Source organism: Taudactylus pleione, unplaced genomic scaffold (assembly GCF_031769625.1).
Source record: "Taudactylus pleione unplaced genomic scaffold, aTauple2 ptg000494l, whole genome shotgun sequence".
Lineage (NCBI taxonomy): Eukaryota > Metazoa > Chordata > Amphibia > Anura > Myobatrachidae > Taudactylus > Taudactylus pleione.
In genome coordinates this window covers 690,586-834,764 of record NW_028284896.1, presented here as the reverse complement: position 1 = coordinate 834,764, position 144,179 = coordinate 690,586, and the positions used below count along the sequence as shown (strand labels likewise).

Sequence of the window (144,179 nt, the reverse complement as noted above, 5' to 3'; positions counted from 1 at the left end):
TATCACACCACAAAGCCTGAATACTCCAACCTGCCATAGTCCTGCCTTTATACAGAGGTATCACACCACAAAGCCTGAATACTCTAACCTGCCATAGTCCTGCCTTTATACAGAGGTATTACACCACAAAGCCTGAATACACCCACCTTCCAAAGTCCTGCCTTTATACAGAGGTATCACACCACAAAGCCTGAATACTCCAACCTTCCATAGTCCTGCCTTTATACAGAGGTATCACACCACAAAGCCTGAATACTCTAACCTGCCATAGTCCTGCCTTTATACAGAGGTATCACACCACAAAGCCTGAATACTCCAACCTGCCATAGTCCTGCCTTTATACAGAGGTATTACACCACAAAGCCTGAATACACCCACCTTCCAAAGTCCTGCCTTTATACAGAGGTATCACACCACAAAGCCTGAATACTCCAACCTGCCATAGTCCTGCCTTTATACAGAGGTATCACACCACACAGCCTGAATACTCCAACCTGCCATAGTCCTGCCTTTATACAGAGGTATCACACCACAGAGCCTGAATACTCCAACCTGCCATAGTCCTGCCTTTATACAGAGGTATCACACCACAGAGCCTGAATACTCCAACCTGCCATAGTCCTGCCTTTATACAGAGGTATCACACCACAGAGCCTGAATACTCCAACCTGCCATAGTCCTGCCTTTATACAGAGGTATCACACCACAAAGCCTGAATACTCCAACCTGCCATAGTCCTGCCTTTATACAGAGGTATCACACCACAAAGCCTGAATACTCTAACCTGCCATAGTCCTGCCTTTATACAGAGGTATCACACCACAAAGCCTGAATACTCCAACCTGCCATAGTCCTGCCTTTATACAGAGGTATTACACCACAAAGCCTGAATACACCCACCTTCCAAAGTCCTGCCTTTATACAGAGGTATCACACCACAAAGCCTGAATACTCCAACCTGCCATAGTCCTGCCTTTATACAGAGGTATCACACCACAGAGCCTGAATACTCCAACCTGCCATAGTCCTGCCTTTATACAGAGGTATCACACCACAGAGCCTGAATACTCCAACCTGCCATAGTCCTGCCTTTATACAGAGGTATCACACCACAGAGCCTGAATACTCCAACCTGCCATAGTCCTGCCTTTATACAGAGGTATCACACCACAGAGCCTGAATACTCCAACCTGCCATAGTCCTGCCTTTATACAGAGGTATCACACCACAAAGCCTGAATACTCCAACCTGCCATAGTCCTGCCTTTATACAGAGGTATTACACCACAAAGCCTGAATACACCCACCTTCCAAAGTCCTGCCTTTATACAGAGGTATCACACCACAAAGCCTGAATACTCCAATCTGCCATAGTCCTGCCTTTATACAGAGGTATCACACCACAAAGCCTGAATACTCTAACCTGCCATAGTCCGGCCTTTATACAGAGGTATCACACCACAAAGCCTGAATACTCTAACCTGCCATAGTCCTGCCTTTATACAGAGGTATCACACCACAAAGCCTGAATACACCCACCTTCCAAAGTCCTGCCTTTATACAGAGGTATCACACCACAAAGCCTGAATACTCCAACCTGCCATAGTCCTGCCTTTATACAGAGGTATCACACCACAGAGCCTGAATACTCCAACCTGCCATAGTCCTGCCTTTATACAGAGGTATCACACCACAGAGCCTGAATACTCCAACCTGTCATAGTCCTGCCTTTATACAGAGGTATCACACCACAAAGCCTGAATACTCCAACCTTCCAAAGTCCTGCCTTTATACAGAGGTATCACACCACAAAGCCTGAATATGCCAACCTGCCATAGTCCTGCCTTTATACAGAGGTATCACACCAGAAAGCCTGAATACTCCAACCTTCCAAAGTCCTGCCTTTATACAGAGGTATCACACCACAAAGCCTGAATACTCCAACCTTCCAAAGTCCTGCCTTTATACAGAGGTATCACACCACAAAGCCTGAATACACCAACATGCCATAGTCCTGCCTTTATACAGAGGTATCACACCACAAAGCCTGAATACTCTAATCTTCCAAAGTCCTGCCTTTATACAGAGGTATCACACCACAAAGCCTGAATACTCCAACCTGCCTCAGGGGCCTATTCATCATCACTTAATTTTCACAAAAGCAGGTGAAAATTAAGATTTTCACCTAATTTTGTGGAAATTATGTGTCAGCCCCATTCATCAAACATGTAACACAGGAGATATCACAGATATCTCCTGGTTACAATTGTGCATCGATAATTTCCACAGTCCCCATACTATAGTACTATACAGTCCCCATACTATAGTACTATACAGCCCCCATACTATAGTACTATACAGTCCCCATACTATAGTATGGGGATGTGGGAATTGCGGTATTCATCAAGTTCCGAAAAAGCATTTTTTTCGGAACTTGACAGTGATGCTATTCGCCACTCTGAGGTGGCGAATAGCATCCGATACAGCAGAGGAGATCCCTCCCTGCTGTGTCCACTTACCTGCTCCCAGAGCAGTCCTTCTGTGAGCTGGGGCCAGGAGAGGGCACAGCAGCGGCGGCGGTTATCCTACAGAGGCAGCTGGTATGACGGGGGGCCGGCTGTCTCCGGCAACAGCTTAGGCGAGTAGGTCTCCCGCACAGCAGTGGCGGCGGGGGCTCCGCTCGGTCAGCGGGGGTGCACAAGATCCGGCGGAGGACCTAGCGGCTGCAGCAGGGAACGAGGATGTAGCAGGTCTCAGCGGGGGGCGGGAAATGCACAGTCTCCAGCGGCCACGGCGGGAAGAGAGTTCTTCTGGCAGCTGGCAGCGGTGAGGAGGCTCCGGGCGACACTGGGGTAGCCGGCAGCCTTACAAGACGCCAGCAAGGTTAGTGGAAGGAAGGGGTTAATTCGGTCGCATGCGCAGCTTGAAGACAGGCAGTGAAAACTGAAGAGGGACAAGAGAAAAGTCTCTCGCTTCCGAAAAACTGCTTCGCAGAAACAGCAGTTTTTCGGAAGTGATAGTTTAGGGCAGGAGGCATGATGAATGCCTCCTAAACTGCGTTTGAACTCGCGAGTTCAAACCATAATTATCACATGTGATAATTATGTTTTGATGAATAGGCCGCATAGTCCTGCCTTTATACAGAGGTATCACACCACAAAGCCTGAATACTCCAACCTGCCATAGTCCTGCTTTTATACAGAGGTAATCATACCACAAAGCCTGAATACTCCAACCTTCCAAAGTCCTGCCTTTATACAGAGGGATCACACCACAAAGCCTGAATACTCCAACCTGCCAAAGTCCTGCCTTTATACAGAGGTATCACACCACAAAACCTGAATAGTCCAACCTGCCATAGTCCTGCCTTTAAACATAGGTATCACACCACAAAGCCTGAATACTCCAACCTGTCATAGTCCTGCCTTTATACAGAGGTATCACACAACAGAGCCTGAATACTACAACCTGCCATAGTCCTGCCTTTATACAGAGGTATCACACCACAAAGCCTGAATACTCCAACCTGCCATAGTCCTGCCTTTATACAGAGGTATCACACCACAAAGCCTGAATGCTCCAACCTTCCAAAGTCCTGCCTTTATACAGAGGTATCACACCACAAAGCCTGAATACTCCAACCTGCCATAGTCCTGCCTTTATACAGAGGTATCACACCACAAAGCCTGAATACTCCAACCTTCCAAAGTCCTGCCTTTATACAGAGGTATCACACCACAAAGCCTGAATATGCCAACCTGCCATAGTCCTGCCTTTATACAGAGGTATCACACCAGAAAGCCTGAATACTCCAACCTTCCAAAGTCCTGCCTTTATACAGAGGTATCACACCACAAAGCCTGAATACTCCAACCTTCCAAAGTCCTGCTTTTATACAGAGGTATCACACCACAAAGCCTGAATACACCAACATGCCATAGTCCTGCCTTTATACAGAGGTATCGCACCACAAAGCCTGAATACTCTAATCTTCCAAAGTCCTGCCTTTATACAGAGGTATCACACCACAAAGCCTGAATACTCCAACCTGCCTCAGGGGCCTATTCATCATCACTTAATTTTCACAAAAGCAGGTGAAAATTAAGATTTTCACCTAATTTTGTGGAAATTATGTGTCAGCCCCATTCATCAAACATGTAACACAGGAGATATCACAGATATCTCCTGGTTACAATTGTGCATCGATAATTTCCACAGTCCCCATACTATAGTACTATACAGTCCCCATACTATAGTACTATACAGCCCCCATACTATAGTACTATACAGTCCCCATACTATAGTATGGGGATGTGGGAATTGCGGTATTCATCAAGTTCCGAAAAAGCATTTTTTTCGGAACTTGACAGTGATGCTATTCGCCACTCTGAGGTGGCGAATAGCATCCGATACAGCAGAGGAGATCCCTCCCTGCTGTGTCCACTTACCTGCTCCCAGAGCAGTCCTTCTGTGAGCTGGGGCCAGGAGAGGGCACAGCAGCGGCGGCGGTTATCCTACAGAGGCAGCTGGTATGACGGGGGCCGGCTGTCTCCGGCAACAGCTTAGGCGAGTAGGTCTCCCGCACAGCAGTGGCGGCGGGGGCTCCGCTCGGTCAGCGGGGGTGCACAAGATCCGGCGGAGGACCTAGCGGCTGCAGCAGGGAACGAGGATGTAGCAGGTCTCAGCGGGGGGCGGGAAACGCACAGTCTCCAGCGGCCACGGCGGGAAGAGAGTTCTTCTGGCAGCTGGCAGCGGTGAGGAGGCTCCGGGCGACACTGGGGTAGCCGGCAGCCTTACAAGACGCCAGCAAGGTTAGTGGAAGGAAGGGGTTAATTCGGTCGCATGCGCAGCTTGAAGACAGGCAGTGAAAACTGAAGAGGGACAAGAGAAAAGTCTCTCGCTTCCGAAAAACTGCTTCGCAGAAACAGCAGCTTTTCGGAAGTGATAGTTTAGGGCAGGAGGCATGATGAATGCCTCCTAAACTGCGTTTGAACTCGCGAGTTCAAACCATAATTATCACATGTGATAATTATGTTTTGATGAATAGGCCCCATAGTCCTGCCTTTATACAGAGGTATCACACCACAAAGCCTGAATACTCCAACCTGCCATAGTCCTGCTTTTATACAGAGGTAATCATACCACAAAGCCTGAATACTCCAACCTTCCAAAGTCCTGCCTTTATACAGAGGGATCACACCACAAAGCCTGAATACTCCAACCTGCCAAAGTCCTGCCTTTATAGAGGTATCACACCACAAAGCCTGAATACACAAACCTGCCATAGTCCTGCTTTTATACAGAGGTAATCATACCACAAAGCCTGAATACTCCAAACTTCCAAAGTCCTGCCTTTATACAGAGGTATCACACCACAAAGCCTGAATACTCCAACCTGCCATAGTCCTGCCTTTATACAGAGGTATCACACCACAAAGCCTGAATAGTCCAACCTGCCATAGTCCTGCCTTTATACAGAGGTATCACACCACAAAGCCTGAATACTCCAACCAGTCATAGTCCTGCCTTTATACAGAGGTATCACACAACAGAGCCTGAATACTACAACCTGCCATAGTCCTGCCTTTATACAGAGGTATCACACCACAAAGCCAGAATACTCCAACCTGCCATAGTCCTGCCTTTATACAGAGGTATCACACCACAAAGCCTGAATGCTCCAACCTTCCAAAGTCCTGCCTTTATACAGAGGTATCACACCACAAAGCCTGAATGCTCCAACCTTCGAAAGTCCTGCCTTTATACAGAGGTATCACACCACAAAGCCTGAATACACCAACCTTCGAAAGTCCTGCCTTTATACAGAGGTATCACACCACAAAGCCTGAATACTCTAACCTGCCATAGTCCTGCCTTTATACAGAGGTATCACACCACAAAGCCTGAATACTCCAATTTACCATACTCCTGCCTTTATACAGAGGTATCACACCACAAAGCCTGAATACTCTAACCTTCCAAAGTCCTGCCTTTATACAGAGGTATCACACCACAAAGCCTGAATACTCCAACCTGCCATAGTCCTGCCTTTATACAGAGGTATCACACCACAAAGCCTGAATACTCTAACCTGCCATAGTCCTGCCTTTATACAGAGGTATTACACCACAAAGCCTGAATACACCCACCTTCCAAAGTCCTGCCTTTATACAGAGGTATCACACCACAAAGCCTGAATACTCCAACCTTCCATAGTCCTGCCTTTATACAGAGGTATCACACCACAAAGCCTGAATACTCTAACCTGCCATAGTCCTGCCTTTATACAGAGGTATCACACCACAAAGCCTGAATACTCCAACCTTCCATAGTCCTGCCTTTATACAGAGGTATCACACCACAAAGCCTGAATACTCCAACCTGCCATAGTCCTGCCTTTATACAGAGGTATTACACCACAAAGCCTGAATACACCCACCTTCCAAAGTCCTGCCTTTATACAGAGGTATCACACCACAAAGCCTGAATACTCCAACCTGCCATAGTCCTGCCTTTATACAGAGGTATCACACCACAGAGCCTGAATACTCCAACCTGCCATAGTCCTGCCTTTATACAGAGGTATCACACCACAGAGCCTGAATACTCCAACCTGCCATAGTCCTGCCTTTATACAGAGGTATCACACCACAGAGCCTGAATACTCCAACCTGCCATAGTCCTGCCTTTATACAGAGGTATCACACCACAGAGCCTGAATACTCCAACCTGCCATAGTCCTGCCTTTATACAGAGGTATCACACCACAAAGCCTGAATACTCTAACCTGCCATAGTCCTGCCTTTATACAGAGGTATCACACCACAAAGCCTGAATACTCCAACCTGCCATAGTCCTGCCTTTATACAGAGGTATTACACCACAAAGCCTGAATACACCCACCTTCCAAAGTCCTGCCTTTATACAGAGGTATCACACCACAAAGCCTGAATACTCCAACCTGCCATAGTCCTGCCTTTATACAGAGGTATCACACCACAGAGCCTGAATACTCCAACCTGCCATAGTCCTGCCTTTATACAGAGGTATCACACCACAGAGCCTGAATACTCCAACCTGCCATAGTCCTGCCTTTATACAGAGGTATCACACCACAGAGCCTGAATACTCCAACCTGCCATAGTCCTGCCTTTATACAGAGGTATCACACCACAGAGCCTGAATACTCCAACCTGCCATAGTCCTGCCTTTATACAGAGGTATCACACCACAAAGCCTGAATACTCCAACCTGCCATAGTCCTGCCTTTATACAGAGGTATTACACCACAAAGCCTGAATACACCCACCTTCCAAAGTCCTGCCTTTATACAGAGGTATCACACCACAAAGCCTGAATACTCCAATCTGCCATAGTCCTGCCTTTATACAGAGGTATCACACCACAAAGCCTGAATACTCTAACCTGCCATAGTCCGGCCTTTATACAGAGGTATCACACCACAAAGCCTGAATACTCCAACCTGCCATAGTCCTGCCTTTATACAGAGGTATCACACCACAGAGCCTGAATACTCCAACCTGCCATAGTCCTGCCTTTATACAGAGGTATCACACCACAGAGCCTGAATACTCCAACCTGCCATAGTCCTGCCTTTATACAGAGGTATCACACCACAGAGCCTGAATACTCCAACCTGCCATAGTCCTGCCTTTATACAGAGGTATCACACCACAAAGCCTGAATACTCCAACCTGCCATAGTCCTGCCTTTATACAGAGGTATCACACCACAAAGCCTGAATACTCTAACCTGCCATAGTCCTGCCTTTATACAGAGGTATCACACCACAAAGCCTGAATACTCCAACCTGCCATAGTCCTGCCTTTATACAGAGGTATTACACCACAAAGCCTGAATACACCCACCTTCCAAAGTCCTGCCTTTATACAGAGGTATCACACCACAAAGCCTGAATACTCCAACCTGCCATAGTCCTGCCTTTATACAGAGGTATCACACCACAGAGCCTGAATACTCCAACCTGCCATAGTCCTGCCTTTATACAGAGGTATCACACCACAGAGCCTGAATACTCCAACCTGCCATAGTCCTGCCTTTATACAGAGGTATCACACCACAGAGCCTGAATACTCCAACCTGCCATAGTCCTGCCTTTATACAGAGGTATCACACCACAGAGCCTGAATACTCCAACCTGCCATAGTCCTGCCTTTATACAGAGGTATCACACCACAAAGCCTGAATACTCCAACCTGCCATAGTCCTGCCTTTATACAGAGGTATTACACCACAAAGCCTGAATACACCCACCTTCCAAAGTCCTGCCTTTATACAGAGGTATCACACCACAAAGCCTGAATACTCCAATCTGCCATAGTCCTGCCTTTATACAGAGGTATCACACCACAAAGCCTGAATACTCTAACCTGCCATAGTCCGGCCTTTATACAGAGGTATCACACCACAAAGCCTGAATACTCTAACCTGCCATAGTCCTGCCTTTATACAGAGGTATCACACCACAAAGCCTGAATACACCCACCTTCCAAAGTCCTGCCTTTATACAGAGGTATCACACCACAAAGCCTGAATACTCCAACCTGCCATAGTCCTGCCTTTATACAGAGGTATCACACCACAGAGCCTGAATACTCCAACCTGCCATAGTCCTGCCTTTATACAGAGGTATCACACCACAGAGCCTGAATACTCCAACCTGTCATAGTCCTGCCTTTATACAGAGGTATCACACCACAAAGCCTGAATACTCCAACCTTCCAAAGTCCTGCCTTTATACAGAGGTATCACACCACAAAGCCTGAATATGCCAACCTGCCATAGTCCTGCCTTTATACAGAGGTATCACACCAGAAAGCCTGAATACTCCAACCTTCCAAAGTCCTGCCTTTATACAGAGGTATCACACCACAAAGCCTGAATACTCCAACCTTCCAAAGTCCTGCCTTTATACAGAGGTATCACACCACAAAGCCTGAATACTCCAACCTTCCAAAGTCCTGCCTTTATACAGAGGTATCACACCACAAAGCCTGAATACTTCAACCTTCCAAAGTCCTGCCTTTATACAGAGGTATCACACCACAAAGCCTGAATACACCAACATGCCATAGTCCTGCCTTTATACAGAGGTATCACACCACAAAGCCTGAATACTCTAATCTTCCAAAGTCCTGCCTTTATACAGAGGTATCACACCACAAAGCCTGAATACTCCAACCTGCCTCAGGGGCCTATTCATCATCACTTAATTTTCACAAAAGCAGGTGAAAATTAAGATTTTCACCTAATTTTGTGGAAATTATGTGTCAGCCCCATTCATCAAACATGTAACACAGGAGATATCACAGATATCTCCTGGTTACAATTGTGCATCGATAATTTCCACAGTCCCCATACTATAGTACTATACAGTCCCCATACTATAGTACTATACAGCCCCCATACTATAGTACTATACAGTCCCCATACTATAGTATGGGGATGTGGGAATTGCGGTATTCATCAAGTTCCAAAAAAGCATTTTTTTCGGAACTTGACAGTGATGCTATTCGCCACTCTGAGGTGGCGAATAGCATCTGATACAGCAGAGGAGATCCCTCCCTGCTGTGTCCACTTACCTGCTCCCAGAGCAGTCCTTCTGTGAGCTGGGGCCAGGAGAGGGCACAGCAGCGGCGGCGGTTATCCTACAGAGGCAGCTGGTATGACGGGGGGCCGGCTGTCTCCGGCAACAGCTTAGGCGAGTAGGTCTCCCGCACAGCAGTGGCGGCGGGGGCTCCGCTCGGTCAGCGGGGGTGCACAAGATCCGGCGGAGGACCTAGCGGCTGCAGCAGGGAACGAGGATGTAGCAGGTCTCAGCGGGGGGCGGGAAACGCACAGTCTCCAGCGGCCACGGCGGGAAGAGAGTTCTTCTGGCAGCTGGCAGCGGTGAGGAGGCTCCGGGCGACACTGGGGTAGCCGGCAGCCTTACAAGACGCCAGCAAGGTTAGTGGAAGGAAGGGGTTAATTCGGTCGCATGCGCAGCTTGAAGACAGGCAGTGAAAACTGAAGAGGGACAAGAGAAAAGTCTCTCGCTTCCGAAAAACTGCTTCGCAGAAACAGCAGTTTTTCGGAAGTGATAGTTTAGGGCAGGAGGCATGATGAATGCCTCCTAAACTGCGTTTGAACTCGCGAGTTCAAACCATAATTATCACATGTGATAATTATGTTTTGATGAATAGGCCCCATAGTCCTGCCTTTATACAGAGGTATCACACCACAAAGCCTGAATACTCCAACCTGCCATAGTCCTGCTTTTATACAGAGGTAATCATACCACAAAGCCTGAATACTCCAACCTTCCAAAGTCCTGCCTTTATACAGAGGGATAACACCACAAAGCCTGAATACTCCAACCTGCCAAAGTCCTGCCTTTATACAGAGGTATCACACCACAAAACCTGAATACTCCAAACTTCCAAAGTCCTGCCTTTATACAGAGGTATCACACCACAAAGCCTGAATACTCCAACCTGCCATAGTCCTGCCTTTAAACAGAGGTATCACACCACAAAGCCTGAATAGTCCAACCTGCCTTAGTCCTGCCTTTAAACAGAGGTATCACACCACAAAGCCTGAATACTCCAACCTGTCATAGTCCTGCCTTTATACAGAGGTATCACACAACAGAGCCTGAATACTACAACCTGCCATAGTCCTGCCTTTATACAGAGGTATCACACCACAAAGCCTGAATACTCCAACCTGCCATAGTCCTGCCTTTATACAGAGGTATCACACCACAAAGCCTGAATGCTCCAACCTTCCAAAGTCCTGCCTTTATACAGAGGTATCACACCACAAAGCCTGAATGCTCCAACCTTCGAAAGTCCTGCCTTTATACAGAGGTATCACACCACAAAGCCTGAATACTCCAACCTTCGAAAGTCCTGCCTTTATACAGTGGTATCACACCACAAAGCCTGATTACTCCAACCTTCCAAAGTCCTGCCTTTATACAGAGGTATCACACCACAAAGCCTGAATACTCCAACCTTCCAAAGTCCTGCCTTTATACAGAGGTATCACACCACAAAGCCTGAATACACCAACCTTCCAAAGTCCTGCCTTTATACAGAGGTATCACACCACAAAGCCTGAATACTCCAACCTGCCATAGTCCTGCTTTTATACAGAGGTATCACACCACAAAGCCTGAATACTCCAACCTGCCAAAGTCCTGCCTTTATACAGAGGTATCACACCACAAAGCCTGAATACACCAACCTGCCATAGTCCTGCTTTTATACAGAGGTATCACACCACAAAGCCTGAATACTCCAACCTTCCAAAGTCCTGCCTTTATACAGAGGTATCACACCACAAAGCCTGCATACACCAACATGCCATAGTCCTGCCTTTATACAGAGGTATCACACCACAAAGCCTGAATACTCTAATCTTCCAAAGTCCTGCCTTTATACAGAGGTATCACACCACAAAGCCTGAATATTTCAACCTGCCATAGTCCTGCCTTTATACAGAGGTATCACACCACAAAGCCTGAATACTCCAACCTTCCAAAGTCCTGCCTTTATACAGAGGTATCACAACACAAAGCCTGAATACACCAACCTGCCATAGTTCTGCCTTTATACAGAGGTATCACACCACAAAGCCTGAATACTCCAACCTTCCAAAGTCCTGCCTTTATACAGAGGTATCACAACACAAAGCCTGAATACACCAACCTGCATTGTCCTGCCTTTATACAGAGGTATCACACCACAGAGCCTGAATACTCCAACCTGCCATAGTCCTGCCTTTATACAGAGGTATTACACCACAAAGCCTGAATACACCCACCTTCCAAAGTCCTGCCTTTATACAGAGGTATCACACCACAAAGCCTGAATACTCCAACCTGCCTCAGGGGCCTATTCATCATCACTTAATTTTCACAAAAGCAGGTGAAAATTAAGATTTTCACCTAATTTTGTGGAAATTATGTGTCAGCCCCATTCATCAAACATGTAACACAGGAGATATCACAGATATCTCCTGGTTACAATTGTGCATCGATAATTTCCACAGTCCCCATACTATAGTACTATACAGTCCCCATACTATAGTACTATACAGCCCCCATACTATAGTACTATACAGTCCCCATACTATAGTATGGGGATGTGGGAATTGCGGTATTCATCAAGTTCCGAAAAAGCATTTTTTTCGGAACTTGACAGTGATGCTATTCGCCACTCTGAGGTGGCGAATAGCATCCGATACAGCAGAGGAGATCCCTCCCTGCTGTGTCCACTTACCTGCTCCCAGAGCAGTCCTTCTGTGAGCTGGGGCCAGGAGAGGGCACAGCAGCGGCGGCGGTTATCCTACAGAGGCAGCTGGTATGACGGGGGGCCGGCTGTCTCCGGCAACAGCTTAGGCGAGTAGGTCTCCCGCACAGCAGTGGCGGCGGGGGCTCCGCTCGGTCAGCGGGGGTGCACAAGATCCGGCGGAGGACCTAGCGGCTGCAGCAGGGAACGAGGATGTAGCAGGTCTCAGCGGGGGGCGGGAAACGCACAGTCTCCAGCGGCCACGGCGGGAAGAGAGTTCTTCTGGCAGCTGGCAGCGGTGAGGAGGCTCCGGGCGACACTGGGGTAGCCGGCAGCCTTACAAGACGCCAGCAAGGTTAGTGGAAGGAAGGGGTTAATTCGGTCGCATGCGCAGCTTGAAGACAGGCAGTGAAAACTGAAGAGGGACAAGAGAAAAGTCTCTCGCTTCCGAAAAACTGCTTCGCAGAAACAGCAGTTTTTCGGAAGTGATAGTTTAGGGCAGGAGGCATGATGAATGCCTCCTAAACTGCGTTTGAACTCGCGAGTTCACTTCAAACCATAATTATCACATGTGATAATTATGTTTTGATGAATAGGCCCCATAGTCCTGCCTTTATACAGAGGTATCACACCACAAAGCCTGAATACTCCAACCTGCCATAGTCCTGCTTTTATACAGAGGTAATCATACCACAAAGCCTGAATACTCCAACCTTCCAAAGTCCTGCCTTTATACAGAGGGATCACACCACAAAGCCTGAATACTCCAACCTGCCAAAGTCCTGCCTTTATACAGAGGTATCACACCACAAAACCTGAATAGTCCAACCTGCCATAGTCCTGCCTTTAAACAGAGGTATCACACAACAGAGCCTGAATACTACAACCTGCCATAGTCCTGCCTTTATACAGAGGTATCACACCACAAAGCCTGAATACTCCAACCTGCCATAGTCCTGCCTTTATACAGAGGTATCACACCACAAAGCCTGAATGCTCCAACCTTCCAAAGTCCTGCCTTTATACAGAGGTATCACACCACAAAGCCTGAATACTCCAACCTGCCATAGTCCTGCCTTTATACAGAGGTATCACACCACAAAGCCTGAATACTCCAACCTTCCAAAGTCCTGCCTTTATACAGAGGTATCACACCACAAAGCCTGAATATGCCAACCTGCCATAGTCCTGCCTTTATACAGAGGTATCACACCAGAAAGCCTGAATACTCCAACCTTCCAAAGTCCTGCCTTTATACAGAGGTATCACACCACAAAGCCTGAATACTCCAACCTTCCAAAGTCCTGCTTTTATACAGAGGTATCACACCACAAAGCCTGAATACACCAACATGCCATAGTCCTGCCTTTATACAGAGGTATCGCACCACAAAGCCTGAATACTCTAATCTTCCAAAGTCCTGCCTTTATACAGAGGTATCACACCACAAAGCCTGAATACACCAACCTGCCATAGTCATGCCTTTATACAGAGGTATCACACCACAAAGCCTGAATACTCCAACCTGCCTCAGGGGCCTATTCATCATCACTTAATTTTCACAAAAGCAGGTGAAAATTAAGATTTTCACCTAATTTTGTGGAAATTATGTGTCAGCCCCATTCATCAAACATGTAACACAGGAGATATCACAGATATCTCCTGGTTACAATTGTGCATCGATAATTTCCACAGTCCCCATACTATAGTACTATACAGTCCCCATACTATAGTACTATACAGCCCCCATACTATAGTACTATACAGTCCCCATACTATAGTATGGGGATGTGGGAATTGCGGTATTCATCAAGTTCCAAAAAAGCATTTTTTTCGGAACTTGACAGTGATGCTATTCGCCACTCTGAGGTGGCGAATAGCATCTGATACAGCAGAGGAGATCCCTCCCTGCTGTGTCCACTTACCTGCTCCCAGAGCAGTCCTTCTGTGAGCTGGGGCCAGGAGAGGGCACAGCAGCGGCGGCGGTTATCCTACAGAGGCAGCTGGTATGACAGGGGGCCGGCTGTCTCCGGCAACAGCTTAGGCGAGTAGGTCTCCCGCACAGCAGTGGCGGCGGGGGCTCCGCTCGGTCAGCGGGGGTGCACAAGATCCGGTGGAGGACCTAGCGGCTGCAGCAGGGAACGAGGATGTAGCAGGTCTCAGCGGGGGGCGGGAAACGCACAGTCTCCAGCGGCCACGGCGGGAAGAGAGTTCTTCTGGCAGCTGGCAGCGGTGAGGAGGCTCCGGGCGACACTGGGGTAGCCGGCAGCCTTACAAGACGCCAGCAAGGTTAGTGGAAGGAAGGGGTTAATTCGGTCGCATGCGCAGCTTGAAGACAGGCAGTGAAAACTGAAGAGGGACAAGAGAAAAGTCTCTCGCTTCCGAAAAACTGCTTCGCAGAAACAGCAGCTTTTCGGAAGTGATAGTTTAGGGCAGGAGGCATGATGAATGCCTCCTAAACTGCGTTTGAACTCGCGAGTTCAAACCATAATTATCACATGTGATAATTATGTTTTGATGAATAGGCCCCATAGTCCTGCCTTTATACAGAGGTATCACACCACAAAGCCTGAATACTCCAACCTGCCATAGTCCTGCTTTTATACAGAGGTAATCATACCACAAAGCCTGAATACTCCAACCTTCCAAAGTCCTGCCTTTATACAGAGGGATCACACCACAAAGCCTGAATACTCCAACCTGCCAAAGTCCTGCCTTTATACAGAGGTATCACACCACAAAGCCTGAATACACAAACCTGCCATAGTCCTGCTTTTATACAGAGGTAATCATACCACAAAGCCTGAATACTCCAAACTTCCAAAGTCCTGCCTTTATACAGAGGTATCACACCACAAAGCCTGAATACTCCAACCTGCCATAGTCCTGCCTTTATACAGAGGTATCACACCACAAAGCCTGAATAGTCCAACCTGCCATAGTCCTGCCTTTATACAGAGGTATCACACCACAAAGCCTGAATACTCCAACCAGTCATAGTCCTGCCTTTATACAGAGGTATCACACAACAGAGCCTGAATACTACAACCTGCCATAGTCCTGCCTTTATACAGAGGTATCACACCACAAAGCCAGAATACTCCAACCTGCCATAGTCCTGCCTTTATACAGAGGTATCACACCACAAAGCCTGAATGCTCCAACCTTCCAAAGTCCTGCCTTTATACAGAGGTATCACACCACAAAGCCTGAATGCTCCAACCTTCGAAAGTCCTGCCTTTATACAGAGGTATCACACCACAAAGCCTGAATACACCAACCTTCGAAAGTCCTGCCTTTATACAGAGGTATCACACCACAAAGCCTGAATACTCTAACCTGCCATAGTCCTGCCTTTATACAGAGGTATCACACCACAAAGCCTGAATACTCCAATTTACCATACTGCTGCCTTTATACAGAGGTATCACACCACAAAGCCTGAATACTCTAACCTTCCAAAGTCCTGCCTTTATACAGAGGTATCACACCACAAAGCCTGAATACTCCAACCTGCCATAGTCCTGCCTTTATACAGAGGTATCACACCACAAAGCCTGAATACTCTAACCTGCCATAGTCCTGCCTTTATACAGAGGTATTACACCACAAAGCCTGAATACACCCACCTTCCAAAGTCCTGCCTTTATACAGAGGTATCACACCACAAAGCCTGAATACTCCAACCTTCCATAGTCCTGCCTTTATACAGAGGTATCACACCACAAAGCCTGAATACTCTAACCTGCCATAGTCCTGCCTTTATACAGAGGTATTACACCACAAAGCCTGAATACACCCACCTTCCAAAGTCCTGCCTTTATACAGAGGTATCACACCACAAAGCCTGAATACTCCAACCTTCCATAGTCCTGCCTTTATACAGAGGTATCACACCACAAAGCCTGAATACTCCAACCTGCCATAGTCCTGCCTTTATACAGAGGTATTACACCACAAAGCCTGAATACACCCACCTTCCAAAGTCCTGCCTTTATACAGAGGTATCACACCACAAAGCCTGAATACTCCAACCTGCCATAGTCCTGCCTTTATACAGAGGTATCACACCACAGAGCCTGAATACTCCAACCTGCCATAGTCCTGCCTTTATACAGAGGTATCACACCACAGAGCCTGAATACTCCAACCTGCCATAGTCCTGCCTTTATACAGAGGTATCACACCACAGAGCCTGAATACTCCAACCTGCCATAGTCCTGCCTTTATACAGAGGTATCACACCACAGAGCCTGAATACTCCAACCTGCCATAGTCCTGCCTTTATACAGAGGTATCACACCACAAAGCCTGAATACTCTAACCTGCCATAGTCCTGCCTTTATACAGAGGTATCACACCACAAAGCCTGAATACTCCAACCTGCCATAGTCCTGCCTTTATACAGAGGTATTACACCACAAAGCCTGAATACACCCACCTTCCAAAGTCCTGCCTTTATACAGAGGTATCACACCACAAAGCCTGAATACTCCAACCTGCCATAGTCCTGCCTTTATACAGAGGTATCACACCACAGAGCCTGAATACTCCAACCTGCCATAGTCCTGCCTTTATACAGAGGTATCACACCACAGAGCCTGAATACTCCAACCTGCCATAGTCCTGCCTTTATACAGAGGTATCACACCACAGAGCCTGAATACTCCAACCTGCCATAGTCCTGCCTTTATACAGAGGTATCACACCACAGAGCCTGAATACTCCAACCTGCCATAGTCCTGCCTTTATACAGAGGTATCACACCACAAAGCCTGAATACTCCAACCTGCCATAGTCCTGCCTTTATACAGAGGTATTACACCACAAAGCCTGAATACACCCACCTTCCAAAGTCCTGCCTTTATACAGAGGTATCACACCACAAAGCCTGAATACTCCAATCTGCCATAGTCCTGCCTTTATACAGAGGTATCACACCACAAAGCCTGAATATTCTAACCTGCCATAGTCCGGCCTTTATACAGAGGTATCACACCACAAAGCCTGAATACTCCAACCTGCCATAGTCCTGCCTTTATACAGAGGTATCACACCACAGAGCCTGAATACTCCAACCTGCCATAGTCCTGCCTTTATACAGAGGTATCACACCACAGAGCCTGAATACTCCAACCTGCCATAGTCCTGCCTTTATACAGAGGTATCACACCACAGAGCCTGAATACTCCAACCTGCCATAGTCCTGCCTTTATACAGAGGTATCACACCACAAAGCCTGAATACTCCAACCTGCCATAGTCCTGCCTTTATACAGAGGTATCACACCACAAAGCCTGAATACTCTAACCTGCCATAGTCCTGCCTTTATACAGAGGTATCACACCACAAAGCCTGAATACTCCAACCTGCCATAGTCCTGCCTTTATACAGAGGTATTACACCACAAAGCCTGAATACACCCACCTTCCAAAGTCCTGCCTTTATACAGAGGTATCACACCACAAAGCCTGAATACTCCAACCTGCCATAGTCCTGCCTTTATACAGAGGTATCACACCACAGAGCCTGAATACTCCAACCTGCCATAGTCCTGCCTTTATACAGAGGTATCACACCACAGAGCCTGAATACTCCAACCTGCCATAGTCCTGCCTTTATACAGATGTATCACACCACAGAGCCTGAATACTCCAACCTGCCATAGTCCTGCCTTTATACAGAGGTATCACACCACAGAGCCTGAATACTCCAACCTGCCATAGTCCTGCCTTTATACAGAGGTATCACACCACAAAGCCTGAATACTCCAACCTGCCATAGTCCTGCCTTTATACAGAGGTATTACACCACAAAGCCTGAATACACCCACCTTCCAAAGTCCTGCCTTTATACAGAGGTATCACACCACAAAGCCTGAATACTCCAATCTGCCATAGTCCTGCCTTTATACAGAGGTATCACACCACAAAGCCTGAATACTCTAACCTGCCATAGTCCGGCCTTTATACAGAGGTATCACACCACAAAGCCTGAATACTCTAACCTGCCATAGTCCTGCCTTTATACAGAGGTATCACACCACAAAGCCTGAATACACCCACCTTCCAAAGTCCTGCCTTTATACAGAGGTATCACACCACAAAGCCTGAATACTCCAACCTGCCATAGTCCTGCCTTTATACAGAGGTATCACACCACAGAGCCTGAATACTCCAACCTGCCATAGTCCTGCCTTTATACAGAGGTATCACACCACAGAGCCTGAATACTCCAACCTGTCATAGTCCTGCCTTTATACAGAGGTATCACACCACAAAGCCTGAATACTCCAACCTTCCAAAGTCCTGCCTTTATACAGAGGTATCACACCACAAAGCCTGAATATGCCAACCTGCCATAGTCCTGCCTTTATACAGAGGTATCACACCAGAAAGCCTGAATACTCCAACCTTCCAAAGTCCTGCCTTTATACAGAGGTATCACACCACAAAGCCTGAATACTCCAACCTTCCAAAGTCCTGCCTTTATACAGAGGTATCACACCACAAAGCCTGAATACTCCAACCTTCCAAAGTCCTGCCTTTATACAGAGGTATCACACCACAAAGCCTGAATACTTCAACCTTCCAAAGTCCTGCCTTTATACAGAGGTATCACACCACAAAGCCTGAATACACCAACATGCCATAGTCCTGCCTTTATACAGAGGTATCACACCACAAAGCCTGAATACTCTAATCTTCCAAAGTCCTGCCTTTATACAGAGGTATCACACCACAAAGCCTGAATACTCCAACCTGCCTCAGGGGCCTATTCATCATCACTTAATTTTCACAAAAGCAGGTGAAAATTAAGATTTTCACCTAATTTTGTGGAAATTATGTGTCAGCCCCATTCATCAAACATGTAACACAGGAGATATCACAGATATCTCCTGGTTACAATTGTGCATCGATAATTTCCACAGTCCCCATACTATAGTACTATACAGTCCCCATACTATAGTACTATACAGCCCCCATACTATAGTACTATACAGTCCCCATACTATAGTATGGGGATGTGGGAATTGCGGTATTCATCAAGTTCCGAAAAAGCATTTTTTTCGGAACTTGACAGTGATGCTATTCACCACTCTGAGGTGGCGAATAGCATCCGATACAGCAGAGGAGATCCCTCCCTGCTGTGTCCACTTACCTGCTCCCAGAGCAGTCCTTCTGTGAGCTGGGGCCAGGAGAGGGCACAGCAGCGGCGGCGGTTATCCTACAGAGGCAGCTGGTATGACGGGGGGCCGGCTGTCTCCGGCAACAGCTTAGGCGAGTAGGTCTCCCGCACAGCAGTGGCGGCGGGGGCTCCGCTCGGTCAGCGGGGGTGCACAAGATCCGGCGGAGGACCTAGCGGCTGCAGCAGGGAACGAGGATGTAGCAGGTCTCAGCGGGGGGCGGGAAACGCACAGTCTCCAGCGGCCACGGCGGGAAGAGAGTTCTTCTGGCAGCTGGCAGCGGTGAGGAGGCTCCGGGCGACACTGGGGTAGCCGGCAGCCTTACAAGACGCCAGCAAGGTTAGTGGAAGGAAGGGGTTAATTCGGTCGCATGCGCAGCTTGAAGACAGGCAGTGAAAACTGAAGAGGGACAAGAGAAAAGTCTCTCGCTTCCGAAAAACTGCTTCGCAGAAACAGCAGTTTTTCGGAAGTGATAGTTTAGGGCAGGAGGCATGATGAATGCCTCCTAAACTGCGTTTGAACTCGCGAGTTCAAACCATAATTATCACATGTGATAATTATGTTTTGATGAATAGGCCCCATAGTCCTGCCTTTATACAGAGGTATCACACCACAAAGCCTGAATACTCCAACCTGCCATAGTCCTGCTTTTATACAGAGGTAATCATACCACAAAGCCTGAATACTCCAACCTTCCAAAGTCCTGCCTTTATACAGAGGGATCACACCACAAAGCCTGAATACTCCAACCTGCCAAAGTCCTGCCTTTATACAGAGGTATCACACCACAAAGCCTGAATACACCAACCTGCCATAGTCCTGCTTTTATACAGAGGTAATCATACCACAAAGCCTGAATACTCCAAACTTCCAAAGTCCTGCCTTTATACAGAGGTATCACACCACAAAGCCTGAATACTCCAACCTGCCATAGTCCTGCCTTTATACAGAGGTATCACACCACAAAGCCTGAATAGTCCAACCTGCCATAGTCCTGCCTTTATACAGAGGTATCACACCACAAAGCCTGAATACTCCAACCAGTCATAGTCCTGCCTTTATACAGAGGTATCACACAACAGAGCCTGAATACTCCAACCTGTCATAGTCCTGCCTTTATACAGAGGTATCACACAACAGAGCCTGAATACTACAACCTGCCATAGTCCTGCCTTTATACAGAGGTATCACACCACAAAGCCTGAATACTCCAACCTGCCATAGTCCTGCCTTTATACAGAGGTATCACACCACAAAGCCTGAATGCTCCAACCTTCCAAAGTCCTGCCTTTATACAGAGGTATCACACCACAAAGCCTGAATGCTCCAACCTTCGAAAGTCCTGCCTTTATAGAGAGGTATCACACCACAAAGCCTGAATACTCCAACCTTCGAAAGTCCTGCCTTTATACAGTGGTATCACACCACAAAGCCTGATTACTCCAACCTTCCAAAGTCCTGCGTTTATACAGAGGTATCACACCACAAAGCCTGAATACTCCAACCTTCCAAAGTCCTGCCTTTATACAGAGGTATCACACCACAAAGCCTGAATACACCAACCTTCCAAAGTCCTGCCTTTATACAGAGGTATCACACCACAAAGCCTGAATACTCCAACCTGCCATAGTCCTGCTTTTATACAGAGGTATCACACCACAAAGCCTGAATACTCCAACCTGCCAAAGTCCTGCCTTTATACAGAGGTATCACACCACAAAGCCTGAATACACCAACCTGCCATAGTCCTGCTTTTATACAGAGGTATCACACCACAAAGCCTGAATACTCCAACCTTCCAAAGTCCTGCCTTTATACAGAGGTATCACACCACAAAGCCTGCATACACCAACATGCCATAGTCCTGCCTTTATACAGAGGTATCACACCACAAAGCCTGAATACTCTAATCTTCCAAAGTCCTGCCTTTATACAGAGGTATCACACCACAAAGCCTGAATATTTCAACCTGCCATAGTCCTGCCTTTATACAGAGGTATCACACCACAAAGCCTGAATACTCCAACCTTCCAAAGTCCTGCCTTTATACAGAGGTATCACAACACAAAGCCTGAATACACCAACCTGCCATAGTTCTGCCTTTATACAGAGGTATCACACCACAAAGCCTGAATACTCCAACCTTCCAAAGTCCTGCCTTTATACAGAGGTATCACAACACAAAGCCTGAATACACCAACCTGCATTGTCCTGCCTTTATACAGAGGTATCACACCACAGAGCCTGAATACTCCAACCTGCCATAGTCCTGCCTTTATACAGAGGTATTACACCACAAAGCCTGAATACACCCACCTTCCAAAGTCCTGCCTTTATACAGAGGTATCACACCACAAAGCCTGAATACTCCAACCTGCCATAGTCATGCCTTTATACAGAGGTATCACACCACAAAGCCTGAATACTCCAACCTGCCTCAGGGGCCTATTCATCATCACTTAATTTTCACAAAAGCAGGTGAAAATTAAGATTTTCACCTAATTTTGTGGAAATTATGTGTCAGCCCCATTCATCAAACATGTAACACAGGAGATATCACAGATATCTCCTGGTTACAATTGTGCATCGATAATTTCCACAGTCCCCATACTATAGTACTATACAGTCCCCATACTATAGTACTATACAGCCCCCATACTATAGTACTATACAGTCCCCATACTATAGTATGGGGATGTGGGAATTGCGGTATTCATCAAGTTCCGAAAAAGCATTTTTTTCGGAACTTGACAGTGATGCTATTCGCCACTCTGAGGTGGCGAATAGCATCCGATACAGCAGAGGAGATCCCTCCCTGCTGTGTCCACTTACCTGCTCCCAGAGCAGTCCTTCTGTGAGCTGGGGCCAGGAGAGGGCACAGCAGCGGCGGCGGTTATCCTACAGAGGCAGCTGGTATGACGGGGGGCCGGCTGTCTCCGGCAACAGCTTAGGCGAGTAGGTCTCCCGCACAGCAGTGGCGGCGGGGGCTCCGCTCGGTCAGCGGGGGTGCACAAGATCCGGCGGAGGACCTAGCGGCTGCAGCAGGGAACGAGGATGTAGCAGGTCTCAGCGGGGGGCGGGAAACGCACAGTCTCCAGCGGCCACGGCGGGAAGAGAGTTCTTCTGGCAGCTGGCAGCGGTGAGGAGGCTCCGGGCGACACTGGGGTAGCCGGCAGCCTTACAAGACGCCAGCAAGGTTAGTGGAAGGAAGGGGTTAATTCGGTCGCATGCGCAGCTTGAAGACAGGCAGTGAAAACTGAAGAGGGACAAGAGAAAAGTCTCTCGCTTCCGAAAAACTGCTTCGCAGAAACAGCAGTTTTTCGGAAGTGATAGTTTAGGGCAGGAGGCATGATGAATGCCTCCTAAACTGCGTTTGAACTCGCGAGTTCAAACCATAATTATCACATGTGATAATTATGTTTTGATGAATAGGCCCCATAGTCCTGCCTTTATACAGAGGTATCACACCACAAAGCCTGAATACTCCAACCTGCCATAGTCCTGCTTTTATACAGAGGTAATCATACCACAAAGCCTGAATACTCCAACCTTCCAAAGTCCTGCCTTTATACAGAGGGATAACACCACAAAGCCTGAATACTCCAACCTGCCAAAGTCCTGCCTTTATACAGAGGTATCACACCACAAAACCTGAATACTCCAAACTTCCAAAGTCCTGCCTTTATACAGAGGTATCACACCACAAAGCCTGAATACTCCAACCTGCCATAGTCCTGCCTTTAAACAGAGGTATCACACCACAAAGCCTGAATAGTCCAACCTGCCTTAGTCCTGCCTTTAAACAGAGGTATCACACCACAAAGCCTGAATACTCCAACCTGTCATAGTCCTGCCTTTATACAGAGGTATCACACAACAGAGCCTGAATACTACAACCTGCCATAGTCCTGCCTTTATACAGAGGTATCACACCACAAAGCCTGAATACTCCAACCTGCCATAGTCCTGCCTTTATACAGAGGTATCACACCACAAAGCCTGAATGCTCCAACCTTCCAAAGTCCTGCCTTTATACAGAGGTATCACACCACAAAGCCTGAATGCTCCAACCTTCGAAAGTCCTGCCTTTATACAGAGGTATCACACCACAAAGCCTGAATACTCCAACCTTCGAAAGTCCTGCCTTTATACAGTGGTATCACACCACAAAGCCTGATTACTCCAACCTTCCAAAGTCCTGCCTTTATACAGAGGTATCACACCACAAAGCCTGAATACTCCAACCTTCCAAAGTCCTGCCTTTATACAGAGGTATCACACCACAAAGCCTGAATACACCAACCTTCCAAAGTCCTGCCTTTATACAGAGGTATCACACCACAAAGCCTGAATACTCCAACCTGCCATAGTCCTGCTTTTATACAGAGGTATCACACCACAAAGCCTGAATACTCCAACCTGCCAAAGTCCTGCCTTTATACAGAGGTATCACACCACAAAGCCTGAATACACCAACCTGCCATAGTCCTGCTTTTATACAGAGGTAATCATACCACAAAGCCTGAATACTCCAACCTTCCAAAGTCCTGCCTTTATACAGAGGTATCACACCACAAAGCCTGAATACTCCAACCTTCCAAAGTCCTGCTTTTATACAGAGGTATCACACCACAAAGCCTGAATACTCCAACCTGCCATAGTCCTGCCTTTATACAGAGGTATCACACCACAAAGCCTGAATAGTCCAACCTGCCATAGTCCTGCCTTTATACAGAGGTATCACACCACAAAGCCTGAATACTCCAACCTGTCATAGTCCTGCCTTTATACAGAGGTTTTATACAGAGGTATCACACAACAGAGCCTGAATACTACAACCTGCCATAGTCCTGCCTTTATACAGAGGTATCACACCACAAAGCCTGAATACTCCAACCTGCCATAGTCCTGCCTTTATACAGAGGTATCACACCACAAAGCCTGAATGCTCCAACCTTCCAAAGTCCTGCCTTTATACAGAGGTATCACACCACAAAGCCTGAATGCTCCAACCTTCGAAAGTCCTGCCTTTATACAGAGGTATCACACCACAAAGCCTGAATACACCAACCTTCCAAAGTCCTGCCTTTATACAGAGGTATCACACCACAAAGCCTGAATACTCCAACCTTCCAAAGTCCTGCCATTATACAGAGGTATCACACCACAAAGCCTGAATACTCCAACCTGCCATAGTCCTGCCTTTATACAGAGGTATCACACCACAAAGCCTGAATACTCCAACCTGCCATAGTCCTGCCTTTATACAGAGGTATCACACCAGAAAGCCTGAACACTCCAACCTTCCAAAGTCCTGCCTTTATACAGAGGTATCACACCACGAAGCCTGAATACACCCACCTTCCAAAGTCCTGCCTTTATACAGAGGTATCACACCACAAAGCCTGAATACACCAACCTTCCAAAGTCCTGCCTTTATACAGAGGTGTCACACCACAAAGCCTGAATACACCAACATGCCATAGTCCTGCCTTTATACAGAGGTATCACACTACAAAGCCTGAATACTCTAATCTTCCAAAGTCCTGCCTTTATACAGAGGTATCACACCACAAAGCCTGAATACTTCAACCTGCCATAGTCCTGCCTTTATACAGAGGTATCACACCACAAAGCCTGAATACTCCAACCTTCCAAAGTCCTCCTTTATACAGAGGTATCACACCACAGAGCCTGAATACACCAACCTGCCATAGTTCTGCCTTTATACAGAGGTATCACACCTCAAAGTCTGAGTACTCCAACCTTCCAAAGTTCTGCCTTTATACAGAGGTATCACACCACAAAGCCTGAGTACTCCAACCTTCCAAAGTCCTGCTTTATACAGAGGTATCACACCACAAAGCCTGAATACACCAACCTGCCATAGTCCTGCCTTTATACAGAGGTTTCACACCACAAAGCCCGAATACTCCAACCTGCCATAGTCCTGCCTTTATACAGAGGTATCACACCACAAAGCCTGAATACACCAACCTTCCAAAGTTGTGCCTTTATACAGAGGTATCACACTCTTCTTATAAGTAATGACACAGACTTGATTATCACAACCCGGCCTTCTTTATTCATATAAAGCGGTAAGGTTAGCCTTATTCATTCACACCGGGGAGGGGGGGGACAGGGTGGGATTAAGGTGTGTGGGAGCCCCTGGGCAACAAACTTGTGGGGGCCCCTATCAGTGATCAATGTATGTATATATATCTCTATCTATCTATCTATATTTATATATATATATATATATAATATATATAAATACATACACACATACAGGGCCGGCAACAGAAATCTCGGGGCCCGCTACCCTGATGTATCTGGAGGCCCCACCTTCTCACCACCAACCAAGATCACGTACATCCCTCCCCTGTATGTGTAATATGTGAAGCATGATAATGTTAACTAAGATATGCCAGCCCTTACATAAAGTAATAATACACTATGACTTACCACCCTGTCTCTCTGTCACTGATGATGCAGGCTGTAGTTTGTGTCTTCCGTCTCTTGCAACGTCTTCTTGATGACAGTGCTGTGGATGCGTCAGGGGTAGGAGGGATGATGTCTGCAGCCAGCCATCCTCAGTCGTCAGCCCCTCCTCCCCTTCCCAAAATTCAGCCTCTCATCACCATCCTTAGCCCAGAAGCACCCCATCACCTTTCTCTGTCCCCAGCCCCCATCCCCTATAACCTTCTGCCCCCAGCCCCCATCACCAGGGGCTTATCTACCCATTGGCCAGGATGGCACTCACTAGGGGCGGCAGCCAGAGGGGGGGCGCCATCAGACAGTGCCACCAGTAGCCAATGGGTGGACTACCCCAGGGGTTTGAACTAGCCCCGCCAGTCCCCCGGGCCCCACAAGTGTAGTGAAGTGAAAGCCCTACACACTGTAACAGACACACAGCCGCCAGCGGCGGCTGTCTGTTTGTTATAGCAGCCAGTCAATGAGAGTCAGACAGACTCTCATTGGCTGCTGCGTCCACAGAGGGAGTCAGCTGGAGGTCACTCATGAGCTCCGCCTTCCGGTTCCCCCCCGCAGCGGGTGATGGGAGAGACGTCATTGTAATACGTGGCAGATCCGGGCTTAAGCTCCGCCCCCATAATTAAGCCCCGCCTCCCCGTGCTGCCACGATTAAGCCCTGCCTCCCGGTGACATCATTCATCAATCAGCGGGAGGGCAGCAGGAACCAGGCTGCCAAAGGGGCATGGCCTCACGGGACTAAAAGGGGGCGTGGCCTCGTGGTAGGCGCAAAAAAAGCATCCTGAGGGAGAAGAAGGAGTGCGGCCATCTTAGGCTGGGACCACAGGACGGGAGGAGGGAGGTCCCGCGGTACCCTGGTGTCCTAAGGGATGGTTATTCCCCTGTACAATTTATATGTACAGGGGAATGCCCCTGTAATGCAGTAAGGGGCCCCCTGTGAGAAGCCCCTAGGCAATAAGGAGCCTTAGAGTAGCCCCTGGGTACAGACATGGGGGGGAGTCCTGCAAGGGACCTGCGGATAAAGCAGTCCCACTGATACTGTACCCTTTTGAGAAGAGGATTGGTGAGTGCTGCAAGGTAGCAGCTGGAAGCAGAGTGCCTGTGAGTGAGGAAGTCACTGCAGAGGATCTCAGGGGAAGTGCTGCCTGATGCCACAGTGGAAGATGAGAGATCTCCTGTGAAGAGACAGCCCATGTGATGAGAGGGTGAGTGTCTGTGATGCATAATGCTGGATCCCTGGTTGATATCCCCTGGAGAAGTGCCCCATAGTCAGGGAGGGCTCAATGCAAAATGGCAGTGTGGCTAGAGGGGAGTCCTATAGAAGAATCCTGTGCTGAAGTAGAGAAGCTTAGCAGTGAAAGGGTTAATGGTCTGCATGAAGTTGCCAGCACGTCAGATGAAAGTTCTCTGGATAGTGGGACTTGTACTAGAGGCAGAGTCCTGGGATGTACAGGACGTCAGTATGCCTGAAGGTGTATGCGGGGTGATGGAAGGAGAGAGGGTCCCTGTGTAATGGGATGTGCCGCTGTCTCTCGTGAGGATAGAGACGCATGCAATGAACTTCGAATCTGGAGTCCCCTGTATGCTGTATAAAGTATTTGTTGGACTGACATGCGTAGAACTACTGAGTCCAGCAACACCGGGTATGTGCTACCATTTTGCTGCTGTGTCATATGGGTAAGACTGCACTGGAGGTGCTAGTTTGTAGTGGAACGTAACTTATCTTCTGTAACCATTAAACTTAAAATACAGCATTTACCATCTGCTGCAAGAATTGTGCTGGAGGAAGTTGGCGAAGTAGAGCTTGTAACCATTACGCTTACTGTGCTGGAGGATATGGAGGAGTGTAAATAAAGTTTTCCTGTTATTGCTTCATGAGATTGTCTGGCGCCCAACATTTCTTTATTGCACTGCACCTGTTGTCCACATGTGTTCCCTCCATCAGGTACTTTGTGCTAAGCACCCGAGTATTCAGGGGCCCTGCTGGTCATGGATGCCATACCCACGCCATAGCCGGAACAAAGGAGAGTCACTGTGGAGAGGTGAGAGACAGTATTCAGGTACTCCATGTAAGTGTACCACAGTACCAGTAGGGTTTCACATCATGACGTCTCTCCCATCCCATAGTGCAGAGCGAGAACGGACCGGAGGAGTGGACAGCGGCGGCCGTCAGCAGGAGCGGTGAACAGGTAAGTTGCTTATTTTTATTTGTTTTCCTTTGTGTGTGTGTGTTTTTTTCTGGCACAGCACAGGGGGAGGGAGGGGAGTGTGGCTACTAGGGTGTACTGAATAGGGGGGTGGCTGCTACTGGGGGAACGTTATGGGGGGGAGATGGCCGCTACTGGGGGCACTGTATTGTGGGGGCTGCTACTGGGGGCACGTTATGTGGGGGATGGCCGCTACTGGGGGCACTGTATAGAGGGGACCACTACTGAAGGCAATGCATAGGGGGGACTACTACTGGGGGCACTGCATAGGGGGGACTACTACTGGGGGCACTGCATAGGGGGGACTACTAATGGGGACACTGCATAGGGGGGACTACTACTGGGGGCACTGTATAGGGGGGACTACTACTGGGGACACTGCATAGAGGGGACCACTACTGGGGGCACTGCATAGAGGGACTACTACTGGGGGCACTACATAGAGGGGACTACTACTGGGGGCACTGCATAAAGGGGACTACTACTGGGGGCACTGCATAGGGGGGACTACTACTGGGGGCACTGCATAGGGGGATTACTACTGGGGGCACTGCATAGGGGGACTACTACTGGGGGAACTGCATAGGTGGGACTACTACTGGGGGCACTGCATAGGGGGGACTACTACTGGGGGCACTGTATAGAGGGGACCACTACTGGGGGGCACTGCATAGAGGGGACCACTACTGGGGGCACTGCATAGAGGGAACTACTACTGGGGGCACTGTATAGGAGGGACTACTACTGGGGGCATTGCATAGAGGGGACTACTACTGGGGGCATTGCATAGAGGGGACTACTACTGGGGGCACTGCATAGGGGGGACTACTACTGGGGGCACTGCATAGGGGGGACTACTACTGGGGGCACTGCATAGAGGGGACTACTACTGGGGGCACTGCATAGGGGGGACTACTATTGGGGGCACTGCATAGAGGGAACTACTACTGGGGGCACTGCACAGAGGGAACTACTACTGGGGGCACTGCACAGAGGGAACTACTACTGGGGGCACTGCATAGAGGGGACTACTACTGGGGGCACTTCATGAAATTATGGGGAGGGGGCGCCAATCCATTACCGCCCCAGGGGCGCTCGGATCCCTAGATACACCTCTGCCCATCACCTTCCACTGTCACCAGCCCCTATCACCTTCTGCCCCCAGCCCCCCATCACCTTCATCCATCCCCAGCCCCCTTCACCTTCCTCCGTCCCCAGGCATTATCACCTTCCACTGCGTCCAGCCCCTATCACCTTCTGCCCCCAGCCCCCATCACCTTCCTCTGCCCCCCAGCCTCCTTCATCTTCCTCCGTCCCCAGGCACCATCATCTTCCTCTGCTTCCAGCTCCTGTCACCTTCACCTTCCTCTGTCACCTTCTGCCCCAGCCTCCTTCATCTTCCTCTGCCCCCTTCACCTTCCTCTGCGTCCAGCCCGTCACCTTCTGCCCCAGCCTCCATCACATTCCTCTGCCCCAGCCTCCTTTACCATCCTCCGTCACCAGGCACCATTACCTTCCTCTGTGTCTGCCGATTACTTCCGCCTCCCCCCCACGCATTTACAAGAGAATCCCCTCAGCTGGGGGGGCTATGACGTGATTCACGCTGAATCGTGTCATTTTGGCCCCTCCCCTTGCTTCACAGTACCAATAATTGTGTAGCAGGGGTAAGGCCAAAATGACGCGATCGCGTGGCCACGCCCCGGTCCACTCCTCAATGCCAGCCACGCCCACCTGCGATGCCGATCTGGCTGCCCCCTCCCAGGAAGGGGCAGCCAGAAATTCGGCAACCCTGGCGTATACACCGCGCAATCCTTCAAACGACTGCACAATATATCTTGCATCGTTTGGCTGTTAAGATATAACATTAACATATCGCCTGGTCATCCGGTTACACGATTTGCACAAAATCGCTAAAGATATCTTCTCATCCACCATGTATGTACAGCAGATCAGAAGCTGCCAGGAATGACGCACGGGAACGCGTAATAGTGCGTACACACTAGAAGATTTGTTGTTTCAAATCGTCTCAAAACGACAAATCGCTCAATTTTTCGTCTAGCGCAGTGGTCAGGGAACAAGGGTAAATTACCCCTCATGGGGTAAAAATGAAATTCCTGGGGGTATTGGACGGACAGCCGGACATGCATATGAATCATTGTATAATATAGAATGATTCATATGCATGCCCGGCTGTGCCGCAGGGAGGCTCTATGCCGGATGCCCTCTGAGATGTTATTACCAGCGGTCGCCCGGCTCCTTCCCTGCAGCGCCGCGTTAGCCGGAGGCTGGAGATCTCTTCTGAATTCCAGCTTCCGGCTCTCTCCATGCGCACTATGGGAGAGACGTCATGACGTCTCTCCCATAGTTACGAGGAGCAGCCGGGCGGACAGGACGGCGGCGGATGCAGGAGCGGGGATTAAGGTGTTTTTTTTTTTGTACAAGTGGCACTACTACAGGGGCATAACTATGGGGGCACTACTACAGGGGTATTATATGGGGCACTACTACAGGGGCATTATATGGGGGCACTATATGGGGGCACTACTACAGGGGCATTATATGGGAGCACTACTACAGGGGCATTATATGGGGACACTACTACAGGGGTATTATATGGGGCACTACTACAGGGGCATTATATGGGGGCACTACTACAGGGGCACTATATGGGGGCACTACTACAGGGGCATTATATGGGGGCACTATATGGGGGCACTACTACAGGGGCATTATATGGGGGCACTACTACAGGGGCATTATATGGGGGCACTACTACAGGGGCATTATATGGGGGCACTACTACAGAGGCATTATATGGGGGCACTACTACAGGGGCATTATATGGGGGAACTACTACAGGGGCACTATATGGGGGCACTACTACAGGGGCACTATATGGTGGCACTACTACAGGGGCACTACTACAGGGGCATTATATGGGGGCACTACTATATGATTTCCTTCCTTTCAAATCAAGGGGGTAACGTCGGCGTATCTAAATATATTTTGGGGTAAAAGGTAAAAAAGTTCCATGACCCCTGGTCTAGTGTGTACCCAGCCTAAGACTCCAGAACATTAACCACACATACTGTAAAAAGGTATAAATATAAAGAGTATCCTGTCCTATTGTACTATCCCCTAATAATGTACTGTACATGCATATATCTGAACATAATATATGTTACCTGTCCTAGCCAGAAACGGTGCAGAAAATAGTCTCTTATCTACAGGAACAAAAAAACAAACAAAACAAAAACAATGAGTGATATAGTATTATATCTATTCTACTTCCAGACAAAAGGTTTGTAAAACTGCTTTGTTCAGTGAGAGATAAGGGGATTGTGTGAGGCAGGACCCGGAGGGGGGTAGAGGGCTGAGAGTCAGGGGGTAAACAGGAGAGGAGGGAAGGATTAGGGGAATGAGAGAGAGAGGTGTGTCAGGGAGAAGGGGCTGACCCTGCACAGCCAGTATCTGTGAATGATTCACACTGTCACACTCATGTGAGGCTGCTGTATTACACTTACATCAGGCTATGCCAGGATCTCAGTGCATGCCTGCTGCTTGTATGGCTGTGTAACAGGGCTATTACTGTTGTGTAACTGGATCTGTCTGTGGACTTGTCCCTGGTGACTGGAGGGAAGACTTTGCCCTTGTCTTGGTCCTGCAGGGAACAGCAGAGAGGATCACAGGAGGAAGGCAGGGAGGTCACCAGCAAGGTAAGGCATGCTACATACAGTCCTGCAAGGGACGACGGGCAGATCTTGTAAGAAATTATCTGCAGGGACAGAGGTGGTCAAAAAGTGGTGTCAAAAGTTTTACTAGTGGGTGTTCACCATAATATTTCAATACAATACTCCTCAGTAGACCCCAATATGCATTCAAGAGCAACCTATGATTCTCCAGATTGTGTGGCACTAAAAGTCCCAGCATGTCCAGGTAGACTCAGACTGGGGAACCTTAGGTTCATTACATGTGTATAGGGAATATATAGCATGGCTGGGACAGCACACTGTACCTACAGGTCCCCAGAGAAGTTAATGAACTGATAGGGGTATATTTACTAAGGGTCGATCTTAACCGATTTTGATCGATTTAAAAGCGATCCAAATCGATGTTGTGTTTCTGGGACTAAATCACACATTTACTAGCAGACAGTTTTTTTTTTTGAATTAAGTATTAGTAAATGTGTGATTTAGCCACAGAAACACAACATCGATGTTAATAGATTCAAAATCATAAAAATCGATTATGATCGACCTTTAGAAAATATACTCAATAATCTGCAGTGGGAACTGTATAGTATAAGTCACTGCATTCAAAGGAAAGCTGCTTGCACCCTGTCTGCTTCCCCCCAGGCTTCTAATTAATGGTACATCTGTATTAAAAGCCCTGTGAGTGCACACTGGTTCCTTTATGAAGAATCCCTATTTACTATAGGGATCAATGATCCCCATTATATACATTTCCAAGTGGGGAGCAGTGTGCATTTCTGTCTGTATCCAGTGTATATGGTATACAGTGTGTGACTGTAGCTTTGTAAGCCAGTTACTGCTGCACTTGTCTATAAATGTAATATACAGCATAAAATAGTGTCTATATATACTTTTAATAGAAGGCAAGTATAATGACATATTACAGCGCCTGACAGATGTGATCTACCCCTTACATAGAAACAGCTGCTTTTTGCTTTTTGTTTTAGTATGAAATTAAATTTTAAATAAAAGTTAAAAGCAATTACATTTGCCCGTAGCGTTTCCTCCTGACATGGTGCGTTTTTAGATACAATTGATATATGAGGGTTCTTTTAATCAAGGCAACTGAGCTGTGAAGTGTGGGATTGTCTAGGAAATAGTTTATATAACTTGATGGATTTGTAAAATAGCATTGATCATGAAAGAAGGTATAATAATCAGTAATTGTGGCGTATACATGCGCTGTTGTAACACGCCAATGCAATACTTTGTATTTACCTTTGACTGAATGCTGTGGCAGACCTGGCATTGATTAGACTGCGTACTGGGTTTCACTAAATGACTTGGGAAAGGAAATGAATATCCATTACCATAACTATTTTCCTACCGCTGGGGCACCGCTAATACATTACATCTTGAGGTCTGTGTTCAAAGTACTTAAATCTAACTTTATTTATTCATGGTTTTTTTTTTTCTTTTAAATGCAACCTACTATTTTTGTCTTATCACTTAAAGCTTGGCTGCTGTATCATATATATGACATCTTGTATTGAAAAGCATCATATCTGCATTCTAAATATGTCCTATTTCAGTGGTTCTCAAACTTTGTTGTATCACGGCGTCCTAGAGTAACGGCATTGTTTTCACAGCACCCCTACGCCCAAATTTTGTTATTGAGAAATTCAGAAAAAAGTCTAGTAAAGTGAAGTAAATTGTGCTTATATGTCATCCTTAAGGTGCACGTCTACTTGCCGACTGTGAAACGAGTGCACGATTACGACATTGTAATCGTGTAGTCGTTTCACAGTCTGTGATGTGCCTACACTAGTCGTTCAGTGTAGGCACATCAATCATCACCGATCATGGTCAACCTGACGACGTCGTCCGGTTGACCCAACATGTTCGGGCGATGATGGATGTAAAAAACGACTAGCGCGCACATCGCTGGTCGTTTTCAACATTTACATGGCCGATTTGCGAACGATTAACAAGCGATTGAACGATGTCGTTATCGTTCAATTGGCCTGTTTAATCGCGTAGTGGATACGCACCATTAGGTTCAGTTTTGTGGTGGAGGACAGGTTTGTGCTTCTGTTTGTACCCATATTTACATTACATTGACCATAAATGATTTTGATTAGGTGCTGGACCACCAACCTGAGGCACCCCTGCAAATGTTCCGAGGCATCCCAGGCTGCCACGGCGGACAGTTTGGGAACCACTGTCCTATTTTAATATATGTGCCTTTTAGAGCTAGAAATTAATTTTTTTGCAATTAAAATGATGTATAATGTAGGAGACAGCCTTATTATATATACTGTAGTCAGCGGAGACCGTAAAACAATGAAAAGCTAAAACACATTTCTACCAAAAAGTTAGTTGCCAGCTGTAATATTGTTCCCGGGTTTGTGGGATTTGATATATCCTAAATTATTATATATTCTCGCATTGTAAAGTATTTACATCGGCTGCAGTGATATCATATCCCTTCTATGTAGCCAGGCTTATAGTTTGTGCAGAATTAGATCTTTCATTGCAATGATAAGTGCAGTATAGATACTGTAATTATGTGCCACATAGATGCTGTGGCTTGCGGGACAATCATTTAAACCCCTTCTCCCACCACGGTATTCACTAACAGTGTTCAGACCAGTAATGGACAACTAGTACCTGGCCCTGTATAATAATTACATAGAAACTGAAGTTATAGGTGTATTGAGGAATTGCAAGGTCTTTTTCTTCGAGTCAACCAGAGTCCGATTGGAAAGATCAAGGATAATGTAAAGCAGGCGTAGGCAACCTGTAGTGCTCTTTCTGCTGTGGAACCACACATCCCAGCATGCCCTGCTACAGCTTTAGCATGCCTTAACACCAAAACGGTAGCAGGGCATGCTATGATATGTAGTTACACAGCAGCTGGAGTGCCGCCCACAGGTTGCCTACCCCGGATATAAAGTACTGTAGGATGATACGCAGTCCTTATGCAATATTTTACAGTGTGGAATCTCCCTATAGTCAGCACTAGATCCTGGAAAGTGACAAGTAGGAGGCAGATAATGACGGGGCCTGGATTGTGGCCAAGGGTACAATGCCCAAAAATAGGCCTCTGGGAAAGGGCTATATCTGAAGCTATCTATTACAGCATTTAGCTGTATGTGAACATACCGTAGAATAGCCCAGAGACCACACTGGGGCATTGGGAGGTGGGGGGAGGTTCTTGTATATTCATAGATGTATGATGAGCAAAATTGTAAGGGTCACTCGGCTCAAGACGTTCATTCTGGCCAGACGCGGCGATACCTATAGCGATTTTGAGACGTTAGCCCGATACTGTAGCGTACGGGGTCTTGAGATGGCCACACAGTAATTATCAGACTTATTGGGTAAAGGTACACAGTTGGGAGATGACGGCAGATCCTATTTTTGGCCTGTATGTGTGTGTGTGCTATCATGTTCCCAACACATTAATAGGCCTCGGGGACGCCAGAAGTAATCAGTCACTGTGCCACCAAACTGGAGTACGGTCCTGTGGCTCAGCGCTCGTGATCGCCCGTAGGACTGTACCCGGTCTGGGTGGCGCTTTCAGAGACTGGTTACGGTTATGTGTTCTTATCCTATGGTTCACTTGCAGCCGATAGATCCTACATGTTGGTGGTTTCCTTTCCTGTGGGACATTTTTATGTGTCAGACGCTATCAATTCTGATTTTTAGAAGCACAGGCCCCAGAAAATATTCATCCTTGATTTTAAATTGGATTTTGCTATTGAAGTCATTCTGTTATAATAACGCGTCTGAGCTGTAAAGTCCCAGCTATGGGAGTGCTAATGGGTTACCTGGCTTTCTGAGGTAATTAACAACAGGACTTTAATTGTGGTGGTATCATCCCTCTAACATATGCTACTTGTATTGAGAGGATGCAGGTTGTGGGAGCTTGACACCTATCAGGGGCAAAAGGTCACAGGTGGCGTTATATTTGACAGCTGTTTACTATGCACTTTCTATTGGCGATGTCCCCAAAACACAATGGGAACTGTAAGACGATCGCCTACGCCGTGTCCGATTACCACTACTGTCTGTACTATTGTCAATGGGGCATAGGAAATGCAGCCGAGAGTGGCTTTCCCATGGCAGGAATAGTGCTGACGTGCTCACTTTCACTCTGCTAATAATGAGCAATATAAATTGTACAGTCCTAATTATCTTTGGAACATAGTCGCTCAGTAGATTATGACCTCAAGGCCGTAACCTGTCTGTAAACAGTATACGATTATCAATGCAAAGCCTATACATGACATGGCATTGTACCCGCCATTTATATGCTGTGATGGCAGCCATTTTGTATGTGGAACCAATATCCGCTATAGAAACCAGTGTACATTTTTTTTTTTTTGGTGTAATAAATCTATGACTCCTCACAGACCAGGATATCAGAGTACTTTTATATCTTGGAAAAAAGAGCACATTACAGTATTAATAGCTCGTAAAGGGACCCTGTGGCGCACGCCCCGGCTTCAACTGCGCATGCGTATTGTAGACGCCACAGACCTTAGAGAATTATTATTAGATAGTAATTATTATTTCATTATATAGTGTATTTCTCCCAATAGGATACAAAGCACTTTACATATTTTGGCAGGGGGTGTGGCAGCCATTTTGGGTGCGCTCAGTTGTTATAAACATAAAATCACATTGGGAGGGGAGATGTATCAAGCTGTGGAGAAGTTGCCCAAAGCAACCAATCAGCTTCCGGCTGTCATTTCATAACCTGTACTACATAAATGACAGGTACAAGCTGATTGGTTGTTTGGGCATCTTCTCCACTTCATCCCTCTCTCCTAGGATTTTTGTACATCTCGCCCCTCAGTCTCTGTTGCCATCTTGTTGTTTAGTTTAGGGACCTGTTGCTTACAAACTGAGGGCCCCATTTAACAAGGATACATTACCCCTTTAGCAGTCACTAAAGGGGTTATGTAATCCCTCCAGTATTCAATAAACAGCTGTAATCTAAGATTACCACTGTTTGTCACTGTACCGTGATACGGCAATGGAGACCCGGTATAAGCCTCTCCGGCTTCAGTGAAGCTTTCCAGGCACTGTCAGGTCCCCGGCGGGTGAAACAGTCATGCACATGCGCAGAATGACCGTCGCGCATGACATAGATGCCCGTCACTGGCAGCAGTAGGACGCCAGCAAGTAAACGGAGGTCCCCGCGAGAAGGGGGGACGTGCTGGACCTCGCCGGCGGGTTAAGTAATGAAAATTACCAGTGGTATATTTGTTTATATCACTGCGATACTAAACCATATATGCTGCTGGTATTTAGGACCGTTGATAAATGGGGCCCTGAATATGAAATAAAATGTTGCCGGTGTGAAATGTTTATTTTTGCGAGATTTAATGCAAAAAAAATAAAATAAAGGTTAACTTTACTATTCGGTAAATGTGCCTCTTTCAAAGTTACTATAAAGAGGCCCTGATGAAGTTGTTAATCATACCTACCATCGTCTGGTACCCTTTGTTATGATAAGTTGTTTTCCGCCTTTTTTTTTTTTCGTTAACTCCATGCCCCTCCCCCTATAAATCTAAGTGCAAGCTTTCAGCTCAAACCATATGAATAGTGAAGTGTGAAATTGTGCTGAAAAGCAGCCTGGCCAGGCCTCACCGCTGTGCTCTTGAGGCCGGGTCATAAACATTCCCATAAAAGTCCATTTCATTTTTATTTTTTTTTGTTAGTTTGTGGGGTTTTTTTATTTTAGTTTATGGTGACCCATCTGGCAGGTTTAGTTGCTATACACAATGAAGTGCTTGGACTGATGGATGGGAATGATATACATGGCCTGCTAGTAAATGGACACAATCTGTTTAGGTTTTTTTTTCTCTTTGTCACAAGCTTCTGTCATGTCCCTATTTTTGCTGGGCTCCATTGACACATGGCACCTGACACCTGGAGGCCAGAATCCTAGTATAGGGATGTGCATTGCCATACATAGGGAACCCATGACCCTTTTAGTATGTGTGTCCCTAATACATTCAGGCACTACTTAATGCACCTTTCTATACACTGAGGGGTAAATTTACTAAAGGTTGATTTAAAATCTAAATCGATTAACATATTAACATCGATCAGCTTTCCCACCGCAGAATATATATATATATATATATATGTGTTCACTCTAGCTCCGGCGTGAGGCAGGGCGCCGGAGCTAGAGAGGGCACGTGCGCGCGCCCGTGTCTATAAGACGCGTCCCCTTTTCGTCCCTCTTGGGGGCGTGCCCGGCACTTACGGACACGCCGGGCAGCCCCCAAGCCCTGCAGACAGGGAGAATAGATGCCCGGCGTCTATTCTCCGGTGGTGACCGTGTCACCGCACATTTCTTCACCCGCGGTACACTGCGACCCGCGGGTTAAGACGGTTCCCGCAGGCTGTTAGGGCAGGGCGCTTTTTGCCCTCCTTCTGGAGGGCAGGGCGCTTTTTGCCTTCCAGAAAGAGGGCAGGGCTAAAACAACCTAGCGGGAACGCTATATATATATATATATATATATATATATATATATATTAGTGAAACCATACAGATGATAAATATTGCTATTGCTCACAAAGAGCCTCAGTGATGTTACTAGTTCCCTAGTAACTAATTAACAGGTTACAGTATTCTAAATCTTAGTTCAGACAAATAGCCGCCATCACCTTGTGTGAGTGTTAGATGCACATAGACTAATAGACGACAGGTCAACATACAGTGAGCAGCACTAGATGAGGCCTTCATTTATTATCATCATGTGTGCAAAATTCACACACCTGACCTGTCTTACTACATAAATGAAGACACGTCACCTTAAACAACCACATTTACATTAGCAATAAACCTTCTGTACACCACTGTTGTATTGCATGGCTATTTGAGTTACTGTCATTTAACCCAGCTTGAACCAGTCTGGCTCTTCTCCTGTGACTACATTTTCGCCCACAGAGACGATGCTCCCTAGATGTTTTTTGGCTTGCGCACCATTCTCTGTAAATTCTAGAGACTGTTGTGTCTGGAAATCACAGAAGATCAGCAGTTTCTGAGACACCCACCGTCCCCATCTGGCAACAACAACCATACTATGGTTAGTCACTGAGATAATTTTTTCCACATTCTGTTGTTTGGTCTTATCAACAACTGAGCCTCTTGACCATACTTGCGAGTTTTTATGTAGTTTGGTACACAAAATAGCTGAATAGATATCTGGATTAACAAGCTGGTGTACCTCACAAAGTGGGCACTGTGTGGGTGTGTATAACACACAGAAATGGGAGGGCAGTCACCACTGAAGTGTACAGTAGAAATTCACATACCAAGACTTAAACTGGGTGCACATCTGTCCATATATTGTTTGTTCGATTGATGTACGATATATCGCAAGTGCATCGGCGTGTGTGTACACTCGATATGTCTGTGAACAATGTCGTTTACAGACATATCGGGTCGGCTCTGCAGTACAGCTGATGCCGATATATCGGTGCTTCTAATACTTGCTTACTCTCCCAGAACGTACCGGGAGGGTCACGAATATCGTCTGGCGCTCCCAGCCACCCGGAAAAGCGGGCAAGTCTCCTGGCCGGCTACCTAGCATGGATCCCCGCACCCCAAGAGGGTCGGGGGGGCGATGATGCGTTCATAATCGGTAATCTTGTCATTGTGGGCCAGGATGATGCAAGAAGGTGCTCACGCTCCCCCGTTCCGCCGCTAATGCGGGAGGCAGCCAGCCGGCAAGTATGGTGCATGTCTGTACGGACAACCCTCTCACCGACCGTACACTGGCTTCTGTGTCCGCCAACACTGACATCTCAACTGGGTGGGCAAATTTAAATGCCCACCCAGTTGTGATGTCAGCCCAGACACATCGAGCGGCCAATTGTAAGTGTGTATAGCTTATCAATCGGCGGATCGGTCTCTTGATCGATCTGTCACTGTAGTGTGTACTTAGCAGAAGGACCTCTTGTTACAAAGCACTGCCCAGAAAACCAACATGGAAGAAGGGGCTGTTTCCAGAGTCTTTAGAAGTATAAAAGCCTCTCTTGTCAGCGCTACATCATAACAGGTACAGTACATGTAAAGTGATAAAGTGCAGTGCAGCATAGCATTCTTGCTCAAGCACCTTGCCCCCTGTTTAGCACCTGACTGATATGTGGCAGCACACACGCCCTGGTCTGTGTACACCGAACCCGGTTTCGTCCCCTCTTTTACGACGACTCGCATCACTGACAGGAATGTGTGTCACCTCTCTGTCACAAGGTGCCTGTCACTCAGACACAAGTATGCAGTGCGCTGTCTGTTGGGAAAGTGTCACCTCATTATATAAAAATGCACCCGGCCCCTGCTTCTGGCACAGGAACAGTTATCACGGAAGTACAGTCTGGTGGTTAAACTGTCAGTTCTAAAGATGAGAAGATAAGTCCCCTCAGGTCTAATCTCAAACCACCCTCTGACAACATCAGCAGCCACAGAAACAAACATGCCATTTTCTTATGTCTCTTGTAGAGATACATGTGTCTATAGGTCTCAGGTGCTTCAGGTTAAGGGGGAGATTTATCAAAGGTTGGAGAGAGATAAAGTACCAACCAATCAGCTTCTAGCTGTCATGTTACAGGCTTTGTTTGAAAAATTACAGTTCAGAGCTGATAAGATGGTACTTTTATATCTATCCTAAACTTTGATAAATCTCCCCTTAATTCAGTTATTGGTTCTGTCTGTTTGTAGTAAGAGCCATCAATATTGCCTGTTATTCACTTTATAAACTTTGACAATAGCCCCACCTATTTTTTCATTGGTAATGCTGGACACACAAGGGTGATTTTGGTTGGTGGGCTTCCCAAAACTGATTCCATTGCCATACTATCCAGTGTTTTGTGGATCAACGGTGCCACTAAATTGATAACTCGCAACAATGAATGTATGGGTTTATTACCCATTGGGAAGCCCATTGCAAGTTGCTTTGGTTCTGTATTAAACTCCCCATCACCAGATGTATGTCCTCCCACTCCCAGTGTAGTGCAAAACCAGTAACCATAATAATATAGAAATACAACACTGAGAACTGCTTAAGGGGAAAGGAGGGTCAGCTTTTATTTATTTTCCTATTTAAACTATAAATGGCTTTTTAAACTAGCAGATACTTAAAATACTAAACAATACTAAATAACTAAGAAGAGGAAAGGACAGATAAAGAATGGTGGCACCGAAAGAACGGCCCCACAATGCAAGATCCACCAACTGCCACTCCATACGCCACCCTTACCAAAATGGGAGGCGACCAGCCAGCCCATTACCACGCCCAAGGTATCCACGTCCCGCCCCAATGAGCTCACCTGGAGCAATGGTACCGCTGACCCCAGTAGGGAAGAATCAGCCTAAGCCATGTATTGGGGAGGGAGAGCACCTGAAGCCCCCATAGACAGATGTCGACGGCAACCATTAATTCCCACCACACGCCAAAGCTGACACCAGTAATAAACAGGAAGGGAGGGCGTGGAACAAACCAAAAGGAAGCAGACCTAAAATGGCTGCTACAGCAATCACCTCGAAAAGTCCCCGAAGCCCCACCCCCTAGCGTCCCTCCTATACTGTAGGCTGACCCCATCACCCCATCCCATAACACTGCCTAGTAACTAAAACCTTAACCCTCCATAGCCCGTAGTCAGACATACTGGCTCGGGTGTTTAATTTAACTCCTTGCATATGAAATGCACTCTGTCTTAATAAACACCAAAAGATTACAGCGCTCAATCTAAAAAATACATGCAACAAGGTAAGAAATAAAAACATATATTTAATAAACCTGGTCAAAAAATAACATAGAAATTATACTAAAGATTCCAATTGAAACAAAATAAGATGGCAGCAATGATCAAAATATATTGATTACACTAAAATTCCAGGTTGGAGTCCCAAATATGAGTCTGCAAATTAAATTTAGGTTAGGGTAAGGGTTAGAAATATACTCACCATTGACTGCTGTGGGTGTCGGTATTCTGACTAGCGGCATCCGGACAGCTGGGATATCCGCTCATGCACTAGTATGGTTTCTCACTGGTTATTATGATGTTATAATAAGATAGTTGAACATCTCATAACTCCCCTTGAAATATCCCTAGAGCCGAAACCGGTGGCCGCCTCAGTAGGAAGCAGATTGGCTGTGGCATTAGCATAGCTTAGCCATACCTCCCAACTGTCCCACTTCCATCGGGACAGTCCCGTTTTTCAGGGACTTTCCTGCTGTCCCACCCACGGGCCGCAGTATCCCGCGGTTGGGGGGAAGTTGGGGAAAGCACATACCAGAGCAGAGCAGCGGGTGTGCAGGAGGAGAACAGATGCAACGGCATCTGTTCTCTTGTGTACAGACTGCCTGGGGGCTGCCTAGTATCTTGGAGAGTGCTGGGCACGCCCCCAAAGTGACAAAAATGGGGGAAGCTGTGAGGCTACGCCCGGTTTCACTTGGATCCGCCCCTTTTTACGGAAGCCATGCCCCCTTTTCGGGGGCGCGCGCCCTGTCCCTCCTTTCATCTTTGAAATGTAGGGAGGTATGGCTTAGCAGTAGTGGCCGCAACAAAATTCACAGTTGCTACTGCTCCTCCGTCCACCACCAGGCCCCCAGCAACTACAGGAGCACCCTCTGCTATTTCAAAAGGCAGTGATTCTGAGGCACGCGCATTGCCGATGTCATGTAGTTCAGCGTTTTATTTTATTGCTACTGCGCATGCGCCAACATCCCTAAAAATTGGTATTACACTGTGTACGCACAAAGGTGCCAGTGAGATGCTTGGTATCGGGAATGTCTTAGAAAAGTGATGGGCAGTGACAGCGAGGCGGCTGAGCGCACGCACAGAGATGGTCCGGAGTGATGTGGGCGTGTTGGTGAAAGTGGTTGTGTACACTTTCACGCCCACACAGGAGGCCATATACGGATGGATAAACTGCCCCTGCCATAGGGCTGGTGTAAGCCTCGATGGTGGCATCTAAAGTCGCACCAATCAGTATATCATCACCTATGGACGCTGACAGCGGACGTCTCAGCCCTTGCACAGCAGGACGCACAGATATTTACCAGGGAAGGACTTTGTAGCGGCATTTATGTAAAGTCGTAAATGGGCGACCGCCAATATACCAGACCAAGGGCTCGATTCAATTGAATGCGAATTAAATAGCGCCGGGAAGGAGCTATTAATTTCTGCGCGCTGTTAAGGATTTCTTCTTGCACCCCTCCATGGGTGCGAGCAGAAATCCGTCAAAAGTACAGGCCCGATGCTGTTTTCTGCCCTTAGAATGGCGGAAATAGCATCGCGCCGGGCAGTTTAGTCAGATAATGCCTGTTCTCGCGACTAAACACACTGTTTACGGCACGAGGGGCGGGAGAACGGGTATACTCCGACCTAACCGTGCGCAGAATTGAATAGCTCCGGGAACTCCCTACCAGCACTATTTCCTTTGCGTTCAATTGAATCGAGCCCATAGACTCGGCTGCCTTCGACTCAGGAATGGGCGCAATGTGTCCATATGTACACCGTAAATAGGCTCCTCCTGTTTAAGTTACACTTTGAAAAGATGTGGTAAAAAGTAAGAAAAATGTTGTTGTCTGTTAATATATTTCTATATTTTTAATGTACAATGACAAATAAACTTGAATTGAAATACATGGATGACGTAAAATAAGAAATCAAGCAATGGATTGCAGCTTTTGATTGGTCCCCCTGCTCACACTCTTTCCCGCCGCCATTTAATTATGGCAATATTTAATTATTTAGAGGTTCTGTATTCTAGGGGAAAAAAAGCAGCATGTAGCAGCACCCCCAATCCCCCTCCCCCCTGGTGGCGCCGTCTAAAGGGAGGGATCACTTTCAGGGAAAAAAAAAAGTTTCCAAAGTGGCAATGCAACATTAAGAAGATCACTTTATGCACGAAGTATCACAGTTCTCCTGAATTACATATCTGATTTAGCAACCCTTTAGCATGGGAGGAAAGTTGCTGCTGCGTTCAGAGTAGGGATGTGCAGGCTCGGATAGGTTTGAGTTTGCACGTGGAGTTCGGATTTTTCCCTCCAAAAAAACGGAACTCAGAAAGAGGCAAAACGTCATCTTGCATGGACGAACATCATCATTCCTGGACTTTTGTCCAGGAATGATGATGTTCGTCCGTGCAAGATGACGTTTTGCCTCTTTCTGAGTTCCGTTTTTTTGGAGGGAAAAATCCGAACTCCACGTGCAAAGTCGAACCTATCCGAGCCTGCACATCCCTAGTTCAGAGTGACGTGACCAACTTGGCATGTGGGCGTACAGTTGTGGTGTTTTGTTTTGGACCATGAAATTATAACTTTAAATGCGATAAGCTGCGGAATCAGGAAGTTATTTCAAGGTGACCAGACAGAAGGATCAGGGAAGTATTTATGACCCAGGTAACCTACTTGCAGCTCTCAGCACACTGATAATGATAAGAGGCTGTGGCCACGATTCAGATATGGACGCTAATGCAATTTTCACGCAGATCGAGCGATTGTTTGCCATTGCGCCTGCACCGCACTGCACTTGCGTAGCTTTCGCATTGCGATTACGGACGTACAGAGGATCCCATCACAAAGTGACGGACAGGTTGTCAGCGTTTGGGGGTGGTAATGGGGAGTGGTCAGAAAAACGCGGGGTTTGTCTGTCCGTCTAAACGCCGTTACATGGGCGTGCATAAATTAGCCACTGCTATAGTGTTCAGTGTAGCTCCGGCGGCAGGCAGGGCACCGCAGCTAGAGAGGGCAACTTTGTGCGAGAGCCGAAGGCGCGCGTCCGAAAAAGGGGCGTGGGCATGAAAAGGGGGCGTGTCTATAAGACGCGTCCCCTTTTCGTCATACTTGGGGGCGTGCCCGGCACTTACGGACATGCCGGGCAGCCCCCAAGCACTGCAGACAGTGAGAATAGATGCCGGGCGCATGCGCCCGGCGTCTATTCTCCGGCGGTGACCGGGTCACCGCACATTTCTCCACCCGTGGGACACTGCGTCCCGCGGGTGAAGACGGCACCCTCAGACTTGTGAGGGCAGGGTGCTTTTTGACCTCCTTCTGGAGGGCAGGGTGCTTTTTGCCCTCCAGAAGTAGGGCAGGGCGCCGCGCCCCGCTAAAACAGCCCAGCGGGAACGCTACTACTAATGCCTAAGCAGCTCTGCGTGTCAGAAGAGCTCTCAAGGCTGCGGCGGGTCAGACCTACTGCAAGGGTAAGATGGGCGATGTTACCGATATTTACGTGGGTATGCATTGTCGCACGCCGGTAAGAAGGCGGCAGTGGGCGTCTTTATGCTCGGGTGATCTTTGCTAACATTAGCATATTTTCGCTTCTGCGTTGCGTATGAAAACGCGGCTGCGATCGCATTACAGTTCATCTCTGAATGAGGCCCTGTGTTCCTAATGTGTAAGGGATCCTGTACAGAATGCATGCATAATATTGTGCGATTACTTGCTGCTCAACCTCTAGCATTATAAACTGTCTGCTAACGGGATTTCTTTGCCATAGTAAATGCATTGCCCTTTGAAATAATATTATAGGTAGTCACTGTCTATCTGGGTAGAGAGCATAAAAAAAAACAGCAAGTATTTTGCACCTGGAATAATAGATATATTATTTTTGCATGCAGGGTAAATACTGTCTGCTTCTGCATGTAGCATTGAACTGAGATTTGCAGATATAATGCACATTCATGCCGCAAGTCTCCCATTTCACCATATCCCAGTGGTGCTGTATCGGATTGAGGACTAATGACTGTGGAGGCCATTGGAGTACACTGACCTCATTACCAGCTGCATATCTCAGTTAGACCAGGAGCTTTGTTCCAAGGTTTGGTGAGCCTGTGCCCATTGTAGCCTCAGTTTAGTGTTCTAAGCAGACAGGTGTGTAACCTGGTGTGGTTTACTGCTGCTGTAACCCATCCACTTTAAGATTCGATGTGCGTTCAGAGGTGCCCTTCTGCATACCATAGCTTTAATGGTTATTTAAGTTCGTTTCACCTTATTGTCACCATGAACCCATCGGCCCATTCTCTCATTGACGAGGCGTTTTTGCCCAGAGAACTGCTGCTCACGAGATGTTTTTGTTTGCGTTTCTGTAGGTTCTAGACACTTTGGGCCTGATTCAGAGCCGGACGCTCTGACCAGAGCGTTCGCTCTGAATCAGGGCCCTCCTCCATGAAAATAGAGTGTCCTCCTGGACGCTCGTATAGCTGTGGGTCACCACCCACAGCATATACGAGCGTCCAAAAAGATGGTCGCGATGGTCTTGACCATCGCGACCATCGGACTTGCGGCGGAGACCCTGCGGTAGGGTCTCCCTCCCACAAGCCCTGGAGTCATCAGAGCCAAAATCACTCCCACTGACATCACTAGTGATGTCAGTGGGGCCGGCTTCAGACGGTAGGCGTTCCCATGGGAACGCCTCCGTCTGGCAGGCACGCCCCCGGCACGCCCACCAAAGGGGGCGTGCTGTCAATCAACATCGACAGCACGCCCCCTTTGGTGCGAGACCCGGAGCGATGGGAAGCCCGTCGCTCCCCGGGTCTCGCGCATGCGCACGACGGAGCTCCCTCCGTTGTGCGCATGCGCAGTGGGGAACATCGACCCACTTGCGAGCGTACTGCCGCTCGCGAGTGGGTCTGAATGACCCCCTTTGTGTGTGAAAATCCCAGGAGATCAGCAGTTTCTGGGTTTCTGCCTGGCACCGACAATCATTTGATGGTTAAAGTTACTTAGGGGGTCATTCAGACCCGCTCGTGAGCGGCAGTATGCTCGCAAGCGGGTCGATGTTCCCCCACTGCGCATGCGCACGACGGAGGGAGCTCCGTCGTGTGCATGCGCGAGACCCGGCGAGCGACGGGCTCTCCATCGCTCCGGGTCTCGCACCAAAGGGGGCGTGCTGTCGATGTTGATTGACAGCACGCCCCCTTCGGTGGGCGTGCCTGCCAGACGGAGGCGTTCCCATGGTAACCCACAGCTATGCGAGCGTCCATGAGGACGCTCCAAAAAAAGGTAGAAGGGCCCTGATTCAGGGCGAGCGCTCTGGTCAGAGCGTTCAGCTCTGAATCAGGCCCTTAGATCACATTTTCCAGTGTTTGGTCTGAACAACAGCTGAACCTCTTGACCTTGTCTGCATGCTTTAATGCAGTGTGTTTTAGACTTATCATTAGCTGATTAGATATTCGCATTATCAAGCCTAATAAAATGGCAGCTGAGTGTGTATTATGCTGTTTAACGTTGCACTTAGTGGTTGTATTACTCCAAAGTATGCTTACTCCATTTTGAATTCAACCAAGTATCTCCGCACAGCCCTATGCAGGACCTCATATATAAAGAATTCCCTGATTTTATGTCCTGGATTCAGGAAGGAGTAAAATTTGTTGCCGGTTTACTTATCTTGCTTAAAGCTTTTCCCCTGTATATTGCACTTTTGCTAAATTATTTATCCGGTCCACTTGAAACTGAGAAAATGGCTCTTTACTGGCCAGTGGTGTGGAGGAAGTAGCTATAACCTGTTTTTCCTCGTTTGTTATTACCACCACAGAGACTTTGATATGTTATGTTTGCTGATAGAATAGTCTTTTACTCTTGTACGCCTTCATAGGATGGGACTACGACCCAAAGATCTGCAGAACTTCAAATTATATGTATTGTGGCCAATTGGACAATGAATTTTATTGTTTTCCACAGGTTAAAACACCAATGGGGGAATTCAATTGTTTTGGACGCCCGATCATTGTCGAGCTTGTCGTGCCGGAAAGTACCGGGTTTAGCCGTGCTAAGCCCGTCTCAAGGCCTGGTTAGGCTCCCAAAACACTGACTGTTTGCACATTTCTGCTCTCTACCTCAGGCGTCTGCGAGCAGAAATGTCGGCGGCTTTTGCGGACGAAAAGAGCAACAATATGAATATCTCTATCGGCTGCTCATTAGTTAAGGCGCCAAAAAAAATAAATTCATTAATTCCCCTCCTGAAGTCTGTCTGCTGGGAATTATTTACAATTTGATTGAAACATAACCTAAGGCTGGTCTACAGGTATTTTATTCCTAGATTAGTTGTAATATTGTGGGACAAATTCTTTTGATTTTTTGGATTGGGTTAATTATGCCTTTATCAACATGATACATTAGTATTTTTGAGTAAAGGATGACCAGGCCGTGGTTTGGTAAATCTGTATAGAATTTCAAAGAACTGCAAACCGAGAGCGACTTCTGGTCATTTACCCCATGTGTCACTTGTATATAGACTTTTACTTTACAAAAAAAAATTGCTTAATTCATAAGCTGCATACACACGTAAAGATTTTCTGTCCAACCATCCAACTAGATGATTATTTTGAATGAAAATCTGGTAAGGAATGAAAGCAAATGACAATCAGCAATTTGCTCCCAAAAGCCGGAAAATGGACAAAAACTGTTGTTTGAACAAATTGTTTAGATCAAACATTTAACAAACTTGTCTGACGTAGATTGTCATCTGTTTTCTGGCATTTAGGAGCAAATTACTGATCATCATTTACTCCCATACATTACCAGATTTTCATTCCAACCAATCAACTAGTTGGATGGTTGGACAGAAAATCTTTACGTGTGTATGCAGCTATACAGTTTAAGATGTGTTGTACCATGGATAGTAGTAATTAATAAAGATATAAAAAAAGAGTATGACCGGGTGCAGTGGGGGGGGAGCAGGGACTAAATGGACGGTTGGGGGGGTTTGACATCTTGCTGCAATTGCATCATCATGGCTTCACCCTTGCTATTCAATGCTGCGATTGCCGGTATTGTAAGGAGATGAACAGGACCTCGATGATGAGTTTTAGTGCGAATCGGGTAATTAAGCCACTCGGACCACCTACTTCACTCGTGAAGTGGGCAGTAGCATTCGGCCTCTGGGAGATTTACCTACTTTTCTGGGTGTCTGGGAGAGCTACCCAAGATTCTGGATTCTCCAAGACGTACTGGGAGAGTAGTAAGTTATGACTGATATACTCTGTGCTGCTGGGGGAACCTGCTCATTCCACTATATGACTTTATCTGTAGATTCTTGCTTTCTCCATCCCTCTCCGCATATAATGATACCTCCCCTGTCACATGCAGCCCCGTCCTCACTAACACATCACTCATCTGCTGATTTACTCTGTGCTGCTGGGGGCCCTGCTCCTTCCACTATATAACTTAGTCTGTGACTTCCTGCTGCCTCCATTACAATTGTCACATCTATCAGTGCCCCCTGTCATATACTGCTCTATCAGGATTGCTAATTCCTGAAATAATCTGTGCTGCTGTGTAAAATTCTGATAACCTGATTTGCCTGTAGATTACTATATAGCCGACCACTTGAAAACATGGCTACATATCAAATGAGCAGGAGATGCCAATAAATGTCAGACCCGACTAGTCAAAAGCAGATTTTAGAAAGATTGCGTGCTTAGATTGAGGTATATCCATTGCTGTATAGAGACATTAGCCTGGTGAAAAGCAGCACCTGATTGGACGGTGCTGTGTTTATCCAGTCAGGTGTTGTTTTTTGAAGTAGCGCCATATGTTTGTGTATTAGGCTTGTAAAGCTTTTTTCCCCTCCATTATGCAAATTGCCCTTAAAATGACTGGATTCCCCTCTGGCTAATGCACTGCAATGTAAAAGGTTCCCTGGAATTGGAGTGTTGGTTTATGAGCTGTGTGCCATTTACCAGCTGTGTACTGTACACATGTTTTGAATGCCAGGACGCTAAGTCATCTTGTCACTGCCGGCCTTGGAGAGCACCCATGAATAATATTTACAAGGCTCTGGTACATTAGAACGGGGGATGTTGGTTGCTTGCATTATACAGAATACCTGGCAGCCCAGTGTGCCTAGGACAAGCAGGACTGGCGTGCCCTGCGTTGTATCCTAACATTGCTTGGCAGCTTAATCTGGTTATTCTGTAATGTGCCAAAATGTCAGCGTAATAAGATCACAGGTTGTCTGTGGAATGAGTGACTCTTAACTCTGGAGCATGAGAGCTGGGAAGAGTCCAGTTTGGAGCTATGGAAAGCTGATGTCAGGTCAAAACGAGACCCGTTCCAGCTAAATATGAATTTGGTCCGGTCTCTTCCTGTGAGATTAGATTGTAAGCTTTTTTGTATAACGTTGGCCATTGTTACACAGTCAATGCACTTATTGGCTAAGTTACTGCCTTCTAATATAATATAGGATAGGAAAAAATACATATACTGTATATTGATATCATTACTATATGGGTGAGCGTTTGGTGTGATCGTCTTTCGACAATAAATCATTTCAGCTGTGTTGAAATAATATTGTAGGCAGCAGCTATTCTGTATGATACATGAGCTCAATTAATGCACACTCTTAATTAGATGGCATGCTGAAACTTGTTGTTCCACAGTAGCTGGATAGCCACAAGTTACTCCCCTCTGCTAAAACTTTTAGAAACACTGGGGTTATATAGTAGTTAAGAAAATAGACCAAACCTCAAAATAGTACATCACTATATGGTGGTAATATATAGAGTGTGGTCTGCCCACTGGTACGGTGTATGCATTACACCTGGTGTACGCACAAAGGTGCTATTCCGATCGAGACACATGGTGACAGACCTGTCGGTTGCGTTCCTGGGAGGTGGCGTAGCACATGCATGGAGATGGTCTGTCTGATGGGCATATTGCAGGCGTGTCGGTGAAAGTGGTTGTGTCCACAGATGCTCAACTGAGGTCTTACTTGGAGGTTTCAGTGGTGCGACTAAAGGTGCATCAAAAGACGCTTCAATCGCTATTTCAGTCCTTGCACATTTGGACGCACGGATGTACACCAGGGAAGGGCTTCTTAGCGGTGTTTGCATGAAGTCTCCGATGGACGACCGCCAATAGACGGAGCTGCAACCATCCGTCCATCCTTGAATGGGCCCCATAATCTGCTCAGCACCCCTCAAGAAGCACGGCCATCTCATCGGCATGGTGCTGCCAGGCCACTAGTGATAAAAAGAATATGTGACACAAGAGGCCATTATATTTGTGCCGTAAAGTGCTAAGAAAAGATGGAGATGATTATTTGTGGCATGTGTAGTGGGATCTATAACAAATAGAAGGTATATGGATAAAAAGTTATTGTGTCATATAGATTGAATTGTTTTTGCACTCAGTGTTCCAGGAAGACACTATGCTATTCATAGACACACTGTGGTAGAGCGCACGCTATAGTAACACCTAATTATATAATATTTATTCAAACCAGGTTACAATAATATAAGTACTATATACATGTTCTCTATATCCGGACTAAACAATAGGAGGGTGTAATAACAGAGTGACTAGGACACCGCCCGTGATGAGGCACAGTGCTGATGGCTTGTAGCACATTGGGTGCTGTTCCTATAGATGCTGACAGGACAGCGTGGCACCCATGTGTTCAGCTAATGTGCTGGCAATAACAGGGCTTGGCATTACACTGTAAATAACCACATAAATAACATCTAGTTCAGACATAACCAGCAGCCATTTGTGGTCCAAGTCTAGGACATGGGGCCTCCACTTCCTGCACAGTGGCCGCCGCTGGAGAGGAGACTTATCTGAAGATGACCTGGACCGCACACGTGCTTCCATGGTAATGCTAACAGCCGGCAACACCAGCAACTGTGCGGGCTGCTGTTCACGTTACCGTGGAAGCATGTTTGCGGTTCGTGGTCCTCTGCAGCCATGGGAGGTGGGAATATACCACTGCAAGCATGGCGGTTACAATGTTCTCACATCGCAGGGGCAGGCAACCTGTGGCCTTCAAGCTTCTGGGGAACTACACATCCCAGCATGCCCTAACAGCAAAATGATGGCAGTGCATTCGGGAATGTGTAATTCCACAGCAGATGGAGTGCTATATGTTGCCTACCCCTGTCAGAGGTGCAAGGGAAAAATAAGTGTTGGAGGCACATCACAAAGAATTGTATTTATTTATTACCAGTTATCTATATAGCGCACACATATACCGCAGCGCTTTACAGAGAGTATTTGGCCATTCACATCAGTCCCTGCCCCAGTTGAGCTAACAATCTACAGTATATTCCCTATCACACACATACACACTAGGGTTAATATTTGTTGGGAGCCAATTAACCTACCAGTATATTGTTTGGAGTGTGGGAGGAAACTGGAGCACCACGGAGGAAACCCACGCAAACACAGGGAGAATATACAAACTCCACACAGCTAGGGCCATAGTGGGAATCGAAGCCACAACCTCAGTGCTGTGAGGCAGTAATGCTAACCATTACACCGTCTGTGCTGCACTGAATTTCCTTAGTAATATAAAAATGTCGCTATGGGAGTGCATAATACCCTATGTCCTCTTCACAGATATACTGTTCCTGCTGGCAGTGACGGAGTTAACAGCTGCAGCATTATACTGTAACTAAGGGCACGCAGTGTAAACAGGTAATGCAAACACGCATGTGTATGTTTAGGTGAAGGACACGTTCAGAGAGTTATACTATTCCATCACTGCCAGCATGGCTGGAAAATAGCTGCAGATGATAATTCATCACCCGCCATTATCTGCCAAAAAATGAACGAAACACGGACGACCCACACAATTACCAAGGGTCTCCGAGTGCACGCGGCAATTAGGCTACAGAAAAGTAAATGAGCAATTAAGGATATCAGATGAGAGGGAGAATATAAATGAATTACAAGGTGCTTTAATGTGTGTCCCCTATACTGTAATGGAGCCTAAAAGGTTTGTTTCCCTCAGGGAGACATAAGTGTTTTATAAGCTAAATCTGACGTCCCCCAAGCTCACAAACTGGTAGTGTAATACAGGAAGGTTGCATTTGGAGATAGGAATTTCCCTTCTGAGTGTTTATGCATTGGGGGAGGACTTATTAGACTCCATTCTATGATAATTAGGCCATCTGGTACTAATAATACCTGCCATGGGCACTCAGTCACCAGACCTCATTTACTTAATAATATTTAATACATGAGGCCATAGCAACCAGTCGGGAACGTTCTTTCATTGTCTAATTTGCTTTAGATGAATAAAAGCCAGTTGCTGATTGGCTGCTCTGGTTTTGTTGACTTGTGCAGAGGAAGAGGACGCCCCTTTGGGCAAAATATACTAAGCGGCGGGTTCTAAACCCTGGCGGTTTGGCGGCGGTTTTGTTATATGCAGATTTATTGAGGCCAAAACCACTGCACAACCACCGTCAAAACATATCTTAGAATAGAATATAACAGGGCTAGGGCTAAACTTACTAGTCAGTGGTTTTGGTGTCATTTAGAAACTGCCGTCAAACCGCCACTAAATTGCCAGGGTTTAGAACCCACCGTTAAACCGCCACCAAACCGCCGGGGATTAGAACCCGCCACTTAGTAAATTTTGCCCTTTGTCTCTTAAGTAGGGACGGACATTGAAAACCCCCATCAAATGATGGCTGGGCTTCCACCATGTAAACTTTCGATGCGATGGTAACTTACCATTGCATCAAAAGATTTCAAAATCTAATTTTCGTAAATGGGGAATTTTGACAGTAAAAAGAAATGTCTGTTTGATTCGATTTCAGATAAGTTAAATAGAACATAAATGTGAATGCAAAATCGAGCCTTCATAATTATACCCCTTAGGGGCCTATTTACTAAGCAGTGTTAGGAGACAGAGTGAAAAGTGATAAGGTGCCAGCCAATCAGCTCCTAGCTTCCATGTCACAGGCTGTGTTTGAAAAATGACAGTTGGGAGCTGATCGGCTGGCGCCTTATCACTTTTCACTTTGTCTCCTAACACTGCTTAGTAAATAGACCTGTAAGTCTGTTAATGTTCATTTCACATTCTGTCATTCAATTCCATCCATTTTACTCATGATGAATTGTGGTGCCCAAGCCTGTTCTCGGCCGTGTGCAGTTATTCATATATAGCGCACATATATTTCACAGCGCTTTACAGAGGATATTTTGGAATTCACATCAGTCCGTATTCCCTATCACATTGCTATATATACATTAGTTTGTTTTTTTCTGCAGAATCCAATTAACCTACCAGTATGTTTTTGGATTGTGAGAGACAACCGGAGCACCCGGAAGAAACCCACGCAAACACGGGGAGAACATATAAACTCCATACACATAGGGTCACGGTGGGAATCAAATCCAAGACCTTAGTGCTGTGACTAGGCAGTAATGCTTACCACGACACCAACCGTGCTACTTTGCTTTTACGCCGGACCCCTGTTATAAGTGGATCATTAACTAGAATCTACAATAAAATTAAACAATATGCTATTTTAAGGACATATCAGCGACACTGGTCCCGCTGCTCATCTCCGAGTCGCGTAGCTGCAGCTCCCCCGGCAACGTTGGCACTCACGCCATAGTGTTAGGCTGGGTACACATTACACCATGTGTGTACCCAGCGATGGCACGATACATTGCGACATGCATACATACTGCACGATGCATTGGACCCCGCCGCGATGCGTAGTTCCATGCTACATGTAGCCGCCTGGCGTCGTTCATCTCATCACCCCATCTGCTGTGCTGCACAGGAAATGGGACGATGCGATGAGCGAGCCGTGATCGGGCGTACACACTATGCGGTCAATGCGATATTTAGTTCCGATCTGCGTCAGAATGATATATCGTGCAATGGATCGCATAATGTGTACCCGGCCTTAGGCGTCGTTTTACGTTATCCCTCTGTGTAGGCCATGAGCACAGCTAAGGAGTTTCTATACCTTTGAGTGTTTCTAAGAGAAGAGAAGGAAAACAATTGAACTGTACTGAATGAAAAGCACAGCAAGGACTCTTACTAGCATCATCATATTAACTAGGTAAAGCCAACTGAATTCCTATACTATACCTTTTATATTTAATTAGAGCAGATACAAAGGTCACATGGAAAAACAATATACAAGGTTAGAGTTGCGTTATACTTCATGGTCTTCGGACATGTGAAACGTTTCTATAAGACACCAGCATCGGGGATGAGGATGCAAACAGTGCCGTACTTACACACCACAGCATTTGGCTGCAGAGTCATTCCTGCACAATTGGCGAAGGCCCTGTTGCTATACAAGTCTACTGTTAAATGTTATGAAAAATGAGACTATTAAATAGAAACAACTCAATTTTAGCAGCAGTTTGCAGACTAAATATATTCCAGAGGCAAAGCACTTAGTAACTGTCCCTTATAATCTGTTTATTTGGATTCTGTCATGTAATGACTGCGTGGGAAAAGTCTTGCACAGCGTCATTTACATCTAATTAAACAGTCTCTGCCAGGAATGGTAGGCGGAAAATTCTTCCTGCTATTATTAACTGCGTATTAATATACGGTATATATTTATGTTTGTATATAAATATATGTGCAATAGTGGTACACAAAATATAATAGAGAAAAAAGACCGGACTGTACAGATGTCCTGTATGACATTACCGGGAGGGGTAAGTATGAAGGAACCGTAAGACATGCTTACATACATTATAGTTTAATGTACTACCAAGCTACAGAGCGTTATAATGTAGTATTATATCCCCTTTACGTCACAATGACCATGATTAGTGCAGTTCTAGACTATATTTAAGTGATATCCTAGGGTGTGGTTATACTGCAGACATTTTACCCAAAACTGAAAATTATCCTTTCAAGTATATCTGTCAGTGGTGGCCATTTTGAAGGGCTGAAGCAATGTTAATGGGAATGACATGATGCTAGGCATCTAGCCCATGACTTTTGCCACTTCAGTGTATATCGTCTGCACAACGTTGCGTAATATATTGGAGCTTTATAAATAATAGAATTCATATTGGGTCTACAGCGCAGGGGTGCGGGGGTTGAATCTTGGCATCTAGCATGGTGACCTGTACACTTTAATCTGTATTGTATGAACATTGGTTTGCACACTATAGTGCAGGTTATAGACAGGAAGTCTGAAGTGCATAGGACAAACGCCTCCCCCGGGGACCAATGCTTAATTGCAAATATCTACAGCTTTGATTTGTGTGTTGGATTTATTTGACCCATAAACAAGACTCTCAGTCAAGTTCCACATGAACAGTTAGGGATAGAGGGGTCTTTTTACTAAGCCTTGAATGGAGATAAAGTCGACGGAGATAAAGTAACAGCCAACCAGCTCCTAATTGACAGTTAGGAGCTGATTGGCTGGTACTTTATCTCCGCCAACTTTATCTCCATCCAAGGCTTAGTAAATAGACCCCAGATATACTAAAGCTTCTAAAAGTTAACAGTGGCGTTCTAGACCATAGCAACCAATCAGATTTTAACTGTCAAGTCATTCTAGAACTTTTTAGATAGAACCTGATTGGTTGCTATGAGAAACACTTCCACTTGTCTGTTTTAGAAGCTTTATTCTATCTACCCCATAGTGTTCTTAATGATGTCAGATATCGAATAGGCATGAACGTGGATAAGTGTCGATGTCGCCACAGAGAAGAGTGATATATTTTTTATATACATCTGTGTTGTAGCCTGAGCACATGTTAGGACAGGCCTGTAATTAAATAAAAGCATTGTTTGACCTGGAAAACTAATACCTACAACGCCCAATCTGAGAACACATGATGGCACCCACTCCCAGGCTGGGATATAAAGAGTTTTATTACAGCAGCCCTCATTAACCATGACCGCGAAACCCTGCGCTGCAGGTTCCACCAGGCACGTCTGATCGCTGGCGCAGCATTCTGCCAGAGCAGAGACTCACAGGACCATGCAGAACCGGCACAGGGGAGAACGGAGCCCCATCCTCTTTCATTCAGCTTTAGATACAATAATAACAAGGCTTTATATGAATGAAAGTAATTCATCAATAAGCTCTCCTTAAACTGCTAACAAAGAGAGGGGTTTCCGGAGCAATCCTGGGACAATGGTTTTTCTTTTATATTGATGCATCATTAACGGCCTATTCAGAGCTATAGATGACTTAGCGCAGAGCAGTGATTTGTACATGGCTCCTGCAACGTATACGACAAAAGACCACCCCCCAGCAGTAAATATTGTGGGTTTACACTTGGTTATGAGCGTACTTCAAAGATGCACGTAACCCAAGATAAGAGTCATTATAAAACGGTGTCAGTGTTTGCACGCCTTTATAGTGATGCACACTGATACATGCAGCTCACAATACCTGCAGCGGTCGGGTGCTTGCAGGGGCTGTGCAATTACGTCCATCTCAGATGCCAATACAGAAGGAGGTATCAGACATCTCCTTGCTGCATATCTGCGTGATCCCAGCGTTGCCACCGAAGCTGCAGCCTGGGATACCATCAGTAAAGCGATTGTTGTCCCTTTGGCCAGGCTGCTGTAGCTGAAGCTTACCGCAGCCTGGCTAGCTCCTGGCGGCTTGCGAGGCCAGGAAGCTTGCACCCATGGTCGGAGACCCTGGCTTTAGCACTCCCAGAAAACGCAGATCGCCCCCTAAACGTATCTGCCTGTCAATCAGGCAGAGACTTGGGGGAACTCTGGGCCCGATTCAGACCCGTTCGCTAAGCCGCGGACGCACGCTATGAGCGATTGTCACCCGTCTGCGTATGCGCCACAATACGCATGCGCGAACCACTCATTGTGTCCGGGGTCGTGCGCTTGTAGCACACAGACTGGACGCTATTTTGAGTGACAGCGCCGTTTGTGGGTGGTAACGGGAAGGTGCTTGTGAATGGGGGAGTGGTGGTGCGAACGCAGGCTTGTCTGGGCGTCAAAATGGCGTCTTATTGATGTGCATAATTAGCAAAGGAGCGTCATTGTACACGTCACTTGCTTGTATTTCAGCCTGCAGTGATCGCAGTGTTTGCGGCACGGTATAGTCAACCTCAAGCGGTGCGATCGCATCCGATGGTGCTCGATGTACCAATGTTTTCATGCACTTCCAGGAGATGACGTGCGCAAGTGGGCGTCTCATGAATGGCTGGTGGGCGTCTGCATACACAAAGACATAGTGGGCGTGCTAATGCCTTGGCGTGCGATCACCTGCCTTGTTGGGCATACGCTAGATTTGCATTCGCAGGGTGCGAGCGAACGCATCTAGCGAGCGGGTCTGAATGAGCTCCTCTATCGCAGGACCCGTTCTGCACACGAGCAGAGTAGGAAACATCGGAGATGTGCACCAACCATCGGGTTAGCCTACATCTCTAGATCAGGCCCTCTGTACGGTTGTCAATTCTCATCGGACTGATGAGGCGATTAGAGACTTGTGTCCGTCATCTAACCTGCTTCTAGGGCGTCATTAAAAAACGATAGTTAAGCCGATATTATCATCTCTTATAATCTCTGTAGAACAATTTCCAGTCCGGAGGGCTTATCATTATCATTGCCTTCACAGGTATTACATTGTCATAGAAGAGCCACTTGGGCTTGTACCAGGATATGTCTAGGTTTCTGTCTATTGCTTCCATTCTGCAGCTGTTGTCCCCCCCACCTGGGAAGCACAATGAGACGCCCCGGGGGGGCTCTCAGCGCTTAATATTTCATGTGCAAGGTTCAGACACACAATTGTTGAAAGTGCCATGATCATGCTTCACTGTTAAGTGAATGCAGATGTGGGACCGCTACTGTTGTGTGACATAGAGGACTGCGCCCCCTGCTGGCTGTAATCTGCATTTTAATTTTTTTTTCACCATCGAAAGGAAAGTGGCAGACATTTCACCAATCAGCTTAAATCGATGTAAGTATCACAACAAAAATCACATTGAGGGGCAGGAGTGATGGCATAGAAACCCTCGCCCAACAGCGGTTTCACATGCTCACTGCACGATTTCTCAAGGTACAACGGGTAATTGCATATACACATACACCCATTTTTATTCTTCTACAAGTGTTGACGTCTACACTGCAACACCCATCCACCCATGTGTAGAGCAATCAGGCCCTTCACAGCGTGCTCAATAAAAATATCAATAAACATTGCGCATAAAATAATCCTAATAAAGATAAGAACAAAGTTTATTGCATTTATTCAAGGCTTTATTGGGGAAAATCGAATGTTTGCTGCTGAGTGCGACAATTAATTATTAGCTACTTAGAATCCATGTTCTGTACACACGAAAAAGACACCGAATACTGTGTATATGAACTGATAACAATTGCCCAGAATAGGATAGGCGCATACTATTCTGTTTTTTTTTTTTTTTATAAACAAATTTTTTATTGAAGCGTCAAGTGTCACATTTACAGATATCACAGTGAATAATAAAACAAATGCAATGATCACAATAGTTGTACAATAGTGCAAAATGTGTATGGTATTATCCAGCAAAGAGAAGAACCAATAGGTTCTATTTACATATGGAATAATTGCCATACATAAGAAAATTAGAATAGTACAAGAAATCATTGTAAGGACATAGTAGAAAAATAAATAAACTAGGTAGCTCGCCCCCACACTCCACCGAATGTACATATAAAAAGCTTTTGTAAAGAAAAATCAATGTTGCTATCTTGTCGGAGGGTCATCAGCTGCAAGTTGTAACAGATACCAGGACGAGTTCTGTAGGCTGTTATGGATTGGGGAACGCGTAGAGGCAGAAGGTGCGTCTATATAACTTCCCCACATAAGGAAGAATTTCTCCGTTGTAAGGTCTTTATCTAAAATGACTTCAACCCAATTCATTGTAAACAGGTAATGCAATTTGGCTTTACAAAGAGAAAGTGAGGGTGGGAGGGGGTTTATCCAGGTTTGTAGAACAGCTTTACATGCCGCTACACTTAATGCCAACAAAAGGCGTCTGCTACCTTGAGTAATACGAATTTGGGGGGGAAGTATACCAAACAAGGCCCATTCCGGCGTAAAAGGGACATAATTGACCAGATTAGCCATAGAATAGACATGTATTTGAAGCCAAAAACCATGAATAATGGGGCAAGCCCATAGGCACTGATACAAATCTGCTGGTTGAGCTCCACATTTATAACAAGCATACTATTCTGTTTAACTACGCAACAGGTCACATGGTACTTTGGCCCTGATTCAGAGGCGCTCGCTATTTGCGTGCGCTCGCTCTGAATCAGGGCATCCCTATATTTTTTTAACCGGCCTCCAGGCCGCTCGCACAGCTGTGGGTGACCACCCACAGCCTGTGTGTGCGGCCTGGCGATGGTCGCGATTATCACGACCATCAGGCTTGTGAGGAGACCCTGCGGTAGGGTCTCAGGTCTCGCAAGCCCGAGTGGACTTCCTGCTCTAGTAGAGCAGGAAGTCCACTACTGACATCACTAGTGATATCAGTGCGGCCGTCCACAAATGGCAGGTGTTCCTTCGGGAACGCCTCCGTTTGTGCAGCCACCCCCCCTCCCCGCCTACAAAATGGGGCGAGCTGCCGATAAACTTCGACAGCCGCCCCGTCTTGTAGCGAGCCCCGGAGCGAGTGATTTCTCACTCGCTCCGGGGCTCGTGTGCAATGTCCCACCATCGACCCGCTTGCGAAAGCTATGCGCTCGCGAGCGGGTCTGAGTCAGGCCCTATGTTCAGACATGTCTTAAATGACACAAGGGGATGTTACCTGTATTCATCTTGACACTGGGGATCTCATTCGCTGATGTACCAATACCTCCAAACAGGGGCGTAACTAGGTATTTGAATGCCCCATAGAAAAAGTTTGTAGGGGCCTCATATACCACCCAATGGTGAAAAATGTATATAACACTTGTAACTTTGACAAGGAAGATGGGCCCCCCTCAGCTCTGCGCCCCATAAGCAGTTGCATGCCTTGCTCCTATGGAAGTTACGTCCATGCCTCCAAATAAGGCTCCGATGGAATAGTGTGCCTCTGGTTACTACAATGAGGGCACAGCCATTTACCATAAGGAATCAATTTTAAAAAACAAAACAAAAAACTTGCCGTGGACACAAACTACTAAATATAAATATATAAGTTGCTGTATTACTTTGTTCGTCCTTATACATAACTCAGTCACCTCAAGACTGAAACCACATTCCTGGTGATGTGAGAAATGAACGCCATAGGTGAACAGCACAATTTGTGTAGTGGTTGGCATTGCTGCCTCACACCACTGAGGTCTTTGGTTGGATTCCCACCAAGACCATATGGATGTGGTTTGTATGTTCTCCTTGTGTTTGGGTGGTTTAACTCCAGGTGCTCTGGATTCCTCTCACAATCTAAAAAAACATTCTGGTAGGTTTAATTGGATACTGACAATACATGAACCCTAGTGTGTATGTGCATGTGATGGTGAATAGATTGTAAGCTCCACTGGGGCAGGGATTGATGTGATGACCAAATATTCCCGGTAAAGCGCTGCGGTCTATGTGTGCGCTATATCAGTAACTGTTAATAAATAATACTATGCCATTCAATGGAATAAAGGGGTGCTTTAGTAGTGTCCCTAAAGCCTCTAGAGATGCTACTGGGACCAGTCCTGTGTCCTATAATCAGGGGTGTAGTGAGGGTGGTTCCGGTGGAGCATGAGCTCCGGGCGCCAAAATGGACAGAGAGTGCCATCCAGGGTTTCGGAATTCATGGGGCGCCTGTTAGTTTTACCTCGGTTTGTTTGCTCTATATTCTAAATAAGTTACGGATCTGAGATACATTTCTACATTTGATGCTCCCTCAAGCTGCCCAGATTGCCTCCGCTCCTGCCCACCCTCCCTTGTGATTCTGTCACCTCCCCTTTCCTGTCAGATTGATTACATTCACTTCTCACCTCTTTAATTCCCTCCCCTCTCTACCCTGTGATCGGCAGGCCCATCATGAGCCGCGCCGGGCCTCGGTAAAAAAATGGTGGGCATGGCATAATCGCGGGAGGCATGACCACGCCCCCTTAGGTGAAAAAAAAGTTTTGCGGCGCTGGCGAGGCGGGCGCAGTGAGCCCCCTCAGCCCGGCGCATAACTAGTGGGGGGCACGATCAGCTTGATCTCTCCCCCCACAGGCATAGCTAAGAAGCAGCCAAAGCAGTCTCCCCGTGCAGCCCAGCACACAGCAGTGTGTGCTGGGCTGCTGTGATGTAAGAGGGGGGGGAGCAGTGCCGGACCTAGGCCCCCGCTGGGCCCCTCCAGCAAGCCCGGGCCTGGGTAATTTGTACCTGCTCCCCTTCCCCCTCTCGGTGCCCCTGGTGATAGGCTCTTTGCCCCTGTCCACTCCTTTTTTATTGGCTTCTGTCACCACCCCTCTCTGATCGACTCTTTGCCCATCTCCTCTACTCCTTATTGGCTACTGTTACTTCCTCTCTCCTCTCCTTTTCTTATTGGCATCTGTCACCACCCCTCTCTGATTGGCACTGCCCCTCCCCTTTCCTTTCTTATTGGCTTCTGTCACCTCCGCTCTCTGATTGTCACTTTCCTCTCCTCATTCATTCATTGTGCTTCAATGGACTTAAAAGTGACAGATCTGAGGTAAAATCCTAAACTTCAATTGTAAGGTATGAGAATAAAAAAAAGTCACTGCTTTGCTATGAGGTGTTCCCAGACATGACCACAAAGTGTTATTTGAAAGGTCTTTTAATAAATATTAGGAGACCTGAAATAATAATACTGGTGGTAGACACAACATGACATGATTAATAGTACTCACTAGTAATATAGGTACAATGTATATTTGTGAAGTAGGAGCATAGCTGAGGAGGGAGCTTCCTATAGGTGTTACCACCCCAGTGACAGCTGCTTGGGGCAGTAATTACAGTAATAACCTGTGCACTGTGTGGAATCTCACTGTTGCACTTGTATTCTGTCAGTTTAAGTAAAATGATCAGAATATATAATACATTCTGCTCTACTGACTAATAACAATGATTCAATGGGGATAAAAGTCAGATCCTAGGAGGTATACATAAATAAAGCAGCTACCCCTTAATTTCATCATTGGTACCTCCATGCCCCAGTGTGATACAGCCACTGTTTGCTGTCTCTCTCTTCACTTGAGTATTCCCCCTGCAAGCTGGCCATACCCCACTGGCACAGTTCAGTACAGGGGGACACACACTAGGGCACGCACTTTCTCCGGGCGCCATGGTTCCACGCTACTCCTCTGCCTGTAATGGCAGCTTAGTTGCTGAGCCGCTCACATGTATGTTTGTGGATGTAGCAGGAGGGGGGGGATCTCTCACATAACTTTATATTTAGTTTTCCTTTCAAAAGAGGAACCCGTGAGGTCAGGAAAAGTGAAAGTCACAGGCCCCGTAGGGCCATCGTAATGGAAAGTCCTCCAAGCTGTCCATCACCAGATTCTGGGACTTTCCACGCCGGGCCGGCTCAGACGCGCTATAACTGCCCCTATGAAACGCAGTGAAAGTCCCCAGATTTGAACCTGCTGGCACAGCAGAAATGAGATGAAGACTGTGAGCCTGTGACTAATGGTGAGTGAGGCTTGTCTGGGTCTGCGTTGCACAACAGCTGCTGTAACGCGTGACCATTCCTTTTGTGTTTAGACTAAAAATTCACGTTTTTAAGGATGAAATGTCTAAGGAGCCCTGTTCCTAGTCAGGACGGCAGGGCTGAGTCAGTGCGACTTATACATACAAATCAAGGGAAGCATGTGAGGCGCTGCGGGGATGGTTAGTAACGGAGGATTGCGGGGTAAACAAACACGCTGGCAGCCGTGAGAAAAGCAGAGAGAGACAGAACTGAGCCGTGCATGGGAGCTGTGGGACTCTTGCTATGGAGCTTAATGGAAACCTTGTCTCAAAACGAGGGAAAATGGATTAAAAGTGAGCAGTCACCTGCACGCAGTGTAAGCTGGCGTTTTGTGGGCTAACCTAGTGCTCATTATTCAATATATTCACAAGGAACTTGTGACGTTACTGAGGCATGAGGCACTGTGTACCTCAATGATGTCCCTAGTTCTTTCTGATTGTTTTTTTTTTTTAGGTTTTTTTTTTTTTACTTCAATTTTTAATTTAGAATTTGGTAAAATAGTGATTAGTGATTGGGAATAGCTACCTACAGTACGTGTAGACAGCGGCTTGACTCTAATCTAATTGCACTCTATTAAACAATGAATGATTGCAGTTTTTATGCATGTAAGAGTGGTTGCACATATGGGCATTATATTTACCTACTTTATTTCTGGAGATATTGTTTATTTAATGTTAAAAGTGAAAGGAGTGTAGAGTGCCTGCATAGTTGTGGGTCTTTGTGTAAGATAACTGTACCAGCAGGGCCCTTAATCCACCGTCCCAGTCCATGGGGCTTAAATAACCGCCTGAATCCCATAACAAAAGAACAGGCCACTCCCTACAGCCACACTCAATCATGGCAAGCACCCACCAACTAACCAACCAAACTCTCATTAACTACCCCTAATGCCTCCACCACTCTCCACAACCAACAGGACCACCACAGAGCCACAGCCGATCCCAACAAGCAAAGCCACCAGCTGGACACCCTCCCACAGATCTAGACACCACACCGAAAACACCACCAACGCCAAAAGGCAACAGCTACATGGCACAGTCTACACCTCTACTATCATCCAGTTTTATACGTGTTGATAACCCAGATGACCGTTCCCTAATCTGTTTTTGTCTGTTATTTTGCCCTTAATACCTGCAGTAGAGATGGCTCCTGAGTGAGTGTCTGAACACAATGACTCGACTCATTCAGATGTTAGAATGATTCGAGTCACTCAATGTTTGGTGTGTCAAGACAGCCACCTCTCTAGCCTCTGTCAGTGGGAGCCACTGCTCGGGAGAGTCAGTGCAGTAGAGAGAGCCATTGCATTGACTTTCCACCTAGGAAAGTCTTTCAAATTGAATACGGAGTACAATCAAAACAGGCGAAAATTACATCATCGGAGAAAAGTTTTTTCGACAAAAAAAACCGCGGAAATGGCTTTTCGCCTCAAATTGAATACGGCCCATAATATTGTTCATTGTCCGTTCATAATGCCACGGCTTTTCGTGCTGTTTAATGCATCTGCTCATCCCATGTTTGGACAAAGACAGGTCCTGTTTATAGCGTGATAGGTGGGGCACTGGCTCATTTACCTACTTTTTCTTTTTTATCCTCCATTTCGAAGGGGAACATCAGGGTGAGAGAGCAGGGGGGAAGGGGTGGAACAATGAATTGTGTCATCGTAGCCCCCCACAACCCCCAGACTGCCCAATTCACTATGGAAGTGGTTGGGATCCTCAAAGATGGTTCACTCTCGGGTAGTGTCCCAGACATTCAGGAAGAGAGGGCAAGTACACATATTAGTGTTCATTGTAGCACCCTGCACCTGTCACAAACTGTGCAGTTCCTCTTTCCTGTCTGGGGTGTCGCTCTCTGCTCTGGTGCTTCTAGCACACTCTCAGTAGCTTGTTTCATCAGCTGAGTGTGCTAGAAGCACCAGAGCAGAGAACAACACCCCAGACAGAAAGGAGGAACTGCACTGGTTGTGACAGGTGCAGGGTGCTAGAATGAACACGACACATAGATATGGCTGTGATCCAGGTTCCTGGACAAACCATTGTATTTATGATTTGGATCTGATTTTGATTGTGCGTCGCAATATTTTCGGCAGTAGGAGAAGGCATAGAGGGTTCCTAGTTATCCTAGATCCATATGTGAATACTCTACTTGATTTACTGTATGATTCCTTTTATTTTGTTTTTGCGGCAGTGTGCAGCAGGGGGCGGGACCACAGTGCTGTGATCCACCACGAACCGCACCTTCGAGCCCCCCGTACCGAGCACTTTTTGGGGGAGTTGGGCAGATCCGGGATGCTGTTCTGTTCTCTCTGGAGTCTGGGTGAACTTCTTGGATTTTGGAAGTCTCACGGACATTGCGGGGAAATAGACAAGCATACTTTTATGTCTCAGGAACAGTCCCGATGTCCAGTGATTAGTTTATTATATTATTGTATGTATGTTCATATCTTTTTCTTTCCTTATACATTACAGGCCTCAAAATATAGTGTCCTGTAGAGAATTTGCCCGAACGGTGCTAATGACCCCCCATTGAAGTATAGGTCCGACTTGGTTTTTACCACCTCCAGGGACTTTAAAAAATTCAAGGTCTTTAGCGGGCAAAAATATGTCCTGTGACTCCATGATCTATAGGAAATGTGCCCTTTAAATGCACCATTACAACCCCTTCAATCTCATTGAAACGATTTTGTACTGCAACACAAATCTCGTATTTACATGACTGTGCGTGACCATTTCCCAAACGCGTCATAGAACGCCACTGATCCACGTGAGATCAGGACATGCAGAACTTCTGTTCCCCTACAGATGCTGCCATTTTTGGGCCCTGAAAAACAGTGAGAGAATGTAGGTGTAAATGGCACAATGCACTGGGAGAAACGCGTCTTGCAATGTAGTAACTGGCCACAGATGTTCTATACGTGCTAGTTCCCTGTTACAGGGCCGGGCCACCACCACAGTATGTTGGCCACTGATGCCTTATAAATATGTTAGTTGCCGCTCTTTGTACACACATTGGTTCTGTTCCTCGCTAACGTCTGTCCTATCTCCGCAGGTTGTATGTCTTGCTAACCCATGGTTGTTGGACGTCCTGGAACACTGTTGGGGCAGACGGAGCTTCCAATCTGCCTGGAGCCAGCCAGTCTAAAGGCCAAATCCATGTCGCCTGAGCGCAAGGAGGAGTGTGCATGGGAGCCTCCGGGGGAAGAGCTGGAGGGAGACTCTGTGTCCTCGGAAGGTGGAAGAGTAACGGACAGCACGGACGACGAGGAGACCAGCAGCACAGAGAGTGCTCACACTCAGGTCAGTTCCCTCATCTCTCACCTCCAGGACACACATGAGATTATAATCCCTTAAGGGCCGGGCCTACAGCCTTATTGCATTCTGTTACTGCCGCTTGCTGCTGTTCTTAAATTGTTTCGTATTCTGTAAGGCTGGCCATAGGCACAACAATACGATTACATTAATAACCTGTATGTCATAGTGATGATGGTGACACCAGACTCGGCACTGCCAGCTGGTGCTGATTAGTGTACCTGTATGTCACGGTGATGATGGTGACACCAGACTCAGCACTGCCCAGCTGGTGCAGGTTGGTGTACGTGTATGTCACGGTGATGATGGTGACGCCAGACTCGGCACTGCCCAGCTGGTGCAGATTAGTGTACCTGTATGTCATGGTGATGATGGCGACACCAGACTCGGCACTGCCAGCTGGTGCTGATTAGTGTACCTGTATGTCATGGTGATGATGGTGACACCAGACTCGGCACTGCCCAGCTGGTGCAGATTGGTGTACCTGTATGTCATGGTGATGATGGTGACACCAGACTCGGCACTGCCCAGCTGGTGCTGATTAGTGTACCTGTATGTCATGGTGATGATGGTGACACCAGACTCGGCACTTCCCAGCTGGTGCAGATTGGTGTACCTGTATGTCATGGTGATGATGGTGACACCAGACTCGGCACGGCCCAGCTGGTGCTGATTAGTGTACCTGTATGTCATGGTGATGATGGTGACACCAGACTCAGCACTGCCCAGCTGGTGCTGATTAGTGTACCTGTATGTCACGGTGATGATGGTGACACCAGACTCGGCACTGCCCAGCTGGTTCTGATCAGTGTACCTGTATGTCATGGTGATGATGGCGACACCAGACTCGGCACTGCCCAGCTGGTTCTGATTAGTGTACCTGTATGTCATGGTGATGATGGCGACACCAGACTCGGCACTGCCCAGCTGGTTCTGATTAGTGTACCTGTATGTCATGGTGATGATGGCGACACCAGACTCGGCACTGCCTAGCTGGTGCTGATTAGTGTACCTGTATGTCATGGTGATGATGGTGACACCAGACTCGGCACTGCCCAGCTGGTGCTGATTAGTGTACCTGTATGTCATGGTGATGATGGCGACACCAGACTCGGCACTGCCCAGCTGGTGCTGATTGGTGTACCTGTATGTCATGGTGATGATGGTGACACCAGACTCGGCACTGCCCAGCTGGTGCTGATTAGTGTACCTGTATGTCATGGTGATGATGGCGACACCAGACTCGGCACTGCCCAGCTGGTGCTGATTAGTGTACCTGTATGTCATGGTGATGATGGTGACACCAGACTCGGCACTGCCCAGCTGGTGCTGATTAGTGTACCTGTATGTCATGGTGATGATGGTGACACCAGACTCGGCACTGCCCAGCTGGTGCTGATTGGTGTACCTGTATGTCATGGTGATGATGGTGACACCAGACTCGGCACTGCCCAGCTGGTGCTGATTAGTGTACCTGTATGTCATGGTGATGATGGCGACACCAGACTCGGCACTGCCTAGCTGGTGCTGATTAGTGTACCTGTATGTCATGGTGATGATGGTGACACCAGACTCGGCACTGCCCAGCTGGTTCTGATCAGTGTACCTGTATGTCATGGTGATGATGGCGACACCAGACTCGGCACTGCCTAGCTGGTGCTGATTAGTGTACCTGTATGTCATGGTGATGATGGTGACACCAGACTCGGCACTGCCCAGCTGGTGCTGATTAGTGTACCTGTATGTCATGGTGATGATGGTGACACCAGACTCGGCACTGCCCAGCTGGTGCTGATTAGTGTACCTGTATGTCATGGTGATGATGGTGACACCAGACTCGGCACTGCCCAGCTGGTGCTGATTAGTGTACCTGTATGTCATGGTGATGATGGCGACACCAGACTCGGCACTGCCCAGCTGGTGCTGATTGGTGTACCTGTATGTCATGGTGATGATGGTGACACCAGACTCGGCACTGCCCAGCTGGTGCTGATTAGTGTACCTGTATGTCATGGTGATGATGGCGACACCAGACTCGGCACTGCCCAGCTGGTGCTGATTAGTGTACCTGTATGTCATGGTGATGATGGTGACACCAGACTCGGCACTGCCCAGCTGGTGCTGATTAGTGTACCTGTATGTCATGGTGATGATGGTGACACCAGACTCGGCACTGCCCAGCTGGTGCTGATTGGTGTACCTGTATGTCATGGTGATGATGGTGACACCAGACTCGGCACTGCCCAGCTGGTGCTGATTAGTGTACCTGTATGTCATGGTGATGATGGCGACACCAGACTCGGCACTGCCTAGCTGGTGCTGATTAGTGTACCTGTATGTCATGGTGATGATGGTGACACCAGACTCGGCACTGCCCAGCTGGTTCTGATCAGTGTACCTGTATGTCATGGTGATGATGGCGACACCAGACTCGGCACTGCCTAGCTGGTGCTGATTAGTGTACCTGTATGTCATGGTGATGATGGTGACACCAGACTCGGCACTGCCCAGCTGGTGCTGATTAGTGTACCTGTATGTCATGGTGATGATGGTGACACCAGACTCGGCACTGCCCAGCTGGTGCTGATTAGTGTACCTGTATGTCATGGTGATGATGGTGACACCAGACTCGGCACTGCCCAGCTGGTTCTGATCAGTGTACCTGTATGTCACGGTGATGATGGCGACACCAGACTCGGCACTGCCTAGCTGGTGCTGATTAGTGTACCTGTATGTCATGGTGATGATGGTGACACCAGACTCGGCACTGCCCAGCTGGTGCTGATTAGTGTACCTGTATGTCACGGTGATGATGGTGACACCAGACTTGGCACTGCCCAGCTGGTGCTGATTAGTGTACCTGTATGTCATGGTGATGATGGTGACACCAGACTCGGCACTGCCCAGCTGGTGCAGATTAGTGTACCTGTATGTTAAGGTGATGATGGTCACACCAGACTCGGCACTGCCCAGCTGGTGCTGATTAGTGTACCTGTATGTCATGGTGATGATGGTGACACCAGACTCGGCACTGCCCAGCTGGTGCTGATTAGTGTACCTGTATGTCACGGTGATGATGGTGACACCAGACTCGGCACTGCCCAGCTGGTGCTGATTGGTGTACCTGTATGTCATGGTGATGATGGTGACACCAGACTCGGCACTGCCAGCTGGTGCTGATTAGTGTACCTGTATGTCATGGTGATGATGGTGACACCAGACTCTGCACTGCCCAGCTGGTGCTGATTGGTGTACCTGTATGTCATGGTGATGATGGTGACACCAGACTCGGCACTGCCCAGCTGGTTCTGATCAGTGTACCTGTATATCATGGTGATGATGGCGACACCAGACTCGGCACTGCCCAGCTGGTTCTGATTAGTGTACCTGTATGTCATGGTGATGATGGCGACACCAGACTCGGCACTGCCCAGCTGGTGCTGATTAGTGTACCTGTATGTCATGGTGATGATGGCGACACCAGACTCGGCACTACCCAGCTGGTTCTGATCAGTGTACCTGTATGTCATGGTGATGATGGCGACACCAGACACGGCACTGCCCAGCTGGTTCTGATTAGTGTACCTGTATGTCATGGTGATGATGGCGACACCAGACTCGGCACTGCCTAGCTGGTGCTGATTAGTGTACCTGTATGTCATGGTGATGATGGCGACACCAGACTCGGCACTGCCCAGCTGGTGCTGATTAGTGTACCTGTATGTCATGGTGATGATGGTGACACCAGACTCGGCACTGCCCAGCTGGTGCTGATTAGTGTACCTGTATGTCATGGTGATGATGGTGACACCAGACTCGGCACTGCCCAGCTGGTGCTGATTGGTGTACCTGTATGTCATGGTGATGATGGCGACACCAGACTCGGCACTGCCTAGCTGGTGCTGATTAGTGTACCTGTATGTCATGGTGATGATGGTGACACCAGACTCGGCACTGCCCAGCTGGTGCTGATTAGTGTACCTGTATGTCATGGTGATGATGGTGACACCAGACTCGGCACTGCCCAGCTGGTTCTGATCAGTGTACCTGTATGTCATGGTGATGATGGCGACACCAGACTCGGCACTGCCTAGCTGGTGCTGATTAGTGTACCTGTATGTTAAGGTGATGATGGTGACACCAGACTCGGCACTGCCCAGCTGGTGCTGATTAGTGTACCTGTATGTCATGGTGATGATGGTGACACCAGATGCAGCAATGCCCAGCTGGTGCTGATTAGTGTACCTGTATGTCATGGTGATGATGGCGACACCAGACTCGGCACTGCCTAGCTGGTGCTGATTAGTGTACCTGTATGTCATGGTGATGATGGTGACACCAGACTCGGCACTGCCCAGCTGGTGCTGATTAGTGTACCTGTATGTCATGGTGATGATGGCGACACCAGACTCGGCACTGCCCAGCTGGTGCTGATTAGTGTACCTGTATGTCATGGTGATGATGGTGACACCAGACTCGGCACTGCCCAGCTGGTGCTGATTAGTGTACCTGTATGTCATGGTGATGATGGTGACACCAGACTCGGCACTGCCCAGCTGGTGCTGATTAGTGTACCTGTATGTCATGGTGATGATGGCGACACCAGACTCGGCACTGCCCAGCTGGTGCTGATTAGTGTACCTGTATGTCATGGTGATGATGGTGACACCAGACTCGGCACTGCCCAGCTGGTGCTGACTGCCTGCTGTTGTTTTTTACTCCATCCTTATATCCTTAATGTGGCTGCTATATTACATAAAGTAGTGCCTATCTATTTGCCTTACTTAATCGCCATTTTCCTTTGGACTACTGCAATCAATGTCTGCTGATTTTTGAACAGAGCAGATGTGGGGGTGTTTCTATTTAATGGCATTTTATATTGAATATACCACTCTTGCATTTATTAATAGCTGTCAATACACTATTGTCTCTTGTGTGTATGGCACGACGATATAGTACATGAATAATGCAATGCGCCTCTAGCATTTACTGCTAAGATTGTCAAGCCGCATCTCTAAGATACCCCTTGGCGTAAGTATACACACTTGTACGCCTGGCACAATAGTTACTGTCTTCTTAGCAGGAAGAATCTTGAGGTGTGTCCGATTCTACGCATTAATGTACAGATGGGTCCTCATACATCTAGCCTCCTTGCGTGTTTAACAGCCCTTGTAATCGCGCCATGCCGTGGCGTGACTGGGTAGTGCTGAGCGTCTTTTTGTGCTACTTTTTACCTTCAAATACGACTTATTCACACAGGGATGTGAATGGGACACGCAAGCAACTTCTGCTGATTAAAATGATATGCAGCATGCCTATGTTCTGTGGCTGTGTATCTGCATGCGAAACGCTACGTTAGAGTGTTACAGCCGCTGACACTGCAACTTAGCATTTCACACGCAGATACACAGCCGCAGACGCACAGAGCACATAGGCATGCTGCATATCATTTTAATCAGCAGAAGTTGCTTGCGCGTCCTATTCACATCCCTGTGTGAATAAGACGCATTTGAAGGTAAAAAGTCGCACGGAAGAAGCTCGGCGCTACCGAGGCTCTTGCGTTATGTGTGGCGTGACTTGTAGCACATGGAGGATAGATGTATGAGGATACATCTGTAAATGCAGTTTTTTCCTACACCCGGCAATCTCTGCATGAGCCCCATGGGTGACCCCTTATAAAGAAACCTAAATAAACGTAAATATAAAAGTCTTAATATACATAGTGTTATAGTCACAAATATATGATTAAACCTTCCCAAACCACAACCTTGTTTATTCCTGGAGACGTTTGACCTTGACAGTCATCGCAAACCGCTGTTATCATATGATCAGCAATATTTAGACTTTGGAAAGGTCTGTGTTGCGTCCTTACAGATGGGAAGTGTAGTGTAAGTAGCAGTGAGCGTCTTCCTAAGGCACGGCCTGATCCGAAATATAATTAGTTGTGATAAAATCCAAAAACTAACATACAGACGTGTAAATGTTTATATGTGACCCAGGGCGATGACCGATGGTACTTTTCACATTTTCTTTTTTATTGGCGATTTAACACTTTAACAAAAAAATTTTTTTTTTTTCATTGATTTATATACACAGCAAATAAAAATGAGTAGTTGTCAAACAACCTAAAGCCGTTTAACTCTTATTAATGATAAAGTAAACCTCTAACTTAAAATAAATGCAAATCTGCACGTCTGTCAATTATTATATGTCCAGATTCGGCATATTTAAAAAAAATAATAATAATTTTAACTGTACTGCCGACACTTGTAATCTTTCAGTGTCTCTTTAAAATTTGAGATCTTAGAACCGGGGTCTGCCAGAGGCACGAGAGACAGGATGTTGCCTATAATTGCTTGTTTGACGGCTCGTAAACTACTGGAAATATCATAGCTTGTATTACATTACACCACTTGTGCTGCTTGTGCCACTAGCGAGCACAAAGCATTAACATTGCACAAGGCATAGGTTCAAAATCTCTTCTGCGGATTGTGGATTATTCTCTAGATACGGGTGAGTCTATTGGTTGCTCTCTGATGTATTTACTATTAAGCAGGCTTTCCCAGGACAGACTATAAGGCACAAATTTGTGTTATCGATGAATGAGTTAAGGGCTCCTCGGAACAATTGCGAGCCTTTGGGCTGAGCTTCTGCGGCAGTTGTGGGGTGACAGTAGGATTGAGGCCATTTGTTTTAGCGGAATTTGAGGGATGTCGACAAAATTGCGTATAGCTGGTGCTAATGCATCAATTTCACAGGCTTGGAAGCCCTTGACCAGAGGTCCTCCAGTTGCTGTGGAACTATACATTCCAGAATGCCCTGCCGCAGTTCTGCTATTCGGGCATGTTAAAACTCTGGCAGGGCATGCTGCGATGTATGGTTCCCCAGGGCCGCATGTTGAATACCCCTACCTATATTGTAGCTCTAGGAAAGGCACATGCTTGGCAAAGCTACATTAAACCACAGGCTGTGGTCCAAAGATCTGGGTGCAGCGTTTATTTTATACGTTTTGGGGCTCAATGAATTTGCATTCTAGAGGGTGTTACAGCTCACAGACTACAACCAGCATAACAGAAGAGGTGAGATCCGGATCTGTCAAACTGTTATGAAGGATGCAGGCCAAATGCTACACTATAATCTGCTCCATCTGCATATTATTCACAATGCTCTGGATCTCATCTACTTTGCAAATGCGTTAGCAAAAAACGGTTTGATAAACTACAAAGCCAGATCCTCACCATGCATCCAGTCCCCCACTTCCCCAACACCATAAGCAAAGCCATCTGCTCAAGGTCGTATCGATACAGAGAGAGCCCATCCCTCAAGACTTTACGGTATGTCAAGGACTGTGAGCCTGATTCAGCCAGGATTGCAACTGCTAATATGCACGCAATTGGCCGATTTTTGCGTACTGTGTATGCATCACAGTGCGCTAACCGGCCACTGCAATCGGGACCGCGATCGCAGCGACTACGCAGACCCATCGCAGAGTAGCTGGCAGGAAGTGCCGTTTGTGGGAGGTGACAGGGGGGAGGGGTGGTCGGCAAAACGCTGGCGTGTGAGTGCGTTTGGGCACGCATAAATTATCCACTGTGATGCCCTACCCAGCCTGAGGCCTGATAGCGTACAATGAACTTCGCAATCTCCAAGTGATGTCAGACCTTATGCACGTGTGTGTGAGGCTGCGATGGTACTCGATTGTACCGATGGTTTCGCAGTCTTGTTAAACATTACGGATGTGTGTAAGGTAAAGTGGGCGCCCTTATGTAGTGCTGCGACGACCTAGCGATCACAATGGATTAGCATACTATCGCAGTGAGACTGCGTGCGCGTAATCACTATTAGAATTGCGATCGGTAATGAATCAGGCCCTTAGTTTACCGATATTACTCATAGATCAGGATACCAAGCAAACCCATAATAGACGCCCAGCGTTCCGCAAGCTCTGCTAATACTCATTACACTCTGATGTTACATTTTGCAAAACATTTTTGTCCTTTGAGGATAATCGTTAGGATTTCTGGGTTGTACGCTGCACTGATTATGCTATAAAACGTTTACGTACATGGAAATCTTATTTATACGGGTTATTTTACTATAGTAATGACGCCATGTCATCAGAAGGGATTTTATTGGCCAAATGAGTGACTACAGCAGTCTGTATTTGTATGTTGCATTCTGATGTGTATTTTAGGTTGTTACATCCAGCATTCTATGTTTATTAATCTCATCTTTTATTTATAAAGAGTCAACATACTAAGTAGCTATGTACATAGAGGGGTTCTTCATACAAATAAACAGCACACAACATAAAACAGAAAGTGACACACAAAGTAGGGGCCGCATTTTAGTCTTGAAGGCTTTTTACGTTATCAGACTCTTTATTTTAAGCATTTAGGTGCCCTCTATTACTAAACACGTTGCTTTATCGTACTGGCTTCCCACAGTGCTTTTCACCCACGCCTTCATATCATCAGTCACAGTTCTTTGTTTTGTTGCCATTGAATAAATGCACAAATCTATGTTTTGCTTTGGATATTTGTACCCAGAGACCAGCGATGTGTCCTACCCGGAGACATACAAAATAAGGTGTAAGGTTGGGTACACATCAGTCTATGTGTACCCAGTGTTATATCGTGGGCGACGGGACCCGTCATGCGATAAGTGCATACACATATATTAGGTCTGACGGGGAAGAGGGAAGTGTCATACTGCGTTCTGAAGCATGATCTCATTTGCGGCATCTCCTGTCGGGCCTGCAGTAGGGCCGACGGGCGATGTTGCTAACGATCCGCTGTAGCGGGCATATCATGGGTACACAAATGAAGAATAAACTGCGCTCAACTAGACGTGGTTATAGAACGTGGAGGGTGTTTATATATAGATATAGATACTATGGGTCAGTATCTAGACAAAATGACACTACACATATTAATCATCTCTGTATTAATGGAATAGTTCAGTGACCAAAAATTGTAGGAAAAACCTACCATAATAAACTGATACTGACCTGTTGGACTACTAAAAAATCACTGAGTATGCTGGTACATGGATAAATAATTTAATGGAAAATGAAAAATAAAAATAAAACAGAAGTAAACTCAAATATAATTGGATATATCAACATATAGGTTCAATAAGTATGAAACACACAGTTTAAATAGTACATAGGAATTAAATAGTAAAAGTTCCCAATCCTCTGATTGACGTGAATAAAGATCAATTATGTAGGGGAGATCAGTTACAGGATCTGCTGATCATGAATGGAAAAGACCCCCGGTACGTCAATAACTGTATATATCTTTTTCTGGAATAGATCACAAGGAGAATTGTCCTGGTGGGTGATTGAAAGGAGAATGTAGGGGAAAAATCCGGTATGTGGAACGGTGATGGTACCAGCGGCGTCCCGCTGATACTTGATGTTAAGTCCTGGTGTTATGTACAGAGATGCCCGGGGTAGACTTCTTTGAGGAGGGAGTACGGACTAACCGGCAAGTAAGGGGTGTATCTCGTACCAGTAGGCACTCCTACGGCGACTGTCGGCAGAACGTCTGGTCCCAGGCGTTCGCCAGCACCGCTACACGGAGTGACCACTATGTTGGTGGGGAGGGATATTATGGCTCGAGCTTTTGGAGCCGGTGTCCATATATCCCCTCCGCACTTGGAGACTTACCTTCCTGTCTCTCGCCGTTATCCGCTCCTTCCTTCGGCCGGTGCTTGCTTGCAGTCTTGTGTCCTTCTCCTCGCGTGGCAACGATGGCTGGGGTGCATGCGTATACAATCTTCTCCTCCGTCTCCTTACTTCCGGGTTGTGGTCACGTGATGATTATCAAGCCGCGACTTAGTGGGTCTCAATGTAAGCAGTCTTGTGTAACAGATCTCCAATGAAAATTACAGAATCACAATGTCTCAATGTCTCCAACGCGTTTCTGCCTATTCAGGCCTTTTTCAAGGAGCTCCTCCGGAAGTAAGGAGACGGAGGAGAAGATTGTATACGCGCGCACCCCAGCCATCGTTGCCACACGAGGAGAAGGACGCGAGACTGCAAGCAAGCACCGGCCGGAGGAAGGAGCGGACAACGGCGAGAGACAGGAAGGTAAGTCTCCAAGTGCGGAGGGGATATATGGTCACCGGCTCCAAAAGCTCGAGCCATAATATCCCTCCCCACCAACATAGTGGTCACTCCGTGTAGCGGTGCTGGCGAACGCCTGGGACCAGACGTTCCGCCGACAGTCGCCATAGGAGTGCCTACTGGTCGAGATACACCCCTTACTTGCCGGTTAGTCCGTACTCCCTCCTCAAAGAAGTCTACCCCGGGCATCTCTGTACATAACACCAGGACTTAACATCAAGTATCAGCGGGACGCCGCTGGTACCATCACCGTTCCACATACCGGATTTTTCCCCTACATTCTCCTTTCAATCACCCACCAGGACAATTCTCCTTGTGATCTATTCCAGAAATTGATATATACAGTTATTGACGTACCGGGGGTCTTTTCCATTCATGATCAGCAGATCCTGTAACTGATCTCCCCTACATAATTGATCTTTATTCACGCCAATCAGAGGATTGGGAACTTTTACTATTTAATTCCTATGTACTATTTATACTGTGTGTTTCATACTTATTGAACCTATATGTTGATATATCCAATTATATTTGAGTTTACTTCTGTTTTATTTTTATTTTTCATTTTCCATTAAATTATTTATCCATGTACCAGCATACTCAGTGATTTTTTAGTAGTCCAACAGGTCAGTATCAGTTTATTATGGTAGGTTTTTCCTACAATCTTTGGTCACTGAACTATTCCATTAATACAGAGATGATTAATATGTGTAGTGTCATTTTGTCTAGATACTGACCCATAGTATCTATATCTATATATAAACACCCTCCACGTTCTATAACCACGTCTAGTTGAGCGCAGTTTATTCTTCATTTGTGTTTATATGTTCAGGGTTCGAGTCAGGTACCCTAAACTGCAGCTCACTTAACTTGGACAGTCCCCAGTGTTTCAGTGCGCTAGTATTCTCTCTTTTATATCATGGGTACATACTAGACGATGTACCCGAAATATGTCGCTGCAATCCACTGGATCGGACGACATATCGTCTAGTGTGTACCCACCTTTAAGACGATATCTGGTCAGGGAGTCGACATTCAGAATGTTGTCCATCAGAATGTCGATGTTAGGTCGACAACCAATATTGTGACATACAATTAGGGTGATATGGTTAATATGTCGATATGTTCAGAATTGAACATGTCGACATGGTTTTTATTTTTTTTATTTTTTTAGCTGATCTTTAGGGTTAGGCTAAAATAAGGAAGAAAAAATACACGTCAGCATTTTAACCATGTTGACCTGATTGTATGTTGCCATTTTGGTTGTCGACATAACATCTATATCAACATTCTGACTTAAAGCCTTCGGAGCCTGTCGACTTTTTGAATGCTGACCAGTCATACCACACTCATAAGGACATGGCCGGAAAAGAATATAGGAAGACAGGCAGTAATCGCATCAATAGAACTAAGTTGTCTGGAGGTGGCAATAAGTTCATGATCCCGTAAATACATACAGGTGAAGACTTGTTTTTTACTGTAAGGCAGAACGTTGGCGATATCTTGTGGTGCAGATGGAGATAATCGTACAACAGGATCTCTGTACACAGTCTGTGTTCTAGTGGGAAGTGACAGTGGGAGACAGTCCTGTGACTCCTGTCCTATCTGAGATTTATTATCAGTCCCTGCTGACGTCAGTCTCAGTGACTCACAGCCCAACCTGACAGCAGAGAATCAGCAGCCACAAGTGACAGTGATATAGGGGGGCACACTCGGAGGTTTTTATGGCTCTCGCTGTCCAGCCTGTCAGAACAACTTATTGGTATGAAGCATTTTATGTATGAAGCCCTGGCTGTTATTACACAGCATGAGAGTGTGCCAGATTACATTACAGCGTGTACAGTATGTCTGGGATAGTCCAGCCCTCCACATGGCTTCCTCCACTCTGTGTGTGTTTATCCAACGCTGGAGAATCGCCAACAAACTTATCTCTTTAACCCGCTGGGGACTTTTTGGAAAGTCCCTTGTTCTCCTAGACTCCTACACCCATCTTTTTTTTTGGTTTTCTTGTATTTGGTGTTACTCGGGTGGCACCAGTCAGAACACCTGCCTGTATTCCTCCACTCTGTGACCGGTTCATTTACTGGATCCCCAGGCTCTGCCTGACAGACTAGGCGCAGTAGCTGGTCCTATACAGTATGTCCATTGTAGTTCTACCACACAACTTCCCGATTCACCACTATTGTTCCTATTAATGGATTTTATGGAAGTCTTGTTCTCTATCATTGCTCTTCGGCTGAACATGGGACAGTACTGCCCGGAACACTGATAAGTGCTCAGTTTGGCCATATACATACATATACCGCTGACCTAAGTACAGCAACCATCTTCCAAGCACTGGCCCCAAAACAACCACAGTAGAAATCTGGCCAATCGCACTTCTAATGATGTCACTTATAGCGTTCTGGTCTATTGTTGTGAGGTCCGGTCTAGGAGGCCATCTTGTCTTTTAGGGTTACCTGCATATGTCACCAGACATTCCCTATTCTGCAGCCTCTTCCTGCAACTTTCCAGGTAATAACAAGAAACAACTGTATTCAGAAGAACAGGACCCACTGTGTTATTAATATTACACAATCCATAGTACTACTAACACAGCGGGCTATAATTTTCTCCTCACATTGCACCATATTACCCATGAAAAGCAGTACAAACGCACAAAGCGAGCAAAAACTCAATATATATTCTGTGTATTATAAATGACTATATTACTGGTGCAGTAATCTTTATTTAACCAGCACCTCACACCATTGCGTTGTAGGTTTTATAAAATAGAGTTAGGGCTAAGAGAAATGGCGGCATAAATGGGATTATTGTACATCAGCTTCTCTCTGTTCTCCCCCAGCATGAGGAGGCGGCCGGCAATCCGTTTCAGAGGCGGCTGGAGGCCGAGCAGGTGAAAGTGATGAACAGAATCTCCCAGCTGGAGCAGGAGATCCGAGAACTGCAGCTGCAGAGGCGAGAGCTGAAAATAGAGGTAACCTGCTTCATCTGGGTATGGTGCCCCTCATGCTCTTCTCTCGCTCTAGTCACAAATAATATATATATATATATGTATATATATATATATTAATATATAAATATATATATATATAATATAAGCCAGCCAGGAACACACAGTATCCCAACAAATCCTCCAAACTGCGCAGATTCCGGACTATAGACAGTAAAAAGGTCGACATTGTCTAGATAAACTCCAGATGTTAGACAGTCAATAAGTCGACACACTAAATGTCGACATGTAAGAAGGTCGATGTGTACAAATGGTTGACATGGTCAAAAGGTCAACACAAAAATGGTCGACACATATATATTTTTTGTAATTACAGTTAGGCACTTACCCCGACGATTAGGGGTTATGCACCAGGAGGGAGGGTTAGGGTGAAAATTAGGGCTAGAAAACCAAAAAAAAAAAACATAGACCATTTTTGTGGCGACCTTTTGACACTGTCGACCATTTTTACCTGTCGACCTTCTTACATGCCAACCTTTAGTGTGTCGGCATTTTGTCCCTGTCGATCTTTTGTCCCAGTCGACCTATTGACTGTCTAACATCTGGTGTCTATGTAGACACTGTCAACCTTTTACTGTCTTGTCTGCTAATCCGCTCCCAAAGCGCACAGAACGCTGCTGCTAGGAATTGTGGGTATGGACCTGTACATGTGTATGGTAGCATATGACCTCTTACAGAGACACTATAGATGTGAAAGTCTCTTTTCCCTGTAATTTTACTATATGTAGGGGAGTCAGATAGCCTTATCACTGGCAGTGTACATTTATGTGTGTATGTGGTTCCTTATAACGCACAGGTGTTCCTGTTATATACTGGAGTGATTACATCACTAGGCAGCGATTGTACAAATATAATTCAGAGATCTTTATAAAAATATTGAGGTTCCCCAAATGGATACTTGTGAATGCCGTGTGCTGTGGTCTCACATGGGGGAGATGCACTAAGTTTTGGAGAGTGATAAAGTGGAGAGAGATAAAGTCCCAAACAATCAGCTCCTAAATGTCATTTTTTCAATCACAGCCTGTAACGTGACAGTTAGGAGCTTTATCTCTTTCCACTTTGTCTCTCTCCAAGGATTAGTACATCTCAACCAAAAGTGTGAGAGTTTTTAGAAGTGGAGATGTCGCCCATAGCAACCAATCAGATTCTAGCTAGTATCTTCTAGAAGGTGCTATTTAAATGTTAAGTAGAATCTGATTGGCAAGTTTACCCCCCAAGACTGCACTTCACCCTTGCTATTAGGAAGCCGGGTGCTTGTAGTTGCATGGGAGAACCAGGTATTGGTGTACTGATAGATACAAGCTGCAGTCCTTATACCAGGGGTGGGGAACCTTGTTTCTGCCGAGGGCCATTTTGATGTATATAACATTATTTGCGGGCATGGATCAGGCCATGCCCCCTCCGCGTGATGTCACACGGGGACGGGGTCATAATTGCCAGTGAATACAGCAATGCCCGGAGTATCCTCAGGATGCTCCGGGGAGCTGTAAGGGCAGCGGTGTGACCGTCTGAAGCGTCCTAAGGACGCTCCAGGTGGCACTGCTGCATAGATTCTGGCTGCAGGGTGCCATTCTAAGCACCCTGCTAGCCAGATGAGGCTAGGAGAAAAGAGCTCCGAGGGCCAGACCAAATGATTCCGAGGGCCTTATACGTCCCCCGTGCAGGAGGTTCCCTGTCGCGGCATTATACAGTTCAGCATGTAGCTATTAGCACTAAAAGGGGGGCAAAGCCATTGCAGTTTCTGATTTATACTATTCTAGTATAGTACTGTACTGTACTATACTATACTATACTGTACTATACTATACTATAATGCTTTGTTATATTATGCCATCCCTTTCTGGAGTTGTATAAAACCATACTTTTGTAGGATGTCCATAAAACATCCAGATTAGGGTGACACCTCCCAGTCTCCCAGGAAAGGTGGCGCATTCTCCCTGAAAAGCGCTTCCCTGCCTGCCAGGCTGATGGGGCATGCCGGGATGAAATAGCGCATCACCAAGCTCTGCCACACCAGTGATCATAGGGTGAGCAGGAGGTGTGATGATGCAATGACCTACGTCATAGGCACCTTCTATAGCACTAGCATGTGCAACTTCCTTGCCGGGTAATGTACTTTGTGACCACCCATGGTACGCTCCTGTCCCTGCTCTGCACTCCTCCTTCCCTTGTTGTTCTGGGTTTTGGTTTGATTTCGGATCCACCTGTCTTTCCTAGTGACCCCTCCCTATGTCATCCTCTTTGAATAACAAACCGAATCTGTCCTGCATCCTGACAAACCGGTATTTCTAGACCACGCACCCTGGGGAGGGGGAGGAACCGAAACCAGTGGGAGAGGATGGCACTGCAGTTTTGGAAGATCAGTCATGTGTCGTGTCGTGTCACGTGGACGCTGTGGATTTCAAACACAAACTCCCAGCATGCTTTGCGAGGCAATTGTCAGGTCGTACTGGGACATGAGATAGAGAGAGTCACTTATACATGCTGGAGCCATTTAGAGCGCTGGGCCAACTTCCTCAAGAATGCGCCATTTGTTAATCATCCTTCCTAGGGAATTGATGAGTTAAATATTGGTACAGCCCACACAATTGCTGCTTACACAGCATGCCAGGGGAAATGAAACAATGGTATTAGGTCACAATTGCACAATAACCAGGTATTCTGCTTATAATATAGTTTTTAAAGTTTATTTAATATGCTAGTGCAAATAGCGCAATTGTGCTGTTAGCTGATCGGAGATCTGATTTAATTGCTTTAAGCTGACCACACACTAAACGACTTTCAATCGATGCAATGTCGTTAACGATTCCCTTGAACTCCCTGGCAGTCCTGGGCAAACGATATCATGCAAAAAGTGTTCAACGACCTAACGATATATCGTGCGATTTTCACAATCTGTCGCTAAAGAGATTGACAGTAATTTCCTGCAGTAGGGAAGATCAGAAGCTACGATTAACGACCCGTGGGACCGCGCATCGGATCGTCATTGCTCGTGGAAACTGCATCATTTGCACGAATTTGAACGATTTATCGTTCCGATGCGTCGAAATTGTGCAAATTGTGCAGAAAATCATCTACAGTGTAGCCAGCTTTAGCCTGACTGGTACTATTGAACGCATAGTTGTACTAAATTTAGAACTAAATGAAATACTTCAGCATAGAAATCCTATTATCCAGTCGTTAATGAAAGAGATTGTCAAATAAAGCTGGAAGTGTTTGAAAACGCGCTTAATGGAAATTGCAGGTACAGGGAGGGGGGAGGTTCTCCCGCCATCATGGCCCCCGTCTGTGCCTTTGAGTCACTGACATTTGTTTATTTTGCTTGTACAGAGCGCTGGATGTATTGTGCCTCTGGCCTCCTTTGGTAAATGCTGCTTGTATAAACTGCAGACCTTTGTACACGGCTGTACTAATAAGCCTGGGGACTGTTACAGGACCTATAGACAAATCGGAACCTTTGTGGCTGTTGTTTTGCTGGAGACCTCCCTGATTCTATGGCCTTTAGTTGAATGTGTTCCTATGTGCGCTGACCACTCCAGGGCCAGATATAGCATTAAGCACCCATGCCTTGGGGCTGCAGAATATGGGAGATCTCTCTGACCCAACACAGCACTGTATGTCAGTCCTTTTATCATTTAGCAAATCAAAATGAACTGATGAAGGGAGAAAAATCAACTAAAGGGGGCTGAGATGTGGTGGGTGGGAGAAAGTTCAATTAACTGTGAGGAGAAGAATTACTTGAAGAGTGTGATATATCTGATGAAGGGATGTTAAGGTGGTCCTACAGCAGGCATGGACTACCTTTAACTCTTCCGGTGTAACTACAAGTCCCAGCATACCTTGTCATCTGTCACCTATCTGCTGTCTGCAATGCTAAGGTTTGTAGTTTCAAAACTTCTGGACAGACAAAGGTAATATTTTGGCAAATTTTAGGGGTCTATTCACTAAGCCTTGCAGAGGAGAGAGATAAAGTACCAACCAGTCAGCTCCTAACTGTTCCTTTACAGGCTGTGGGGTCTATTTCCTAAGCCTTGGGTCGAGATAAAGTGAACAGATAAAGTACCAGCCAACCAGCTACTAACTGTCATTTTTCAAACACATATACAGCCTATGACATGACAGTTAGGAGCTGGTTGGTTGGTACTTTATCTCCGTTCACTTTATCTGCATCCAAGGCTTAGTAAATAGACCCCTGTGTTTGAAAAATGACAGTTAGGAGCTGATTGGTTGGTACTTTATCTCTCTCCAAGGCTTAATGATGATCATGCCACGAAAAAGATCGATGCCCTCGGACGTGCCGAATTCAGTTGAATTTCAGAACAATCCAAATAGTTTGAGCTTCTCTCTCCATAGAAGAACCCCGTAGGATTAATAATAGTAAATATTTGAAATGATCAAACCGTTTATTACCAACACAAACAATGGTCTTAAATCATTGCGTAGGTTGTCCCTTCAAAGTGCCATTAACTACATAGGCCCGTATTCAATTTGAGCCGAGCCGCGATACTTTGTTGCCTCCCGGACTTTTCGTCTACATCGCGTGTTTTGCAGGTGGAAAAGTATTGGGCGCGTGCCCGCGTATCGCCGTATTCAATTTGAAAGTATGCGAAAACAGGACCCAGCGAAACTTAAACAAGCGGAAAGTACTTTCAGTTTTGGGGAAATCAGCCTGACACCCCCCAAAAGATGCTCTGACATGGGGGTTCCCTATGGTACCCCCCGATTTGGCTTGCTGAAGGTATTTTGTGTTTTTAAACGGGCTCAATAGCTGCTAAATAGCGATTTTGTATAAGTGGTGCAGAATAGTATTCAGGAGGTTTTTCTGCAGAAAATAACTTATCCCAGCAAATTTGGGGTACTTGAAAATGGGGGTCAGCATATTTTAAAGTTGCTAAAGTTAAGTTAAAAAATTTGTGAAAAATCCACCTGCGGCAAGTCCCTGTAATGAAAATATCACCTGGGGCATACTTGGGGACCCCCCAGAGTCACGTTCGCTAGTTTTTAACTTTGTCCCCCAACTTTTTTTTTTTCGCCTCCAAATTCAAAGTGATTTTTTGGGGTGTCCTTAACTGTTTTTAAAAAAATTTTTTTTTACACAGTTTACCTTTTACGGGACTGTCTAAAGGCTGCACGGGGGTTCCCCCAACGTTGCACCCCAAAACCCCAATTCTACACTTTTTTCCGCCTGCTATTCATAGGCAAATATTTTTCGCCTATTACATTGCATTGAGGCAGAAAGTCTTTCAAATCGAATACGGAGTAAAATCAAAACAGCCGAAAATGACGTCATCGGCGAAAAGTTTTCGCTAAAAACACACGAAAACGGCTTTTCGCTCCAAATTGAATACGGGCCATAGTGTCAGCAGCTATTTTTGTCCTAAACTATTCACTATAATGCATCCCTCAATTCACTGATCCTTGCACAGATCTTGGGCTGCCACTATGGGCGATCCGGGAAGGCAGGGACAAGGGACAAGTGCACCATCGTGGTAAGGCGCAGTTGTGGGTGGTGTCACTATGATGCGATTGCCCTGCCTGCTCCCTCCACAAGAAAGTGCAGCGAAATCCGGGAAGGGGCTACCTTGCCGTGAGTCCTGGGGGACTTCCCGAAATTCGGGAGACTCCCGGACACCCCAGTAGCGTAGGCAATAATTAATTCATTAGACGCCATTGACAACACTGATGTTCTTCTTGCCTGTGGACTTTGGTGCACTGAGAGCACTCTGGTGATTTCCTCCCCTCCACGTCTTTAAAATAACCTCCGCCAAGGTTTATACATCTGTGCAGTTACGGAGGTTTACATCCAAATCCCCGATCACAATGCCAACTTGTCTTTTGACGGCGTCGAGAGATTCCTACCAAACCTGTGGCTCGTGTGCCTGGCTCCTCCTAAGTGTGTACACAGGAGATTGTTTATGCTGAGTGTCTGGACGGGTGTACCCCACTGTGTGGGTGTTGTGTGACAATGGAACAATACAGCTACTTAGCACATCCATACAGTACAACCTTTTTTTTTACTTGTAATGCTACATTTAGAGGAGACGTGCCAGACACCCTGCTCCATTGATGCCCAGGACTTCTCCAAGGCTCAGGCTTGGAGAGGTCCGTGTAGAGTTTATAGTTCTGGAGGCAGCCTCATTTGTCACGGCGGAATTTTATTTTTTACAATAAGATTCTATGTTCCTTTCGGAAGTGTTGTAATTGGAGAAAGCTTATAGAATTGGGCAACTCCAGAATGCTGCCTGTCACCTTGTTATCGGTGAGAGCCTCTGAGTTGGAATTCCGGGGAAGACTGACCGAGCAGGAAGCACAGACTGACAGTAGGTGAAGGAAGCAATGTGCAAGAACAGCAACTATTTGTGCTATTTACCACCGGTAATGCCGAAGTGACTGTTCATTGCTAGCCTATGTGAGATCTAGCTATGCCTGTAGACATGACACGTCTTCGGTGGCTTATAATATAATGTCTTCTACTTGTCCTCCTACAACTCTTCCGAAAGATGTTCTTCTTTTTATACCTTCTGTGCTTTTCAGCCATGTGTTCACATCAGTGATAGTTTAATACAGTGGGATACGGCTGTCTGAATACACTTGTATATAACGTACAGGGCAATGTTGTATCCAAGGGCAAACGCCTGATGATATAATGACATGGCTCGAATCACTAAAGGAAGCTAGGATGAAAATGTATTCAGTAAGTCACAGTCGTGCATCTACTGAAGGTGATCTATACACTACCCTAATGGTATCGCCAGCTCTGCTGAGCATGTGGGTCCTTTGGTGACACGTTAGCTACTAACAATGCATTAACTACTGTTTACTTAAATGTATCAACTGTTTTAGAGATGAAGAATTTGAAAGCCTAGACCAGTATCTTTTCAAACTCACTTGACAAAGGTCTGCTGGATTCTCATGCAGGGCATAATATCTGTAAAAACTCACCAAATTACACACAGTTATACAGGTTGAGTCTCCCATATCCAAAATGCTTGGGACCAGGGGTATTTTGGATATCGGAATATTCTGTATATTGGAATATTTGCATACCATAATGAAATGTCTTGGGAATGGGACTCAAATCTACACACAGAATGCATTTATGTTCTATATACACCTTATACACACAGCCTGCAGGTCATTTTATACAATATTTTTAATAATTTTGTGCATCAAAAAAGTTTGTGTACATACATGAAATTCATTTATATTTCATATGCACCCTATACACACAGCCTGAAGGTTATTTTATACTGTATTTTAATAATTTTGTGCTTTAATCAAAGTTTGTGTACATTGAACCATCAGAAACCAAAGGTTTCACTTTCTCAGTCATGCTAAAATATTCCGTATTTCGGAGTATTTGTATATGGGAAACTCAACCTGTAATGATTTTAAAATCATCTTATTAACTGGCAGGATTCAGCCTTTGGGCTGAATCCCAATTGATTTCTCGGTATAATGTGAGAGATGCCAGGAAGAGGGCTGGTAATGCCATTTTCCTTCTAGCGTAGTGAAAGCTGTGACCAGCAGACTGAGAAAAATGCAGCAAGGTTCCTAGTGGGCGGGGCTTGTCTGTTAATCATATACCCCCCTGTGGTGTGCCTTCAGGTGGAGATGGAGCTGGCCCTGCTGGAAGGGGAGCTAAGGACGGAGAGGAAAGAGATGGAGAGAGACGAGGAAATGATCAGGGGCTTCCATGAGCAGCTCGGAGAGACGGAGAGGAAGTGGAAGGAGGAAAGAGACAAGGTGAGCACTGTTTCTATACTTAGAAGCAAAATGTGTCTGTTACGGATTGAGGCATCGTGGTCTCTGGCCCCCATTTCGTGCCTTGTATCATCATTTTAACTGCTAGAACAGCGAAAATGGGTCTGAATTTGGAAACCGATGACCCCGTACCCAGTCACCTGTATCCGGGAGTGTTGCAGTTGTCTAAACGCTGCCGGCCTCATGTAATATGTTTGGCGCAATTTAGCTGCATGGAGGCCAATGTAGTGACCTTTTATGATGCCCTTAATGTAAATTCAACTACATGCCAGTCCCATTTGCTTTGTGCCATTTCACTGGGGTTTTTGAACTTGTGCCTTTAAGGGCAGATCTAATGCTAGTGGGGTACCTTGGTCTAATAACAATGAGGCCTAGTTCTTTCCATCTCTGATGGCGCACTGAGATTATAGGTTAGGTTAAGCTTGGATTACTTGTGGCTCTCCGGCTGATGTCTCCCATCATACCACATCCATTGAAAATGCAACTTTCACTTAACCGCCAGGTATAATCCCTGCACAAAGGAACATTAAACTGTCTCAATTTCATTGTAAATCACAATTTCTTTTACACCAGTAAAGTTGTGTTTTTAATTAAATGTAGGATGGAATAGGAAGTGATGTAGAAATACGGAGGTGCTGGTTCTTGTAGTTCCAGAGAAGTTACCTACCTGTGATGTACAGTAGGCACACTGCCTGGGGTATTAGGGGTAGTATAAACATACTGTTTGTTAAGTAAAACTTCATGGCCCCTTCCTGTCCCCGCAGGATAAACTGCTGCTGCCGAATGAAAAGAAGAAAGTGAAAGAACTGGAGCAGAAGATATCGGAGTGCCGCGCACAGCTGGACAACCAGCCAGAGAGTCTGAGAGAGCAGCTCAGGAAGCAAATTCAGGAGGTGAGCAGAGACGCCAACCGGGTTCCTCTGTACACAATCTGTTTGTTATGGATGCTGGTGCCTAATGATCAGTATGTTTACCCTCTGATGGAGATCACAGGCTCCTATGGAATAATGTCTCTGTGGCTCAGAGGGAACAGACGTGCTGTGGTTGTATATTTCTCGGGTTGTATTGTGATTTACGTGTAAAGGCGGAAGGCTCTTACTGATTTGCTTGTTTTTGTAGAAGATGGTGCTGTGTAAAAAGAGGGACTAATCAGTATGCGGTTCTGTTCCAGATAACTGCCATGTATTCCTCATCTAGGGGGATAGTCTGTATGGTAGCGGTACCGATTCTTCAGATAATGGTTCAATGTTTTGAGAGATAATGGTGCAAGCTGTATTCTGTTTATCATTAAATGGTTTATTTCTAGTTGAAGGCTTGGTGTTGGGATTATCAGTGTGTGGTTCATCTCTGGATGAATATTGGGTGTTGGGTTTATCAGTGTGTGGTTCATCTCTGGATGAATATTGGGTGTTGGGTTTATCAGTGTGTGGTTCATCTCTGGATGAGTGTTGGGATTATCAATGTGTGGTTCATCTCTGGATGAGTGTTGGGATTATCAGTGTGTGGTTCATCTCTGGATGAGTGTTGGGATTATCAGTGTGTGGTTCATCTCTAGATGAGTGTTGGGATTATCAGTGTGTGGTTCATCTCTAGATGAGTGTTGGGATTATCAGTGTGTGGTTCATCTCTGGATGAATATTGGGTGTTGGGTTTATCAGTGTGTGGTTCATCTCTGGATGAGTGTTGGGATTATCAGTGTGTGGTTCATCTCTAGATGAGTGTTGGGATTATCAGTGTGTGGTTCATCTCTGGATGAGTGTTGGGATTATCAGTGTGTGGTTCATCTCTAGATGAATATTTGCTGTTGGGATTTCCAGAGTCTGGTTCATCTCTGGATGAATATTGGGTGTTGGGTTTATCGGTTTATCAGTGTGTGGTTCATCTCTAGATGTATATTTGGTGTTGGGATTATAAATGTGTGGTTTATCTCTAGATGAAGATTTAGTGTTAGGTTTATTATTGTATGGTTCTTCTCCAGATGAAGACATGGTGTTGGGATTATCAGTGTGTGATTCGTCTCTAGACAAAGATATGGTGTCAGGTTTATCATTGAATGGTTTATCGCTAAATGAAATCTTGGTGTTGGGATTATAAATGTGTTGTTCATCTCTAAATGAAGTCTTGGTGTTAGGATTATCAGTGTATGGTTCATCTCTAGATGAAGGCTTGATGTTGGGATTATCAGTGTGTGGTTCATCTCTAGATGAAGGCTTGGTGTTGGGTTTATCAGTGAATGGTTTATCAATAGATGAATATTTGGTTTACGGATTATCAGTGTATGGTTCATCTCTAGATGAAGGCTTGATGTTGGGATTATTAGTGTGTGGTTCAGCTCTAGATGAAGGCTTGGTGTTGGGATTATCAGTGTATGGTTCATATCTATATGAAGTCTTGCTGTTAGGATTATTAGTGTGTGGTTCATCTCTAAATGAAGATCTGGTGCCAGGTTTATCAGTGAATGGTTTATCGCTAGATGAAGGCTTGATGTTAGGATTATCAGTGTATGGTTCATCTCTAGATGAAGGTTTGGTGTTAGGATTATCAGTGTATGGTTCAGATCTAGATGAAGGCTTGGTGTTAGGTTTATCAGTGAATGGATTATCGCTAGATGAAGGCGTGGTGTTGGGTTTGTCAGTGTATGGTTCATCTCTAGATGAAGGCTTGGTGTTATTATTATTAGTGTGTGGTTTATCGCTAGATGAAGGCTTGGTGTTGGGTTTATCAGTGAATGGTTTATCGCTAGATGAAGGGTTGGTGTTGGGTTTATCAGTGAATGGTTTATCGCTAGATGAAGGCTTGGTGTTGGGTTTATCAGTGAATGGATTATCGCTAGATGAAGGCTTGGTGTTGGGTTTACCAGTGAATGGTTTATCGCTAGATGAAGGCTTAGTGATGGGTTTATCAGTGAATGGTTTATCGCTAGATGAAGGCTTGGTGTTGGGTTTATCAGTGTATGGTTCATCTCTAGATGAAGGCTTAGTGTTGGGTTTATCAGTGAATGATTTATCGCTAGATGAAGGCTTGGTGTTGGGTTTATCAGTGAATGATTTATCGCTAGATGAAGGCTTGGTGTTGGGTTTATCAGTGATGGTTTATTGGTAGATGAAGGCTTGGTGTTGGGTTTATCAGTGAATGGTTTATCGCTAGATGAAGATTTGGTGTTAGGATTATCAGTGAATGGTTTATCGCTAGATGAAGGTTTGGTGTTAGGATTATCAGTGTGTGGTTCATCTCTAGATGAAGGCTTAGTGTTGGGTTTATCAGTGAATGATTTATCGCTAGATGAAGGCTTGGTGTTGGGTTTATCAGTGAATGGTTTATTGCTAGAGAAAGGCTTGGTGTTGGGTTTATCAGTGTGTGGTTCATCTCTGGATGAGTGTTGGGATTATCAGTGTGTGGTTCATCTCTAGATGAGTGTTGGGATTATCAGTGTGTGGTTCATCTCTGGATGAGTGTTGGGATTATCAGTGTGTGGTTCATCTCTAGATGAATATTTGCTGTTGGGATTTCCAGAGTCTGGTTCATCTCTGGATGAATATTGGGTGTTGGGATTATAAATGTGTGGTTTATCTCTAGATGAAGATTTAGTGTTAGGTTTATTATTGTATGGTTCTTCTCCAGATGAAGACATGGTGTTGGGATTATCAGTGTGTGATTTGTCTCTAGACAAAGATATGGTGTCAGGTTTATCATTGAATGGTTTATCGCTAAATGAAATCTTGGTGTTGGGATTATAAATGTGTTGTTCATCTCTAAATGAAGTCTTGGTGTTAGGATTATCAGTGTATGGTTCATCTCTAGATGAAGGCTTGATGTTGGGATTATCAGTGTGTGGTTCATCTCTAGATGAAGGCTTGGTGTTGGGTTTATCAGTGAATGGTTTATCAATAGATGAATATTTGGTTTACGGATTATCAGTGTATGGTTCATCTCTAGATGAAGGCTTGATGTTGGGATTATTAGTGTGTGGTTCAGCTCTAGATGAAGGCTTGGTGTTGGGATTATCAGTGTATGGTTCATATCTATATGAAGTCTTGCTGTTAGGATTATTAGTGTGTGGTTCATCTCTAAATGAAGATCTGGTGCCAGGTTTATCAGTGAATGGTTTATCGCTAGATGAAGGCTTGATGTTAGGATTATCAGTGTATGGTTCATCTCTAGATGAAGGTTTGGTGTTAGGATTATCAGTGTATGGTTCAGATCTAGATGAAGGCTTGGTGTTAGGTTTATCAGTGAATGGATTATCGCTAGATGAAGGCGTGGTGTTGGGTTTGTCAGTGTATGGTTCATCTCTAGATGAAGGCTTGGTGTTATTATTATTAGTGTGTGGTTTATCACTAGATGAAGGCTTGGTGTTGGGTTTATCAGTGAATGGTTTATCGCTAGATGAAGGGTTGGTGTTGGGTTTATCAGTGAATGGTTTATCGCTAGATGAAGGCTTGGTGTTGGGTTTATCAGTGAATGGATTATCGCTAGATGAAGGCTTGGTGTTGGGTTTACCAGTGAATGGTTTATCGCTAGATGAAGGCTTAGTGATGGGTTTATCAGTGAATGGTTTATCGCTAGATGAAGGCTTGGTGTTGGGTTTATCAGTGTATGGTTCATCTCTAGATGAAGGCTTAGTGTTGGGTTTATCAGTGAATGATTTATCGCTAGATGAAGGCTTGGTGTTGGGTTTATCAGTGAATGATTTATCGCTAGATGAAGGCTTGGTGTTGGGTTTATCAGTGAATGGTTTATTGGTAGATGAAGGCTTGGTGTTGGGTTTATCAGTGAATGGTTTATCGCTAGATGAAGATTTGGTGGTAGGATTATCAGTGAATGGTTTATCGCTAGATGAAGGTTTGGTGTTAGGATTATCAGTGTGTGGTTCATCTCTAGATGAAGGCTTAGTGTTGGGTTTATCAGTGAATGATTTATCGCTAGATGAAGGCTTGGTGTTGGGTTTATCAGTGAATGGTTTATTGCTAGAGAAAGGCTTGGTGTTGGGTTTATCAGTGAATGGTTTATTGGTAGATGAAGGCTTGGTGTTGGGTTTATCAGTGAATGGTTTATCGCTAGATGAAGATTTGGTGTTAGGATTATCAGTGTGTGGTTCATCTCTAGATGAAGACTTGGTGTTGGGTTTATCAGAGTGTGGTTCATCTCTAGATTTTTAGCGTACAATTCTCTGGATGAAGATTTATGTGGAATTAGACAAAAACACATTTTCTGCTGCACATTCACAAAGAATTTGTACATACACGGCAAGTCCTGCACTAAGGGAGCCGCAACGGGTGTTGGAGGGGGAGGGTAAGGACGACCAATGTTTAAGAAGGAAGTTCACTCAAAATGAGTCCCATGTTGACATCAAAATAAGCGCATATGTCTCCGTTTGGAGGCAGTTTACTTGCTGGTGCCCAACACAAAATGTGAATTGATGACGATCAGCTGCTGCATCTGCATCTTCCCCATTTATGCGAATACTGTAGTAATGTGGCTGCCGCAGTCTCTGTGCATTATTACAGTGATATTAGCAGTCTGTCCCCACAGTAGTGATGTGGCTGCCGCAGTCTCTGTGCATTATTACAGGGATATTAGCAGTCTGCCCCCACAGTAGTAATGTGGCTGCCGCAGTCTATGTGCATTATTACAGGGATATTAGCAGTCTGCCCCCACAGTAGTGATGTGGCTGCCGCAGTCTATGTACATTATTACAGTGATATTAGCAGTCTGTCCCCACAGTAGTAATGTGGCTGTCGCAGTCTATGTACATTATTACAGGGATATTAGCAGTCTGCCCCCACTGTAGTAATGTGGCTGCCGCAGTCTATGTGCATTATTACAGGGATATTAGCAGTCTGCCCCCACAGTAGTGATGTGGCTGCCGCAGTCTCTGTGCATTATTACAGGGATATTAGCAGTCTGTCCCCACAGTAGTAATGTGGCTGTCGCAGTCTATGTATATTATTACAGTGATATTAGCAGTCTGCCCCCACAGTAGTAATGTGGCTGCCGCAGTCTCTGTGCATTATTACAGTGATATTAGCAGTCTGCCCCCACAGTAGTGATGTGGCTGCCGCAGTCTATGTGCATTATTACAGTGATATTAGCAGTCTGCCCCCACAGTAGTGATGTGGCTGCCGCAGTCTATGTGCATTATTACAGTGATATTAGCAGTCTGCCCCCACAGTAGTGATGTGGCTGCCGCAGTCTATGTGCATTATTACAGGGATATTAGCAGTCTGCCCCCACAGTAGTAATGTGGCTGCCGCAGTCTATGTGCATTATTACAGTGATATTAGCAGTCTGCCCCCACAGTAGTAATATGGCTGCCGCAGTCTATGTACATTATTACAGGGATATTAGCAGTCTGCCCTCACAGTAGTAATGTGGCTGCCGCAGTCTATGTACATTATTACAGTGATATTAGCAGTCTGCCCCCACTGTAGTGATGTGGCTGCCGCAGTCTATGTGCATTATTACAGGGATATTAGCAGTCTGCCCCCACTGTAGTGATGTGGCTGCCGCAGTCTATGTACATTATTACAGTGATAGTAGCAGTCTGCCCCCACAGTAGTGATGTGGCTGCCGCAGTCTATGTGCATTATTACAGTGATATTAGCAGTCTGCCCCCACAGTAGTGATGTGGCTGCCGCAGTCTCTGTGCATTATTACAGTGATATTAGCAGTCTGCCCCCACAGTAGTAATGTGGCTGCCGCAGTCTATGTGCATTATTACAGGGATATTAGCAGTCTGCCCCCACAGTAGTAATGTGGCTGCCGCAGTCTATGTACATTATTACAGGGATATTAGCAGTCTGCCCTCACAGTAGTAATGTGGCTGCCGCAGTCTATGTACATTATTACAGGGATATTAGCAGTCTGCTCCCACAGTAGTAATGTGGCTACCGCAGTCTATGTACATTATTACAGGGATATTAGCAGTCTGCCCCCACTGTAGTGATGTGGCTGCCGCAGTCTATGTACATTATTACAGTGATATTAGCAGTCTGCCCCCACAGTAGTGATGTGGCTGCCGCAGTCTATGTGCATTATTACAGTGATATTAGCAGTCTGCCCCCACAGTAGTGATGTGGCTGCCGCAGTCTATGTGCATTATTACAGTGATATTAGCAGTCTGCCCCCACAGTAGTAATGTGGCTGCCGCAGTCTATGTGCATTATTACAGGGATATTAGCAGTCTGCCCCCACAGTAGTAATGTGGCTGCCGCAGTCTATGTGCATTATTACAGTGATATTAGCAGTCTGCCCCCACTGTAGTGATGTGGCTGCCGCAGTCTATGTGCATTATTACAGGGATATTAGCAGTCTGCCCCCACAGTAGTGATGTGGCTGCCGCAGTCTCTGTGCATTATTACAGTGATATTAGCAGTCTGCCCCCACAGTAGTAATGTGGCTGCCGCAGTCTATGTGCATTATTACAGGGATATTAGCAGTCTGCCCCCACAGTAGTAATGTGGCTGCCGCAGTCTATGTGCATTATTACAGTGATATTAGCAGTCTTCCCCCACAGTAGCAATGTGGCTGCCGCAGTCTCTGTGCATTATTACAGGGATATTAGCAGTCTGTCCCCACAGTAGTAATGTGGCTGTCGCAGTCTATGTATATTATTACAGTGATATTAGCAGTCTGCCCCCACAGTAGTAATGTGGCTGCCGCAGTCTATGTGCATTATTACAGTGATATTAGCAGTCTGCCCCCACAGTAGTGATGTGGCTGCCGCAGTCTCTGTGGATTATTACAGTGATATTAGCAGTCTGCCCCCACAGTAGTGATGTGGCTGCCGCAGTCTATGTGCATTATTACAGGGATATTAGCAGTCTGCCCCCACAGTAGTGATGTGGCTGCCGCAGTCTATGTGTATTATTACAGTGATATTAGCAGTCTGCCCCCACAGTAGTGATGTGGCTGCCGCAGTCTATGTACATTATTACAGTGATATTAGCAGTCTGCCCCCACAGTAGTAATGTTGCTGCCGCAGTCTATGTACATTATTACAGTGATATTAGCAGTCTGCCCCCACAGTAGTAATGTGGCTGCCGCAGTCTATGTGCATTATTACAGGGATATTAGCAGTCTGCCCCCACAGTAGTAATGTGGCTGCCGCAGTCTATGTGCATTATTACAGGGATATTAGCAGTCTGCCCCCACAGTAGTAATGTGGCTGCCGCAGTCTATGTACATTATTACAGGGATATTAGCAGTTTGCCCCCACAGTAGTGATGTGGCTGCCGCAGTCTATGTACATTATTACAGTGATATTAGCAGTCTGCCCCCACAGTAGTGATGTGGCTGCCGCAGTCTATGTACATTATTACAGTGATATTAGCAGTCTGCCCCCACAGTAGTGATGTGGCTGCCGCAGTCTATGTGCATTATTACAGGGATATTAGCAGTCTGCCCCCACAGTAGTGATGTGGCTGCCGCAGTCTATGTACATTATTACAGGGATATTAGCAGTCTGCCCCCACAGTAGTGATGTGGCTGCCGCAGTCTATGTGCATTATTACAGTGATATTAGCAGTCTGCCCCCACAGTAGTGATGTGGCTGCCGCAGTCTATGTACATTATTACAGGGATATTAGCAGTCTGCCCCCACAGTAGTAATGTGGCTGCCGCAGTCTATGTGCATTATTACAGGGATATTAGCAGTCTGCCCCCACAGTAGTGATGTGGCTGCCGCAGTCTATGTACATTATTACAGGGATATTAGCAGTCTGCCCCCACAGTAGTAATGTGGCTGCCGCAGTCTATGTGCATTATTACAAGGATATTAGCAGTCTGCCCCCACAGTAGTGATGTGGCTGCCGCAGTCTATGTACATTATTACAGGGATATTAGCAGTCTGCACACACAGTAGTGATGTGGCTGCCGCAGTCTATGTGCATTATTACAGGGATATTAGCAGTCTGCCCCCACAGTAGTGATGTGGCTGTCGCAGTCTATGTGCATTATTACAGTGATATTAGCAGTCTGCCCCCACAGTAGTAATGTGGCTGCCGCAGTCTATGTGCATTATTACAGTGATATTAGCAGTCTGCCCCCACAGTAGTAATGTGGCTGCCGCAGTCTATGTGCATTATTACAGGGATATTAGCAGTCTGCCCCCACAGTAGTAATGTGGCTACCGCAGTCTATGTACATTATTACAGTGATATTAGCAGTCTGCCCCCACAGTAGTAATGTGGCTGCCGCAGTCTATGTGCATTATTACAGTGATATTAGCAGTCTGCCCCCACAGTAGTAATGTGGCTGCCGCAGTCTATGTGCATTATTACAGGGATATTAGCAGTCTGCCCCCACAGTAGTGATGTGGCTGCCGCAGTCTATGTGCATTATTACAGGGATATTAGCAGTCTGCCCCCACAGTAGTAATGTGGCTGCCGCAGTCTATGTGCATTATTACAGTGATATTAGCAGTCTGCCCCCACAGTAGTAATGTGGCTGCCGCAGTCTATGTACATTATTACAGGGATATTAGCAGTCTGCCCTCACAGTAGTAATGTGGCTGCCGCAGTCTATGTACATTATTACAGTGATATTAGCAGTCTGCCCCCACTGTAGTGATGTGGCTGCCGCAGTCTATGTGCATTATTACAGGGATATTAGCAGTCTGCCCCCACTGTAGTGATGTGGCTGCCGCAGTCTATGTACATTATTACAGTGATAGTAGCAGTCTGCCCCCACAGTAGTGATGTGGCTGCCGCAGTCTATGTGCATTATTACAGTGATATTAGCAGTCTGCCCCCACAGTAGTGATGTGGCTGCCGCAGTCTCTGTGCATTATTACAGTGATATTAGCAGTCTGCTTCCACAGTAGTAATGTGGCTGCCGCAGTCTATGTGCATTATTACAGGGATATTAGCAGTCTGCCCCCACAGTAGTAATGTGGCTGCCGCAGTCTATGTACATTATTACAGGGATATTAGCAGTCTGCCCCCACAGTAGTAATGTGGCTGCCGCAGTCTATGTACATTATTACAGGGATATTAGCAGTCTGCCCTCACAGTAGTAATGTGGCTGCCGCAGTCTATGTACATTATTACAGGGATATTAGCAGTCTGCCCCCACAGTAGTAATGTGGCTACCGCAGTCTATGTACATTATTACAGGGATATTAGCAGTCTGCCCCCACTGTAGTGATGTGGCTGCCGCAGTCTATGTACATTATTACAGTGATATTAGCAGTCTGCCCCCACAGTAGTGATGTGGCTGCCGCAGTCTATGTACATTATTACAGTGATATTAGCAGTCTGCCCCCACAGTAGTGATGTGGCTGCCGCAGTCTATGTGCATTATTACAGTGATATTAGCAGTCTGCCCCCACAGTAGTAATCTGGCTGCCGCAGTCTATGTGCATTATTACAGGGATATTAGCAGTCTGCCCCCACAGTAGTAATGTGGCTGCCGCAGTCTATGTGCATTATTACAGTGATATTAGCAGTCTGCCCCCACTGTAGTGATGTGGCTGCCGCAGTCTATGTGCATTATTACAGGGATATTAGCAGTCTGCCCCCACAGTAGTGATGTGGCTGCCGCAGTCTCTGTGCATTATTACAGTGATATTAGCAGTCTGCCCCCACAGTAGTAATGTGGCTGCCGCAGTCTATGTGCATTATTACAGGGATATTAGCAGTCTGCCCCCACAGTAGTAATGTGGCTGCCGCAGTCTATGTGCATTATTACAGTGATATTAGCAGTCTGCCCCCACAGTAGCAATGTGGTTGCCGCAGTCTATGTGTATTATTACAGTGATAATAGCAGTCTGCCCTCACAGTAGTAATGTGGCTGGCGCAGTCTATTTACATTATTACAGTGATATTAGCAGTCTGCCCCCACAGTAGCAATGTGGCTGCCGCAGTCTATGTGCATTATTACACTGATATTAGCAGTCTGCCCCCACAGTAGTGATGTGGCTGCCGCAGTCTCTGTGGATTATTACAGTGATATTAGCAGTCTGCCCCCACAGTAGTGATGTGGCTGCCGCAGTCTATGTGCATTATTACAGGGATATTAGCAGTCTGCCCCCACAGTAGTGATGTGGCTGCCGCAGTCTATGTGTATTATTACAGTGATATTAGCAGTCTGCCCCCACAGTAGTGATGTGGCTGCCGCAGTCTATGTACATTATTACAGTGATATTAGCAGTCTGCCCCCACAGTAGTAATGTGGCTGCCGCAGTCTATGTACATTATTACAGTGATATTAGCAGTCTGCCCCCACAGTAGTAATGTGGCTGCCGCAGTCTATGTGCATTATTACAGGGATATTAGCAGTCTGCCCCCACAGTAGTAATGTGGCTGCCGCAGTCTATGTGCATTATTACAGGGATATTAGCAGTCTGCCCCCACAGTAGTAATGTGGCTGCCGCAGTCTATGTACATTATTACAGGGATATTAGCAGTTTGCCCCCACAGTAGTGATGTGGCTGCCGCAGTCTATGTACATTATTACAGTGATATTAGCAGTCTGCCCCCACAGTAGTGATGTGGCTGCCGCAGTCTATGTACATTATTACAGTGATATTAGCAGTCTGCCCCCACAGTAGTAATGTGGCTGCCGCAGTCTATGTGCATTATTACAGGGATATTAGCAGTCTGCCCCCACAGTAGTGATGTGGCTGCCGCAGTCTATGTGCATTATTACAGGGATATTAGCAGTCTGCCCCCACAGTAGTGATGTGGCTGCCGCAGTCTATGTACATTATTACAGGGATATTAGCAGTCTGCCCCCACAGTAGTGATGTGGCTGCCGCAGTCTATGTGCATTATTACAGTGATATTAGCAGTCTGCCCCCACAGTAGTGATGTGGCTGCCGCAGTCTATGTACATTATTACAGGGATATTAGCAGTCTGCCCCCACAGTAGTAATGTGGCTGCCGCAGTCTATGTGCATTATTACAGGGATATTAGCAGTCTGCCCCCACAGTAGTGATGTGGCTGCCGCAGTCTATGTACATTATTACAGGGATATTAGCAGTCTGCCCCCACAGTAGTAATGTGGCTGCCGCAGTCTATGTGCATTATTACAAGGATATTAGCAGTCTGCCCCCACAGTAGTGATGTGGCTGCCGCAGTCTATGTACATTATTACAGGGATATTAGCAGTCTGCACACACAGTAGTGATGTGGCTGCCGCAGTCTATGTGCATTATTACAGGGATATTAGCAGTCTGCCCCCACAGTAGTGATGTGGCTGCCGCAGTCTATGTGCATTATTACAGTGATATTAGCAGTCTGCCCCCACAGTAGTAATGTGGCTGCCGCAGTCTATGTGCATTATTACAGTGATATTAGCAGTCTGCCCCCACAGTAGTAATGTGGCTGCCGCAGTCTATGTGCATTATTACAGGGATATTAGCAGTCTGCCCCCACAGTAGTAATGTGGCTACCGCAGTCTATGTACATTATTACAGTGATATTAGCAGTCTGCCCCCACAGTAGTAATGTGGCTGCCGCAGTCTATGTGCATTATTACAGTGATATTAGCAGTCTGCCCCCACAGTAGTAATGTGCCTGCCGCAGTCTATGTGCATTATTACAGGGATATTAGCAGTCTGCCCCCACAGTAGTGATGTGGCTGCCGCAGTCTATGTGCATTATTACAGTGATATTAGCAGTCTGCCCCCACAGTAGTAATGTGGCTGCCGCAGTCTATGTGCATTATTACAGTGATATTAGCAGTCTGCCCCCACAGTAGTAATGTGGCTGCCGCAGTCTATGTGCATTATTACAGGGATATTAGCAGTCTGCCCCCACAGTAGTAATGTGGCTGCCGCAGTCTATGTGCATTATTACAGTGATATTAGCAGTCTGCCCCCACAGTAGTAATGTGGCTGCCGCAGTCTATGTGCATTATTACAGGGATATTAGCAGTCTACCCCCACAGTAGTAAGGAATATTTCCATTGGAAGGAGAAGGCGTCGGATATGTATATTGAAGTGAACTTAAAAAACAAACAAACAATAATTTTGTCTTTGTGTCTTGTCCTAAATTCCTTTGACATAGTGCAGAGGTTCTCAAACTTTTTTGAATCGCGGCGCCCTAGTGCATTGTTTTGACGACACCCCTAAGCCAATAGTTTGTTATTGAGAAGTTCAGAAAAAAAATTAGTAAAGTAGATTGTGCTTATATGTCATCCTTAGGCTCAGTTATGTGATGGGGACAAGTTTACGCTTCTGTTGTCCGCATATTTACATTACATTGACCATAAAGAATTTGATTTGGTGCTGGACCTCCAACCTGAGGCACCCCTGCAAGTGTGCCAAAGCACCCCAGGGTGCCGCGGCGCACAGTTTGGGAACCACTGAGATAGTGAATGCAACTTTCTTTGTTATTAATTATAATACAGTCCAGCCATGTACTATAATGTGCATGTATTGTTGTCTTAGCATTTATTACTAGCACTGTATCTACTTCTCCTAGCGTACACCAGGCACATATGGTTTTGTTACTTCCAGGAGTAAAGGAGGTGCATATGTTACACTTCTTGAGCAGAACACATCTTGCATATATGGTGATTTTAACATGTATTTTTCTAGGTATAACGTTCTTTGAGAGGGGTTTACTATAGTACAGGTCTGTAAATGATGGTTCTGCATGAGTGGGGTTTATTGTTGCCCAGTTCTGTAAATGATGGTTCTGCATGAGTGGGGTTTATCGTTGTACAGGTCTGTAAATGATGGTTCTGCTGCATTGGTGATGTTTATTGTTGTACAGTTATGTAAATGATGGTTCTGCATGAGTGGGCTTTATCGTTGTACAGTTCTGTAAATGATGGTTCTGCATGAGTGGGGTTTATTGTTGCCCAGTTCTGTAAATGATGGTTCTGCATGAGTGGGGTTTATCGTTGTACAGTTCTGTAAATGATGGTTCTGCTGCATTGGTGATGTTTATTGTTGTACAGTTCTGTAATGATGGTTCTGCATGACTGGGGTTTATCGTTGTACAGTTCTGTAAATGATGGTTCTGCTGCATTGGTGATGTTTATTGTTGTACAGTTCTGTAAATGATGGTTCTGCTGCATGAGTGGGGTTTATCGTTGTAGAATTCTGTAAATGATGGTGCTGCTGCATTGGTGATGTTTATCGTTGTACAGGTCTGTAAATGATGGTTCTGTTGCATTGGTGATGTTTATTGTTGTACAGTTCTGTAAATGATGGTTCTGCATGGGTGGGGTTTATCATTGTACAGGTCTGTAAATGATGGTTCTGCATGGGAGGAGTTTATTGTTGTACAGGTCTGTAAATGATGGTTCTGCATGGGAGGAGTATATTGATGCTTGATTCCTTTTTAGATGACCGAGGTGATGGAGAGCGCTGTAAAATCCTTTGAAGATTTGGAGTTCCAGCAGCTGGAGAGAGAAAGCAGCCGAGAGGAGGAGAGAGAGGCCTCACTTAGACAGATCTTACAGAACATATCCAAAAAGCAAAATGAGTTGAACAAAAGGAAGGTGAGATGACATCATAAAAAGCTCTATATATAAAAAGACAGCACATACTGCAGTCCAGGCAGGTTTGCTAATACACAAAGGTGCTTATTAAGCATATAGCCATGTTTTGAACAACACTGTACCCTTTATCAGGCTATGTTAGAGACTGTGAGCATACTCTCTCTCGTTCTGTAAAGTTGTCATCTTATCTATAACTATCCCCTCTGATCATCTAAGTACTATATAGTTTTGCTGAATGTTCAGTCAACTATGGACCGCACTGCTGAGCCCTTCTGATACCTTATAAATAAATCCTACTAATAAATGTAAAACTTTCCACTAGTCCTGTTCATAGTGTGGGCAGCACATATACAATCTCAGGCGGGGATGTGAACTGTAGTCTACGTTTTGCATTAGTGGCTTTGGGATAGGAGTATATTTTACTTGCAAATGACTGCACCTTTGGTTAGTATAAGTCTTCAGGCCGTGCAGTATGTTATATATACGTTTCCTTTGCATGTGCTCTAAGCCAGCTGTAAGTGGTCTAATAGAAGGATGCTTTATATCTCGTCATCTTAAAATTTGTTTTACCATTTATAATACAGGACAAAGTTCTGCGATTGGAGGAGCAGGCACGGGGTGCGGAGGAGCAGGCGCATGCGGAGAGGCACAGGATCCGCGAGGAGAACTCGCGGGTCTTCCAGTCTCTGAATAAGGTATCTATAATAGTTTGGCAATGACGTGGGGTATACATTTGGGGAATAGTCTCCATCGCCACAGGTAAAGAGACCATATGTTGTCATAATGTCGATATGTTAGGTCTACGAGAGATGTGGGTTAGGCTACGGGAGATGGGGGTTAGTCTACGGGAGATGGGATTAGGCTACGGGAGATGGGGGTTAGGTCTACGGGAGATGCAGGTTAGGTCTACGGGAGATGCGGGTTAGGTCTACGGGAGATGGGGGTTAGGCTACGGGAGATGGGATTAGGCTACGGGAGATGGGGGTTAGGCTACGGGAGATGCGGGTTAGGCTACGGGAGATGGGGATTAGTCTACGGGAGATGGGATTAGGCTACGGGAGATGGGGGTTAGGCTACGGGAGATGCGGGTTAGGCTACGGGAGATGGGGATTAGTCTACGGGAGATGGGATTAGGCTACGGGAGATGGGGGTTAGGCTACGGGATATGCGGGTTAGGTCTACGGGAGATGTGGGTTAGTCTATGGGAGATGGGATTAGGCTACGGGAGATGGGGGTTAGGGCTACGAGAGATGCGGGTTAGGCTACGGGAGATGCGGGTTAGGTCTACGGGAGATGGGGGTTAGGCTACGGGAGATGCGGGTTAGTCTACGGGAGATGGGATTAGGGTACGGGAGATGGGGGTTAGGTCTACGGGAGATGCGGGTTAGGCTACGGGAGATGCGCGTTAGGTCTACGGGCGATGGGGTTTAGTCTACGGGAGATGGGATTAGGCTACGGGAGATGGGGGTTAGGCTACGGGAGATGGGGGTTAGTCTACGGGAGATGGGATTAGGCTACGGGAGATGGGGGTTAGGTCTACGGGAGATGCGGGTTAGGTCTACGGGAGATGCGGGTTAGGTCTACGGGAGATGGGGGTTAGGCTACGGGAGATGGGATTAGGCTACGGGAGATGGGGGTTAGGCTACGGGAGATGCGGGTTAGGCTACGGGAGATGGGGATTAGTCTACGGGAGATGGGATTAGGCTACGGGAGATGGGGGTTAGGCTACGGGAGATGCGGGTTAGGCTACGGGAGATGGGGATTAGTCTACGGGAGATGGGATTAGGCTACGGGAGATGGGGGTTAGGCTACGGGATATGCGGGTTAGGTCTACTGGAGATGTGGGTTAGTCTATGGGAGATGGGATTAGGCTACGGGAGATGGGGGTTAGGGCTACGAGAGATGCGGGTTAGGCTACGGGAGATGCGGGTTAGGTCTACGGGAGATGGGGGTTAGGCTACGGGAGATGCGGGTTAGTCTACGGGAGATGGGATTAGGGTACGGGAGATGGGGGTTAGGTCTACGGGAGATGCGGGTTAGGCTACGGGAGATGCGGGTTAGGTCTACGGGCGATGGGGTTTAGTCTACGGGAGATGGGATTAGGCTACGGGAGATGGGGGTTAGGTCTATGGGAGATGGGGGTTAGGCTACGGGAGATGGGGGTTAGGCTACGGGAGATGGGGGTTAGGCTACGGGAGATGGGGGTTAAGCTACGGGAGATGGGGGTTAGGTCTACGAGAGATGCGGGTTAGGCTACGGGAGATGCGGGTTAGGCTACGGGAGATGGGGGTTAGGCTACGGGAGATGGGGGTTAGGTCTACGGGAGATGGGGGTTAGGTCTACGGGAGATGGGGGTTAGTCTACGGGAAATGGGGGTTAGTCTACGGGAGATGGGGGGTTAGTCTATGGGAGATGGGGGTTAGGCCGCGTTAGGTGAGGTTAGGGTACAGGAGGGCAGGGTAAGAGTTAGCCATTAGGGAGACGGTTAAGGGTCAGTCATACTTACCACCTGAAGTACAGCAGAAACTGCCGGAGGTCATCAGGACATCACCGCCGCACCTGGAAGACACCGCTTGAGCGGCCGAACCAAGTAATCACCCACTAGACCACCAGACCACAGGGATGTTTTGTCGTTGTGGTCAATGTCGACATACTAAGAATGTCAGCATTACGACCATGATGACAAGATGAATGACTGCAATATATACCACACCTCTAAGGGAGGTACAGTATGTGTTATAGCTGGGTAACACTTCCAGGCTGGACGGATGACCACAGCACATTGCCTCTTATGTCCGGTTTTACATTAAGTGAGGGGATACCAGCATTCATAAGAGGCAGAGACTTATCCAGTGAAACTAATTATTAACCACAAAAAACACCATGTGGAGAGAACATAAGTATTATCCCCACCTGCCTTTATGGAAGTTTATGGTGGGTGGGCTGTGATGTTCTTCTGAGAATAGGAAGGACGCGTAAATGGATTTTAAATGATACACTAAAATTGTTAAGTCTCAGAAATGCCATTTAAGATTAATCCGACAAACAAAGAATGAATGGGAAGGGGCTTAGTGCCAGATCAGTGAGTGAGGCCAGCACACCCAGCATACCCCGAGCTGGGAAATGTCAGCCAGACACCTCCACCAGCTCCCCATACTGAGCCGGAAATGACTTTATTTTTAAAGTAAAAAATCCAAATGACTTTTTTCGTAGATTCCCCTCCCCTGCCACCAACTGAGCTGCTTAAACAATACTGGGCTCCTTATGAATGGGGTGATTGTTAATTGTGTACTTTTCGGTCCTTTTTAAAATTTCAACATAAACACCGCCATCTTCAGGCTACTCTAAGGAACTGCATACCAATTACCTAACGTGTTTTCATCAGCAGACAGAGGAATAAGACAAATGTTGTGTTTTCCTAGTTTAAAAAAAAAACACAAAGAAAGAAAATGCAGAAAAATTCCATATTACCCTTCTGTAGTTTTCTGAGCAGTTTGTGGAGGTAATATTTGCTGCTTATCGCACTCCCCCAACTCCGGCCATGTTAGTGAGAAGTCTCATGCGATATTTGTGATGTGTGGATAATATACTGCTTATTACTGTGTGCAGAGGCACATTCATACTACAGACTATTTTCTGGGTATATTACATTATCACATGTAGACTATTAATATGTACCGGAGATGAAACACGCTACCACTACCGATGTTACATTGAGGGATTGAGCATTTGTGCATTGTAGACAGTTTGTAGTAATTATAGTGTATTTATTCCCTTGCCTTTAGGAGAAAGATCGCTTGGTGGCCCTTAGTGCATTGTGCGGGAAGGACCTGCAGGAAGGGAGGGAGAGCTCCCCAAAAAAGGTGAGAAGACCTGTCCCATTCTGTCTCCTCCTTCCCATTCTCTATTGTGTCTGTCTATTTCTCTTCTATGTTAGTCTGTCTCTCTCTTCCCCTCTCTCCCACTCTCATTTGCAGGTTCTCACATATGGAGCACTTGAAAAGTCAATGTATAAAGTACACACCTATGAAGCATTGTTAGAAGTATTATATTGGGAGTTGTGTTCAATGCATACACATAGTATAACAGAGCACGCACAGACGCCACTGACCCTGTAAACCAATTGGCAAATGCACAGACAGTGCAAAAGTTTATCATGCTTAAAAATGGTTTGTGCTTCAGTTTTAAATGGACACTAAGGTAGAGGTACATCAAAGCATGGAGAGAGATACAGAGGGCTATTTACTAAGCCTTGGATGGAGATAAAGTACCAGCCAACCAGCTCCTAACTGCCATGTCACAGGCTGTGTTTGAAAAATGACAGGAGCTGGTTGGTTGGTACTTTATGTCCGTCCACCTTATCTCCAGCCAAGGGTTAGTAAGTAGACCCAAAAGTACCAACCCATTGACTTCTAACTGTCATGTTACAGTCATTGTGTATGAAAAATAACAGGAGCTGATTGGTTGGTACTTTATTGCTCTCCACGTTCTCTCCCCAAGCTTTCATTAATCTCCCCCTATATATGAAGGAGTATTGCAATATAGAAAGACAGCCTGTAACAGCCAAACGTGTTATTAAAGATTCTATGCAGCGAGTTAAGAGATTTTTAAAGGTTAACACAGTAACTGCTTCAGTGTGAGCTGTTCTTTCTCTCAGAAGGTCACCTAGCCTTCAGAGCCAATCTTATTTTTGTATTTTTGGGGAAGAGCGCTACTGCCCCCTAGTGTTGGTGGTTTTTCTTATTTTTTTATACTTGCTGAGCCTCAAACTACGTTTTCTTTATACAAGATCATATTTTATTTGTTATTCTTTAAAGATATTTTTCTCAAAAGGCAAAAAAAAGCGCTTTGTTCTAAGCTAAATCCATAATGGTGAGAATACAGTGCCTGATTCAGAGCCGGACGCTATTTGCGCTCGCTCGTTCAGAAAAAGGGTCCGGCTATTTAAATTGAGCGCTCGCTCTCTGTGGTCTGTTGACGCCTCTATGTCTGAGCGAGCGTCCGAAACATGCGCTCGCTATTTTGTAAAGACGCCCCTTGGCCGCTCGCATCATACGTCATCTCCGCTATTTATTAGATTAATCGAGTACATCGAAAGGCGTCTGAACTGCTCGCAGTGCTTGTGGTAGCATTTTCCTACCACAATCACTGCGAGCAGTTCAGGCTAAAAGACAACCAAGTGACGTGGTCGATGACGCCGCTTTGTTAATTATGCACACCCTTAAAACGCCCGTTTTGACCGTTTGGCATGCCTGCGTTCGGATCTCCACTCCCCGTTTTCAAGCACCTTCCCCTGTTATCACCCACAAACGCCTCATCCTGTCACTCAAATTAGCAGGCACTCGCTATTTTGCGAGCACACGATTTCCGACCGCACTGACTTGTTGGCGCATGCGCTCTATGACCCATACGCATGCGCAGATGTGCGAACATCGCTCGGAGCGAATGAGCGGCCGCTTACGAGCGGCTCTGAATCAGGCCCACAGTGCAATGTATCAGGAAATCTTTTTCACCTGCTGGCTGTGAGGAAGAACTGCAGCCGTCAGAGAGATCTGCGAAGTGCTTATATTTTTATCAGTAGATTTTGAATAAAAGGTACAAATCAGAAGTGTCTTTATATGAAGCAGCTAGAAGAGATGCACCCAGTGAGCTGGAAGCACCAAATACATGTATAGGCTGTTCTATAGGAATGGGTAACATACATTCCACTATAATATCCTCATGTGTCTTCTCAAGTCAGTCGTCTTTCAGCCCGCGGGACACGTAATCTGCCTGCTTATACATTGATGTGGGTAGCTTACAGATGTGTCCTCATACACACAGCGCCTATACGCCATACGGCGTGAGACTCCCGGCGCAACTGAGCCGCTGCCAGTGGTTTAGCGTACCGTCTTTCTCTTTATAATTTCCGGCTTATTCGCATCGCAGACGCAGCAAAATACCACTCAAAGTGCACTAGAGACGCTGGGCTGCGGCTGTACCCGCTCAGGAAATAGTTTCAACACGTACAAAGTCGCAGATAAAGCTCAACGGAACTTGGCGTGTGAAAAAGTTGCTGCATCGCAGCACTATGTATGCAGATTCAGATTAATCAGCGCACAGATATACAAGTGTCGCACACCAAATTGATCAGCGCAGTCCAGCAATGTAGTATTGTTCCTTCCAGTTGTTTTATTTGTTGGAATAAGACGCACATTTTGAGCGAGTAAGACGCACGGCTGAGTCGCCTGAGACACTGCGCACTGGGAAGGTCTGTTTGGCGCGGCTGAAGCCACAGTGTATAAGGAGACGCCTGTATCGCTGAATGGTCGCATTGGCGACCAATTATTTTTTATTTAATTATTATTATTTTTTTTATCATTTTAAAGTTCAGATTATAATGAGGAGAGGTTATTATGTAGTTGGGTCTATGTATAAGCTCACCGTACCCAGGCTGTCCTGCAGTTCAGACTTTACAGCTCTGTATTGGATCCTGCTCATGCGCTGTTGTACATTTTGCACTAGGGGCTACAGAGAACCTCAAGCCTGCCCAAGAGAAGGGGAAACGCACCATTTGTCCGGCAGTCTGATCGCCCAGTATCGCTCCACGGAAACGGTGAGTGGCGGCACCTCATCATTTTTCATTCATTGCAGTTTTAGTGCTTATTATGTTGCTAAAATCCATTTACTAAGGCACCGGATTTGCCGATTTATTAATGTTTTCAGACTTTGCAATGAGAGATGTTAATGAGTTTTGTTCAAATTTCTGTAGTATCCACTAATGTATGAGCAAAGTCATAATAGGCATCCGTTACAGAGGCCACCAGTGTTTGGGCTGATCTAATATCCATGGAAATCCCCTGGGAGCTAGTGACCTCATTGAGGCATGAGGCACCTAAAATACACTTCAAGATTTAGGCACCGTTTGAACATATACTCTCCACAGTCGGTACAAGATAATTTAAATAATACCAATTAAAAGTGTGGCCTACCCTTTCCAAATTTTACAAAGTGATGTACCTGGGATGTACACAAGATTAATATAAGCATTTTCTCCCTTCCCATACTCCCTACCTATACTCCCTACCTATACTCCCTTCCCATACTGCCTACCTATACTCCCTTCCCATACTCCCTTCAAATACTGCCTACCTATACTCCCTACCTATACTCCCTACCTATACTCCCTTCCCATACTCCCTTCCCATACTCCCTACCTATACTGCCTACCTATACTCCCTTCCCATACTCCCTACCTATACTCCCTTCCCATACTCCCTACCTATACTCCCTTTCCATACTCTCTACCTATACTCACTTCCCATACTCCCTTCCCATACTCCCTACCTATACTCCCTACCTATACCTTCCCATACTCCCTTCCTATACCACCTTCCCATACTCCCTACCTATACTCCTTTCCCATACTCCCTACCTATACTCCCTACCTATACTCCCTTCCCATACTGCCTACCTATACTCCCTTCCCATACTCCCTTCCCATACTCCCTACCTATACTCCCTACCTATACTCCCTTCCCATACTCCCTTCCCATACTCCCTACCTATACTGCCTACCTATACTCCCTTCCCATACTCCCTACCTATACTCCCTTCCCATACTCCCTACCTATACTCCCTTTCCATACTCTCTACCTATACTCACTTCCCATACTCCCTTCCCATACTCCCTTCCCATACTCCCTACCTATACTCCCTACCTATACCTTCCCATACTCCCTTCCTATACCACCTTCCCATACTCCCTACCTATACTCCTTTCCCATACTCCCTACCTATACTCCCTTCCCATACTCCCTACCTATACTCCCTTCCCATACTCCCTTCCCATACTCCCTTCCCATACTCCCTTCCCATACTCCCTTCTCATACTCCCTTCCTATACTCCCTTCCCATACTCCCTACCTATACTCCTTTCCCATACTCCCTACCTATACTCCCTTCCCATACTCCCTACCTATACTCCCTACCTATACTCCCTTCCCATACTCCCTACCTATACTCCCTTCCCATACTCCCTACCTATACTCCCTTCCCATACTCCCTACCTATACTCCCTTCCCATACTCCCTACCTATACTCCCTACCTATACTCCCTTCCCATACTCCCTTCCCATACTCCCTTCCCATACTCCCTTCCCATACTCCCTTCCCATACTCTCTACCTATACTCCCTTCCCATACTCCCTACCTATACTCCCTTCCCATACTCCCTTCCCATACTCCCTACCTATACTCCCTTTCTTTATAAAAGATAAGAATTGTACCTGTATATGTTTTATTGATGGCAATCAGAATAGTTATGTTGACGTTCTGTGTGTGAATGTGTATGTTTTGCTATAGTATGTAAACGGTTGTTATGTGCTATGCGTTCACCAGTTTGTTAATTTAAATGTTTTTTGTTTTTTTTAAGTCCTCTAAATAACCTTGATTTTTATTCTACTGTTGCAGCGTGTTTGGAAAGTGCCGGCCTGGCACTACACCTCGCCGTGTCCTCCAGCAGCACCGGTGGTCAGATAGCCTTAGCCATCAGCCCCAATCTTCAGATTGCCCGCAGCCGGAATCTGCACGGAGAGGACAGGCGGTCTAGTGCTGGAAGAGTTCAACACCTTCCCAGACTACCACTTACATACGGGTAATAGTGACCTACACAACAGACTCTTCGGGCCAAATGTAATAGGGTGAGAGTTTAGAAAAGTGAGAGTTTCTGACACTTTTTAAACTTTGCCAATGTAATAGAGTCCAAAAACAAAGTAACAGAGCGAACTTGCATGTTTTTTCAGACTTAAAAAACTCTCACAATTTAAAATCTCATCCAGATGTTTTCCCATATTGAAGATAAAACTCAACCAATGTGAGAGTTTACTGCTAAACTCTCACATTTTCTAAACTCTCACCCTATTACATTTGGCACTTCATGTCTTAAGTAGACAACACTTTCTTAAAAGGCTTGTCAACCCTTTTTTCCCCAACTAGAAGAACAGGAGGCCCCTGTAACCGTTCAGTAAGTGCTGATACAAGAGGTGCCTGTGGTGGTGGGCAGGGCCGAAACTAGGATATCTGTCACCCGGTGCAAGGCAGCAATTTTGCGCCCCCTCCCTTCCTGTACCTGAAGTTTGTCCTTGCTCGTCCATGCGGACGGCTGGCATAAACCCCCTGGCAATGAGCATAAACCCCCCTGGCCAGTAAGGACCTCTAGCATTTGTCTCCTCTTTGGCAGCGGCCATTTTTGGATGGCCGTTTTCTGAGTCTGCAGCCCCCAAGCCACCTTGAGTCAGTTTTTCACCCCCTGCAATATGGCACCCGGTGCACGTGCACCTCCAGCCCCCCCCTAGTTGCGGCCCTGTGGTGGACTAAGAAATGGGTCATTTCATAGTCTTCTGGGGTTAGCGCTCTATATAACATGGGTCTCGGACATCTGACCCCGGCTGTTCTGATAGCTGGAGGGGTTTGCTATTCAATCTTCAGTGTCAGACTATGGGCCTGATTCAGAACCGATCTCACCTGCGATTACACACGCAATTGGCCGATTGTTGCGATCTGCGCATGCATCGCAGTGACTACGCAGACCCACTGCAGAGCGATTGACGGGAAGTACCGTTTGGAGGCGGTGACTAGGGGGGGTGGTCGGCGAAACACAGGTGTGTCAGTGCGTTTGAACGTCGTTGCAGGGGCGCGCATAACATTGGCAGCTTGGGCTTTCACTGCGTACGATGAGGTTAGCAATTCCTGAGTAAGGTCAGACCTTGTACAAATGTGCGTGAGGCTGCGATGGTACCGATGTTACTGATGGTTTCACAGTCTTACTAAGTATTACAGATATGTGTAAGGTAAAGTGGGCGTCCTTATGTTCGACTGTGTATGGCATTGCGATTGCACATATCTTCGCAGTGAGACTGTGTGCGTAATCGCAATAGCGATCCTTGCTGAATCAGTCCCTATGTCAGCTACACCTATCCTTAGTACATTGTATGGTATTTCCTCTCTGCCTTGTGTCTAATTCTGCTCAAATAATACAGGTGGTGTCACATTACAGTACTCTATATAGTGCTGCAACCTTTTACCTGTACTCTTTACAGTGCTACAGGAGGTGTCACATGCCTTGTATACAGTGCTACAAGAGGTGTCACATGCCTTGTATACTGTGCTACAGGAGGTGTCACATGCCTTGTATACTGTATACAGTGCTACAGGAGGTGTCCCATGCCTTGTATACAGTGCTACAGGAGGTGTCACATGCCTTGTATACTGTATACAGTGCTACAGGAGGTGTCACATGCCTTGTATACTGTATACAGTGCTACAGGAGGTGTCCCATGCCTTATACAGTGCTACAGGAGGTGTCACATGCCTTGTATACTGTATACAGTGCTACAGGAGGTGTCCCATGCCTTGTATACAGTGCTACAGGAGGTGTCCCATGCCTTGTATACAGTACTACAGGAGGTGTCCCATGCCTTGTATACAGTGCTACAGGAGGTGTCCCATGCCTTGTATACAGTGCTACAGGAGGTGTCACATGCCTTATATACTGTGCTACAGGAGGTGTCACATGCCTTGTATACAGTTCTACAGGAGGTGTCACATGCCTTATATACTGTGCTACAGGAGGTGTCACATGCCTTGTATACTGTATACAGTGCTACAGGAGGTGTCACATGCCTTGTATACTGTATACAGTGCTACAGGAGGTGTCACATGCCTTGTATACTGTATACAGTGCTACAGGAGGTGTCACATGCCTTGTATACTGTATACAGTGCTACAGGAGGTGTCCCATGCCTTGTATACAGTGCTACAGGAGGTGTCACATGCCTTGTATACAGTGCTACAGGAGGTGTCCCATGCCTTGTATACAGTGCTACAGGAGGTGTCACATGCCTTGTATACTGTATACAGTGCTACAGGAGGTGTCACATGCCTTGTATACTGTATACAGTGCTACAGGAGGTGTCCCATGCCTTGTATACAGTGCTACAGGAGGTGTCACATGCCTTGTATACTGTATACAGTGCTACAGGAGGTGTCCCATGCCTTGTATACAGTGCTACAGGAGGTGTCCCATGCCTTGTATACAGTGCTACAGGAGGTGTCCCATGCCTTGTATACAGTGCTACAGGAGGTGTCCCATGCCTTGTATACAGTGCTACAGGAGGTGTCACATGCCTTGTATACAGTGCTACAGGAGGTGTCACATGCCTTATATACTGTGCTACAGGAGGTGTCACATGCCTTGTATACAGTTCTACAGGAGGTGTCACATGCCTTATATACTGTGCTACAGGAGGTGTCACATGCCTTGTATACAGTGCTACAGGAGGTGTCACATGCCCTGTATACAGTGCTACAGGAGGTGTCACATGCCCTGTATACAGTGCTACAGGAGGTGTCACATGCCTTGTATACTGTATACAGTGCTACAGGAGGTGTCCCATGCCTTGTATACAGTGCTACAGGAGGTGTCCCATGCCTTGTATACAGTGCTACAGGAGGTGTCCCATGCCTTGTATACAGTGCTGCAGGAGGTGTCCCATGCCTTGTATACAGTGCTACAGGAGGTGTCACATGACTTGTATACAGTGCTGCAGGAGGTGTCACATGCCTTGTATACAGTGCTGCAGGAGGTGTCACATGCCTTGTATACTGTGTACAGTGCTACAGGAGGTGTCACATGCCTTGTATACAGTGCTACAGGAGGTGTCACATGCCTTATATACTGTGCTACAGGAGGTGTCACATGCCTTGTATACAGTGCTACAGGAGGTGTCACATGCCTTATATACTGTGCTACAGGAGGTGTCACATGCCTTATATACTGTGCTACAGGAGGTGTCACATGCCTTGTATACAGTGCTACAGGAGGTGTCACATGCCCTGTATACAGTGCTACAGGAGGTGTCACATGCCCTGTATACAGTGCTACAGGAGGTGTCACATGCCTTGTATACTGTATACAGTGCTACAGGAGGTGTCCCATGCCTTGTATACAGTGCTACAGGAGGTGTCCCATGCCTTGTATACAGTGCTACAGGAGGTGTCCCATGCCTTGTATACAGTGCTGCAGGAGGTGTCCCATGCCTTGTATACAGTGCTACAGGAGGTGTCACATGACTTGTATACAGTGCTGCAGGAGGTGTCACATGCCTTGTATACAGTGCTGCAGGAGGTGTCACATGCCTTGTATACTGTGTACAGTGCTACAGGAGGTGTCACATGCCTTGTATACAGTGCTACAGGAGGTGTCACATGCCTTATATACTGTGCTACAGGAGGTGTCACATGCCTTGTATACAGTGCTACAGGAGGTGTCACATGCCCTGTATACAGTGCTACAGGAGGTGTCACATGCCTTATATACTGTGCTACAGGAGGTGTCACATGCCTTGTATACAGTGCTACAGGAGGTGTCCCATGCCCTGTATACAGTGCTACAGGAGGTGTCACATGCCCTGTATACAGTGCTACAGGAGGTGTCCCATGCCTTGTATACAGTGCTACAGGAGGTGTCCCATGCCTTGTATACAGTGCTACAGGAGGTGTCCCATGCCTTGTATACAGTGCTACAGGAGGTGTCACATGCCTTATATACTGTGCTACAGGAGGTGTCACATGCCTTGTATACAGTGCTACAGGAGGTGTCACATGCCCTGTATACAGTGCTACAGGAGGTGTCACATGCCCTGTATACAGTGCTACAGGAGGTGTCACATGCCTTGTATACTGTATACAGTGCTACAGGAGGTGTCCCATGCCTTGTATACAGTGCTACAGGAGGTGTCCCATGCCTTGTATACAGTGCTACAGGAGGTGTCCCATGCCTTGTATACAGTGCTGCAGGAGGTGTCCCATGCCTTGTATACAGTGCTACAGGAGGTGTCACATGACTTGTATACAGTGCTGCAGGAGGTGTCACATGCCTTGTATACAGTGCTGCAGGAGGTGTCACATGCCTTGTATACTGTGTACAGTGCTACAGGAGGTGTCACATGCCTTGTATACAGTGCTACAGGAGGTGTCACATGCCTTATATACTGTGCTACAGGAGGTGTCACATGCCTTGTATACAGTGCTACAGGAGGTGTCCCATGCCTTGTATACAGTGCTACAGGAGGTGTCACATGCCCTGTATACAGTGCTACAGGAGGTGTCACATGCCTTGTATACAGTGCTACAGGAGGTGTCCCATGCCTTGTATACAGTGCTGCAGGAGGTGTCACATGCCTTGTATACTGTATACTGTGCTACAGGAGGTGTCACATGCCTTGTATACAGTGCTACAGGAGGTGTCACATGCCTTATATACTGTGCTACAGGAGGTGTCCCATGCCTTGTATACAGTGCTACAGGAGGTGTCCCATGCCTTGTATACAGTGCTGCAGGAGTTGTCCCATGCCTTGTATACAGTGCTACAGGAGGTGTCACATGCCTTGTATACTGTGCTGCAGGAGGTGTCACATGCCTTGTATACTGTGCTGCAGGAGGTGTCACATGCCTTGTATACAGTGCTACAGGAGGTGTCACATGCCTTGTATACAGTGCTACAGGAGGTGTCACATGCCTTGTATACAGTGCTACAGGAGGTGTCCCATGCCTTGTATACAGTGCTACAGGAGGTGTCCCATGCCTTGTATACAGTGCTACAGGAGGTGTCCCATGCCTTGTATACAGTGCTGCAGGAGGTGTCCCATGCCTTGTATACAGTGCTACAGGAGGTGTCCCATGCCTTGTATACAGTGCTACAGAAGGTGTCACATGCCTTGTATACTGTGCTACAGGAGGTGTCACATGACTTGTATACAGTGCTGCAGGAGGTGTCACATGACTTGTATACAGTGCTGCAGGAGGTGTCACATGCCTTGTATACTGTATACAGTGCTGCAGGAGGTGTCACATGCCTTGTATACTGTATACTGTGCTACAGGAGGTGTCACATGCCTTGTATACTGTATACTGTGCTACAGGAGGTGTCACATGCCTTGTATACAGTGCTGCAGGAGGTGTCACATGCCTTGTATACTGTATACTGTGCTACAGGAGGTGTCACATGACTTGTATACAGTGTTGCAGGAGGTGTCACATGCCTTGTATACAGTGCTACAGGAGGTGTCACATGCCTTGTATACTGTGCTACAGGAAGTGTCACATGACTTGTATACTGTATACAGTGCTGCAGGAGGTGTCACATGCCTTGTATACTGTATACAGTGCTGCAGGAGGTGTCACATGCCTTGTATACTGTATACAGTGCTGCAGGAGGTGTCACATGCCTTGTATACTGTATACAGTGCTGCAGGAGGTGTCACATGCCTTGTATACAGTGCTGCAGGAAGTGTCACATGCCTTGTATACAGTGCTACAGGAGGTGTCACATGACTTGTGTACAGTGCTGCAGGAGGTGTCACATGCCCTGTGTACAGTGCTGCAGGAGGTGTCACATGCCTTGTATACTGTGCTACAGGAGGTGTCACATGACTTGTATACTGTGCTACAGGAGGTGTCACATGCCTTGTATACTGTGCTGCAGGAGGTGTCACATGCCTTGTATACAGTGCTACAGGAGGTGTCACATTCCCTGTATACAGTGCTACAGGAGGTGTCACATGCCTTGTATACAGTGCTGCAGAAGGTGTCACATGACTTGTATACAGTGCTACAGGAGGTGTCACATTCCCTGTATACAGTGCTACAGGAGGTGTCACATGCCTTGTATACAGTGCTGTAGGAGGTGTCTAATGCCTTGTATACAGTGCTGCAGGAGGTGTCACATGACTTGTATACAGTGCTACAGGAGGTGTCACATTCCCTGTATACAGTGCTACAGGAGGTGTGACATGCCTTGTATACAGTGCTGTAGGAGGTGTCACATGCCTTGTATACAGTGCTGCAGGAGGTGTCACAAGCCTTGTATACAGTGCTACAGGAGGTGTCACATGCCTTGTATACAGTACTACAGGAGGTGTCACATGCCCTGTATACAGTGCTACAGGAGGTGTCACATGCCTTGTATACAGTGCTACAGGAGGTGTCACATGCCTTGTATACAGTGCTACAGGAGGTGTCACATGCCTTGTATACTGTGCTGCAGGAGGTTTCACATGCCTTGTATACTGTGCTACAGGAGGTGTCACATGCCTTGTATACAGTGCTACAGGAGGTGTCACATGCCTTGTATACAGTGCTACAGGAGGTGTCACATGACTTGTATACTGTGTACAGGAGGTGTCACATGCCTTGTATACTGTGCTACAGGAGGTGTCACATGCCTTGTATACTGTGCTACAGGAGGTGTCACATGCGTTGTATACTGTGCTACAGGAGGTGTCACATGCCTTGTATACAGTGCTACAGGAGGTGTCACATGCCTTGTATACAGTGCTACAGGAGGTGTCACATGACTTGTATACCGTGCTACAGGAGGTGTCACATGCCTTGTATACAGTGCTACAGGAGGTGTCACATGCCTTATATACTGTGCTACAGGAGGTGTCACATGCCTTGTATACAGTGCTACAGGAGGTGTCCCATTCCTTGTATACAGTGCTACAGGAGGTGTCACATGCCCTGTATACAGTGCTACAGGAGGTGTCACATGCCTTGTATACAGTGCTACAGGAGGTGTCACATGCCTTGTATACAGTGCTACAGGAGGTGTCACATGACTTGTATACTGTATACTGTGCTACAGGAGGTGTCACATGCCTTGTATACAGTGCTACAGGAGGTGTCCCATGCCTTGTATACAGTGCTGCAGGAGGTGTCACATGCCTTGTATACTGTATACAGTGCTACAGGAGGTGTCCCATGCCTTGTATACAGTGCTGCAGGAGGTGTCACATGCCTTGTATACTGTATACAGTGCTACAGGAGGTGTCACATGCCTTGTATACAGTGCTACAGGAGGTGTCACATGCCTTATATACTGTGCTACAGGAGGTGTCCCATGCCTTGTATACAGTGCTACAGGAGGTGTCCCATGCCTTGTATACAGTGCTGCAGGAGGTGTCCCATGCCTTGTATACAGTGCTACAGGAGGTGTCACATGCCTTGTATACAGTACTACAGGAGGTGTCCCATGCCTTGTATACAGTGCTGCAGGAGTTGTCCCATGCCTTGTATACAGTGCTACAGGAGGTGTCACATGCCTTGTATACAGTGCTACAGGAGGTGTCACATGCCTTGTATACTGTGCTGCAGGAGGTGTCACATGCCTTGTATACTGTGCTGCAGGAGGTGTCACATGCCTTGTATACAGTGCTACAGGAGGTGTCACATGCCTTGTATACAGTGCTACAGGAGGTGTCACATGCCTTGTATACAGTGCTACAGGAGGTGTCCCATGCCTTGTATACAGTGCTACAGGAGGTGTCCCATGCCTTGTATACAGTGCTACAGGAGGTGTCCCATGCCTTGTATACAGTGCTGCTGGAGTTGTCCCATGCCTTGTATACAGTGCTACAGGAGGTGTCCCATGCCTTGTATACAGTGCTACAGAAGGTGTCACATGCCTTGTATACTGTGCTACAGGAGGTGTCACATGACTTGTATACAGTGCTGCAGGAGGTGTCACATGACTTGTATACAGTGCTGCAGGAGGTGTCACATGCCTTGTATACTGTATACAGTGCTGCAGGAGGTGTCACATGCCTTGTATACTGTATACTGTGCTACAGGAGGTGTCACATGCCTTGTATACTGTGCTACAGGAGGTGTCACATGCCTTGTATACTGTATACTGTGCTACAGGAGGTGTCACATGCCTTGTATACAGTGCTGCAGGAGGTGTCATATGCCTTGTATACTGTGCTACAGGAGGTGTCACATGACTTGTATACAGTGCTGCAGGAGGTGTCACATGCCTTGTATACAGTGCTACAGGAGGTGTCACATGCCTTGTATACTGTGCTACAGGAAGTGTCACATGACTTGTATACAGTGCTGCAGGAGGTGTCACATGCCTTGTATACAGTGCTGCAGGAGGTGTCACATGACTTGTATACTGTATACAGTACTGCAGGAGGTGTCACATGACTTGTATACTGTATACAGTGCTACAGGAGGTGTCACATGCCCTGTATACTGTATACAGTGCTGCAGGAGGTGTCACATGACTTGTATACTGTATATAGTGCTGCAGGAGGTGTCACATGACTTGTATACTGTATACAGTGCTGCAGGAGGTGTCACATGACTTGTATACTGTATACAGTGCTACAGGAGGTGTCACATGACTTGTATACTGTATACAGTGCTACAGGAGGTGTCACATGACTTGTATACTGTATACAGTGCTGCAGGAGGTGTCACATGCCTTGTATACTGTATACAGTGCTGCAGGAGGTGTCACATGCCTTTTATACTGTATACAGTGCTGCAGGAGGTGTCACATGCCTTGTATACTGTATACAGTGCTGCAGGAGGTGTCACATGCCTTGTATACTGTATACAGTGCTGCAGGAGGTGTCACATGCCTTGTATACTGTATACAGTGCTACAGGAGGTGTCACATGACTTGTATACTGTATACAGTGCTGCAGGAGGTGTCACATGCCTTGTATACTGTATACAGTGCTGCAGGAAGTGTCACATGCCTTGTATACAGTGCTACAGGAGGTGTCACATGACTTGTGTACAGTGCTGCAGGAGGTGTCACATGCCCTGTGTACAGTGCTGCAGGAGGTGTCACATGCCTTGTATACTGTGCTACAGGAGGTGTCACATGACTTGTATACTGTGCTACAGGATGTGTCACATGCCTTGTATACTGTGCTGCAGGAGGTGTCACATGCCTTGTATACAGTGCTACAGGAGGTGTCACATTCCCTGTATACAGTGGTACAGGAGGTGTCACATGCCTTGTATACAGTGCTGCAGAAGGTGTCACATGACTTGTATACAGTGCTACAGGAGGTGTCACATGACTTGTATACAGTGCTGTAGGAGGTGTCTAATGCCTTGTATACAGTGCTGCAGGAGGTGTCACATGCCTTGTATACAGTGCTGCAGGAGGTGTCACATGCCTTGTATACAGTGCTACAGGAGGTGTCCCATGCCTTGTATACAGTGCTACAGAAGGTGTCACATGCCTTGTATACTGTGCTACAGGAGGTGTCACATGACTTGTATACAGTGCTGCAGGAGGTGTCACAAGACTTGTATACAGTGCTGCAGGAGGTGTCACATGACTTGTATACAGTGCTGCAGGAGGTGTCACATGCCTTGTATACTGTATACTGTGCTACAGGAGGTGTCACATGCCTTGTATACTGTGCTACAGGAGGTGTCACATGCCTTGTATACTGTATACTGTGCTACAGGAGGTGTCACATGCCTTGTATACTGTGCTACAGGAGGTGTCACATGCCTTGTATACTGTATACTGTGCTACAGGAGATGTCACATGCCTTGTATACAGTGCTACAGGAAGTGTCACATGACTTGTATACAGTGCTGCAGGAGGTGTCACATGCCTTGTATACAGTGCTGCAGGAGGTGTCACATGACTTGTATACTGTATACAGTACTGCAGGAGGTGTCACATGACTTGTATACTGTATACAGTGCTACAGGAGGTGTCACATACCCTGTATACTGTATACAGTGCTGCAGGAGGTGTCACATGACTTGTATACTGTATATAGTGCTGCAGGAGGTGTCACATGACTTGTATACTGTATACAGTGCTGCAGGAGGTGTCACATGACTAGTATACAGTGCTACTGGAGGTGTCACATGACTTGTATACTGTATACAGTGCTACAGGAGGTGTCACATGACTTGTATACTGTATACAGTGCTACAGGAGTTGTCACATGACTAGTATACTGTATACAGTGCTACAGGAGGTGTCACATGCCTTGTATACAGTGCTACAGGAGGTGTCACATGACTTGTATACTGTATACAGTGCTACAGGAGGTGTCACATGACTAGTATACTGTATACAGTGCTACAGGAGGTTTCACATGACTTGTATACTGTATACAGTGCTACTGGAGGTGTCACATGACTTGTATACTGTATACAGTGCTACAGGAGGTGTCACATGACTTGTATACTGTATACAGTGCTACAGGAGGTGTCACATGCCTTCTATACTGTATACAGTGCTACAGGAGGTGTCACATGACTTGTATACTGTATACAGTGCTACAGGAGGTGTCACATGACTTGTATACTGTATACAGTGCTACAGGAGGTGTCACATGACTAGTATACTGTATACAGTGCTACAGGAGGTGTCACATGACTTGTATAATGTATACAGTACTGCAGGAGGTGTCACATGACTTGTATACTGTATACAGTGCTACAGGAGGTGTCACATACCCTGTATACTGTATACAGTGCTGCAGGAGGTGTCACATGACTTGTATACTGTATATAGTGCTGCAGGAGGTGTCACATGACTTGTATACTGTATACAGTGCTGCAGGAGGTGTCACATGACTAGTATACAGTGCTACTGGAGGTGTCACATGACTTGTATACTGTATACAGTGCTACAGGAGGTGTCACATGACTTGTATACTGTATACAGTGCTACAGGAGTTGTCACATGACTAGTATACTGTATACAGTGCTACAGGAGGTGTCACATGCCTTGTATACAGTGCTACAGGAGGTGTCACATGACTTGTATACTGTATACAGTGCTACAGGAGGTGTCACATGACTAGTATACTGTATACAGTGCTACAGGAGGTTTCACATGACTTGTATACTGTATACAGTGCTCCTGGAGGTGTCACATGACTTGTATACTGTATACAGTGCTACAGGAGGTGTCACATGACTTGTATACTGTATACAGTGCTACAGGAGGTGTCACATGCCTTCTATACTGTATACAGTGCTACAGGAGGTGTCACATGACTAGTATACTGTATACAGTGCTACAGGAGGTGTCACATGCCTTGTATACAGTGCTACAGGAGGTGTCACATGACTTGTATACTGTATACAGTGCTACAGGAGGTGTCACATGACTAGTATACTGTATACAGTGCTACAGGAGGTTTCACATGACTTGTATACTGTATACAGTGCTCCTGGAGGTGTCACATGACTTGTATACTGTATACAGTGCTACAGGAGGTGTCACATGACTTGTATACTGTATACAGTGCTACAGGAGGTGTCACATGCCTTCTATACTGTATACAGTGCTACAGGAGGTGTCACATGACTTGTATACTGTATACAGTGCTACAGGAGGTGTCACATGACTTGTATACTGTATACAGTGCTACAGGAGGTGTCACATGACTAGTATACTGTATACAGTGCTACAGGAGGTGTCACATGACTTGTATACTGTATACAGTGCTACAGGAGGTGTCACATGACTTGTATACTGTATACAGTGCTACTGGAGGTGTCACATGACTTGTATACTGTATACAGTGCTACAGGAGGTGTCACATGACTTTTATACTGTATACAGTGCTACAGGAGGTGTCACATGACTTGTATACTGTATACCAGGTGTGGCCAAACTCTGTCCTCACCTAAAACTTCATGTTTTCCAGATCTCCCGGCTGCAGCACAGGTGTAGTCATTGCTAATTGACCCACTTTGCAGGATTATCACAATAATATGAGCATTCTCCGTGGCCTATGTTCTAGGTGCAGTTTATCCTTTGTACCGTATCCGCTCTCGCATTTCCCATGTTTGTTGGCGTATGCCTACTGGTGCCATTACACGTGGCGCACTGTACACAGCACTGCTCTCTTAGTAACCTTATCTCTTCCTCTCCCACAGACCTATACCTGAGATAGCGGCGATAGAACGCCAACTCCGCGAGGCCCTGGCAGAGAAGGAGCGCCTCCTGAAGGCCAGGGTGAGCTAAGAGATTTGTGTGTGTGCAGCGGTTGATGCTTTTCTTTTATGTTTATACACATTGATGGATTAGCCAAAGTATTTATAAATCAAGTAACTTTTTATATTATATACCTGTATGTTGCTGCGGGTGGAAATAATAAATATAACTTTAAATAAATAAATCACAGGCAGCCGTATATTTGGCAGATATAATATATATATACGGCTCCAGAGAAATCACTGCTCCGGGCTGTCACGTGACTGCGCCAATATCCGTAACACTGGCACGGAGCCCAGCAATGGTAGCTTACCTCCTTAATAATTAATAGGTCTAATAGTAATGCCCAAAATCACTGTGAGCCACCAAGGGCTAATAACCATATAGATCTATGTGATGCATGCAATAGACAAGCAACAGGGAGATTTGGGTACGTACGATGGTCATTGAGTGCTGTATAACGGAGTACTCCATCCAGCTGTGCAGTAATCTGTCATATACTGTAAAATCCTTATGTTCACACCCCACTTTACTATTGCACGGTCCACGTTGCTGCATGTTTAGTCCTGGCGTCCGTACGCTCCTGTGTGTGTAGTGGCTGCAGTCACGTGGCAGACAAGCACTCCTAGGTCCCTGATGTTACTGAGTGTGCACCGTCAGCCAGCTCCCTGCGTTCTGCTGTAGCTCAGGCTGATGACCTGCCCGTCACATGACTGTCATGTAAGTGCTTCTGCTTTTTACAGGCGAGACTTCAGCAGAGGCTCCTTCCTCTCTGACTCGCTGACACGTCTGGGAGCTGCAATCGGCAGGTAGTGTCCCTCTGCTTGTGTGTGTGTGCGTTGCTGCTTGTAGGGGTCCTGGGCATAACCCTGTATGTTACGTTAGGTGTAGTCGCTCTATTGTTTGGTGAAGTGAAGTTTTGCAGACTGACATTAGAATTTGTTAGCGGCCGGCTGTCATTGCCAAGCGCTGTCTTTAATGAGAGTTCCCAAACGAGTTTTTCATGTTTATTCTTGGTTACAGCAAACAAGTAGAGAATATTCAGTAATGCAGAGAGATGCCTGACATACTCACGGTCCGGGTCCACAGAGCAAAGATATATATATATATATATATATATATATATATATATAACAGCAATTATCAGTCAGGCAGAAATATCCATAGACCTCAGTATTATATTGTCCATTGTATTCTATCACTTTAGCATTAGCTTCTGCATAAACTTACTTGCTCCAGTCATTCCCTCTGAGACCAATTGATCTAATCCGTATCGATGAGCACACTGACTCCGAATCCTACAGTCATGTCTATAAATAATAGCAGTGTTCGGTTTTATGTGATTGGGTGACGGAAAGTGGTCTCTGTAACCTCAAGGCTCCTCTTTTTAAGCTACTAGAATGTTGCTGAGTTTGTCTCCTCCTTTTTTGCTTGGTGAGCACAGTGACATTTATATATATATATCCACTATGTTTATCAGTAATAAGTTCTTATTCTGCTTAGGCTAATGGCATATTGGTTTTGTGTATTTATTTTTTAGCTAAAAAATCAAAATGTGTTTTATTTTTATAATTACTGATTTTATTTTTTTTTGCTGGATTTATTCCTAGCTTCTTTTGGAAGAGACCACTTTTTATTTTATTTTATGTTTTTATTTTATTTTATCTTTTTAAAAGATTAGTGGTGATCCGTAGCCAGATGGGTGAATACACTGACTATCCAGCCATTGCACCCGTAGTGATCTGCCTAGCAGCCATTGCACCCCTGGTGATCTGCCTAGCAGCCATTGCACCCCTGTTGATCTGCCTAGCAGCCATTGCACCCCTGGTGATCTGCCTATCAGCCATTGCACCCCTGGTGATCTGCCTAGCAGCCATTGCACCCCTGGTGATCTGCCTATCAGCCATTGCGCCCCTGGTGATCTGCCTAGCAGCCATTGCACCCCTGGTGATTTGCCTAGCAGCCATTGCGCCCCTGGTGATCTGCCTATCAGCCATTGCACCCCTAGTGATCTGCCTAGCAGCCATTGCACCCCTAGTGATCTGCCTATCAGCCATTGCACCCCTGGTGATCTGCCTATCAGCCATTGTACCCCTAGTGATCTGCCTATCAGCCATTGTACCCCTGGTGATCTGCCTATCAGCCATTGCACCCCTGGTGATCTGCCTATCAGCCATTGCACCCCTAGTGATCTGCCTAATAGCCATTGCACCCCTGGTGATCTGCCTATCAGCCATTGCACCCCTGGTGATCTGCCTATCAGCCATTGCACCCCTAGTGATCTGCCTAATAGCCATTGCACCCCTAGTGATCTGCCTAATAGCCATTGCACCCCTGGTGATCTGCCTATCAGCCATTCTACCCCTGGTGATCTGCCTATCAGCCATTCTACCCCTGGTGATCTGCCTAGCAGCCATTGCACCCCTGGTGATCTGCCTAGCAGCCATTGCGCCCCTGGTGATCTGCCTAGCAGCCATTGCGCCCCTGGTGATCTGCCTAGCAGCCATTGCGCCCCTGGTGATCTGCCTATCAGCCATTGCGCCCCTGGTGATCTGCCTAGCAGCCATTGCACCCCTGGTGATCTGCCTAGCAGCCATTGCACCCCTGGTGATCTGCCTATCAGCCATTGCACCCCTGGTGATCTGCCTAGCAGCCATTGAAGGTAAATTTGCAAAAAAAATAAAAAATAAATGAATGATACATATATCGCTGAGCTCGTCTGCAGGCTGAGAGTGTCAGGGCAGTATTGTTGACGTGGACCTGTCAGATACGCCCGGCGCGTGCAGACACCTGCCTCCCAGTAATATGTTCTATATCTCTATATTTTAATGTCTCTATTTTAAATGATAAGAAAATGGTCACCCTGCTTTCAGATTTTAATAATATCCTGGATAATGATAAACACTTCAAATATTAACTCATAAATGCAATTCTCCCAGATTATATATAACGCTTAATGGCAGAACAATCCAGATATTCATTTTAACCCAATCTCCATAAACTTTATACCCTCACAGCTAACGTGCCATCTCTAACACTCTCCAATTATACATAAGTCATCATTTTTATATTCGGGTAAAAAACAAATAGTCTAAATAATTATGATTCCAGCTCCTGTACCATTCAGGTCTCCGCTCCTGCGCTACACGACTGGTCTCTGAAGTTGGCAAGGAATGTGCAGTTACCGGTATAGGGGTACCTGGGCCAGGATGGGTGTATTCAGCTCTCTATCCCACCCCCATATTGTGCAGGAGAGGAAGGGTGGCACTTCCAGACTTGGGAGAGGTTACAGCCTGTCAGTGACTGTACAGTGATGTGGTAATAACAGGACTACATGACTCCTACTTGTCCTTTCCAATAGGTGGCATCACTGCATACATAGGGGAAGTACCCCGATAACCAGTCCCTATGCTTTGCCTGCTTCTCCCAGTCCCGGAAGACTCACATACCATTACCGTGTTTCCCAGGATTGAGGGGGAGCAGGACAGAGAGTGGAGGCTCCTCACTCGGGGTAATACCCTGATATATACAGCGATGCTGCCTGATTTACATGAACGAACGTAAGAATAATGTGATTGGCTAATCCATAGCCAATCGCTTTACACACATTGCTCATCTTCCGTATAATCCGGCATCGCCAGCTTAGGTCTGCCAGTACATCTTTCTACATTGTATAGTGTTGCATTAGCTGTCACATTGTAGGCATCCATCTCTCCTGTTGTTCCTGTACCCCGGGGGTACTGAGCAGGGGACAGCAGGGTTTTTTATTCTACTAATCCTTTTTCTTGCTTTAATTACAGGAGGAGAGGAGGGCAGCTAATGAAATGACTAGACGTCTAGAAACAGACCAGAATCATGTGAAAGAAGACGGTTGTCTCTCCAGCCCACCCATGGTGCAGCCAGTCGTCGTGCCCGAGATTACTGCGGAGCCTGTAAGTTCAATAAACCCCATAGCTCAGACGTTGAAATATAGAGGGGGGGGAGGTAAAGTGTAACTGTGTGATGGTATTGGCCAATCCTGGTAATAAGTTAGATCTGTGCATAGGTGATGACAGTCCTCTCAATGTCTTCCTCGCAGCCGCCCCTGGACCTCAGATCGTACCTGGAGGCGTCGGGTCACAGTGTGGAGACCTGCCCACACGTAAGGGTCAGCGCAATGTGCTGCAAGGGTTACCTGGTGAAGATGGGCGGTCGGATAAAAACATGGAAGAAGCGCTGGTTTGTGTTTGACAGACAGAAGCGAAGGCTGGCCTACTACGCAGGTACCTGCCATATTGTCCATCTCTCTCTGGCTAGAACGGCCTAATGTTGAGTTCAAAATGTGTCTTGTATACATGTTTTAGTCTTTAGGTGAGTTAAATGCTGCCCAGAGCTCAGGGGTGACCTATGAGCTCTTTAGCTATTGTGGAACTAGAAGTCCCAGCATATCTCTTACACTAGATCATAGTTAGAAAACATACAACTGGTTAGCTGTAATATATCTGCAGAAACAGACAGTTTCCCCAATTATAACTGCTGACATCACTATGCACCAATTATAACAGCTGACATCACTATGCACCAATTATAACAGCTGAGATCACTATCCACCAATTATAACTGCTGACATCACTATGCACCAATTATAACAGCTGACATCACTATGCACCAATTATAACAGCTGAGATCACTATCCACCAATTATAACTGCTGACATCACTATGCACCAACTATAACAGCTGACATCACTATGCACCAATTATAACCCCTGACATCACTATGCACCAATTATAACTGCCGACATCACTATGCACCAATTATAACCCCTGACATCACTATGCACCAATTATAACTGCCGACATCACTATGCACCAAGTATAACTGCCGACATCACTATGCACCAATTATAACCCCTGACATCACTATGCACCAATTATAACCCCTGACATCACTATGCACCAATTATAACTGCCGACATCACTATGCACCAATTATAACTGCCGACATCACTATGCACCAAGTATAGTTGCCGACATCACTATGCACCAAGTATAACTGCCGACATCACTATGCACCAAGTATAACCCCTGACATCACTATGCACCAATTATAACCCCTGACATCACTATGCACCAATTATAACCCCTGACATCACTATGCACCAATTATAGCCCCTTACATCACTATGCACCAATTATAGCCCCTGACATCACAATGCACCAATTATAATCGCTGACATCACTGCTCACTCATCTGTTTTTTTTTTCCTGCAGACAAAGAAGAGCAGAAGCTGAAAGGGGTGATCTATTTCCAGGCCATAGAAGAAGTGTATTATGACCATCTTCGCAGTGCTTTTAAGGTGAGTGACCTAAATCGGAAGGGATTTCACATATGTCCCCCAAACTGCTGCATGGTAAGGATTTGGAGGTTTTGGGTGCAGACTCTTGGGTTTGTATAGTCATGTAATAGGCACTGTCCTGTTCTGTAAGTGTAGATGCGATTGGAATGCATATGATTCTGCGATTGATGTGCATATGACATGTCACCCATACTCGTGTATACTTAGGTTTGGTGCGTGCGGGGAGCAAAAACACGCTGGGCACGCTCTGCAAATAGAAGTTAATTGAACGCTATATCACCCCCAGAGTCTAGCAGTTATATAATACTTACAGATACATCTAGCCTCAATACGCCATGCGGCGAGACTTGCCTGGCAGGAGTGGACTGCCAGATCCTGTGCTGCTCTGCTAGCGTCTGGCGTCTTTTTTTTTCACCCGATGCGACTAGGACGCACCAGGAGACTGTGCTGATTAATGTGATGGGTGGCACTTGTATATCTGAGTGCACTCGAGGACTCAGTATGATTGACCACCGGCCGCATGGCAAATCCCTACGGCGGCATCCCGGCAGCAGTGAAAATCCTGATCGTCCCAAGGCAAGTATTTCCTACCCTAGTCTACCCCCTAGCCCTAACCCTCCCTTAGGGGTGGCTAACCCCAACCTCCTCCCTAAGTGCCTAACCCTAATCCCGCCTCTAAGTGCCTAAACCTAACCCCCCCCTTCCCCACCGCCTAAACCGGGGGGGCGCCTAACCTCCCCTCAGGGGTACCTAACCCTCCCCTATCCTAACCCTAAATTCCCGGGGGGGAAGGGGGGGTGCCTAAACTGGGGGGGGGGGGGACACACTAAACCTAACCCTCCCCCCCCCTCCCCCCCTCCCCACCGTCCGGCATAGGTAAAATGACAGGCGTCGGGATTTCGACGCCTGTCATTTAACCCCTTGCCGGGATTAGACAATCGGGAAGCCGATGGCTGGGATTCCTTCCATCGGCTTCCCGCACCTGAGTCTATATATGAGCCACAGTGGAACTTGGAGTAAAAAAATCTGCGGCCGCTACATTGTAGCACTTCATATACAGATTCAGAGACTCAGTCACACACAGATATACAAGTGTCACATAAAATGAGTCGGCACAGTCTGCTGGTGCGTTCTAGTCGCATAGCAGTGCGACTTATTTGCATTTTCCGCTGTAAGAGATGCAAAAAAGACGCCTGGCGCTAGCAGGGTCTCACGTGCCGAGAGGGGCTTTTTACCGCCACTGGAGCAAAGATGCATAAGGACACCTCTGTAATGTGTCTGCTGATTGAAGAGGAGCCCGTCCTAGCTGCTAGCGTCATTTATTGTGTCTCCTATCATTAGTATTAAAATAGGAGAATCATATTTTAGGTTTCAATATAAACATGCAATATTGAACACAGCCTGTTTAACACCCAGAGACAGAACTAAAGATATTGTATGTACCCTTGCTGTGTAGCGGAGTGCCAGCTGTTGTCTTCTGTAATAGGCCATGAGTGGACATAAAAGCCGGAAGTTTGTTATTACGTTGTATCACCACAGCTATCTGTGAAATATTCATTTTAATATGTTCCGGAGATTGCTTCATTTTGTGGTCTTTTAAAACAAAGTGAGAATAGCCGCTGTTTTCCCTTTTCCAGAGTCCACACCCCAAGCTGACTTTTTGTTTGAAGACCTTCGAACGCCTCTTCTGTATGGTGGCTCCAACCCCAGAGGCCATGAGGATCTGGATGGACGTCATGGTTACTGCTGCCGAGGAAAACTTGAAGTACTGAGGCCTTTTGGGACTTCTGCCAGGACCTTGAAGAGGAACAAGGGAGACTGGGTACAAAATAGAGGAACACAGATTCATTGAACAGACTTGTTATAAAAGAAGGAACTTGTGAGAGAAATGCGGCAGGCTGCACAGAAGAAGAATAAAGAGACTTTTATGGACCGTGTGAAAGAAGATATGTGAAGTTTACCAGATGTTCCCTGGTGTACATTATTTGTCCTATGCTGAGACTTCTATAGATTGGGGGTATATATATATATATATATATATATATATATATGTCCCCAATGGACATTTGTTAACAATTTCATTCTCGTTGTTTCTAGAAATTGTGAAATACCACTGTCTATCCGCTTTATTGTAAATAACTGCAAATTTCTGTGCCTTGACATAAATACCAGGAATCTCTGTCACAGTCTGGGAAAGGTTAAAGTGCAACTATCAACTACACAAAAATGGCAGCCTCCATTGCGTGGCTACAAGCGAACTTTAATGTTGGATTGTCTGAAAGTAAGACCGTAGGAATTATCTGCTGGCTAGTCAGAAAGGCCCAGACTGTCAGCCATCATCGGCCAATAGCATTGCGAATGGTGTATATAATAGCCATTAAGAGGACGCTCAAAATTCGGAGAATAATTATAAGCACAGTAATGGCCGGTACCTACCTGGTAGCCAACATAGATGCTGTCACTGATGCCACCATGCTGCGTTTCATTGACCTCTCTGGCAGGTGGACTCTAGATATAGCTGCATTAACTAAGAAAGGGGCCATTTAGATTTGGGGCTTTGGCCTACTGGCTTTGGTCATACAATAAGCAGCTTTGTAGTTTATGCTTTTTGGGCTGGGTGCTTTGTAGGTTTAGCTGGACTATAACACCCTACAGATTACCAATGATGGATTAACACCCACCATTCCAATACTTGTCCAACTGCACCTTGTGGGGAGGTGATTTTGACTTTGGATAAACATGGCTTACCTAATGCTGTGGATGGCACATAGGCGGCCAGCAAATGCCATACATAACTTTCGGTCCTGATTTTGATGAAAGAGTTCAGAGTCGCGGATCAGACAGGGACGAAGATTACATGGAAATACTCAGGATTTCATACAATAGGGGCTGTTTTGGGACAGATCAGGGCAAGGTTTGAGCGGACCAGTGGTGGGTCTTATTTTACATGTCTGAATGATGGGTGTCCTCAAACATCTAGCCTGAATACTCTATGTGGCACGAGATGCCTGGTGGGAGTGAGCCGCCAGGTCCCGCGTAACTCTGTTAGCGTCTGGCGTCTTGTGTGCGTCCTTTACAACCGAAAAATGCGTCTCGGTCACAATGCCACATACTAGGACTCACCAGGAGGCTGCGCTGATTAATTTAATATGTGACACTAGTATATCTGTTTGCAACGGAGTCTGCATACAAAGCACAACGGAAATTGGCGTGGAAAAAAAGCCGCAGCCCCTGCATCGTTACGCTTCATATACAGATTAAGCGACTCAGTTGCGCACAGATATCGAAGTGTCACGTATCAAATTAATCAGCGCAGTCTCTTGGTATGTCCTAGTCGCATCATATAGCGACAAAGACGCATTTTCGGGCGAAGAAGATGCTCCGGCGCTTGCAGAGTCTCACGGGAGCTGGCGCTCCAGGAGGGGCCGTTTGGCACAACTGCAGCAAGAATGAATGAGGAGAGGACACATCTGTAAGTATACGCTTTATTTGTGGCACAAAGCAGGGGTCATTACTGGGGTAAAGGTGGGAGAGCAGTGATTCATGATTGCCGCCAGGAAACATTGGTGAATACTTTTTGGATAGCTCACCCCATGCCTGCTTGCTTTTGTGACAGGCTTGCAGGACCAATGCTTTGTTGTTTTATTTTGACCACAATCAATAAAACTTAATATAATTGGTTTTAAGGTGAACCTGTGGCCTGTGCACAGCGAAGGCAGCCATTTTGTGGACTGAACAAATAGAATTCACTGGGAACTGCTAACATCACTGAGGCATGAGACATTCTATATCATTAAAGAGGTACAAAAGATCTCCTACCTGAGGCATGAGATATTTTGTACCTCATATATTAGGGTTGTCACTAGTTCTGAGTTAACTAGACTGAATATTGGTTTTGGTCACAAAATGGCTGTATCCACTGTGTTTCGGCGGTGGGTACACAATATTGTGTAGCGTGTTTTGCTTGTAATGAAGGCGGATGTCAGTTAGATATCAGACCATTGTACATATTTATGTTGTCTGTGGCGAATGTTGCAGGTACGAGACCTTCCGCTGTGTTTCTGTCACAATGTTCAGGATTGTGTGTATAATTTGTATATTCTGGGGTATTTTTCTCTGGTGAAGGCGTGGGAAGGGTATGCCTTTTATAACAAATGCCACATTTATTTTATTTATTATACCTAACCATATGAATAAAAAAAAAACCATGTTGGATTATTTTTGGTGATGCTGGTTGTTTCTGGTACAAAACATAGACTAACACTGTATTGCGCGGCCTACTGTACCGTTTTCTGCAGCACTCAGCCAGCTCCATCTCAATGGCAGGATGGCTAAGCAAGGTTCTGGCTTCCTGTGCCTTTTAATAATTAGACCTCTAGCAATGATCTAGTGATTTTTTGGCCTTGTGGTTTATGTCAGATGATTAGGGATGTGTGGTTACCATCGATGGCAAAATAGCAAGCAGCTATCGATGGTTACCAACTATGCAATGGATAACCATTGATGGTTTCACTAACTGATGGTCATCCCTGGGTTTTGACTGACTGGCCCGTGGGCCAATCAGGACATGGAGGCAGGCTTTGCAGGTTGTTTCTGACAACTCATTGGCTGCTATCCAGGGGCGTATTTATAATGGGTGCAGGGTGTGCGGTGCACACGGGCCACTGTTTCCACCCTGCACCCATATTATACTTACCTCTCCGGAGTCCCACGTCTGCGCCGGTGTCTGCGCTGTAAAAAATGGCCACCGCTGCCATTTTCTTGTCGTTTGCGCATGCGCAGTACAGGGAAAATGGGCGCCGCGGCCATTTTCCCGGTCACCTGCGCATGCACTATAGACTGTGGGCACACTCTAGTACCCAGAGTCTCTAAGTACGGCGCTGGCCGTGCACCGCTCTGTGCGCTGCCGGATGGAGAGGAGGGGGCCCGTGACGGAGGCTGCACAAGGGCCCCCTCCTCTCTAGAAACGCCCCTGCTGCTATCTTTATATTTCAAAACTTTTCACTGAAAAAACATTATTGGCTGAAACACCTGGGACTCCATTTAATAACAATACTGTTTTCAGAGTTATAACATAAATGACTCCTTGGTGCTGTCCTCCGCGTTATTGTCGGCAGCTTACTGCTGTCGGCGACATCCATCCTCGCATACGCATTGCACTTTCACCCAGAGGGGACTCGGCATAGTCCTTATGCTGAGTCCTCATTGCCGGCAATGTGGAATGTACCACTAGCGCCATCTGCAGATGGTGTAAGTAGTACAGCCCGTACAGCGGTAAGTTGGGCTTAGCGCTGTTTGTCAGATACTGGACAGAGCTTGTAACCCCTTTAGTGGGTGCTAAGGGGGTTATGGCTCGTTCTTAAATTGAGCCCATAGAAAACTAAGACGTAAGTCTGTGTAAGTCAGAGATCTCTCTTGTCCAGCTTGGACACCACAAGTAAACCTCCGTTATAAGGGCTGCCTCTATAACATAGAACAGTTTTCTACATAAGGATGCTCTATGCTGATACTGAAAATAGAATTGTCTACATAGGGAATGATTACCATGCCTCAGCATTATAAAATGACAAATGTGAAAGGACATGGGGGCGCTTTCAACAGATTGTTTCTATTAAATGTGCTGCATCCAAACATACACATTTGGCCTAATGGGGGTTCCTGTGAGTTCTAGCTTTGCAGGTGCAGCAATGCCTGGGCTCCCCGGGAATAATATTGTTTAATATGGTTACTTGGGGACGGATGCTGCTATGCGGCACTGGCACTGGGCCTGATTCAGAGCCGCTCACTCTGAATCAGGGTGGACTTTTTTTGTTTTTGGAGCGGCCTCTTGACCACCCACAGCTATTGCGAGCGGCTTGCGACGAGACCCTTGTTGTAGGGTCTCGCCCATCGCAAGCTCCAGAGAGCTTTTGGCTCTGACAGAGCCGGAAGTTCTCCACTGACATCACTCGTGGTGTCAGTGGGGCCGCCCCCAAACGGCAGGCGTTCTCATGGGAACGCCTCCGTTTGGGCAGCCACCCCCCCCGGCCCGCCCACCAAAGGGGGCGAGCTGTCACTCAACATCGACAGCTCGCCCCCTTTGGTGCGAGACCCGGAGCGACGGAGTGCCCGTCGCTAGCCGGGTCTCGCGCATGCGCTGTGGGCCACCATCGACCCGGTTGCGAGCGCTCAGCGCTTGCGACCGGGTCTGAATCAGGCCCACTGTCCGGCCATCCACTGTATTTCAAAAACTCCCTTTTGTATTTACATTTTACGTAAACGGTTATCTCTGTTCCAGCTCCATTTAAGCACTATTGTAGCTACTACTCCAGCCATACTGCAGGCAGATTACCATCATAGCTGCTTGCCTGCAGGGTTCAACTGTCACTGCTGTTGCAACAGCACAGGCCCGCCCGAGACCCAGTATAGTAAAGATGATCAATTAATATAGCGAAAGATGGCAGGGAAAAACACTGTCTCCCCCCATTCCAATACTGCACCAACACAAGCTGCCTGCAATGCCGTGCAGCAATGGCTGTATTAATATAGGCGGCTGATAATGGCTCTACCTTATTAGAACCATATGTGGCCTGCATTATATGGTGCAACAGGATCACACTGCATTCCTGGCAGGGTCTGATCTGTCTCTTGTGCCTCCTACAAAGCAGGGGACACCGAGGGGAATGGGCATGCATCATAGTAAGGCTCCATCTTTGTTCGGTAACTGGACCCCTACTACTGTTATGGTAGGGCCATCCGCTGTTTCTGTCCGCCATTGTTAATAACCATTGGTAGACATACCTGAAAATGATCTAGTTGAGTATTAGCTGATGAGCATTAGTGCCCATATTAATATTTAAAGGGAATAAAACTCCCCACTCATCTTGGGCAAATACGCACCGGCCCACCCATCGTACTTTATATGGTAGTAGGTCTCCGTGGTGACTTTTAATCTATGTAATCTGTGTAACATTTATTACCATGATTATATTCAATCAATAATTATAGAAAGTCGCCCGTCTGAATCAACCGGACAAATTCCCCTTAACCAGTTGACATGTAAATGCCTGTGGCCTGGCCCGTGATTTGTCATGAGGTAATCCTGGAAAAAGAGGAAGTTTTAAATAATGCTCAAAATAAAAGAATTGCAGTATTATAACGAGCTATAGAGCATTATAGAAGATTCAGAAATAGTGCAGTTAATCTTAACAGACATAATATTAGCATAGATAAGAATGAATGTGGGTCTGCACAATGAGTAGAGGAAGCCATTTTGTGGGCTGAACCAGTATGCATGATAATGCAACCTAGCACGTGTAAGTAATGAGATTACATGGCGAGTAACTCGCTACAATTTATGAAGAGAAAACAAAGTGCGCAAGAAATCACCAGTGCGTCTCAATGGCGAATGGCGTAAACCCCCCCAGAAACAAGAAATGCCCCTAGAAGTGTGTAATATACTGAAAATAAACTTTTGTGATCTTCCCCTAAAATACTGCTTAAATTAACCTTCTTTATGGTGGTCTCTATTACATATGTCTCTTTTGTATAATTAAATATACCAGCGTTGTATATATACATACCCTCCAACATGACCCCTTCCATCAGGTACAAACTGCTCTGCGCCTGGTTTTCCACCCAATTTATGATTGCAGTCACCTGTGTTGAACTAGGTAATTGAAGAGCAGAGTGTTTCAACACAGGTGACTGCAATTATAAATTAAGAGGGAAGTCCAGGAGCAGAGCATTTTGTACCTGATGTAAGGGGTCATGTTGAAGGCTCTGTATATATACTTATTGTCTATGAATCTCAAATATGAATCATACGGCACGTCCGTTAGCGTGAGAGATCACATTTAATACATACATGCCTACCCTCCCGATTTTTCGGGTAACCCCATGCACCCCTGGAAGGGTAGGCACTTCTCCCGCATTCTGCCCACTTCCTAGTGAAGTGGGCAGAATGGGGAGAATTTCCGCAGTGATCGCGGGTCCCCGTGTAGAGGGCAAGGCTAAATGTTGCAATTGTTCATGAATCGGGCCATTTAGCCCCGCCCCCTATGTAAATGTGCACCAATCGTGGCTATTTACCGTGAAGGGGGTGGGGGTTAATGACGCGAACTGTCAGGCCCCGCCCCCATCACAACTCACTTGCTTCTCCACAGAGATCTCCCGAGGGGAAGAAATTAAAGGTAGGCAACTATGATTTAATATATAAAACAGAGCAACAAAAAGACTGGGCGCTAATCAATGAATAGAATATCTACTATATAAAAGCATACATTTGTCCTTCTGTCTTTCTATACAAATCCACAGATTTGAAATCGAAATTAATTAGTTAACTTTCAATTAATTAAAAAACACAATTTTTGCATAGCATTCGCCCTCTACAGGTCAGGTACGGAATTAGAAAAGGATTTAGCTTATCTACTATTTTTTCTTTTCTATCTTCTCTACTATACTATATAAAAGAGAAAATTTGTCCTTCTGTCTTTCTATACAAATCCGCAGTTTACAAGCGAAGATCGTGAAATTTTACATACGAGCGTATTAAAACACGGCGGAGGCAACTACATTTTTTTTTACATCTAAATGAATTACTGTTCATTTTTAATTAATTTAAAAACACAATTTTTGCTGGACGCTCATTGTGGGGCCTCACGGCATATGGGTAAGGCCTCGGACCAAGCATTTTGTGTTATGTTTTGTCATGATCTTAATGTTTATTATCGAAGAGAGCTTTAGAAGGCTTTGCCAGCATTCTCAGCTCTCTGACTATACCAAATTATGCAATAACATTGACTTCTTTCTTCGAACTGTGTCAAAATGATGACTTTGCAAGGACCCTGCTGTACTGTGAGTTGCCAAAATATTACACATGGAATGCTTCTCCCAAAGTTTTTCTGCACAGAAAACAGGGAGTCGCTGTAGATGGTCATCCTGGTATCAGAGCAACAGAAGCTCTTGGCCCTGTTTACACTCTACAAATTTTGAATGCTTCTATCTCCGAAGTTTGCTTTACACCGTTACAGGTCCTACTTCCTTCGAAGACCTTAGGACTGTTGATGGGGAAGTTTGTCACACTTTTTGTGAGGCCTGCCTAAGGAGAGGTTGGTTGGAGGATGATGTGTAAACAAACATTCTTAAAATCCCGAGCAACACCGGGTACTCCAGCTAGTTATAAATAAAAGCAGCAAATTCATCCAATGGGCTTGTGTCTGCCCACTACTAATATGGATATACCACAACTAGACAATGGTGATGCGCTAATAAACAAATGCGCTAATAAACAAATAAATTATTATTATTACCAGTTATTTATATAGCGCACACATATTCTGCAGCGCTTTACAGAGAATAGTAAACCACATCAGTCCCTGCCCCAGTGGAGCTTGCAATCTATGTTCCCTATCACATGCTCACACACATACTGGGGTTAATTTGCCTACCAGTATATTTTTGGAGTGTGGGAGGAAACCGGAGTACCCGGAGGAAACCCACGCAAGCACAGGGAGAATATACAAACTCCACACAGTTAGGGCCGTGGTGGGAACCGAACCCACGACCTCAGTGCTGTGAGGCAGTATCGCTAACCATTACACCGTCTGTGCTGCCCTATAAATAATATACTATGTAGTTCCCGAAATGGCAGAAAAATTCTCAAGACACCACCTATATAATATTAATTATCTTTATAAAAATGGAATATGTCAGTACATATAATCACATTTACACTTATAAATAATCACATTTATCCAATATAGAAAGACTCAAATACACTCCTGAAAACTGAAATATATGAAATATACTGCCTCTAATAGACATGAATCACTGGATCTTTGATGCCTGGAGCAGTCTCTTGTCAAATGAATGACTTGTGGAAAATCCAATAATATATGTATATAAAACTCTCTTTCTGTATGATATAAGTGCGCACACTGTTATCCCAGTCTCTCACCACATTGATACCTAGTTGCAGAGTCCCATGATTAATCCGTTGAGTTTGGAAGGACACACCTCCTATGCAGCACGCTCACGGTGGGCACTCCTGGTAAGTAGTGGGGTCTGGTCGGTGTTTCACGTGTGCAGCTGATAACCAAGGGAGTTCCCAATGCACAATCCCAAGTGACCTGTTCTGAGTCACAGCTGCTTGTATATACAGTATGTGCTGATAGAGCTTCCAGCTCCCTGCTTGAGACACTGGGCCGTATTCAATTAGAAGCGAGACTTTTCGCCGTCATCGCTGGTTTTATGTGTGAAAAAGCACCGTGCTCGTCCCCACTTATCCCCATATTCAATTCCAAACCAGCGAAAACGGGACCCGGCGAAACTGAAATCGGCGAAAAGTACTGTCAGTTTTGGGGAAATCAGTCTGACACCCCCCAAAAGATGGTCTGACATGGGGGATCACTCTGGATACCCCCGAATAGCCCTGCTGAAGGTATTTGGCCACTTTAAATGGTCTCAATAGGTGCTATTTTTCGTGCTTTAAAAAGTGGTGAAGAATAGTATTTTGGAGGTTGTTTTGGTGAAAATGAGTAGTCCCATGAAATTTGGGGTAAATGAAAATGGGTACTAGCATATTATGAAGTTGTTAATGTGATGTTTTAAAAACGTGAAAAATCCACCTGCTGCAACCACCTGCAATCATAAAAACATCTGGAGAATACTTGGGGACCCCCCTGGAGTCTACTTCACTAGTTTTTAACTTCGTACACCAACTTTTGTTTTTTTCACTCCCAAAATGAAATATTGTTAAATATTCTTTTACATTTTTTTGACACAGTTTACCTTTGGGGGGCTGTCCAAAGGGTGCTGGGTGGTTTTCGCACGTTTGCACCCCAAAACCCCAATTCTGCACTTTTTTCCGCCTGCTATTCATAGGCAAAACGTTTTTGCTGGGTCCATTGCATTGACTTTCCGCCTAGGCGAAAAGTATTTGGAATTGAATACGGGGATAAATTGAAACTGGCGAAAATTACGTCATCGGCGAAAAAGTATCGCCGAAAAGGACTTTTTGCTTCTAATTGAATACAGCCCTCAGTCTATTAGGCTTCCACAGAACAAGATCGCAGTTTCAGTAGCGTAGCAGCAAAGCTACTGTAATATATAATCACTGGCAGATAAATCTGACCGGTTTCACTCCAATATGGGGGCTTTATCAAAGTGGAATCATATACAGGACAGGACGTCCTTATATACCTGCTTCTTCATTCAATTATTTAACTTGCCAATCAACATATCATCCGCTCCTGTTGACCTAGGTGTGCTCAGATCAGCATTTCTCCGCGGATCTCCCTGATAATTGCAGCGTGTGTGCGGGCAACTGAGGGTTAAATATTGCTTGGTCGGGCATGCCGGATTGTCCAGCATGATAAAAATAGGTTCGGATGATTGGCGATACTATCCTTATGTGGTCTTATAAATGAACCGAAAGAAGGTGCAGCCTGGAATAATCGGAACTTTCAACAGAGATCCGGATAAAGATAGTTTTTTGTATAGAAGTATTCCGGCACTCCCAAGGATCTGTGTTATTTTGAGGAAAAAAAGAGAATGGAAAAAAATATAGTGTAAATTTGTGATAAAAACCAAAAATGAAATTATATAGACATATACTCACCCTTTATAGGTGAGATCAACACCGTGGTCCTACGGTGGTTGCAATAGCAATGATGAATCGGTTTGGATGGGTCTCAAATCCTGGCAGTAGTTGTTATGTGAAGAAAATAAAACATGCCTCCATAGTGCAAATCAGTTGTCATTAAGTCAGAATAATAGTAAATAATATCCTGCTCACCTTATTCCAATTTTATAAGCGCCTTAGACAATCATTTTAAATCCCGATGTCCGTCGATAATGAAAAAGTATGTATCTCTTAAAAATAATTTTATTTAACTTCCATTAAAATTATTTCATATATGGCCATACAAAAAAAAGAAAATCAATACAAATATAAAATATATTAGAAATTATAAAATAACCATAAATAGTGCCAAACCGTAATGTAAAAAATGTGAAGAAGGCACCAATAGCAGCAACGCGTTTCACAGACCCTGTGTCTGCTTCCTCAGGCTGACCGCATGCCATTGTCCAGCATGCCCGTCCGATGCGATACTTAAGAGGTAAACTGTCGGCCGCATCAGGCAGTTTATGCCCAGCCGCGGCCGACAGACAGACATTTTCTGTGTTCCTTCCCATGGAAGGAACAGGGAAATGTCTCCTCCCCGGGGGCGGAGCGCAGATGTCTGGCTAATACACTGTGGGACTGATTCAGAGTTGGGAATAGAGAGAGATATCTCTCTCAACTGATCATCTTAGTGAAACCATGCTGCACTGCAGGTGGGGCAGATTTAAAATGTGCAGTGAGATTTAGATTTGGGAGGAGTGTATCCAAACTGACTTCTAAATTGTAGTGTAATAATAAAGCTGTGCAGTATTTGTGGGCTACATGCAAAAGCAGCCATTATTTACCCCACATATGAAAAAATTTATGTATTTACACCCCTTGCATTGCAACATGGTTTGTTCAGGTTCACAGTTGAGAGAGATATCACACTCTATTCCCAACTCTGAATCAGGCCCTGTGAGTAATCTCACAGTGTATGCTGCGGACATCTGCACTTGGCAGGCTGCCAGATAAAATGTCTGTCGGTCTGACAGGCATTTTATCTGGACGTGTATGCCCAGCTTAAATGTTGCAGACAAAAAATCTCAACAAGTTATAAATATAGACATGCACGATTCATATCCATAATATATATACTATTCAATAAAACATCATGGTTAAACTTAAAAATTCTACCTAAAAATGAATGGTGTATTGATTTAAAACATTCAAAACAATTGAATATTTAAACATTCTGATAATCCCTATTAAATAATCTCAGAATCCCATACTGGGATTCAAACCTCAGTCTCTCCATATATAAGGCAGAGTATTTACCACTGCACCACCAGAGTATTTCATTAATTAAACATAGTTTCCCATATATTATGTTACTGTTAGAGTGACTGAAGATAGATGTACATTTCCATGTTATTATATTACATCTTACTTTTATTGAGAACAATATTATAAAATGAATATAAAGCATAGAGAGAGGTTCAATGAATACTTGGAGATATACATATTCTTTTATTTTAGTGCAAGTCCAACTCCCACTATAAAATCAGGTGAACCTCATTTCCCAATCTTACTACTGATAGAATAGATAATACAAGATACCAAAAAATAATAAAACCCCTATTTTGACCCATATGAATTGGATAAACCCCTCAACTATATTAATGTCCAACCTACATCCATAGACCACTCCACTTGAGAAAGCAGTCCAGATGTATTATATGATAACTAAAAAGCATATGAAATGCTGGCAAAAAGATGCTCACCATTAAAGACCCAGACTAAAGGTGCATATACACGTAATGATTTTTTGAACGATTTGTCGTTAACAACGTCGTTATTGTTCAATCATTCAAAAAATCGTTCAGTTTCTGAGTTATAACAATGAACGATAATCGTTCAAGCGCGCTCCCGTTTGTAGTTATCGTTCATCGTCCATTTCAGACTGTCCAACATAACGATTTTCATTAAGGGAAGGAACATTTTTCGTTCATCGTTGTAAAAATCGTTCATTACATTTCAAAAAATCGTTCACTTTTTCAAGGGAAAATCTGACAGAAAATCTGACAGAAAATCGTTGGTTACAAAATCTTTATGTGTGTACGCACCTTAAGACTCGCAGGATTCACAGTAGATGTTAAGAGAACGACTCAAAATCTATGTTGTCTTTGAGACCAGTGGGAAATAATGTATGTAAGCTAAAAATACAATAGGCTTCCTTAGCACATAAGGTCCTGAAGTGATCACCTTCCATTTTGGGTACCCCAACATGTTGGACTCCTATGATTTTTAAACCTGAAATGTTACCCTCATGGCACTTTGCAAATTGATGGGACACACTATGAAACTGATATTTCTTAAGTATATTAAGCCGATGTTCCCTCATTCTCATTTTAAGCTTGTGAGTAGTTCTGCCAACGTACTGGAGGCCGCATGGGCATTCCGGTACATAGATGCAGAACATCGTGTTGCAATTGATGAATTCCTGAATGGGAAATGATTCCTTGCTTACACTTGACATAACTGGCTGAGCCTTGTTTATAATAAAGCTGCATGTGCTACATCTGGTGCTCCCGCACCTGCAACAGTCCTTGGGAAAAGATGGATCTATCTATCTATCTATCTATCTATCTATCTATCTATCTATCTATCTATCTATCTATCTATCTATCTATCTAATATATGTGATATTTTACAGCTATTACCATGATTATATGCAATCAATAATTGTAGAAAGCCGCCCGTCTGAATCAACCGGACAAATTCCCCTTAACCAGTTGACATGTAAATGCCTGTGGCCTGGCCCGTGATTTGTCATGAGGTAATCCTGGAAAAGAGGAAGTTTTAGTTAATGCTCAAAATAAAAGAATTGCAGTATTATAACGAGCTATAGAGCATTATGGAAGATTCAGAAATAGTGCAGTTAATTTAACAGACATAATTAATATTAGCACAGATAAGAATGAATGTGGGTCTGCACAATGAGTAGAGGAAGCCATTTTGTGGACTGAACAAAATATATATAATCATACAACCTAACAATGTAAGTAATGAGATTACATGGCAAGTAACACTCATTACAATTTATGAAGAGAAAATAATGTGCGCCAGAAATCACCAGTGCATCTCAATGGTCCGAATGTCGCAACCCCCCCCCAAAAAACAAAAACAAGAAATGCCACTAGAAGTGTGTAGTATACTGAAAATAAACTTTTATTAACTTCCCATAAAATACTGCTTATATCAACCTTCTTTATGGTGGTCTTTATTACATATGTCTCTTTTGTAAACTTTAATATACCAGCGTTGTATATACATGACTTCTTCCATCAGGTACAAAATGCTCTGCTCCTGGTTTTCCACCTAAATTATGATTGCAGTCACCTGTGTTGAACTAGGTAATTGAAGAGAAGGGTGTTTCCACACAGGTGTCTGCAATTATAAATTAAGAGGGAAGTCCAGGAGCAGAGCATTTTGTACATGATGGAAGGGGTCATGTTGGAGCCTCTGTATATATACTTATTGTCTATGAATCTCAAATATAAAGCATACAGCATGTACACACTAAAGGCAGGTACACACTACACACTATATAATGTAATATTGGTACCTAACGACCAATTTGCACGACTGGTTTTTGTGTGTGTGTATATAGAAGAGTATAGATAAATCAATACAGAGAGAGAGAGAAGCCTGGTTGTAAAGAATAGGACAGATTAAGTGAAGAGATGGCGCCCTCCAGTGCAACAATGGTAAAATACAAATTCAATCATACAAAAGTGAGGTTTCTGTCTATTACTATGATTTAAATGAATGGACAAAAACCTTTTGGATCTTATTTAGGCAAATTTAAGTAGAAACTTTGCTGAAAATTGAGATATTGAGGTAGAAGGACAAAAAGATGAAAACGAAAGTTCATCGCAGGCTTATATCCATTTGACAGAGAGGAAACCACAACAAAATTCCTTCAACACGACACTAGCGTAGACAAACAGGAAAATATATACCTTCTGGGGGTGAATTGGTCTTTATACAAACAAGGAGAACCGAATGGGGACGTAAAGACAAAGAGATGAGCATATTTTGATTTATTTTCTGGTACGGGGCCATTGGATTTCCTGATGTACAGATTGAAATTGTATTCCACCATTATTGCACTAGATGGCGCCACCTCTTCACTTGTCCCATAAACTGTAGATGTGACTATGCAATCCTGGTTTTCAGCCAGGGAAAAATAATACTAAATTATACTAACCTGCGAATTGCAAGCGCACATCAAGCCGATATGCTAGATTGCTGAAATCAACATTTGCTATTTCAGTATGATGCCTATAAAAAGTGCTGAAACGCTTCAGCTACTGAGTTTGGGCGTAAATGGCATTGGGAAAATGGTTGGTGTGGTTGCTTTGCTTGCTCTGAGATGTATGCAGGAGGAAAGGCTTAGGACACCACTGCTAAATGTTTAAAGCAAGAAGAT

General features: G+C 45.9%; 1 protein-coding gene across 5 annotated transcripts; it reads left to right on the top strand.

Annotated features, from left to right (window-relative positions):
* The first annotated feature begins 31,702 nt into the window (after positions 1–31,702).
* On the top strand, positions 31,703–132,318 carry PHLDB3 (pleckstrin homology like domain family B member 3). 5 transcript variants are annotated; one of them, XM_088449734.1, is made up of 15 exons: positions 31,703–31,914; positions 66,321–66,568; positions 79,558–79,689; positions 87,334–87,471; positions 88,254–88,382; positions 101,789–101,944; positions 102,529–102,639; positions 105,730–105,807; positions 108,449–108,539; positions 110,396–110,579; positions 122,705–122,783; positions 126,563–126,694; positions 126,841–127,024; positions 128,015–128,100; positions 129,738–132,318. In XM_088449734.1, exons 2-15 carry the CDS (start codon positions 66,341–66,343, stop codon positions 129,870–129,872), a joined length of 1,863 nt encoding a protein of 620 aa, XP_088305860.1. In that variant the 5' UTR covers positions 31,703–31,914; positions 66,321–66,340; the 3' UTR covers positions 129,873–132,318. The 5 variants fall into 5 exon arrangements, with proteins under 5 accessions (XP_088305860.1, XP_088305864.1, XP_088305861.1 ...); XM_088449735.1 differs by lacking the exon at positions 31,703–31,914 and adding an exon at positions 63,135–63,214; XM_088449737.1 differs by lacking the exon at positions 31,703–31,914 and adding an exon at positions 63,545–63,565.
* Positions 132,319–144,179: the final 11,861 nt, after the last annotated feature.

What these genes read in the sequence shown, in the direction of transcription:
- PHLDB3 (XM_088449734.1), top strand. Translation starts at nt 66,341, where the DNA reads ATGGTTGTTGGACGTCCTGGAACACTGTTGGGGCAGACGGAGCTTCCA. An exon ending in GGCGAGAGCTGAAAATAGAG is followed by an intron (nt 79,690 to 87,333) that starts GTAACCTGCTTC and finishes GTGTGCCTTCAG; the next exon opens with GTGGAGATGGAGCTGGCCCT. An exon ending in AGCGCCTCCTGAAGGCCAGG is followed by an intron (nt 122,784 to 126,562) that starts GTGAGCTAAGAG and finishes CTTTAATTACAG; the next exon opens with GAGGAGAGGAGGGCAGCTAA.